Genomic DNA, 144,179 nt, shown 5'->3' on the forward strand with positions numbered 1-144,179 from the left:
TCTCCTGCTCAGATTCATCCTCTGCTTTTTTGTCAGCTTCGTCAGCTTCTTCTGTTTCTTCGTCAGCGATCGATCATGGAATGCATGGCCACGAAACAACTTTACATGCCCAGCAAACCAATAGTGTCAAGCTTATTTCCCACCCAGCCAAGTTGCTGACGATGCAGTCACTAGTATTTGATAGAGTCCACCACTTTTAGGAAGTTGATAGTTTGTGCTCCGCCTCATTGCAAACTACATAGCCAGCATTATTTCTCCCAAAAAACGATCCCCACCTTGTTCTCTCTCATTATCGCTTGGCACAAGGTATATGCCTCGGTAGACACCTGGAGCAGCAGTTATGGCCATGGACAGCACCAGAGATGAGCAAACATATTGAGATTCAGTTTGTTCTGATTTGCAAAATAAATTAAAAAAAATTGGTCTGAAACAAATGGCTCCAAATGCCCTTGAAATTAGTTACTATTTTCCTAGGATTTAGAATTTTAGCTCTTTTAGTCAATGTTTTATGATTTTTTGCTCCTTTCTCCCAGCTCTGAATGCAATGACATAAATACCCAGATCACCAAAGAAAAAGCGACCATATGTAAACACAATATATATATATACTTTATTAGAACACCATAATAAAACACATATAATGGAGTCTTACATCATTGGATGGGGTAAAACAGGTATAAAAGAGGGACACATGGGGGAGGGGACCGATAAATGTGAATACATGTAGGGGAAGCAGCAAATGTAATTAAATAAAAAAAACGCTCCCCCAAGTTAGTAACAGAAAATGAAGGAAATAGATACTACAGCAGGTTTCCACACACAGGCAAAGACCCTAGTAGAGTACATAGCAATAGTGCCTCAGGTAGACCAGGAACCACATATAGTAGCTCATTCAATTGTAAACAACGAACGTATTAACGGTCACATCACCCATCCAGTGTCCCTCTGGGTAAGAACAAGAAAAGAGATTTTGGACATGAGGGAAATGAATTAAGTAGTTAACTTGTCAGATGTTATACTAAGAGCCAAATAGATGTCCTGAGCTTAGGCTTGAATTTCTGTCCTAGTAATAACCTAGATAATTTTATTGCAGTAAAAGATCTACATCTCTTTGGATGTAAGCTGGTTTTGAAAAAGAGAATGAGGAGAAAGTAATACCCTGGACTCCACACAGGAGCGAGAATCAGTGGATACCTTACAGGCAATTCTCGTGGAACAACGGATATCACCGAATGGTGAGTATTCATACGTACCATATCCATGTATGCTACTCCGCAGATCTAGGAAGTTTCTACAACTGGCACAACACCCAGAAATTGATCTTTTTATTAGATTGGTATCGGATGAAATTGAGAAAATACCTAGGGAAAAAGAGAGACATAACCTTAACCGGGAACAGAGAATGGCACTCCAACAACTACAGAAGATGAAGGACGTCCTTTTTAAACTATCGGACAAAGGTGGTAATGTGGTTGTTTGGCCGGTTAAGATGTATGAAAGGGAGGCTTTTAGGCAATTGAGGGATCCTGTATGTTATAAGAGACTTACTTTCAATCCGCTTTCTAGGTATAAGACTGAATTAATGGAAGTTATCACACGGGCAAAGGAAGATGGCATTCTGGATGAACAACAATCACTGGGAATAGTGGTGGAAGAGCCATCAATACCGACCTTGTACCTACTTCCCAAGATACACAAGGGCCTAAATAATCCATCAGGTAGGCCTATAGTGTCTGGGGTGGACAATATTCTGGAACCTCTATGCCATCTGATTGACTTCCATTTAAAACCTCTTGTAGAAATTCTCCCATCCTACACACGTGATAGTCTTGACCTTTTGGAAAAGATTGACGGGATCCATATGGAATCAAACCCTCTCCTGGTAACATGCGATGTGGAGTCTCTTTACACTTCCCTCAGACACCATGATGGCATTTTGGCAGTATCCAAGTCTCTAGTGATGAATAATTTGGACGCTAGATTTAGCGAATTTTTGGTAAGAGCTAATAGATTTGCCCTGACCCAAAAAAAAAATTATTTTTAAAGAGACCTTTTATTTGCAATTACAAGGGACCGCTAGGGGGGCGGCCTTCGCGTCATCCTATGTAAATCTATTTTTGGGACAGTGGGAGAGGAAGATCTTCATGACGAACCCTGCCAGGGGGATTGAGAAGGTTCAATTTTGGGCGAGATATATAGATGATATCTTGTTTCTCTGGCAGGGTTCGATCCAGGAACTGGGCCAATTTTTATGTGTGAGACGTATATGTTCAGAGGAACATACCTTCAAGAAACAAGCAACCGATTTAGCTACTTGATTTAGAGAGAGAGGCTATAGTGGGCGGGCTATAAAAAGATCCCAGACCCGAGCATTGCATGCAAATTGTAACAAACTTTAACATGAGAAAAAGATCCCTGCACAATCTGGACCTGTTAGGTTTATTACCACCTTTAATTCTAGATTTCAAGAAACAAGTAGAATTCTACAAAAGTATTGGCTGATACTTCTCTGTGATGAAACTCTGAAGAAATATTTACCTTCCCATCCGTTGGTGGCATACAGAAGACCTTAAAGCCTGAGAGACATGCTGGTCCACAGTTACCATAGAGGTGAGCAATTAGGGAAAGTTTTTGGATCAAAGGGCACCAAAGGAGCTGCTCCCCCTGTTGGAAATGTGTTAAAGTGTGATTCCTTTCAGGAAGCAAGGGGACAAAGGATGTATAAAATCACTCATCAGATCGATTGTTCTTCAATTGGATTGATATACCACGCAACATGTCAACATGACTACAAGAGAACTTAGAAGGAGGGTACGGGAACACGTGTTGGATATTCTGTCTGCTAAAGATGAAGAATTCAGTTCACATCTAAAACCACTTCCTCGACATTTTAAATGGAACCATCAGAGTGATCTAACCCTATTAAAAGCGAGGGCCATCGATCGCATTTATACAACAACCCGTGGTGGTGATTGGAAGAAGAAGTTGGCGCAAAAGGAAACCAGATGGATCTACACTTTAGGTACTATTTCTCCTCATGGCCTAAATTAATATAACAGTTTAGTCCCTTTTCTGTAGGGCCTTTATTTAGTCTAGGGTAAGGAAATTAATATTGATAGGGGTTCCCTATGGCTGCTGGCTACGTATATTTGGTTGTCTTTTAATGGTTTTTAGCAGTTTTTTTTAAACATGTTTTATGGGGTTTTTTCTTTACCCTTAGTGACATGGATGTTTCGACTATGTATGCAGAACCGAGGATGAACTTCGGGACTAATTTGGACTTTACCACACATGTTTATTGGTTGTGTCGTTGTAGTATTATATTACACTAGGGTTACTGATTCTACATAAATAACATGATTGTTAGTATAGTTTTTCGAATCCACGTATTCTGCATTATGCAGCACTTAACTCTTTGCAAATTTGGGTTTCTCTTTTGTATTACACATTATACATCCATCATCACCACATTATATTATATATATATATATAGTTTTCTATAAAAAAAAAACACAAATAAACAATATAAGAGTATAAATGTTTTTATAAAGTGTTATAATATTTATTGCTGTATAGCTGGTCAAGTTTGGTATGTATATCTCCTTCATGTGTGTCATGTTACACCTTTCACTTGTCACAGTGTTTTGAGCACTTCATGTATCTGTCACGGCCACGGTTATGGTCGTGACTCCTTGGGAGCCGCATACAGTTGCCCGCGGTTTTGGTTGTTGTGTCAACCGCAGCTGAGGCATATTGTAGTTGGCCTCAGTGCGGTTGCCGCGGACAACAGCTTTGTGTGCGGTTCCCGGGGAGTTGTGTGTGTATGCACGTTTGTATGTCTGGTGTGCACTGTGTTTTATGTTTGTGTGCGCACGGACATCATTCCCCGCACTGTGGTTGTCCGTGGCAACGTTTGGCGGTTGTGTACATGTGGTGGCACTGTCCCGGCCCTCGGGCTGACTCCCTGGACGGCTGCCACCCATGTCGTTGCCATCGGCAACAGCCACAGTGTGAGCAGTTGGACACTTTCCCTTTTATGTGAGTTTCCCTTCTGTGGTGTGTGTAGGGTTAACTCCCTTCCCAGTGTGTGTGTGTGATGTCACTGGGTGTGTCCTTTCGTTGGGTGTGGCCACTTGGGCCTATATAACCTCTCTCTGTGGCAGGGCTCAGTAGGTTGCTGCAGCCTTGCTAGCTGGAGCAGCCTCCTGTGGTTTTCCATCTGCCTGTGAGAGCCACCACTGTGGTCATAAGATTTTATGTATGCTAGTTCTAGGTGATGGTAATATGTATTGTTGCTATCTGTATGTCATCTGTGTGTTGTTGGTGGATGTTGTCTGTTTGGATTTTCACATGTGTTTGTGCAGCATACGGTTCTGGATCCCTGTCTGTTTAGGGATCCAGTCAGCAGGGCTGTGGCAGGTTGGTGAACTTCCGTTCGCCTGCCATTTCCGTTTTGCTGTTTCTGTTCCCCTTTTCCCAACAGCTTGGCCATTGAGGCTCCTGCTCCTCCGTGTCAAGGAGGAGTAGGTCGTCTTACCCAGCTCCTAGCTCAGGGATCTGCGGAGGGTAAGATAGGGCTCCGAGGTTCCTGCGCATGGGCCCTCCTACCATAAGGGTCAGCCCATGCAGGTTAGGAGTTAGGGTCAGGGTAGGGATGCTGTAGGAGGTGACCTGCTCCCTATCCTGTGGCCTCATGGCCGAGTAGCCACTTCAACACCTGGCATCTCACGGCTGAGGGTTTCCCCCATCCTCAGCCGTGACAGTATCATTTGTATATACCAGTTGGGTATCTCCATACTGTTATATATATGATTGTTTTACATTGCATGCATTTTTGGGTTATTATTTTTTTTATTTTTTTTTTATATGTAAAATTTATATGGTGTTATAAAGGAAATTCTTATATACTGTAGGATTATATGCACTCCTGACCAGCTCGTCTGCCCCATAGGCTGATTTGAATTAGTGTTAGTATATAGCTTGGCCTGCTCCCCCTCACTTACTGAAGCCATCTGGCACCAGGAGAGAGATAGTGTGTGGACTCTCATTGCAGTCCTTGGTGACCCTTTGGCGCCAGGGGTGGTGTCGAGTAGGCCCGGCATGCATGCTGGTAACTGCTTTCCGTGGATATAATGGAGGTCATTTTGGCACCAAAAATGACAGAAATTCAGGCGGATCCAGCATGCATGTGGAACCTGCACTTTCTGAATTATATGATAGCCGTCATGGCACATAACAGGTAAAATTTAGTGTTAGGAACCCGTCTAACTAGAGATCACCTTGACGTGTGGCAGATGGGCTCAAATAATTTTGTACAAAATGATTTGCCAAGCATCTGTAACTTATTAGTATAGCATTTGCAATTATGATGCAATTTTGTACTTTATTTAGTTTGCAGTGAGCTGTTGCATTGCACTTTTTGTCTAACAGTCTTGTTCTCATAGCAACGTCCCCCTGCGCTTTGGGATGTGCTGACTGACCCCCTTTTTCTTTGCAGGATTATATATACCTGTCTATGAATGTACAGTCGTGGCCAAAAGTTTTGAGAATTACATAAATATTGGAAATTGGAAAAGTTGCTGCTTAAGTTTTTATAATAGCATTTTGCATATACTCCAGAATGTTATGAAGAGTGATCAGATGAATTGCATAGTCCTTCTTTGGCATGAAAATTAACCCCAAAAAACCTTTCCACTGCATTTCATTGCTGTCATTATGGACCTGCTGAGATCATTTCAGTAATCAGGGCGTCCAAGAAAGTCCAGCAAGCGCCAGTATCGTCTCCTAAAGAGGATTCAACTGCAGGATCGGAGTGCCACCAGTGCAGAGCTTGCTCAGGAATGGCAGCAGGCAGGTGTGAGTACATCTGCACGCACAGTGAGGCGAAGACTTTTGGAAGATGGCCTGGTGTCAAGAAGAGCAGCAAACAAGCCACTTCTCTCAAAAAAAACATCAGGGACAGATTGATCTTCTGCAGAAAATATGGTGAATGGACTGCTGAGGACTGGGGCAAAGTCATATTCTCCGATGAAGCCTGTTTCCGATTGTTTGGGGCATCAGGAAAAAGGCTTGTCCGGAGAAGAAAAGGTGAGCGCTACCATCAGTCCTGTGTCATGCCAACAGTAAAGCATCCTGAGACCATTCATGTGTGGGGTTGCTTCTCATCCAAGGGAGTGGGCTCACTCACAATTTTGCCCCAAAACACAGCTATGAATAAAGAATGGTACCAAAACACCCTCCAACAGCAACTTCTTCCAACAATCCAACAAAAGTTTGGTGAAGAACAATGCATTTTCCAGCACGGTGGAGCACCGTGCCATAAGGCAAAAGTGATAACTAAGTGGCTCGGGGACCAAAACGTTGACATTTTGGCTCCATGGTCTGGAAACTCCCCAGATCTTAATCCCATTGAGAACTTGTGGTCAATCCTCAAGAGGCAATGGACAAACAAAAACCCACTAATTCTGACAAACTCCAAGAAGTGATTATGAAAGAATGGGTTGCTATCAGTCAGGAATTGGCCCAGAAGTTGCTTGAGAGCATGCCCAGTCGAATTGCAGAGGTCCTGAAAAAGAAGGGCCAACACTGCAAATACTGACTCTTTGCATAAATGTCATGTAATTGTCGATTAAAAGCCTTTGAAACGTATATAGTGCGTGTAATTATATTTCACTACATCACAGAAACAACTGAAACAAAGAACTAAAAGCAGTTTAGCAGCAAACTTTGTGAAAACTAATATTTGTGTCATTCTCAAAACTTTTGGCCACGACTGTAGACATGTTGGAGCAGATTACAAAGGGTCTAGAGAGTAACACAAAGAAAACCCATGCTGCTGTGATGTACTGTCAGGAGAAGATGGTGGAGAACGCCCCCTACCTCATGTCCATTATGGGGGTGGCAAGCCCGGACATATCAAATGGCACTGCCATAGCAAACATCTGTGGCCAACCAATCAACCGCGACATGGGGGCCCTCAGCCCCCTTCATCGCAATAGGACGCTGACAAACCAGTGCAGGGAGGGGACATTCTGTGTATGACCGTCTCTACCCCTCCTATCGGTCCCACCGCTCGAGTGACTCTCGAGGTGGCACTGAAGGAACTTTCATTTCTTGTAGACACTGGTGCAACCCGCAGTGTATTATGTGAGACTGCAGTACTTCCTTCCTGGCTCACTGACATTCAGTTACCCAGTTCTGGACTAGAGGGGGTTATGCAACAAACCCCGTGACATAGCCACTCTCAGTCACTTACCCTGGATTCTCCCGGGCTAAAACCCCCCAACTCTACCTCCCTGCAGGAGTCATCTCGCAGTTTGTTGTCAGCCAAACATGCCCCTTCAATCTGTTAGGCTCTGATTTTGTTCAGAAAATCCAGGCTAACATATAGTTCAAAGAGGATGGAACGGTCACCCTCGGTACAGCCCTACACCCGGAAGATACTTGCCTCCTTATGGCGTTAACCACACTTCATGACGCTGACTCATATAAGCAAGGGGATTCGCTGCAAACCATTTTGCACCTCATCTTGATACTCTCTGGGCTAAAGGACCCCAGGATATCGGACGCCTCAATGTCCCAACCGGTCACTGTGACCCTGAAGGACCCCAAGGTCCTGCCATACAAAGCGCAATATCCGCTTTCTATCTCACAACAGGATGCTATTACCCTCCAAGTGCAGGCCATCCTGCAGAATGGGGCAATCAAGATCACTACCTCTCTCTGTAACTCACTCCTTTACCCAGTTCAGAAGAAAAGGGAGAAAGGACAGCCTCCAACGTACCACATGGTGCAGGACCTCCGAGCTGTCAATGAGGGTACTGTTCTTGAGACACCTATTGTCCCCAACCCACAAACACTCCTCCCTGGCATTCCACCCACTGCCACTACCTTCACGGTCATTTATCTGGCCGATGCATTCTTTTCTATTCCCTTACATGAGAAATGTAAATTTATTTTTGCTTTCACACATGCAGGCTAACAGTACATCTGGACTGTTATGCCTCAAGCGGCCCAAAACAGCCCTTCCTGCTTCAGCAAGGCTATGTCCTCTGTTCTGCAACCCTGGCAAGCAGATCTCCCGGAAGTAGAACTCCTCCAATATGTGGATGACCTTCTCCTGTGTGCAGTCTCTCCCCAAATCTGCATGACTAAGTCTGTCTCACTTCTCCAGTTCTTAGCCTCCGCTGGATGTCAAATCTCACAAGCCAAACTACAACTGTGTCTCCCCAAAGTTGTCTTCCTAGGTCATTGTATCTCTAAAGGTCACAAGCACCTCACTGAGGCCAGGAAGAAGGCTATCTCTGACATCCAACACCTGGACACCACTCATCAGCTGCAAACCTTCCTGGGACTCATCTCCTACTACAGTTCCTGGATCTCTGATGCTTCTGTCCTCATGCAACCCTTATATGACTGTATACCTCGCAATGCTACTACTCCTTTCCAGATGACAATGGAGGCCGGAGAAGATTTTCAGTCATTGAAGGCCGACATTGCATCTGCCCCTGCTCTTGGCATCCCCTACTACAACCTTCCCTTCCGACTGTATGTCATGGAACGCCAAGGTCACGCCACTGCAGTCCTCACTCAAACTCATGGTGGCCGCAATCGACCCTTGGGTTACTATTCTAAGTGTCTTGACCCGGTAGCCAGAGCCACCCCTTCCTGCATCAGAGCTGTCCATGCCGCCAGCTCTCTTCTAGACGTCATATCTGACGTTTTGCTGAGTCATCGCCTTACTCTTCTGGCTCCCCATGACATTTCTGCCATCCTCCAGCAGACTCAACCTAAACATCTTACTGCTCAACGCCACCTACGGCTCCAGTGTAGTCTGCTCCTGCCAGATAATGTCACCATTCAGAGATGCCATATCCTCAATCCTGCTGAACTCCTTCCTCTTCTAAGGGGGGAGTATACTGGAGGTTCTGAAGATTTTATTGATCTACATGCTGGAGGATCTTCAGGAAGAAGAATTATGGGCCTCAACCGACTCTTTTTATGATGAACAAGAACATGATTGCATCACAATGATGGAAGCTGAAGTAGGGATACCACCATCAGTCCAAGACACTCCTCTGACAAACCCTCATTGGACCCTCTTTGTGGACGGCTCAAGGTACACCAATGACAAGGGGAAGTTCCATACAGGCATGGCAGTCACTAGTGAGCATGAGGTCCTGTGTGCAAAACAATTGCACCCATACCAGTCAGTACAGGAGGCTGAACTCATTGCCCTCACTGAAGCCTACCTCATGGCAAAAGACTCTACCACCAATATCTACACAGATTCTAGATATGCCTTTGGAGTGGTTAATGACTTTGGACTAATATGGAAGACCCGGGACTACATCACAGCCGCAGGAACCCAAATCAAGAATGCTTCAGCAGTAGCGGCCCTAATGGTGTCATGGTCTTACCTTCTTGCTGTTCTCCTTCGTTTGACATGTGCTGGCGGCCATCTTGGTTTCTGGGTTTCTTGTAGCCTCCCACCCTGCGGCTTCTCCTTCCCACTGGGAGGAGCTGGATGCCTAGCTCATATATATAGGAGGTCCGTGGCTTCAGTTCCCTGCTTGGTCCTCCTGTGTTCACATGCTTCTAAGACTGCTGCTTCTGGTTCCTGATCCTGGCTTCGTCTGACTACCCTGCTGGTTCCTGATCCTGGCTTTGTCTGACTACCCTGCTGGTTCCTGATCCTGACTTCGTCTGACTACCCTGCTGGTTCCTGATCCAGGCTTCGTCTGACTACCCTTCTGGTTCCTGACCTCTGGCTTCGCAAGACCCTGCTTCGGTTTAGCCATCTGCTTGGACTTTTGCCTTACAGCTCGATTTAATAAAGCCATCTTATTTTCACTTATCTCTTATTGTACGTCTGGTTCATGGTTCCATGACAAATGGCAGCAGTACTCCTGCCCACCCAAGTGGCAGTGATCAAAGTAAACTCGAGCTGACACCCCTGAGGCCAGAGGAAATGCCCTAGCTGACCAAGCAACCAAGGAAGTAGCATTGAAAGAGGACAGAGTCCAGTCAGACCAGATTATGGTAACACAAGAAGACCTGGAACAAGAAGAAATCACATGGTACCTACTGAAACAAATGCAGAAACAGACAACTCCCAGGGAAAAGCAAATCTGGCTGAAAGAATCAGCTCTCGAAGAAGAATCTGGACTATCGACACAAGGAAAGAGAGTATGCCTACCTAGAGCTCTCTATCACCTTATAGCCTCAGTGGCCCATGGCCCCACCCACCAATCCAAAACCATCATGAAAGAACTAATTGACAAAATATGGGTGGCCCCAGGAATAACCCCTGTCCTGGTGAGACATTCTCAAGCGTGTCTCATCTGTGCAGAGTGTAACCCCGGCAGAACCGAGCCCACGCCCCGAAAATGTCTCCCAAAAGCCTTATATCCCTTTCAGAGGATACAAATCGACTATATCCAGATGCCAATGTGCCAAGGGTTTCAATATGTGCTAGTAGTGATAGTCTTGTTCTCTGGGTGGCCAGAAGCCTACCCTGTCCGAAACCAGACAGCAACCACTACTGCTAAGAAACTAATGCAGGAAACTGTTTCTTAGGTTTGGAGTACCTGAGGTCATTGAGAGTGATCAGGGCCCAGCATTCACTGCTAGTCTAACCCAAGAGGTCTGGAAGATGGTAGGGTCACACCTAGCGTATCATACCCCATACAGACCCCAAAGCAGTGGCAAAGTCGAAAGATTGAACGGGGTGTTGAAATCTAAAATGCTGAAGATGACCAGGGATACAGGGCTTGATTGGGTTCAGTGTTTGCCTATAACCCTCTTTTCATTGAGGCATACACCAAGGCCCCCACACAAACTAACCCCATATGAGATCTTATTTGGGACAGGGCCAAGAATGGGACAGTATTTCCCACAACAGTTACAAATGCATTATGAATCTGTTGCAAAATATATGATAGCCTTGAGCAAGCAATTGTCTAACATACATGCACAAGTTTTCTCTTCCATTCCAGATCCTGACTCCCTAGAGGGAAACCACACTCTCAAACCTGGAGAGTGGTTGGTGGTGGTCAAGAAACACGTCAGAAGCACCCTCGAACCACGATATGAGGGACCCTACCAGGTGTTGCTGACCACCCCAACCTCTGTGAAACTCGAAGGGAGACCCACCTGGATCCACACTTCACATGGTAAAAGAGTAAAGGCTGTCCCATTGACCCAGGAACTATAAGACATGAGGATTCACATACTTATCATGACTTTGACAGTAGGCATATCCGCAGTATTCACACCACTGGGTGATGAATGGGACAATTCACTGATACAACACCATCAAATTTTAGTCCAGGGGTTGAAGGAGACTGAAATTCTGAGAGATTGTTGGATCTGTACCCACAGTCCCGTGAGTTCAACCAGTATGCCTTATTTTGCAATACCCCTGGAACTTTCTGAACAGATTGACCTGTCTAACTCTACTATCTTTCTCACTAGCATACACCAAGTTAAATCCAGTAAACACAGGGACAGGGAAGTGTCCTTACCTGTCGCAGGGTGGGCAAATGCCCCATGGCTCATGATAAACAGATCTGGACCCTCGATACATTATAGCTCTACTCCCTGGCAAGAGGGATACTGGGCTAATGTCACATGTTTTCCTAGCTGGACCCACTGTTATTGTCTCCAAGTAGAAACCAAAGGTATGACATTTAGACCACACATACACTCAGGTTGCAATGACTCAAAAATAGACAGCCACGTACAGTGTATTGGTGTAGATGCCGTGAACAGAAAAGACCTACCTTGTAACAACCATACTGTACAGGATCTCCTGACAGGCATATTAGCTAATAGAGTTGAGCGGACACCTGGATGTTCGGGTTCGAGAAGTTCGGCCGAACTTCCCGGAAATGTTCGGGTTCGGGATCCGAACCCGATCCGAACTTCGTCCCGAACCCCATTGAAGTCAATGGGGACCCGAACTTTTCGGCACTAAAAAGGCTGTAAAACAGCCCAGGAAAGGGCTAGAGGGCTGCAAAAGGCAGCAACATGTAGGTAAATCCCATGCAAACAAATGTGGATAGGGAAATTAATAAAAATAAAAATAAAATAAATAAAAATGAACCAATATCAATTGGAGAGAGGTCCCATAGCAGAGAATCTGGCTTCACGTCACCCACCACTGGAACAGTCCATTCTCAGATATTTAGGCCCAGGCACCCAGGCAGAGGAGAGAGGTCCCGTAACAGAGAATCTGTCTTCATGTCAGCAGAGAATCAGTCTGCATGTCATAGCAGAGAATCAGGCTTCACGTCAGCCACCACTGCAACAGTCCATTGCCATATATTTAGGCCCAGCACCCAGGCAGAGGAGAGAGGTCCCGTAACAGAGAATCTGGCTTCATGTCAGCAGAGAATCAGTCTGCATGTCATAGCAGAGAATCTGGCTTCACGTCAGCCACCACTGCAACAGTCCATTGTCAGATATTTAGGCCCAGCACCCAGGCAGAGGAGAGAGGTCCCGTAACAGAGGATCTGGCTTCATGTCAGCAGAGAATCAGTCTGCATGTCATAGCAGAGAATCAGGCTTCACGTCAGCCACCACTGCAACAGTCCATTGGCATATATTTTTTCCACAAAATTTTTATTGTATTTATGACACAATACCAAAAACAACGGTTCGTATGTGGACGCGGCCACTGATATGAATACAATATAACGAACAAGCAGGAAAGTTGACGCAGCCACTTAAACAATATCATGCGGAGTATAGCATATAATGGGTTCTACGGCACCCGCTCGGGTGCTGCCAACGTAGAACAGCGATAAATAAGAACATTATCCAAATGATACAAAATCATTAGGACAAACAGGAACATATTAGATAAGAACAAGAAAAAAAAAAAAAATATGTGAAACAAAAGTATTAATGGACATAGATTTAAACACTCTAGTACGTCAGACAAGATAAGGATTCAAACCAAGATCAGACATAAGGATTAAATCAAAGAGGAATGGGGAATTTTATAAGCCAAGGAGACCACGCATTTTGAAAGTAACGCAGCCTATTTGATCTTTGTGCCCATAGGTGTTCATATATAGCGTGTGTGGATATTTTATCTTTAAGTTCCCTTATAGAAGGGATTACAGATGTTTTCCAATGTTTAGCAACTAAAATTTTGGCAGAGAGAAGAATATGACAAGTTATTAATCTAAGTTGTTTTGGAATCAGTTCGAGATCTAATGAGAGCAGTGCCGTGGCTGGAGACATATATATATTTGAGCCTGTCACTTCTCTCACCAGTTCCTCGACTTTGCTCCAGAATGGTTTTATTACGTTACAATCCCAAAAAATGTGAAACAGGTTGCCTGGCGACTTCTGACAGCGCCAGCATATGTTTTCTATGTTGGGATAGAATCTACTGAGCTTAGCTGGTGTAAAGTACCAACGTGTAAGTAATTTATGGTACCCTTCCAACAGGCTAGAGCATTTTGTTGCTTGGTGTGTGATTTTTATCGCCGCTAGCCATTTAGATATAGAGTACGAGGTTTTCAGATCTCTCTCCCAATTCAGGAAATGTGCCTTTTTTGTCAGATGTATATCTCTTATTACCCTTTTGATTACATAAAATAATATTAAGAATGTCAACTGGAAGCAATATCTCTCTCTGGGACCATTTAGTTAGAAAGTGAACAATTCTATTGAAATGGTAATGGTAAGATTTTGGTATATTGAAAGTTTCCTGTAAACATACAAACTACCTTAATACATTTTTATCGTAAAAATCATTTAGCACTTGTATCCCAGCTTTCTGCCAACCCCCCACCGAAAGGTCTTTTATGTAGTATTGTAGAATTTCTATGGGGATCTGTATTTTTCTCTTTGGAGACGCCGGGTCACTATTTTTTAGCAGTAGTCTCCATGTTAAAATGGACGCTTTCAAAGTCAGTTCTGAGGGAATAGGAAAGCTAGGGTCAATAGCATGTAGTAACAATAGAGAATAAAGCGATCTCCCTTTATTAAGATCCACTTCTATCTGTTGCCAGCTAGGTGATTGACCTTGTCTACACCAAAATCTCAACTGTTTAAACACAAAGGAGTCATAGTAAGCTTGCAGATTTGGAACTCCCATACCTCCATGTGACCTGTGACTATAAAGTATAGAGGCAGCAATTCTATGTGGGCCTTTATTCCATATAAATGTAAGCATTTGAGACTTAAGTCTAGCCATGACTGAGGTGGGAATAGGAATGGGTAAAGTGCGAAACAGGTATAAGATCTTTGGGAGCACCATCATTTTATAAATTACTATTCGCCCTAACCAGGATAAATTTATTTTAGAGTAACGTTTCAGGTCAGCTTGGAGGGAATTATAGAGTACATCATAATTACATTTAATTAACCGTGATAGAGGGTAGCAAATTTGAACTCCCAGATAGGTAATTGAATCTGTTGCCCATTGAAAAGGGAATTCCTTTTCTATTACTCTCCGTAATGGAGGCGTAACCCTAACAGCTAGGATTTGGGATTTAGATTCATTTATCTTATAGTATGATACATCCCCAAATTCTCTGATTATCTGTAAAGTGGCCCTCAATGAAGGTAAGGGGTCTGATAAGGTCAAAATAACATCGTCCGCAAATAGCCCTATTTTATGTTGCCGATTACCAGCTGGAATACCCCTTATCGAATCTGTTGTTCTTATCATTTCCGCAAAGGGCTCCATAACCATTAGAAAGAGAAAAGGTGACAGGGGACAACCTTGTCGGATGCCATTTGTAATTGGAAAGGGGGAGGAGAGCGAACCATTAGCTAGAACTCTAGCTGAAGGCGTGGAATATAAAGCCTGAATCCCTGTTTTAATAGGGCCTTAAAAACCAAATTTATCCAGAATTGCTGATGCAAATCCCCAATGGATACGATCGAATGCCTTCTCTGCATCCAAAGTTAGAGGCAGAGAAGGCGTTCCCAACCCCCCAGCCTTTTGTAACAAACCCAATATCCGACGGGTACCATCCGGCGCTGCTCTGCCCTTTGTGAAGCCAACTTGATCACTATGTATTAGTGTAGGTAAGATTTTCAAAAGCCTGTGAGCTATTAGTTTTGCGTAGATTTTTACATCGCAGTTGAGGAGGGAAATTGGGCGGAAGTTTGCCGGGGAATCCATTGTTTTACCCGGCTTCGGAATGGTAACTATCGTAGCCTGTAACATTTCGGATGGAAATTGTTCCCCAGCCAAAACCCTGTTAAACAACTGGACCATATGTGGATTTAATAGGGGAGAAAACAGTTGGTAGTATTCATTGGAGTACCCGTCAGGGCCGGGAGATTTATTCGGTCTTAGAGATTTGATCGTGGCATCAATTTCGGTAGCAGAGATTGGGGAGTTTAATTTTGCAAGTTGTTCCTCATTTAGAGAGGGAAGATTAACCTTTCGAAGAAAAGAGTCAATCCTCTCCGAGGATGGCTGATGTATGGAAGAATCGCTGTTAAGGTTGTATAGTTTAGAATAGTAGCGGTTAAACGTTTCTGCTATTTCATCAGGGTGAGTAATTCTAGATATATGATCGGGAGCTAACATGTATGGTATGTTTACTTTTTGTACTATTGGTTTGATTTTTTTTTGCCATTAATCTACTTGGTTTATTATAGGCTTGATAGTATGCCAGTCGCATAGAAGTTATTTGTCGGTCATAATCTATTTGTAAGAGGGAATGAATTTCGTGTCTTACGGACATTAAGCTCCTATGGAGAGTTGCTGATGGATCTAGTCTGATTTGTTCTTCTAATCTAGCCGCCTTGTCTAGGAGAGATGATAATTTGGCCTCTCTGGCCTTTTTGAATTGTGAGCTCTGTTTTAGCAATTCACCTCTGATAGTAGCTTTGTGAGCTTGCCAGAGGGTAAAAGTATTTATATTGTCTATATTATTGAGGGAAAAGTATTCTGCTATAGCAGATTCTATTAGAGGCTTATATTTCGAATGACGTAATAAAAAAATATTATTTCTCCATGATCTCTGAGAGTTAAAGGGTAGGACTTGGGCTAATGAACATGAGATTGGTGCATGGTCAGACCACGACGTGACCCCAACAGTAGACTTAGAAACCTTAGATAGCAATGATCTATCCGAGAGAAACAGATCGATTCTAGAGAATGATCTATGTCTTGCCGAATAAAAGCTGAATTCTTTAGAATTTGCGTTTAGACACCTAAAGGTATCATAGAGTTGATTATCTCTTAACCAACGCCCCAAAGCCGGAGTCGTTAATCTGTTAGGACCCGTTGAGTCTAGGAGTCTATCTGGTACTAGATTAAAGTCCCCACATATTAATAGATATCCCTTTTGAATATTACGTGTTTTCCTCAGGACTTTATTTAAAAATCTTATGGGGGATTTGTTGGGTGCATATAAATTGACCAGGGTCAGTGTCACCGCACCAACCAATCCTACCAAAATGATATAACGTCCCCCCTCATCAATTGATACTCTCTCAACCTGGAAACCTAAAGAGTCCTTCACTACAATCGCCACACCTGCTTTTTTCTTATTCGAGTTGGCTAAAAACGTGGTGGAGAAACCTTTATGTGAAAATTCTGGGTGTTTGTTGTGCACAAAATGAGTTTCCTGTATGCATAATATATCGGTCTGTGAGGATCGAACATCCTTCCAGAGCGAGGATCTCTTATAGGGAGAGTTTAATCCTTTAGCATTAATAGACATTACCTTAATTGCCATTAAAATGTACTTTATCGGATAGCTGGAAACATATTAGGAACATTACTAGTCGTGTCTGGAGTACCAAGAGTATCGTAAGTAAAAGACCATCTAAGAAACATAAAGCAAAAGCATAAAGGACAAAAAAATCAAACATTGAAAGAAAAAATATAAGAAATAAAAGAAACTTCAACCTGTAAGATAAGCAAAGGTTATTAAAGCAAGACCGAATGGGTCTGGTCTAGAAGGGGTTAAAATCAACCAGGACCAGATACTATGGGGAACAACAGTTCGGCCTTATTCCGCTATCCCTATTGATAACGGTTATTTGGCTGAAGGAGAATACGGACAACTTGGGAAGTAACTTCAGCTTCAATCCCCCACTGAGGTCCACTCTGGGGTCACATGGGCGATGTTTTTCTTTCTTGCTGGAACAGGCGAGATAGGTTTATTAATGTTCCAAGCTTTTAGTAGTGAATCTCCCTCTTCCGGATTTTTAATAACAAAAGTTTTCCCATCTCTATGAACCAAGAGCTTCATCGGGAATCCCCACTTGTAAGGGATTTGTAGATCTCTCAATACTTTGGTTATTGGGGAGAGTTGCTTTCTAGCTTGAAGTGTGACTTGTGAAAGATCCGCAAATATCTGAATGTCCTGAAATGGAGCTGGCAGATTGCGTTTTTCCCTGATGTAGGAGACTAAATCTTCTTTCACACAGTAGAAGTGGAAACGTGCAATAACATCTGTGGGCACCGAAGCTGGTAGATGTTTAGGTTTAGGTAGATGATGACTGCTCCCCCAATGAAAAACACGCTATAGTGTTAGGGGTTGAGCAGCTCCCCCAGATATGCCACTATATTTCTGTGTTTTTGTCTTGTTCTATATGTAGTGTATGTGCCTTTACCTGGCATTTAAACACTCTCCTTTGCACCTGGTAGCCTCCATCACATGGTCTGGTATGGGTGTGGCTTACAGTCTGGCTTTGTTCACACTGCACTAGTTGTCCTGCTAGGCGGTTGTGTGGAAGCTTGGCTGTGAGCTGGATTACATCACCTTCAGACCTTGTTCACACCATAGGTAGCGTAGTGATAGGACCCCTTGCCATGCTGAGAGCCGTGACGTGGTGCATGTGGGCTCCGATATCTTCCTGACAGGAATATATTGGCGAAAGTCTCAGCTTTTAATATCTGCATTTATGACTAGCCAGTATAGTCAGTGGCATATCCGTTTGGTGCATTTCTTCTGTGATTTATGATTATAGTTTCATCCGCACAATGCTCCATTTTTTGTGTAGGATGCCTTTGTGGTGCATGTGGACCGCACCGACATCCTCCACCGTATGCAAAATATTTTTTGCTGGGGATAGTCGTTTGCTGCGGTCCACATGCGGTGGGACTGCTCCCCCAATGAAAAACACGCTATAGTGTTAGGGGTTGAGCAGCTCCCCCAGATTTGCCACTATATTTCTGTGTTTTTGTTAGGTAGATGATGAGCCCTATCAATCAGGAGCATCTTAGGATCCCTGTCTGGGAATATCATTTTCAGCATATCTCCCAGGAACTGCTGTAAATTAGCTGGGGGGATCTTCTCTGATATCCCCCTGAATTTTAAGTTATTGCGTCTATTTCTGTCCTCTAGGTCAGCCATTTTGGCTCTCAGCCCTGCCACCTCATCCTCCAGAGAATAATGAGCATCAATAAGATCATTGTGGGAGCTTGTTAATTCCCCCATTTTGTTCTCGTTGTGGTTCACTCTAGAACCCAAATCATCTATAGAAGATGTAATAGATGCGGCCACCTGTTGTAACTGCGATGTGAGCGAGTGGTGTACTGCCGTCATCATAGCTTTCAGAGAGTTTTCTGATACTGTTTGGTCAGAACAATTAAAGTCCTGTAGCGGATCTAAAACCGCAGCTGCTGCAAGAGACTGGAGCCTAGATGTGGGGTTGCCATTACTGGCTATCTCGCCAGCTAAGTTGTCACTCACCGGCGGGACATTCATCATGGCGTCTCCTCTTTCAGGCCCGGAAGCAACATGGTCTTCAGTGTCTCTTATTCTGGGTAACTGCAGCGTTTGTGGTCTTTCATTCCAACCCACCGTGCCGTTAGAGATCGGCGATGTAGAAGATCTCCTGGATGTGGGAGACACACATTTATCTTTCCCCTGTGCCGATGGCGATGCTGCTGCTCGTAATGGCGGGAAGCCGCCATCAGACTCTTGTGCAGAGAAGAAGTCCGTGAGGCGACGGAGACCCGGTCGGTCGGCTTTCTTCCTAGTCATCATGACATTAATGAGGTAGGAGATGTTATGTCAGCGCAAATTCTCCTGTTCCAATGTGCTTAAGTCGCTTTAGTAGGGATAGTGTGACGGAGCTCTCTCACCAAGCAGCCATCACGGACGGCAGCAGGCCACGCCCCCCATTGGCATATATTTAGGCCCAGCACCCAGGCAGAGGAGAGAGGTCCCGTAACAGAGAATATGGCTTCATGTCAGCAGAGAATCAGTCTGCATGTCATAGCAGAGAATCAGGCTTCACGTCAGCCACCACTGCAACAGTCCATTGTCATAAATTTAGGCCCAGCACCCAGGCAGAGGAGAGAGGTCCCGTAACAGAGGATCTGGCTTCATGTCAGCAGAGAATCAGTCTGCATGTCATAGCAGAGAATCAGGCTTCACGTCAGCCACCACTGCAACAGTCCATTGTCATATATTTAGGCCCAGCACCCAGGCAGAGGAGAGAGGTCCCGTAACAGAGAATCTGTCTTCATATCAGCAGAGAATCAGTCTGCATGTCATAGCAGAGAATCAGGCTTCACATCACCCAACATTGGAACAGTCCATTGGCATATATTTAGGCCCCGGTACCCAGACAGAGGAGAGGTTCATTCAACTTTGGGTAGCCTCGCAATATAATGGTAAAATGAAAATAAAAATAGGATTAAATGAGGAAGTGCCCTGGAGTACAATAATATATGGTTAAGGGGAGGTAGTTAATGTCTAATCTGCACAAGGGATGGACAGGTCCTGTGGGATCCATGCCTGGTTCATTTTTATGAACGTCAGCTTGTCCACATTGGCTGTAGACAGGCGGCTGCGTTTGTCTGTAATGGCGCCCCCTGCCGTGCTGAATACACGTTCAGACAAAACGCTGGCCGCCGGGCAGGCCAGCACCTCCAAGGCATAAAAGGCTAGCTCTGGCCACGTGGACAATTTAGAGACCCAGAAGTTGAATGGGGCCGAACCATCAGTCAGTACGTGGAGGGGTGTGCACACGTACTGTTCCACCATGTTAGTGAAATGTTGCCTCCTGCTAACACGTTGCGTATCAGGTGGTGGTGCAGTTAGCTGTGGCGTGTTGACAAAACTTTTCCACATCTCTGCCATGCTAACCCTGCCCTCAGAGGAGCTAGCCGTGACACAGCTGCCTTGGCGACCTCTTGCTCCTCCTCTGCTTTGGCCTTGGGCTTCCACTTGTTCCCCTTTGACATTTGGGAATGCTCTCAGTAGCGCGTCTACCAACGTGCGCTTGTACTCGCGCATCTTCCTATCACGCTCCAGTGCAGGAAGTAAGGTGGGCACATTGTCTTTGTAGCGTGGATCCAGCAGGGTGGCAACCCAGTAGTCCGCATACGTTAAAATGTGGGCAACTCTGCTGTCGTTGCGCAGGCACTGCAGCATGTAGTCGCATATGTGTGCCAGGCTGCCCAGGGGTAAGGACAAGCTGTCCTCTGTGGGAGGCGTATCGTCATCGTCCTGCCTTTCCCCCCAGCCACGCACCACGCACCGCTGTGACCATGCTTCATCCTCATCCTCCTCCACCTCCTCCTCATCCTCCAGTAGTGGGCCCTGGCTGGCCACATTTGTACCTGGCCTCTGCTGTTGCAAAAAACCTCCCTCTGAGTCACTTCGAAGAGACTGGCCTGAAAGTGCTAAAAATGACCCCTCTTCCTCCTCCTCCTCCTCCTCCTCCTGGGCCACCTCCTCTTCCATCATCGCCACAAGTGTTTTCTCAAGGAGACATAGAAGTGGTATTGTAACGCTGATAACGGCGTCATCGCCACAGGCCATGTTGGTGGAGTACTCGAAACAGCGCAACAGGGCACACAGGTCTCGCATGGAGGCCCAGTCATTGGTGGTGAAGTGGTGCTGTTCCGTAGTGCGACTGACCCGTGCGTGCTGCAGCTGAAACTCCACTATGGCCTGCTGCTGCTCGCACAGTCTGTCCAGCATGTGCAAGGTGGAGTTCCACCTGGTGGGCACGTCGCATATGAGGCGGTGAGCGGGAAGGCAGACAGGCGAGCAGCAGCAGGATGTGAACGCCGGAAGTGCGAACAGACGGCCCGCACTTTATGCAGCAGCTCTGACATGTCGGGGTAGTTGTGAATGAACTTCTGCACCACCAAATTCAGCACATGCGCCAAGCAAGGGATGTGCGTCAAACCGGCTAGTCCCAGAGCTGCAACGAGATTTCGCCCATTATCGCAGACCACCAGGCCGGGCTTGAGGCTCACCGGCAGCAACCACTCGTCGGTCTGTTGTTCTATACCCCACCACAACTCCTGTGCGGTGTGGGGCTTGTCCCCCAAACATATGAGTTTCAGAATGGCCTGCTGACGTTTACCCCGGGCTGTGCTGAAGTTGGTGGTGAAGGTGTGTGGCTGACTGGATGAGCAGGTGGAAGAAGAGGAGGAGGAAGCTGAGTAGGAGGAGGTGGCAACAGGAGGCAAAGAATGTTGCCCTGCGATCCTTGGCGGCGGAAGGACGTGCGCCAAACAGCTCTCCGCCTGGGGCCCAGCTGCCACTACATTTACCCAGTGTGCAGTTAGGGAGATATAGCGTCCCTGGCCGTGCTTACTGGTCCACGTATCTGTCATTAGGTGGACCTTGCCACAGATGGCGTTGCGCAGTGCACACTTGATTTTATCGGATACTTGGTTGTGCAGGGAAGGCACGGCTCTCTTGGAGAAGTAGTGCCGGCTAGGAACAACATACTGTGGGACAGCAAGCGACATGAGCTGGTTGAAGCTGTCTGTGTCCACCAGCCTAAATGACAGCATTTCATAGGCCAGTAGTTTAGAAATGCTGGCATTCAGGGCCAGGGATCGAGGGTGGCTAGGTGGGAATTTACGCTTTCTCTCAAATGTTTGTGAGATGGAGAGCTGAACGCTGCCGTGTGACATGGTTGAGATGCTTGGTGACGGAGGTGGTGGTGGTGTTGGTGGTACATCCCCTGTTTGCTGGGCGGCAGGTGCCAACGTTCCTCCAGAGGCGGAGGAAGAGGCCGAGGCGGCAGCAGCAGAAGAGGTAGCAGGGGGAGCCTGAGTGACTTCCTTGGTTTTAAGGTGTTTACTCCACTGCAGTTCATGCTTTGCATGCAGGTGCCTGGTCATGCAGGTTGTGCTAAGGTTCAGAACGTTAATGCCTCGCTTCAGGCTCTGATGGCACAGCGTGCAAACCACTCGGGTCTTGTCGTCAGCACATTGTTTGAAGAAGTGCCATGCCAGGGAACTCCTTGAAGCTGCCTTTGGAGTGCTCGGTCCCAGATGGCGGCGGTCAGTAGCAGGCGGAGTCTCTTGGCGGCGGGTGTTCTGCTTTTGCCCACTGCTCCCTCTTTTGCTACGCTGTTGGCTCGGTCTCACCACTGCCTCTTCCTCCGAACTGTGAAAGTCAGTGGCACGACCTTCATTCCATGTGGGGTCTAGGACCTCATCGTCCCCTGCATCGTCTTCCACCCAGTCTTGATCCCTGACCTCCTGTTCAGTCTGCACACTGCAGAAAGACGCAGCAGTTGGCACCTGTGTTTCGTCATCATCAGAGACATGCTGAGGTGGTATTCCCATGTCCTCATCATCAGGAAACATAAGTGGTTGTGCGTCAGTGCATTCTATGTCTTCCACCGCTGGGGAAGGGCTGGGTGGATGCCCTTGGGAAACCCTGCCAGCGGAGTCTTCAAACAGCATAAGAGACTGCTGCATAACTTGAGGCTCAGACAGTTTCCCTGATATGCATGGGGGTGATGTGACAGACTGATGGGGTTGGTTTTCAGGCGCCATCTGTGCGCTTTCTGCAGAAGACTGGGTGGGAGATAATGTGAACGTGCTGGATCCACTGTCGGCCACCCAATTGACTAATGCCTGTACCTGCTCAGGCCTTACCATCCTTAGAACGGCTTTGGGCCCCACCATATATCGCTGTAAATTCTGGCGGCTACTGGGACCTGAGGTAGTTGGTACACTAGGACGTGTGGATGTGACAGAACGGCCCCGTCCTCTCCCAGCACCAGAGGGTCCACTAACACCACCACGACCATGTCCACGTCCGCGTCCCTTACTAGATGTTTTCCTCATTGTTATCGTTCACCACAACAACAAAAATATTATTTGGCCCAATGTATTGAATTCAAATTCAGGCCTTTTTTTACAGACACCTAACACTATCTGGCTATCTATTTAGGTACCGTATTACACTAATACAGGCACAGCAGTAACCACAGATTTAGCTGAATATAAATTTGAGGCCTAGTATTTAGGCGCTGGGTGACAGGTATACGTTTTACGGACAGAATTAGACTTGGAAATGCACAGTAGCGTGTGTGTGAAGTTATTCTGAATGACCCTATCAGCACCTTGATTCTGATATACCCTTTTAGGGATAGATTTCAAATAGCTCTGATACAGCAGAAACCACTAAATTAGGAAATTGCTAAATTGGGAATTGTATTTCAACCCAGAACAAAAAATGTGCTTTGACGGACACTAAATAACTTGCCCAGCCACAACAGTACAGCAGTAACCACAGATTTAGCTGAATATAAATTTGAGGCCTAGTATTTAGGCGCTGGGTGACAGGTATAGGTTTACTGACAGAATTAGACTTGGAAATGCACAGTAGCGTGTGTGTGAAGTTATTCAGAATGACCCTATGTGCACCTTGAATATTATATACCCTTTTAGGGATAGATTTCAAATAGCTCTGATACAGCAGAAACCACTAAATTAGGAAATTGCTAAATTGGGAATTGTATTTCAACCCAGAACAAGAAATGTGCTTTGACGGACACTAAATAACTTGACCAGCCAGAACAGTACACCAGTAACGACAGATTTAGCTGGATATAAACTTGAGGCCTAGTATTTAGGCGCTGGGTGACAGGTATACGTTTACTGACAGAATTAGACTGGGATATGGCCAAAAAATAACCACACTATTGATGGTTAAATGCACTTGGTGTGACAGCTTGACCAACCACACTACTGAGGGTTAAATGCACTTGGTGACGGGCGCAGCTTGCCCCTGATGTAGTATATGGCCAAAAAATAAACAGACTATTGATGGTTAAATGCACTTGGTGTGACAGCTTCACCCTGATGTAGGATTTAGCCAAAAAACAACCACACCATTGAGGGTTAAATGCACTTGGTGGCAGCTTGTGCTGGCGCAACACAAGACACAAAATGGCCGCCGATCACCCCAGAAAAAAGTGACTAAAAAACGCTCTGGGCAGCCTAAAAACAGTGAGCAATTCAATAGCAGCAGTTCAATCATCCACAGCTGCAGATCGATCACTGGATGGAGTCTTTTGGAGGAGTTAATCACTGCCTAATCTCGCCCTACTGTCGCGGCTGCAACCTTCTCCCTATGCTAATCAGAGCAGAGTGACGGGCGGCGCTATGTGACTCCAGCTTAAATAGAGGCTGGGTCACATGGTGCTCTGGCCAATCACAGCCATGCCAATAGTAGGCATGGCTGTGACGGCCTCTTGGGGCAAGTAGTATGACGCTTGTTGATTGGCTGCTTTGCAGCCTTTCAAAAAGCGCCAAGAAAGCGACGAACACCGAACCCGAACCCGGACTTTTACAAAAATGTCCGGGTTCGGGTCCGTGTCACGGACACCCCAAAATTCGGTACGAACCCGAACTATACAGTTCGGGTTCGCTCATCCCTATTAGCTAACAACACCGAAGGTCAGTCAAAAGGATATGAGCTGGTGAAAGGGATACAATTAGCCAAACTAATTACCCAATTATTCAATAGCACAGCAGTGGCAGTTCCAGAAGACATATACTTAGTTTGTGGACACAAAGCGCATAAGGGGTTATCCAAGAATGTCACAGGACTGTGCACCATCGCCAGGCTTACTCCTGCCACCTTTATAGTACCACACTCTGAGATTGACATAAATGCAGTACCTAAACACACCTTATATCTTAAGGCCAAAGATAACATACCCAGACCAAATGGCAAGCCACATGTAGTAGAGACGAGCATTCCCAACAAAATTGTTAGTTCCATCTTCGTATATCCCATGATAGTGCAGATGTGGGATCATCTGGTAGTAGCAGCAGATTACCTAGATGATCAAATATGAGAAGTGATGAAACTTATGAACACCTCAAACATTGTGCAAAACCAGTTAATCATTGTCACCAACCAACACACATTAGTTCTAGACTGTGTTACTGCTAAAGATGGAGGTATGTGCCATGTTGTGGGACCCGCTTGTTGCCATTACAAAGACCCGCAGGTTAATTTGCAAGTTAAGGTGGGTCTATAAAAAATGGCGGATCTAAGGGACAAATGGCTGGACGCATATAAAGCTGATAAAGATACATGGTGGTCTGATACCTTCTCCTTCCTTAACTCCGCCAACTGGATTAAAGGTATTGGGGATTGGCTCATGAGAATTGTCCAAGTAATATTACAGGTAGCCCTAGTACTATTGGTGGTATATATAGTAATTAAGCTTGTTCTTACTTGTGTGACCCGCCTTTTAAAAAGAGTGAAGAAAACTGATGAACAACCCATCATGCTCATGTATGGTGATGAGGAAGAACAGAAGGAAACATCGCTCAACACAGCTCCCCCTCCTCACTATGATGCCTGGCTGAGATAGGGTGAGATGAATCCCAGGGTATTACCACAAGTCCGAGCAACCGGGAGCCTACCTAGAAGGGGTAGGTTGTCGCCACTGCGGGTTAAGAGGATACGAATTGTATGCCCAGGGGATTCGCTAGGCAAGGGAAAGTCTACAATCAAGTCTGCAAGGGGAGACTGTTATGGAATATCCACAAAATGGATACTTGCTTGTTGAGAACTATACTATAGGTAAAATGGCGGTCAGGTACCCAGCCAACGCCTATAACAAGAATCGTGATCTTTGCTTTATCATGTGTCACAAGACGGTTTCAGTTCAGCTCAAGCAAGAAGCCTCAAAGAGACAGAAAGCAGCAGCTTCCCCCATCTGGAAGGGGGAGGGGGGAACTTCCTCTTGCACATAGATGTGACAGAAAATACAGAGTTTATGGCCAATAGAAAAGATATACGCCACCTTACACCCCCCGCTCCTTCCTGTCCTGTAGACTGTCTGCTGTTCCGCAATGAACCAGAGATCCTGTTATGGCCCCAGCTCTGTGTTGTCTCAGTATTGATCTCTCAGTCTACGTATACTTTAACATTAATTAATTTGGAGCAGTACATCTACCGAAACTGGCAGCTTGGCCAGAACCAGAACACCACCACAGGTGAGACCAGCTGGAGGTACTCAGGTGGGCATAAAGCACCTCCCAGGGTGTCAGTAAGGGGGGAGTGTGCAAATAGAGGCCTGGTGAGGCTCTGTGAGTGTGGTCTCAGCTGGGCAAGGCTGAGAGACCACGAGGCTGGGAGATATTCTGACCGTGCTGCTGCCTGAGGATTGGTGGACTATTGAGCTGAGAAAGCCGCACCTGAAACAATGTGTGAACTGTGATGTATACTGCAGGTGAGTCAGAGAGACACGTCTTATGTTTTAGTTGGTGCCCAGACGGGCAGGCTTTTATTTTGTACTGTTTATGTTTGTGCTTTTGCCACAATAAAGCACAGTTTGGCCCCTAAATTCTGATGTCCGTGAAGAAGTGTGTGGTTTCAACCCCCGAAAAAGGGCTAACCCCCCCCCCCCCCACAGGGGGCAGTATTCTAGCTGGGGGCACTAATAGGTGGCATTATTCTTACTGGGGGCACTAATGGGGGGCATTATTCTAACCGTGGGCACTATAGGAGGGCATTATTCTTACTGGTGGCACTATAGGGGGCATTATTTTAACTGGGAGCACTAATACAGGCATTATTCCAGCTGGGGGCACTAATAGGGGGGATTATTCTAACTGGGGGCACTAATGGGGGCATTATTTCATATGGGGGCCATTATTCTTACTGTGGGCACTAATGGGGGCATTATTTTTACTGGGGCACTAAAAGGGGGCGTTATTCTTCCTGGGGTGAACAAATGGGGGGCACTAATTCTGGGGTGCACTAATAGGGAAATTATTCTTACTGCGGGGGCATTAATTCTGGATAGCACTAATCGGCCCATTACTCTTTCTGGGGGGCCCTAATATTTTTGAGAGCCACAGTATGGCTACATTCACACGACTGCATGTGTTGTGGTCCGCAAATTGCAGATCAACAAAACACGGATACCGGCCGTGTGAATGTAGCCGACCCTATGATAGAAATGCCTATTCTTGACAAGAATAGGACATGTTCTATCTTTTTTGCGGGGCCACGGAACGGATCTATGGATGCGGACAGCACAGTGTGTTCTGTCCGCATCTTTTGCGGGTCCATTGAAATTAATGGGTCCGCAGCCGTTCCGCAATTATGCAGAGCCAAAATACGGTCGTGTGAATGCACCTAAGTCACGCCCCCACGCCCACACTCCATTTGGGGTGTGGCTTAACTTGGCCGTTATTTTTTGCTGGGAGAGGCGGTAACACTGGGTGCAGGTAATCTGTATCTCTCAGTAACAGACCCGCTGTCCGGTCCCCTAACGTCTTGTCTCAGTGCACATTAGTGCAGCTCTATGTCCGGGGACTGACCCTTCTCTACTTATCCCCTGTTGAAGCATAGAGTCCGGACAGCCAACCTAACCTCCTCTCATTAGCCCATACATTCTAGTGAACCTCCTCCTGTTTGCCCATACATTCTAGTAAAAAAAACTCCCGTTTGCCCATACATTCTAGTAAACCACCTCCTGTTTGCCCATACATTCTAGTAAACCACCTCCCGTGAACCCATACATTTTGTTAGTGGTCAGTGTGACTTCTGGACATGCGCAGTAGTACAATAGGCACGTGCGGTCCGGTGTTCCGTTAAATTATGGTTCCTGTTAAAATCTGGTACCCTCGTCACTTCCGCTATGTATCTCGTCACTTCCGCTATGACGTACTGCTTGAAAAGAAGGTGTGATCGTTGAAGTCGGCGCCAGATTGGCTGAAAAGAAGGTGTGTTGGCGCGTTCACAGGCGCTGAAAGTAAAATTATGGTACCCATGTTGGTTTTGCGCAGGCGCCAACACACCTTTTCAGCCAATCTGGTGCCGACTTCAACGATCACACCTCCTTTTCAAGCAGTGCGTCATAGCGGAAGTGACGAGATACATAGCGGAAGTGACGAGGGCAGGGCCGGACTGGGACAAACAATAGGCCCGGGCATTTTTGACTGAGCAGTCCAATCACATGACCCCAACAGGCCCCACCCCCCATGCAGTCTAGGGGCGGAGCCAAAACCGGAAGCACAATTGAGAGGCAGGGCCAGCCACCAGTAAGATAGGAAGGCTTCAGCCAACACACAAGCTTCTTTGGGGGTCCCCAGGTGACATTAGGGGTCTTAGTACGATCCGGCCACCTAATCCGGCAGAAAATGCAAGAAATCGACTGGACACAAAGCACAGCATGCAGCGGTTTATGTCCCGCTGATTCTCTGCATTTTTCCCAGATTGTGGCCTGATTTCTGCCGTACCCCATTATAGTTAATGGGACTGGCGGGCATTCCGTCAGCATCCAGCAGTGCCGGATCCAGTGAATTCTCTGCTGGAACAGCCGCCAGGATCACTATCGCAGATGTGACAGTAGCCTCATACAGCGCCCCATACCTTATATATCCAGTGCCGTCTCCTCTGATGTAGATGTTCTCTTTCTTCATCTTCTCCATTCAGACCAGACCACCGTGATCATTTCTTTCAGCCATCTCACGTCTCTGCAGAGTTTGACAGACATCTTAGTTTCCTACTTTTCCATCATCCTCCAATTAACATCCCATCATGCACCTCCAATACTGAGAAGCTGTGCTCCCCAAAACTATACTGCAAAAAGAACTGTGCTAGGCTGATGCTGTGCCAGGTGCCCCCAAAGTAATGGTGCTCCCAAAGTCCCAACAATAGTAATTATTTCTGTGCCAGAGCGCATTTAGTAGTAATAGTGCTCCTACAGTGCCCCCAACAGTAATTGTGTCCCAGAAGTAATAATGCTCCCATAGTCCCCCAGTTGTAATAAAGCCCACCATAATGCCCCGATAGTAAAAATTCTCTTTATAATGTGTGACAGTAGAACCCCCCCCCCTTATAATGTGCACCAGTACAAAAAATGCCCCGTCGTGTGGCAGTAAAAAAGAAACACCTCCTCTTAGTGCCCCCAGTAGAGCCAATGTCCCCAGAGTGCCCTCATGTGTTCCAATGACCTGTACTGTGTGCCACTACAAAAAACACTTAGTGCCCAGTTGAGCTTAGGTGCCCATAGTGACCTAATAATTTGTGCCAGTATAAAATACTCCTATATAGTCCCCCCAGAAGATGCCCCATAGTGCTCCTTCCCCGTCCCCATAGTGCCCTCCATAATGTGGCACTATAAAATGCCCCACATAGATACCCCCATAATGCTCCTTTCCTCCCTTCCCCATAGTGGCATCAAAATGGGTGCCAGTATAAAATGCCCCTATATAATGCCCTCATAGTGCTCTTGTCCCCCACTTCTCCATAGTGCCCACCTATAATGCGTGCCAGTATATAGGGACCCCAGTAGATGCCCCCATAGTGCAGTCATACACGCACTCTCCACGTACATGGACGCACTCTCCACATATATGGACGCACTCTCCACATACATGGACGCAGTCATACACGCACTCTCCACATACACGGACGCAGTCATACACGCACTCTCCACTCACATGGACGCAGTCATACACGCACTCTCCACATACATGGGCGCACTCTCCACATACATGGACGCACTCTCCACATACATGGACGCAGTCATACACGCACTCTCCACATACACGGACGCAGTCATACACGCACTCTCCACTCACATGGACGCAGTCATGCACACACTCTCCACATACATGGATGCAGTCATACACGCACTCTCCACATACATAGACGCAGTCATACACGCACTCTCCACATACATGGACGCAGTCATACACACACTCTCCACATACATGGACGCAGTCATACACGCACTCTCCACATACATGGACGCAGTCATACACGCACTCTCCACATACATGGATGCAGTCATACACGCACTCTCCACATACATTGACGCAGTCATACACGCACTCTCCACCTACATGGACGCAGTCATACACGCACTCTCCACATACATGGACGCAGTCATACACGCACTCTCCACATCCATGGATGCAGTCATACACGCACTCTCCACATACATGGACGCAGTCATACATGCACTCTCCACATCCATGGATGCAGTCATACACGCACTCTCCACATACATGGACGCACTCATACACGCACTCTCCACATACATGGACGCAGTCATACACACACTCTCCACATACATGGACGCAGTCATACACATGATCTCCACATACACGGACGCAGTCATACACGCACTCTCCACTCACATGGACGCAGTCATACACGCACTCTCCACATACATGGGCGCACTCTCCACATACATGGACGCACTCTCCACATACATGGACGCAGTCATACACGCACTCTCCACATACACGGACGCAGTCATACACGCACTCTCCACTCACATGGACGCAGTCATACACACACTCTCCACATACATGGACGCACACATACACGCACTCTCCACATACATGGGCGCACTCTCCACATACATGGACGCAGTCATACACACACTCTCCACATACATGGATGCAGTCATACACGCACTCTCCACATACATAGACGCAGTCATACACGCACTCTCCACCTACATGGACGCAGTCATACACGCACTCTCCACATACATGGACGCAGTCATACACGCACTCTCCACATCCATGGATGCAGTCATACACGCACTCTCCACATACATGGACGCAGTCATACATGCACTCTCCACATCCATGGATGCAGTCATACACGCACTCTCCACATACATGGACGCACTCATACACGCACTCTCCACATACATGGACGCAGTCATACACACACTCTCCACATACATGGACGCAGTCATACACATGATCTCCACATACATGGACGCAGTCATACACACACTCTCCACATACATGGATGCAGTCATACACATGATCTCCACATACATGGACGCAGTCATACATGCACTCTCCACCTACATGGACGCACTCATACACGCACTCTCCACATACATGGACGCAGTCATACACGCACTCTTCACATACATGGACGCAGTCATACACACACTCTCCACATACATGGACGCAGTCATACACACACTCTCCACATACATGGACGCAGTCATACACGCACTGTTCACATACATGGACGCAGTCATACACGCACTCTCCACATACATGGACGCAGTCATACACACACTCTCCACATACATGGACGCAGTCAGACACACACTCTCCACATACATGGACGCAGTCATACACACACTCTCCACATACATGGACACAGTCATACACACACTCTCCACCTACATGGACGCACTCATACACACGATCTCCACATACATGGACGCAGTCATACACGCACTCTCCACATACATGGACGCAGTCATACACGCACTCTCCACATACATGGACGCACTCATGCACACACTCTCCACATACATGGACGCAGTCATACACGCACTCTCCACATACATGGACGCAGTCATACACGCACTCTCCACATACATGGACGCAGTCACACACGCACTCTCCACATACATGGACGCAGTCATACACACACTCTCCACATCCATGGACGCAGTCATGCACACAGTCACCACATACATGGACCCACACATATACAATACACCTATATAGACACCCAGCTTTCCTGCTGTGCCTCTCCCCCATACTCTAATGCCTCTGCACTTGTGCCATGCAGGATAGCAGGGAAGCTGGATGACATCTCATGATATAATTCACCCAGCTTTCCTGCTGTACTGCAGGTCACATGTGCACAGTCTGGGAAAGCTGAATATAACCCCAGTTCCCCTGCCACTCACATCACTGGTGAAGTTGTGGCAATCCAACTGATGTTCAGCATGGTGGGCAGGAAAGGTTCAGGCTGCAGGAAGCGCTTCGCGGGTAGAAAAGGGGCGGGGCTATGATAGCTCCGCCCACATCGGGCCGTCCTGTTGCTGGTCACCACTGTACATCATAAGAACTGAGGAGTTGGAGAGGCGGAGCAATGTCACCGATGTCAGGTCAGTGACAGAGTGCAAGTACAGGACTCTGGACCCGTGCAGGAGAAGTCAGCTGCTCTGACGGGCCCGGGGTGACGAAGTACAGCGACTGCTCTCGGGCCCCAAAGCAGCTGCTTCCCTGATAGTTACACCACTGGGAAGCGCTCATCTCCACTCCTGCCCGGCTGCTGCCTGCCACATTAATTAAAAAAAAAAAAAAAAAAACTCAGCCGGCGGCCTGGCCCACCAGGCAAATGCCCGGTCTGCCCTATGGCCAGTCCGGCCCTGGACGAGGGTACCAGATTTTAACAGGTACCATAATTTAACGGAACACCGGCAGATACCACCTGGTGACGCATGGACCCGATCTCCCCTCAGATTCCTTCCTGTTAGGACTTTCCTGTAAGTACTGAGGTGATATATAAATGTCACTGATCTGACAGACGGTCGGATTCGCTCATGTTTTTTCTTGTACATTTATTTATGTACCTTAAAGGAGTTGTCCAAGTTATGAAAAAACATAATATAGCACTGAAAATCTGATGGGCAGCAATATATAACTAAGGCTAGTTTCACACTTGCGGCAGGACGGATCCGACAGGCTGTTTACCATGTCGGATCCGTCCCGCGGCTATTTTGCCGTGCCCGCGGACCGCCGCTCCATCCCCATTGACTATAATGGGGACAGGGGCGGAGCTCCGGCGCAGCACGGCGGTGCACAGAGAAAGCCGCCGGACTAAAAAGCCTGACATGCAGTAATTTTAGTCCGGCGGCTTTCTCCGTGCTGCGCCGGAGCTCCGCCCCGTCCCCACTATAGTCAATGGGGACGGAAAGGCGGTCCGTCGGCACGGCGAAATAGCCGCAGGACGGATCCGACATGGTGAACAGCCTGTCGGATCCGTCCTGCCGCAAGTGTGAAAGTACCCTAAGCTAAGCAAGTTTTATGCAAAAAATATATATATTTCCTCATTTCCCTGGTTCTTTTCTGGGCCTTTGTTTACATGCAATAAAAACAATCTCTGCCCCTCCCCCCCCCTCCCGCTCTGCTAAGGGAGTGGATACAAGAGCTGCCCTGAGTGACATGTCTGCCTGCTGGGAGACTCTGCAGCATGTTGTATGTGTAGGACTACAAGTCCCAGCTGTATAATGACACTGCTGAGGGAGTGCATACAAGAGCTGCCCTGAGTGACATGTCTGTCTGCTGGGAGACTCTGCAGCATGTTGTATGTGTAGGACTATAAGTCCCAGCTGTATAATGACACTGCTAAAGGAGTGGATACAAGAGCTGCCCTGAGTGACATGTCTGCCTGCTGGGAGACTCTGCAGCATGTTGTATGTGGAGGACTACAAGTCCAAGCTGTATAATGACACTGGTAAGGGAGTGGATACAAGAGCTGCCCTGAGTGACATGTCTGCCTGCTGGGAGACTCTGCAGCATGTTGTATGTGTAGGACTACAAGTCCCAGCTGTATAATGACACTGCGAAGGCAGTAGATACAAGAGCTGCCCTGAGTGACATGTCTGCCTGCTGGGAGACTCTGCAGCATGTTGTATGTGGAGGACTACAAGTCCAAGCTGTATAATGACACTGGTAAGGGAGTGGATACAAGAGCTGCCCTGAGTGACATGTCTGCCTGCTGGGAGACTCTGCAGCATGTTGTATGTGGAGGACTACAAGTCCAAGCTGTATAATGACACTGGTAAGGGAGTGGATACAAGAGCTGCCCTGAGTGACATGTCTGCCTGCTGGGAGACTCTGCAGCATGTTGTATGTGTAGGACTACAAGTCCCAGCTGTATAATGACACTGCTAAGGGAGTGGATACAAGAGCTGCCCTGAGTGCTGGGAGACTCTGCAGAATGTTGTATGTGTAGGACTACAAGTCCCAGCTGTATAATGACACTGCTAAGGGGGTGGATACAAGAGCTGCCCTGAGTGACATGTCTGCCTGCTGGGAGACTCTGCAGCATGTTGTATGTGTAGGACTACAAGTCCCAGCTGTATAATGACACTGCGAAGGGAGTGGATACAAGAGCTGCCCGGAGTGACATGTCTGCCTGCTGGGAGACTCAGCAGCATGTTGTATGTGTAGGACTACAAGTCCCAGCTGTATAATGACACTGCTAAGGCAGTGGATACAAGAGCTGCCCTGAATGACATGTCTGCCTGCTGGGAGACTCTGCAGCATGTTGTATGTGTAGGACTACAAGTCCCAGCTGTATAATGACACTGCGAAGGGAGTGGATACAAGAGCTGCCCTGAGTGACATGTCTGCCTGCTGGGAGACTCTGCAGCATGTTGTATGTGTAGGACTACAAGTCCCAGCTGTATAATGACACTGGTAAGGGAGTGGATACAAGAGCTGCCCTGAGTGACATGTCTGCCTGCTGGGAGACTCTGCAGCATGTTGTATGTGTAGGACTACAAGTCCCAGCTGTATAATGACACTGCTAATGGAGTGGATACAAGAGCTGCCCTGAGTGCTGGGAGACTCTGCAGCATGTTGTATGTGGAGGACTACAAGTCCAAGCTGTATAACGACACTGCTAATGGAGTGGATACAAGAGCTGCCCTGAGTGCTGGGAGACTCAGCAGCATGTTGTATGTGTAGGACTACAAGTCCCAGCTGTATAATGACACTGGTAAGGGAGTGGATACAAGAGCTGCCCTGAGTGACATGTCTGCCTGCTGGGAGACTCAGCAGCATGTTGTATGTGTAGGACTACAAGTCCCAGCTGTATAATGACACTGCTAAGGGGGTGGATACAAGAGCTGCCCTGAGTGACATGTCTGCCTGCTGGGAGACTCTGCAGCATGTTGTATGTGTAGAACTACAAGTCCCAGATGTATAATGACACTGCTAAGGGAGTGGATACAAGAGCTGCCCTGAGTGACATGTCTGCCTGCTAGGAGACTCTGCAGCATGTTGTATGTGTAGGACTACAAGTCCCAGCTGTATAATGACACTGCTAAGGGAGTGGATACAAGAGCTGCCCTGAGTGACATGTCTGCCTGCTGGGAGACTCTGCAGCATGTTGTATGTGTAGGACTACAAGTCCCAGCTGTATAATGACACTGCTAAGGGAGTGGATACAAGAGCTGCCCTGAGTGACATGTCTGCCTGCTGGGAGACTCTGCAGCATGTTGTATGTGTAGGACTACAAGTCCCAGCTGTATAATGACACTGCTAAGGGAGTGGATACAAGAGCTGCCCTGAGTGACATGTCTGCCTGCTGGGAGACTCTGCAGCATGTTGTATGTGTAGAACTACAAGTCCCAGCTGTATAATGACACTGCTAAGGGAGTGGATACAAGAGCTGCCCTGAGTGACATGTCTGCCTGCTGGGAGACTCTGCAGCATGTTGTATGTGTAGGACTACAAGTCCCAGCTGTATAATGACACTGTTAAGGGAGTGGATACAAGAGCTGCCCTGAGTGCTGGGAGAATCAACAGCAACTTGTAAGTGTAGAACTACAAGTCCCACTTGTATAATGACACTGCTAATACACACAGGATCTTCCCTCTACCTTCTTGTGCAATGCTCTCTCTAGTCTGTCAGATCCTGTGCCCAGAATTGTCACTGCTGCAGCAGATACCCAGTGTGTGCAGCTGAAGGGGTTAAGAATCTTAGGAGAGAGAGCAGACGGCAGTGAAGGGGGGCGTGGCCAGCACAGTGACGTCTCATTTACAGGCTTGTAAACGACCTTTATCAGAGCAGGGAGAGAAGCTGACATCACAGGTCATGTGACCCTCAGTGAAATCTGAGAAACCAGCCACTGCAGATAAAGGGAGTGAATTGGAAAGCTGTTACATTTGCTTAGTTAGGAACATAAAAAGAACAAAAAAATAACTCGGATAACCCCTTTAAGACTTATCACATGACTCACTGGCGTACCCCCATAGCGGACCCCCATAGCCCCCCATCCTTCTGTCTGCTGCTTCCCCTGCCTGGTGTAGTTCCAGCAGCAGAGCGCTGTGTGAGAGAGAGGGCCGGTGTTCTATAAAATTTCCATACCCTCGTCACTTCCGGCCGCACCGGACATGACGTTCCAAGCTTTGTAAGGAGGTGTGCTGCGCCGTGCGGGCGCACAACGACGGGGTAGGGAAATTCCACAGCAGAGTTGTTGAGAAGCAATGCGCTTGTGCCGTACCTCTCAGCAGGACACCGGCCGACAGTGCGCATGCGCGGCGGACAGGGAAATCTCTCATACCGAACATCCATCCGATCAGGGGCCGCGCATTGCTTCCCAACAACTCTGCTGTGAAATTTCCCTACCCCATCGTTGTGCGCCTGCGCGGCGCGGCACACCTCCTTCCAAAGCTGGGTACATCATGTCCGGTGCGGCCGGAAGTGACGAGGGTAGGGAAATTTTTTAGAACACCGGCAAGGTTTAGCAGACGGCTCTGACCTCCGACCCCTGACCCGGAGAGCCCGGCCTGTAAGGCGGTGTGTGAGCTCCAGGAGCTGTAAGGACTCCGCATCCCGCAGCCGACAGCGCAGTCTGTGTGACCGTTATGTGGCCCCTCATATGCTGCGGGGGAGGGGGACACACTAGTGCGCTGACGGCTGGTAACGTGTGATGTAGCCGGGAGACAGGGAGTCAGTGGTATATATATATATATATATACAGACCTGTTCACAGCGGCCTCCCACAGACTTCAGACCCCCATAGACATATGAAGGGGGATCAGTCATTGCCTTATTACTATTACTAATAGGACACTGAGCGGCAGGGACCGGATCCCCTCAGGATCTGAAGTCTAGGTCTCGTCTATGTATTATTACTAGGGACGAGTGACTGGTCGTGGAATCCATAACGGAATTCTCAGATAACCCGAACCTTGTGCGCCAAACGTGATAACACAAGTCGGCTCCTCCCTAATTATTATGTGTGTGTATAATTATATGTATATTATAGAGCAGCAGAAGGACCCGGCTTCACACCGGTGTATTCATCTGTGTCATATAATGTTTGTGTGTCGTTAAAAGATATCGACAGTATCCCCCATAACAGTGACCTCCACAGCGCCTCGCCGCCATAACAGTGACCTCCACAGCACCCCGCCCCCATAACAGTGACCTCTACAGCGCCCCGCCCCCATAACAGTGACCTCTACAGTCCCCCGCCCCTTAACACTGACCCCCCCACAAAGCCCCGCCCATTAACACTGACCCCCCCGTCCCCCGCCCCTTTAACACTGACCCCCCCACAGTGCCCGCCACTTTAAAATGGGACCTCCACAGCAGCCCATCCCCTTAACAGTGACCTCCTCAGCAGTTGCTCCTTTAATAATGGTGAGGACTTTAAACGCTGTCACTTCTCCGGGCCGTTCTGAGACTGTTTTCTCATCACATATTGTACTTCATGACACTGGTAAAATTGAGTCAAAAAATGTCATTTTTATTTCTAAAAAAAAATACTAAATTTACCCAAAATTTTGAAGAATTTGCAAGTTTCCAAATTTCAGTTTCTCTACTTTTATAATAGATAGTGTTTTGGATCTGCTCGATGGTCAGTGAAGTGGATACGCCGGTCCAAATGATAGAAGTAGGTTTCCAGGCCTGGAGAGGGATGACACCGACACGCGCAGGTGGAGTCCGCGCAGATCTCCGGTTTATGGCGGAACAGCAGACGGTCTATATGTGAACAGGAGATTGCGGGGGGGCAGTGCGGCGTCTGTCTTTACTATGTGCTATAAGCTGTGTATTTTCGGTCACATCTGCGTGCGAGAGGAGGTTCACCCCTTTCAAGGTGGGTGAAGCTGTTTACTTTGTTTCTTTGAAGCTGCTTGCTTGAGCTGAACGGAAGCTGTCTCGAGGCAAATAATGAAGCAGAATACAAGATTCTTTGTTATAGGTGTTGGCTGGGTACCTGGCCGCCATTTTAACTACAGTATAGTCTTCAACAAGCAAGTGTCCATTTTGTCTAAATTTTCCATAACAATAGTAATAACTCCAAAAATAGTGTTTACTTTACATATTTTTTCGGTATGAGGTAACAGTTTGATTGGCACTATTTTAGGGTGCATATTACTTTTTGATCGCTTTTTATTACACTTTTTGTGATATAGGGTGACAAAAAATTGCTTTTTTAACACTGTTTTTATTTTTATTTTTTTACGGTTTTCACCTGAGGGGTTAGGTTATGGCGATACCTAATATGTATACTTTTTTATTTATTTATGTTTTACACAATAATATCATTTTTGAAACAAAAAAAAACATATTTTAGTGTCTGCATAGTCTGAGAGCCATAGTTTATTTTTATTTTTTGGGCGATTGTTTTAGGGGCTTATATTTTGTGGGATTAGGTGACGGTTAGATTGGTGTTGCACTTTCAGTGATTAAGAATACAAAAAAAGTGTTTTTTTATAGCACAGTTTTTGTTATTTTTTTGACGGTGTTCATCTGAGTGGTTAGGTCATGTGATATTTTAATAGAGCCAGTTGATACGGACGGGGTGATTCCTAATATGTCTACTGTTTTTTTTTTTGCCTATTTTTAACTATTTTTGTTTATTTACTTTACTTTGGGTAAAGGACATTTTTTTTTTTTTACTTGAAACTTTGAATTTTTTTTTGTAAAGCTTTTATTTTCTAACTTTTATTTTTCTTTTTTCACTTTTTTTGTCCCACTCTGGGACTTCAACTTTTGGGGGTCTGATCATCTTTACAATGCATCACAATACTTCTGTATTGTAATGCATTGGCTGTCAGTGTATTACTCACAGGGGGCTGAATCTCACAGGCTCTCCCAGAAGGCATCGGGCTGCCTTCCCTGCCATCGGGTCCCCGTTACAGCAGCGCGGGGACCCGATGGCTGTTTCCTCCCTGCACGGACATTGCTCGTGCTGCGGTCAGCACTGACCACTGCACATCAAGGGTTAATGCACCGGCAGCGGTGATTTCACTGATGCCGGCGCATGGAGCAGGGGTCTGGCTATCAGTGACTGCCGGACCCCTGCCGTGGATCAGACAGACTCATCTCCTGCACCCGCTCGATCACCGCGCCCTACATGTACGGCGCGGGTCCTTAAGGGGTTACCAGTGACCTCCACAGCGCCCTGCCCCTTTAATGCTAGGGCTACACGATGACATGTGTCGTGCAACATTTTGTCTCAACAATTTTTATAATGATAGGCTATGGATTTTTCTGCGACTGTCGTGTCGCCTCGCAGCATGTCGCAGTGCAACACCATAGACTATCATTATAAAAATTGTTGCGCGACACGTGTAGTTGTGCCCTATGTTTCGTGTTTTCGTGCAGCCCTAGCCTAAAGCTGACTCTACAGCAGTTAAGAAAAATGGCTGGGTATTTATGAAAACCTGGAGTAAAACTGTGTGTATGTGGAGACTAAGAGCCTGCGAGCTTCTATTGGCTAATAAGGGACATGTGACCATGTGTATGGCAGTTGGGATATGAAGAGAATAACTTGCAGGCTTGTATTGGCTAATGCAGGTCATTTTTTGGGAATCTCTCGGGAACGGTACGTCCTAAAGAGTTGTGAAGAGAGAACAGGAGTCGAGGCTCACCTGGTAATGGTCCGAGATGGCTGTGAGAAGGACCCGGCTTCACACGGGTATATTTCATCTATTTCATTTAATGTTAACAGTGACCTCTACAGCCCCTCACCCCTTAACACTGACCTCCCCACAGTGCCCTGACTCCTTAAAATGGGACCTCCATGACAGCCTATCCCTTTATCTTTGACCTTCACTGCACCCCGCTCCCTTAACATTGACCTCCTCAGGGGCCCGCCCCTTTAACAGTGACCTATACAGTACCCCGCCCCATAACACTGACCTCCATAGGGGACCGTCCCCTATCTATGTCCTCCACTGTTCCCTTCCGCCTCCACTGACCTCCACAGTACCCTGCTGTCTTATCAGTGCCCTCCCCCTTAACAGTGACCTCCACAGCAGCCTGCCCACTTAATAGTGACCGCCCCTTTAAGGCCCCTTTCACACGGGCAAGTATTCCGCGCGGGTGCAATGTGTGAGGTGAGCGCATTGCACCCGCACTGACCCATTCATTTCAATGGGGCTGTGCACATCAGCAATGTTTTTCACGCATCACTTGTGCGTTGAGTGAAAATCGCAGCATGTAATATATTCAGCGTTTTTCTCGCAACGCAGGCCCCATAGAAGTGAATAGGGCTGCGTGAAATTCGCATAGCATCCGCAAGCAATTGTGGATGCAATGCAATTTTCACAGATGGTTGCTAAGGAGACGAGTGATGAACCACCCGGGACCCCATTTACTTTATTTTCTATTATAACATGTTCAAGAAGAACAAAGAAGAGGATCCACGGAAAAAACTGAACAACGGAACGTAATCGCAGTCAAAACTGACTGTAATTGCCTGCCTACTCGTGCAGGTTTACCGCAATGCACCCTGAATGCATCCGGCCCCTTACCCGAGACGCCCGTGTGAAAGAGGCCTAAGGCTTCATTCACACGTCCACAATTCTGTTCCGCATTTGTGGATCCGCAAAACACACAACAGACGTGTGAATGGACCCTTACAGTGAGCTCCACAGCAGCTGCCATTTTAATAGTAGCCCCTGCCCTTTAACAGTGATCTCCACAGCAGCTGCCCCTTTAAAAGTGGCCCTTCCCCCTTAACAGTGACCTCAGCACCCTGCCCCTTTAAGTCTAGGGCTACATGACAACATGTGTCGGGCGACATTTTGTCGCACAACAATTTTTATAATGATAGGCTATGGTGTCACACTGTGCCATTGCACATGCTGCGACCGCAACACGACATTTGCAAAAAATCCATCCAAGATGTATTTTTCTGTGACTGTCCTGTCAGTCGCAGCATGTCGTGGAGAGACACCATAGACTATCTGTATAGAAATTGTCGTACGACATCAATGTCGCAGTGTAGTTGTGCCCTATGTGTCGTGAGACATATTGTCAAGCAGCACATGTCGTTGTGTAGCCCTAGCCTAAAGCTGACCTACAGCAGTGAAGAAAAATGGCTGGGTTGTTATGGAAACCTGGAGTAAAACTGTGTGTTTGTGGAGACTAAGGGCCTGCGAGCGTCTATTGACTGATAAGAAACATGTGACCGTGTGTATGGCAGTTGGGATTTGAAGGCTTGTTTTGGCTAATGCAGGTCATTTTTTAGGGATATCTCGAGAACGGTACGTCCTAACACCTTCCCGGACACCTCATGTACCTGTGTGCCAAATTTGGTGAAGATTGGTTCAGTCGTTTGGTCACGCATAAATAACAGACAGACGCTGGGACAGACAGAAACTCCGTTTTATACAGTTGCAAGAAAAAGTATGTGAACCCTTTGGAATGATATGGATTTCTGCCGAAATTGGTCATAAAATGTGATCTGATCTTCATCTAAGTCGCAACAATAGACAATCGCAGTCTGCTTAACTAATAACACACAAAGAGTTAAATGTTACCATGTTTTTATTGAACACACCATGTAAACATTCACAGTGCAGGTGGGAAAAGTATGTGAACCATCGGATTTAATAACTGGTTGAACCTCATTTGGCAGCAATAACTTCAACCAAACGTTTGCTGTAGTTGCAGATCAGACGTGCACAACGGTCAGGAGTAATTCTTGACCATTCCTCTTTACAGAACTGTTTCAGTTCAGCAATATTCTTGGGAATCGCTTTCTTGAGGTCCTGCCACAGCATCTCAATCGGGTTGAGGTCAGGACTCTGACTGGGCCACTCCAGAAGGCGTATTTTCTTCTGTTTAAGCCATTCTATTGTTGATTTACTTCTATGCTTTGGTTCGTTGTCCTGTTGCAACATCCATCTTCTGTTGAGCTTCAGCTGGTGGACAGATGGCCTTAAGTTCTCCTGTCTTGATAAACTTGGGAATTCATTTTTCCTTCGATGATAGCAATCCGTCCAGGCCCTGACGCAGCAAAGCAGCCCCAAACCATGATGCCCCCACCACCATACTTCACAGTTGGGATGAGGCTTTGATGTCGGTGTGCTGTGCCTCTTTTTCTCCACACATAGTGTTGTGTGTTTCTTCCAAACAACTCAACTTTGGTTTCATCTGTCCACAGAATATTTTGCCAGTACTGCTGTGGAACATCTAGGTGCTCTTGTGCAAACTGTAAACGTGCAGCAATGTTTTTTTTGGACAGCAGTGGCTTCCTCTGTGGTATCCTCCCATGAAATCCATTCTTGTTTAGTGTTTTACGTATCGTAGATTCGCTAACAGGAATGTTAGCATATGCCAGAGACTTTTGTAAGTCTTTAGCTGACACTGTAGGATTCTTCTTCACCTCATTGAGCAGTCTGCGCTGTGCTCTTGCAGTCATCTTTACAGGACGGCCACTCCTAGGGAGAGTAGCATCAGTGCTGAACTTTCTCCATTTATAGACAATTTGTCTTACCGTGGACTGATGAACAGCAAGGCTTTTGGAGATACTTTTATAACCCTTTCTAGCTTTATGCAAGTCAACAATTCTCAATCGTAGATCTTCTGAGAGCTCTTTTGTGCGAGGCATCATTCACATCAGGCAATGCTTCTTGTGAAAAGCAAACCCAGAACTGGTGTGCAATACAAACATGGTAACATTTAATTATTTGTGTGTTATTAGTTTAAGTAGACTGTGATTGTCTATTGTTATGACTTAGATGAAGATCAGATCACTTTTTTGACCAATTTGTGCAGAAATCCATATCATTCCAAAGGGTTCACATACTTTTTCTTGCAACTGTATATACATTGAACAAAAATATAAATGCAACACGTTTTGTTTTTCTCCTATTTTGCATGAGCTGAACTCAAAGATCTGAAACATTTTCTACAGACACAAAAGACCCATTACTCTCAAATATTGTTCACAAATCTGTCTAAATCTGTGTTAGTGAGCACTTCTCCTTTGCCGAGATAATCATTCCAGGTGTGGCATATCAAGGTGCTGATTAGACAGCATGAATATTGCACAGGTGTGCCTTAGACTGCCCACAATAAAAGCCCACTCTGAAATGTGCAGTTTGGTCACACCGCACAATGCCACAGATGTCGCAACATTTGAGGGAGCGTGCAATTGGCATGCTGACTGCAAGAATGTCTATCAGAGCTGTTGCCCATGCAATGAAATTTTCATTTCTCTACCACAGGACTTCCACATCCAGCATGTTCACCTCCATGATCGTCTGAGACCAGCCACCCAGACAGCTGCAGCAACAATCGGTTTGCATAACCAAAGAATTTCTGCACAAACTGTCAGAAACCTTCTCAGGGAAGCTCATCTGGATGCTCGTCATCCTAATCGGGGTCTGGACCTTACTGCAGTGCGTCGTCATAACCGACTTGGGTGTGAAAATGCTCACATTCGGTGGCGTCTGGCACGTTGGAGAGGTGTTCTGTTCACGGATGAGTCCTGGTTTTCACTGTTCAGGGCAGATAGCAGCCGGCGTGTGTGGGTGAGTGGTTTGCTGACATCACAGTGGATCGAGTGGCCCATGGTGGCAGTGGGGTTATGGTATGGGCAGGTGTATGGTATGGACAATGAACATAGGTGCATTTTATTGACGGCATTTTTTATGCACAGAGATACCGTGACGAGATCCTGAGGCCCATTGTTGTGCCATTCATCCACGACTATCACCTCCTGTTGGAGCATTATAATGCACGGCTTCATATTGCAAGGATCTGTACACAATTCCTGGAAGCTGAAAACATCCCACTTCTTGTATTGCCAGCATACTCACCGGACATGTCACCCATTGAGCATGTTTGGGATGCTCTGGATCAGCACGTTCCAGTTCCTGCCAATATTCTGCAACTTCACACAGCTATTGAAGAGGAGTCGACCAACATTCCACAGGCCACAATCAACAACCTGATCAACTCTATGCGACGGAGATGTGTCACACTGCGTGAGGCAAATGGTGGCCACACCAGATACTGACTGGTTTTCTGCAACCCCCCCAATAAGGCAAAACTGTGCACATTTTCAGAGTGGTCTTTTATTGTGGGCAGTCTAAGGCACACCTGTGCAATATTCATGCTGTCTAATCAGCACTAGGGTTGAGCGAACCCAAACTGTAAAGTTCGGGTTCGTACCGAACTTTAGGATTTTTGGACCCCGGACCCGAACCCGAACATTTAAGTAAAAATTTGGGTTTGGTGTTTGGCGAGTTAATGGCGCTTTTTGAAAGGCTGCAGAGCTCCCCTTAGAAGCCATCACAGCCATGCCTACTAATGGCATGGCTGTGATTGGCCGGTGCAGCATGTGACCCAGCCTCTATATAAGCTGGAGTCACGTAGTGCTGAACGTCACTCTGCTGTGCTTAGTGTAGGGAGAGGATGCTGCTGCTGTGAGGGAGAGAATAGGACAGAATCTTTAATCAGAACTGCAATTGAACTCAGCGATCTGCATAGATTTAGTTGTGTGGGTGCAGTGCACAATCTTTTTACCCTGCCCTGAGCCCAGAGAAAAATAACTATTATCCGTCTGTTAGTTAGGTGGGTGTCGGCGGCGGCCATTTTATGCAAGATCAGTGCACCAGAACTGCAGATGTGCTTTTGTGACATTCAAATCCAAGCTTGAAATACTGAAATAATAATCTGGGTTTAAGAAAACACAACAATTTTTGGCAATATCCTACATCTGGTGCATTTGCAGCATTAGTCAGTGAGCAATTTAAGCTAGAAATACAGCTATAATTTTCAGGGTTTTAAAAAACATACTCAATTTTACAGCCCTTGCTGCATCTGTACGTGTGAAATTCAAGCGTTATATACTGCTGTCATATTCTGTTATTCAAAAAACACCCATTTAGGGCAAAATACTTAATTTGCAGCCTTGTCTGCGTCTGTCAGTGTGAAATTCGAGCATTATATACTGCTGTAATATTCTGTTTTTAAAAAAACACCCCTTTGGGCAAAGTACTTAGTATTGCAGCTTTTGCTACATCTGCTATTGTTAAAACAAGCTTTAAATACTTCAATAATTTTCTGAGTTTTAAAAAACACAAATTTTTGGCAATACCCTCCATCTGGGGCCTCTGCCACATTCGTCAGTGTGCAATTTAAGCTAGAAATATAGCTATAATTTTCTGGGTAAAAAAAAAAATTACATTTAGGGCAAAATACTTAATTTGCGGCCTTGTCTGCATCTATCAGTGTAAGATACACGCTTTAGATACTGCTGTGCTATTCTGGTCATGGTGCTGCTGGTGCTCCTGGTGCTCCTGTTGCAGGGAGAGGACGTGGTTTATCTGTGCCAGCTACACGCACAAGTGAAACCCCTTCCTCAGGTGCGAGTAGGCGACAGAACCTTCAGCGGTATTTGGTCGGGCCTAATGCTGCTCTATGAATGGTGAAGTCAGAACAAGTACAGGCGATAGTAGATTGGGTTGCTGACAGTGCCTCCAGTTCCTTCACATTGTCTCCCACCCAGTCTCTTGCTGAAAGATCAGAGTTGGCACCTGCAGCCGTTGTCCATCAGTCTTTCACCTCACCCCCTTGCAAATTAGCCAAGCAGTCTGAGCCCCAAGTCATGCAGCAGTCTCTTCTGCTTTTTGATGACTCTGCTAGCAGGTTTTCCCAGGGCCATCCACCTAGCCCTGCCCCAGAAGTGGAAGATATTGAGTGCACCGATGCAAAACCACTTATGTTTCAAGATAAGTACATGGTAGGGCCATCGCATCACGTCATGCATGATGACGAAACACAGATGCCAACTGCTGTGGCTTTCGAAAGTGTGCAGACCGACAAGAAGGGCAGGGGTGAAGACTGGGTGGAAGATGATGTGGAGGACGATGAGGTCCTCAACCCCACATGGAATCAAGGTAATGCGAGTGACCTGTGTAGTTCAGAAGAAGAGGCGGTGGTCGCACAGAGCCACCAGCACAGCAGAAGAGGGAGCGACCGTCCCCTAGACAGTACGCCTGCTACTGCCCACTGCAGCAAGGGACCGAGCACACCAATGTGCTGACAACAAGACACGAGTGGTTTGCACGCTGTGCAATTAGAGACTGAAGTGAGGCATAAACGTTTTCAACCTAAGCACAACCTGCATGACCAGGCATCTAAGTGCAAAGCACGAGCTGCAGTGGAGTAGACACCTCGAAAACCAAGAAAGGTCTCTGGCTCCTCCTGCTTCCTCTTCTGCTGCAGTCTCGGCCTCTTCATCCAACTCTGGAGTGACAGTGCCACCTGTCACCCCGCAAACAGAGGATCTGCCATCAACACCACCATCTGGGTCACCAAGCATCTCCACAATGTCCCAGTTTTTAAAAGCCTTATGGCGGTGGCTGTCCCACAGTACATCGTGCCCAGCCACTACTACTTTTCCAGGCGTGCCATCCCTTCCCTGTACAACCAAGTGGGACAAAATCAGGTGTGCACTGCGCAACGCCATCTGTGGAAAGGTGCCCCTCACTTCGGATACGTGGACCAGTAAGCACGGTCAGGGACGTTATATCTCCATAACAGCACACTGGGTAAATACAGTGGCGGCTGGGCCTGAGGCGGATAGCAGTTTGGCGCATGTCCTTTCACCACCGAGGATTGCAGGGCGCTTCAGTTTGCCTCCTGTTGATTCCTACTCCTCTTCATCATCCTCTACTGACTCCTAATCCGGTCAGTGTAACACCTTCACCACCAACTTCAGCACATCCAGGGGTAAACGACAGCAGGCAGTTTTAAAATGTATCTGTTTGGGGGACAAACCCCACACCGTGCAGGAGCTGTGGACGGGCCTTGGTTGGTGCCAGTGAGCCTCAAGCCCGGCCTGATGGTGTGCGATACTGGGCGAAATCTCGTAGCAGCTCTGGGACTAGCCGGTTTGCTGCACATCCCTTGCCTGGCGCATGTGCTGAATTTAGTGGTGCAGAGATTCTTCAGAACTTACCCCGATATGTCAGAGCTGCTACATAAAGTGCGGGCCGTCTGTGCGTGCTTTTGGCGTTCTCACCCTGCTTCTGCTCGACTGTCAGCGCTGTAGCGTAACTTTGGCCTTCCCGCTCACCGCCCCTTATGCGACGTGGCCACAAGGTGGAACTCCACCTTGCACATGCTGGCCAGACTGTGCGAGCAGCAGCAGGCGATAGTGGAGTTTCAGCTGCAGCACGCACGGGTGAGTCGCTCTGCAGAACAGCACCACTTCACCAACAATGACTGGGCCTCCATGCGAGACTTGTGTTCCTTGTTGCGCTGTTTCGAGTACTCCATAAACATGGCCAGTGCTGAAAACGCCGTTCTCAGCGTTACTATCCCACTTCTATGCCTCCTTGAAAAAACGCTGCTGGCGATGATGGAAGAGGATGTGGCACAGGAAGAAGAGGGATCATTTCATATAGTTTCCGGACAGTCATTCACAGGTGGCTCCGAGGGTGGGTTCCTGCACCCACAAATGCCAGGTACACAATTGTCCAGCCAGGCCACAGTTCTGGAGGATGACGAGGTGGAGGATGAGGATGAGGAGATGGAGGAGGAACCATGTTCACAGCAGGGTGGCACCCAGACCAGCTCATGGCCATCACTGGTGCATGGCTGGGGGTATACAGAGGACACAGACGATACACTTCCCACAGAGGACAGCTTTTCGTTGCCTCGGGGGCAGCCTGGCACACATGAGCGATTACATGCTGCAGTGTCTCCACAACGACCGCCGAGTTGCCCACATTTTAACTTGTGCTGATTACTGGGTGGCCACTCTGCTGGATCCCTGTTACATAGACAACATACCATCCTTAATTCCCTCACTGGAGCGTGATCGTAAGATGCGCGAGTACAAGCGCACGCTGGTAGACGCGCTGCTGGTGGCATTCCCACCTGACATCGGGGGCACAGTGGAAGCACAAGGCGAAGGCAGAGGAGGAGGAAGAGGTCGCCAATGCAGCTGGAGCACTGCCAACACCTCAGAAGGCAGGGTTAGCATGGCCAAAATGTGGAAAAGTTTTGTCAGCACGCTACAACAACCAGCACCACCAGCTGATATGAAACGTCTTAGCATGAGGCAGCATTTCACTAACATTGTGGAGCAGTATGTGTGCACACGCCTACACGCACTGAATGACGGGTCTGCCCCCTTCAACTTCTGGGTCTCCAAATTGGGCACATGGCCTGAGCTTGTCCTTTACCCCTTGGAGGTGCTGGCCTGCCCTGCAGCCAGTGTATTATCTGAATGTGTGTTTAGCACAGCAGGGGGCGTTATCACAGACAAGCGCAGCCACCTGTCCACAGCCAATGTGGACAAGCTCACGTTCATTAAAATGAACCAGGCATGGATCCCGCAGGACTTGTCCGTACCTTGTGCAGAATAGACATGTATACCTGCCTTAACCAGCCATTGTTATACTGCAGCGCAATTGCTCATTCTTGTATTTTAGATATTTCGCACTCTTTTGGAGTGTACCCTAATAAAAAAAATGATAATTTAAACCAAAAACCAGTGTTGGCTACCTTGTCCTCCTCCACCGCTGCTTCCACCTACACTGCTACGTCCACCGCCTCCTCAAACTCCTACTCCATATGGAACTCCACCTCATAAATGTAATTTTTTTTATTTTTATTTGTACGTATTTTTTTTATGTCATTTCACTACTTTGTCAGTTACATTTTATGGTGGAATTCACCAATTTTTGGGTGTGAAGTTCCACTGCTATACCTAGTAGACAGGAAAAAATAAAAAAATTCAATTGTCAGTTACATTTTCGGGTGAAATTCACTAATTTTTGGGTGTAATATACCCCTCCTCTACCTAGTTGACAGCTTAATAAATTTCAATAATTTTTCTTTTACATTTTCGGGTGACAATAAACAATTTTTTTCTGTCATAGACCACTGCTCTACCAAGTAGACAGGTTAATCAATTTCTGTAATTTTTCTGTTACATTCTTGGGTTGACATTTTACAATTTTAGACGTGAATAAACCCCCTGCTCTGCATAGGTGACAGGGAATAAAATTTCAGAAATTCTTCTTTAATTGATGCACGCCACCTCCTTTCATTCAATGCTTATACTTTAACAAATTTTACCACACTTGCGTTTCAATAATTTGTCCTACATTTGCGCTTCAATAACTTTTTCCCACATTTGCGCTTCTGTAATTTGTCCCAGATTTGTGCCTCAATAACTTTTCCCATATTTCCGCTCGATCCCCCAAAAAATTTTGAAATTTATCTCCCTTAAATGTGGTCTCTGTTTCTCACGTTCCCTCTCCAGCGTGGAACCCTGATTCGCCGATAACCGTGATCACCATGGTAGGCGCATAAAAGAACATCGAAAGTTAATAAAGCAGATATCAAATTGGATCGTGAACATCACGTGGACGTGCAACACGGTGGGGCAGTAAGTATGCACACGCCTACACGAACTGACTTACAGGGGTCAGCCCCTGCAACTTCTGGGTCTCCAAATTGGGCACATGGCCTGAGCTTGCCCTTTACCCCTTGGAGGTGCTGGCCTACCCTGCAGCCAGTGTATTGTCTGAACGTTTGTTTAGCACGGCTGGAGGGGGTTATCACAGGTTATATTTCCCAATGTTTTGGGGTGTACCCTAATTTAAAAAAATAAAAATAAAAAAAAAGCAGTGTAGGCTACCTCCTCCTCCACCGCTGCTTCCACCTACATCGCCACAACCACTGCCTCCTCAGCCTCCTACTCCACATGGACCTTGTCCTCCTAGATCAAGATTATTATTTATTTTTACGTATTTTATGTTATTTAAAGTCATTTCCCTATCCACATTTGTTTGCAGAGCACATGCCATGCTCTTAACCACATTTTGATGCCATTTGCAGCCCTCTAGCTCTTTCCATGACATTTTTACAGACATTTTCTTGCTCAAAAGTTCGGGTCCGCATTGACTTCAATGGAGTTCGGCGTCAAGTTCAGGACCCAAACTCGAACTTTTTTGTGAAGTTCGGCTGAACCCGTCGAACCCGAACATCCAGGTGTCCGCTCAACTCTAGTTACAATGAATCGCAAGGAAATTTGGATTCGGTGCAAATCAAATTATTCCTGGAATTCGGATCGAATTCCACTTCGTCAGCATTCATTTGCTCATCTCTACTTCTGACAATGCTGAATTTTTCCAAACTGAACAGTTTCCTATAAAAAAAAAACTCCTGGAAAACAGCATCCATCAACATGCTCCATACACAACTTCAAGTGAATTCAGTAGCACCTGAAGTTTTCCGAGCCTTGATTTGAAAGGCAACTGGCTAACCTCAATCAGAAAGGCATCGATGGATGAATTTACCATATTATTCGACCCATAAGTGGGGGAATATGTCCCTGCGTCTTATGGGGTGAATACTAATGAGCGATTCCATTATTGAAGCGCTCATTTAGTACCGGAGGACCAGGAAGCAGTGAAGGCTCTGTACTCACCCCTTCTTGGTCCTCGGCTGTCGGATGTGCAGTGGCTGCGCACAGCGTTTGGGCACTCTGTGACCTCACGCTGTGCACACCAGTTCACAGCAAAGCCGGCAGCAGGAGGAAGAAGATCACGGGCGGTGAGGAGCGACGGTGTCCAGGAGCAGGAAAGGTAGGTTTTTTATTTTATTTTGTGATCTGAGGCTAGAAACTGCTGAATTATGGCTGGGGGCTGCTAAATTATGGCTGGGGCTGATCACATATGGCTGTGGGCTGCTGAATTATGACTGGGGGCTGATTACATGTGGCTGGGGGCTGATTACATGTGGCTGGGGGCTGATTACATGTGGCTGGGGGCTGATTACATGTGGCTGGGGGCTGATTACATATGGCTGGGGGCTGATTACATATGGCTGGGGGCTGATCACATATGGCTGGGGGCTGAGAGCAGGGAGTTCTCATCTGAGGAATGATTGGGCTCTTTTCTGAGGTCTGGTTGGGGGTCATTCACATTGAGGTCTGAGCTGAGGTTTGACCTGAGGTCTTTTTAACATTGAGGATCTGATTGGGGCTGTGAGCTGAGGTCTGATTAATATTGGGGGTCTGATTGCTGATCTGATGTGTAATGAAAGATATTTTTTTCTTATTGTCCTTCTCTAAAACCTAGGCGTGTCTTATGGGCCACTGCGTCTTATAGGGTGAAAAATACAGTATGAACCGAATTATGTGCTGATCAAATTTTTCATGTGAAACAGCCTTTTTGGGGAAAATGTAACTATGGTCAAGGACAATATATGTCCTTTACGGCCCACTGGGTAAATGTGGTTCCTGCCCAGCCACACCAGTAACATGGCCAGGTGACGCCATGTTCTCACGCCGTTGGTCCTGCGACAATGTCCGCCTCTGCCTCTTCATGGTTCCCTTTTATCCTGGCGAAAGCTTGGGCTGTATTCAAGGCAACAATAAATTGAGTTCAGACGAGATTGTGAGAGTGATGAAAGGGGTCGCACATGGCTTGCATACACTGCCTCCAACATAATTCTTGGATCTGTACATGAAAATAATGTATTTGCAGTAAATCGAGAGAGGGGCATAGCTGGAGACATTGACTTCACAAGAGATGCAGAGCAGAAGAGTTCAGCCACCTCTATTTGCCACTAATACTGCAAATAGGGCTTTACCACATATAACTGCACCGCTGAACTGCAAAAATTGTTTTCTTTTGCAACTAGTACATGGCAAAAAGGGCTTTACCACATATGACTGCACCGCTGAACGGCAAATAGTGGAGTTTGGAGGTGGCGGCAGCATCAGGAGGCCACAGAGTGGGCCTATGACATAGTGCTGAGGTGGAAGCAGCATGAGAAGATCACAGAGTGGCAAGGTGACTCTGTGAGTGGGGAGGTGGGTGGCACTACCAGTACCAGCTGACGAAGGTGGGTGAAAGAAGCAGCACTTGGCATCAGATATGTGACATAAGGCAGATGGTAGCATCTGAAAAGTAGCTGAGGCAGGTAGCCACTAGCCAGAGGAAACCAATCTTTTTTTTTAAAGTGTTGGTGTGGCACAATGGATGATCTAGTCTGATGCATCAAGCATTGGTGGGTGAAAATCCTGGCTGATCCATGCCTAATTCATCTTGACAAAGATCAGTCTCTCCACATTTTGGGTGGACAGGCGAGTTCTTCTTGGGGTATCTATAGCCCCTGCAGCACTAAACACCCGCTCTGATACCATTCTACTGGCCGGGCAGGACAGCTTTTCCAGGGCAAACTCAGCCAGTTGCGGCCACAAATCAAGAACCGCTGGGTTGCTGGTCAAGACACGACCTCTAGCTGTCACTGAGAGCTCAGGCCTCTCGAAGTGACACCTGCTGCCATGCCCCCTTAATCTGCTGCGACCTCTGCCTGCGCCAGAAACATTTACACCTCTGCTACTTCCCTGTGCAGGGCCTGGCACTTCTCTGTCTGACATACTGTTAGCTGAAATAAGTAAATAAAAAGAAAGTTTAAACACCCCTAACGCCGAATATATTTTTCTTTTTCTACCGAAATACGCCATAAAGGCTTTACCACATATAACTGAGGCGCTGAACTCCGAATATATTTTTCTTTTTCTACCGAAAGACGCCACTAAACGCTTTTTGAGATATAACTGCAGTGCTGAATGCAGAATATATTTTTCTTTTTCTACTTATATATGCGACTAAACGCTTTAACACACATAAGTGCGGCACTGAATGCCGAATATATTTTTATTTTTCCACGTATATATGCCACTAAATGCTTTGGAACAGATAACTGCAGCGCTGAACACAGAATATATTTATATTTTTCTACTGATATACACCATTAAAGATTTTTCAACATATAAGTGCAGCAGCGAATGGCGAATGTATTGTCACCGCCAGTTCTGTGAGAAGATCTGGCAGACGTTCTTCTCTACCTCTTGTATGATGTTCTTTGTTTTGATTTCACTTTCTCATCTCCTTTCCTTCTGCCAGGTGTGACTTATTTCGACTAATTGTCTTCCTTTATAATCCCTCCCATACTGCCTCACTTTGCGGTTTATACTACTTCCTGGATGAGATGTTCACTGCTGGAGGCTGCTTCTGCTGTTTGTTCAGATAAGTCATTTACTTTATTGTGTTCCCTTGCTGGCTTGATTCTAGGTGACCTTGACTCCGTCCGTATTAAGTGCAGGGAGCCGGTGGTCATGTCCCCTCACTATTATAGGGTTTTCAGGTGTCACACAGTATTAGGTACGCGGGCATGCAATTGTCTACCATACAGACCCTTGCATGTGCATAGTAGACAGGGAGAGCTCTTAGGGTTTTATAGGGCTCATCTATAAGCTCCTTAGTTTGGGATCAAGCCAGTCGCTCGTTTATTTATATGTTCCAGCTATCTGCTAACTTCATCCGTGACATGTATATTTCTCTTTCTACTGATATACATGAATAAAGGTTTTTCAACATATACCGTATTTCCCGGCGTATAAGACGACTGGGCGTATAAGATGACCCCCAACTTTTCCAGTTGAAATATAGGGTTTGGGCTATACTCGCCGTATAAGACTACCCCTCCAACAACATTTACTTTGGCATCAAGATCTGCAGGTAATTGTTGTGCAATTTTCGTCTTTTGCCTCAGTACCATACTATGCCTTTCCAAGAATCTAGTGCACCAGGATGCAGTGGCCTTAAATCTGTTGCTGTGATCTGGGTTAGATTTGTCACACTGAAGTGCAAACAAACTTATTTTATTTTGTGTCACTACATAACCGTTTTGGCGATGCTCATTCACCATGTCTGCTACATGTTTTTCGAGTTCTGGCCAATGTGGGGTGCCTCTCCTTAATGCACACTTACCCCTTGGCATACTCTTCAATGCTTTTAATTTGCTTTCCAGTCGCAAACCATCTTTTCTGTTACTCCATATTGTCTTGCAGCAGCGCAGTTATTATGTTCCATGGCAAAGTTTACAACTTTAAGTTTGAAACTGGCTTCATATTTCTTTCTTCTTGCTGGTAGAGCCATGATGGGGTCTTGACTGTTAGCCATTTGTATACTGTACTGTATGTACTGGTGCTATACTGTATGAACCGATGCAGATACTGGTGCTGTACTGTATGTACAGGTACAGATACTGGTGTTGTACTGTATTCACCACCACATGTATCTGCTCCCCAGATAGACTCTGTTTTTTCACCACAGATAAGATGCACACCAAACTTCATTAGAGATCCGCCAACATTAGAATTGGCTGAAGTGCAGATGCTCCTGCTTCCCCCTGCCTTCCCTCAGAATCGCCAATCCAACCCAGTATACAACAACCAGCCAATCACAGCAAGCGATGTACCGGTATTTTCTGTGCACACTGCATACAAAGCCTGCTTGGATTGGGTGGGTCAGCTCTCCCTGCCTGCCCAGCCCTCCCTGTCTTCAAGACGATCTGAGCGGTAGTACGCAATGTGATACTGACGGCATAAGAAAACCTCTGAGAGCAGGAAGAGGGGGCTGCTTCAGGAGCGGCTGGCCGGGATGCAGCACACGGTGGCTCAGCTAGAGGGCGCCTGTCCCTGAAGCTGGAGAAGGACAGCTTCTCCAGTCTTGCTAGGAAGTAAGTTTCAGCACGGCATATACCGGCATATGAGACGACACCCAGGGTATAAGACGACCCCCGACTTTTGAGAAGATTTTCATGTGTTAAAAAGTAGTCTTATACGCAGGAATATACAGTAAGTGCACCAGCGAATGACGAATGTATTTTTATTTTTAACTGATATACGTCAATAAAGGTTTTTCTACAAATAAGTGCACCAGCGAATGGTGAATGTATATTTCTTTTTGTACTGCAATAGGCTTTACCAAATGTAATTGCAACAGTGAACGCTAAATATATTTTTCTTTTTACACGTATATACGGCACTAAAGGGTTTTGAACAGATAACTGCAGTGCTGAACGCAGAATATATTTTTCTTTTTCCACATATATAGGCCACTAAAGGCTTTTAAACAGATAATTGCAGCACTGAACAGAGATTATATTTTTCTTTTTCCACGTATATACGCCACTAAAGGCTTTTGAACAGATAGCTGCAGCGCTGAACGCAGAATAATGCTTCCCTGCACTTGTAAATCGCTTTTTTTTCAATTAGGTTTTTTTCTATCACTGCCCCTAGCACCTTCTGTCGTCTCTGCCTGCACTCAGATCGCTGGAAAATGTCTGAATCCAAGATGGCTGAGGCTTTTTATAGGGCTGTGACATGATTATAAGGGAAAATAATAGCATTCTGAATACAGAATGCATAGTAAAATAGCGCTGGAGGGGTTAAAAAAATAAATAAAAATTTAACTCACTTTAGTCCACTTGATCGCGCTGCTGGCTTCTCGTCTGTCTCCTTCTTTGCTGAACAGGACCTGTGGTGACGTCACTCTGGTCATCACATGATCCATCACCATGGTAAAAGATCATGTGATGACCGGAGTGACGTCACCACAGGTCCTGTTCCTGCAATGAATGCTCACCACAGGTCCTGTTCAGCAAAGAAGGAGACAGACGAGAAGCCAGCAGCGCGATCAAGTGGACTAAGGTGAGTTAAATTATTTTTTATTTTTTTAACCCCTCCAGTGCTATTTTACTATGCGTTCTGTATTCAGAATGCTATTATTTTCCCTTATAACCATGTTATAAGGGAAAATAATACAATCTACAGAACACCGATCCCAAGCCCGAACTTCTGTGAAAAAAGTTCGGGTTTGGGTATCAAACATGCGCGATTTTTCTCATGCGAGTGCAAAACGCCTTACAATGTTTTGCACTCGCGTGGAAAAATCGCGTATTTTCCCGCAACGCCCGTCTGAGGGAGGCCTAACAGCTTTATCCTTTGATCTTTAAGAACATTATTAACTGTCATCTACAGTATATCAGTAATTTGAGTCACTCCTCACGGGTGCTACAGAGCCAAGAACACCCACATAGGGTCACCATACCCTCATCTTATTTTTATATAATATTATCTTTATTCTTATCTAAATTTTTTATTATATACATTTTTATTACTATATAATACATTTTCTATTTTCTATTTTATTATCCCTTCACCTCTATCATTCAGGTGAGATTTTTAGTTCTCATTGGACACTTTGGACTGACCCTCACCAGGTCTTTTTATCAAATATTTTTAGTATTAATAAATCCTGGTTTTTCCTATATTTGAGTGCCGAGCTATACTTTTATTTGCATTATACTCCTTCTGACTGTGTGAGTCAGACCAAGATCTAGAGCACCTCTCATATTGCAACACTAGGTGAGCCACCCCTTCCACACAGTCCTAATATGTCAACTGTTCTTTTTTTTGCCTATTCTCTTTTTAAAAAAATTATTTACTTTATTTTGGGAAAAGGACATGTTTTTTTTAATTTTATTTTTATAAAAAATCTTTTTTGGTAAAGCTTTATTTTTCTAATATTTTTTTTTTTCACTTTATTTTTGTCCCACTCTGGGACTTTTGGGGGTCTGATCCCCTTTACAATGCATCACAATACTTCTGTATTGTAATGCATTGGCTGTAAGTGTATTACTCACAGGGGGCTCACAGGCTCTCCCAGATGGCATCGGGCTGCCTTCCCTGCCATCGAATCCCCGTCACAGCAGCGTGGGGACCCGATGGCTGTTTCCTCCCTGCACGGACATTGCACGTGCCGCGGTCAGCGCTGACCACTGCACATCAAGGGTTAATGCGCCGGCAGCGGTGATTTCACTGATGCCGGCGCATGCAGCAAGGGTCTGGCTATCAGTGACTGCCGGACCCCTGCCGTGGATCGGACGGACGCATCTGCACCCGCTCGATCACCGCGCCCTACATGTACGGCGCGGGTCCTTAAGGGGTTACCAGTGACCTCCACAGCGCCCTGCCCCTTTAATGCTAGGGCTACACGATGACATGTGTCGTGCAACATTTTGTTTCAACAATTTTTATAATGATAGGCTATGGTGTTGCACATGGATTTTTCTACGACTGTCGTGTCGCCTCGCAGCGTGTCACATGTCGCAGTGAAACTGTCACGGAAGGTGTACAGGAAACAAGACAGCACAAAATGAATATACGACTCACTGGATCCAAAACTAAGGAACAAAAAGGGAGACCCCTGCATAAGACCTGGCACTCTCCCTGACTGCTCAGCCTATGCGAAAATCCCAATGGTAGATGATCGCATATCCTTGTACCTCGACTGTATAACACCTGAACACCCTATAATAGTGAGGGGACACGACCACCGGCTCCCTACACTAGACACGGAGGGAGTCAGGGTCACCTGGGATCCAGCAAACAGAAAAACACAAATGAATGCACAACACTTATCTTGTAGAAGACTGGGAAGTAGGATCAGCATGCACACACACTCCAGGAAGTAATATAAACCGCAAACTGATGCACTATGGGGAGGAATTTAAAGGGATACAATCAGTACAACTACATGACAGCTGAGAGAGGCTAACGAGATGAGGAACTGAAAGCAAAACAAAGGAAGCTCAAGGAGGAGGTTCTGAAAGGCATCTGTCAGAGCTTCTCAGATGTCTGGTGGTGACAGAAACACCATAGACTATCATTATAAAAATTGCCACGCGACATTGGTACGACACGTGTAGTTGTGCCCTATGTTTCGCGTGACTTGTTGTCGTGCAGCCCTAGCCTAAAGCTGACTCTACAGCAGTGAAGAAAAATGGCTGGGTTGTTATGGAAACCTGGAGTAAAACTGTGTGTATGTGGAGACTAAGGGCTTGCAAGCTTCTATTGGCTGATAAGGGACATGTGACCGTGTGTATGGCAGTCAGGATATGAAGAGAAAGACTTGCAGCCTATCCCTTTATCTTTGACCTTCACAGCAGCCCGCCCCTTTAACAGTGAGTTTCACAGCACCCCGCCCCTTAACAGTGACCTCCTCAGGGGCCCGCCCCTTAATACTGACCTCCATAGGGGACCGTCCCCTTATCTATGTCCTCCACTGTTCCCTGCCGCCTTAACAGAGACCTCCACAGTACCCTGCTGCCCCTTTAATAGTGGACCCTGCCCCTTAACAGTGACCTTCACAGTGCCCGCCCCTTAACAGTGACCTCCACAACGGCCTGCCCACTTAACAGTGACCTCCACAACGGCCTGCCCACTTAACAGTGACCTACACAGCGGCCTGCCCACTTAAGTGACCTCCATAGTGCCTGCCCCTTAACAGTGCCCTACAAAGCAGCCTGCCCACTTGACAGTGACCTCCACAGTGCCCGCCCCCTTAACAGAGACCTCCACAGTGCCCGCCCCCTTAACAGTGACCTACACAGCAGCCTGCCCACTTAACAGTGACCTCCATAGTGCCCGTCCCTTTAACCCCTTAGGGACCGGGCTCATTTTCACCTTAAGGACTTGGCTATTTTTTGCAAATCTGACCAGTGTCACTTTAAGTGCTGATAACTTTAAAACGGTTTTACTTACCTAGGCCGTTCTGAGTTTTTTTTCGTCACATATTGTACTTCATGACACTGCTAAAATTGGGTCGAAAAGGTAAATTCTTTTTTCATAAAAAAAATACAAAATTTGGAAAAATTAGCAAATTTCCAAGTTTCAATTTCTCTCCTATAATACATAGTAATACCTACAAAAAATAGTTATTACTTTACATTCCCCATATGTCTACTTCATGTTTGGATCATTTTGGGAATTATATTTTATTTTTTGGGGATGTTACAAGGCTTCAAAGTTTAGAAGCAAATCTTGAAATTTTCAGAAATTTTCAAATACCCAATTTTTAGGGACCAGTTCATGTCTGAAGTCACTACACCCCTCAAGGTATTCAAAACTGATTTTACAAACGTCATTAACCCTTTAGGTGTTCCACAGGAATTAATGGAAAATCGAGATACAATTTCAAAATTTCACTTTTTTGGCAGATTTTCCATTTTAATAATTTGTTTCCAGTTACAAAGCAAGGGTTAACAGCCAAACCAAACTCAATATTTATGGCCCTGATTCTGTAGTTTACAGAACCACCCCATATGTGGTTGTAAACCGCTGTACGGGCACACGGCATGGCGCAAAAGGAAAGGAATGCTATACGGTTTTTGGAAGGCAGGTTTTGCTGGACTGTTTTTTTTGACACCCATGTCCCATTTGAAGCCCCCCTGATGCACCCCTAGAGTAGAAACTCAATAAAAGTGACCCCATCTAAGAAACTACACCCCTCAAGGTATTCAAAACTGATTTTTACAAACGTTGTTAATAGGGGTGCACCGAAATGAAAATTCTGGTCCGAAACCAAAAATTCAGAATGCCCTTGACCGAAAACCGAAACTGCCTTTTTGCCCAAATACTTTTAAAATACTTTTTTTTTAATGATATTTATAACAGTGCCATCCACAGACCCCCCCCACCTCATAACAGTGCCATCCACAGACCCCCCACACCTCATAACAGTGCCATCCATAGAACCCCCACACCTCATAACAGTGCCATCCACAGACCCCCCCACCTCATAACAGTGCCATCCACAGACCCCCACCCGCCCCATAACAGTGCCATCCACAGACCCCCACCCACCCCATAACAGTGCCATCCACAGACCCCCCCCCCCATTGCCGCTCCAGTACAGACTAGTTATAAAATGTGTACAATTAATAAGGATTCTATTCATGAGGCCCCCTCTGCAGTAGAACATTCAATATAGCCACATCCTACTCACAGGGCTGTTATCTTAATGCTGGCCGGCCGGGCAGACGAGCGGCAGCGTCACGACTGACGTCACATGCCTGCGCCGCCTCCTTCATTCAGAAAGTAGGCCGGGCACATGACGTCAGTCGTGACGCTGCCGCTCGTCTGCCCGGCCGGCCAGCATTAAGATAACAGCCCTGTGAGTAGGATGTGGCTATATTGAATGTTCTACTGCAGAGGGGGCCTCATGAATAGAATGCTTATTAATTGTACACATTTTATAACTACTGGAGCTGGGGGCCGGAGCACAGTGAAGGCTCGGCCCCCAGCTCCTCCTCCCAGTCCCTCCCCGCTGATACATCGCAGCCTGCGATGCTGGAGCATGGCAGGCTGCGATGTCAAAAGGTGGCGGAACGCCGTTCTGGTGCGTTCCGCCAGAAAAAAAGCCCTGTATATAACCAACCATATTTTCTGCCGATATGTACCAATATCGGCCGAAATGGATTAGGCCCATTTTCGGCCGATATTTTCGGCCGCCGGAATTTCGGTGCACCCCTAGTTGTTAACCCTTTAGGTGTTCCACAGGAGTTATTGACAAATGGAGATGAAATTTCTGAATTTCAATTTTTTGGCAAATTTTCCTTTTTAATCAATTTTTCCCAGTAACAAAGCAAGGGTTAACAGCCAAACCAAACTCATTATTTATAGCCCTGATTCTGTAGTTTACAGAAACACCTCATATGTGGTCGTAAACAGCTGTACGGGCACACGGCAGGGCGCAGAAGGAAAGGAATGCCATACGGTTTTTGGAAGGCAGATTTTGCTGGACTGTTTTTTTTTTACACCATGTCCCATTTGAAGCCCCCCTGATGCACCCCTAGAGAAGAAACTACCTAATATGTATACTTTTTTATTTTTTATTTATGTAAGTTTGACACAATAACAGCTTTAAAAATTTTTGGGGGAAAATGATGTTTTAGTGTCTCCATATTCTGAGCCATAGTTTTTTTATTTTTTGGGCGATTGTCTCAGGTAGGGGCTCATTTTTTGCGGGATGAGTTGACTGTTAGATTGGTACTATTTTGGTGGGCTTTTTAATCGCTTGCTGTTGTACTTTTTGTGATGTAAGGTGACAAAAAAATGGTTTATTTAGCACAGTTTTTATTTTTTACGGTGTTCATCTGAGGGGTTAGGTCATGTGATATGTTTATAGAGCCGGTCGATACGGAGGCGGCGATACCTAATATGTATACTTTTTTATTTTCCCCTATTTTTTACCAATTGTTTTTTACTTTATTTGGGGAAAATTACGTTTTTGTTTTACTTTTTACTTGAAACTTTTATTTTTTTTAGGGGAAAACGTTATTTTTTTCAACCTTTATTTTTTTTTTCACTTTTTTTTTGTCCCACTTTGGGACTTGACAATTCACTGATTGAGATATGATTGGATCACGTTCACCTCTAAACACTAATCACTGAACAACTGAACTTTTGTATAGTTGTATAATTAAAATATTAAACTTTATTAGTATACCTTAAAATATATAGAACGAGAGTGATATCCTAAACAAGGATCCCTTGTATAGCAAATAATGCCAGGATAAGCACTAGCTCCGGCCAGTAATAGATCCCACCCCTTGCACTTGTATGGGGTACATGGGATGAATATACGTCTGCCGGACAAGAGCTTACAAGGTAGATAGACCCCTATCAATTGTGGAGCATCCACCAGGGTTCTGATGTGATGCTGCCACAATTGAATCAACAGAAACCGAGCACTAAGAGAAGGGGGGGGGAGGTAGATGGTTAATTATTAACAGGAGAGACGTGGGCCAAGGTGCTGTCTGCAGTGTGATTCAGAGCCTTATTGTATGCTCATCCTGCACAGCTTCTCCAACACCCACAGCTACTCCTGTTTCTACCCCAAATAATGTCACCCTCTCACAAATAATTCAGTGCCCGAGACGGCACATCGCCTTGTACCTAGCAGCTGAAGTTTGTCTCTGTCTATATTTTGCCCATTATCTGCTCGACGCGTTTCCTATAACGTATATCATCAGGAGCTGGGGCTTAGACACACAACACTTAGCAGACAAACACACAGAGCTGCCCCTCTCAGTTGTGGAGGCGGCAGCGTCGGCGCTAGGATGGCCGTGACGCGGGCACCGGTAACAGCTGTTTAAGTCACCTAGGCCACTCCCATCAAGGGCGGAGCTCATCCCTGATGCAGCCAATCAAGGGGCTAGACGTGCGGTTGCATAGCAAACCACCGCCCCTATGCTGACCGCCCCACTTCAGGGACGAATCATCCTAAGTGTCAAAACACCAAAAATAATAAGAGGAATTCATCGGCGATTCTTTAAAAGGGCAGGAGGGCATCAGACTGCAGCAAAATATGCTGGAAGCGGCGTTACATGGAGCAAGTAATATTATTCTCTTTGCATTTAATCACGTTACATAGCACGGAGTCCTCTGCAGCCACAACCAAGATTGGGAGGGCTGTCAGAGGCTATATGGCTGAATGAATGAAAAGTGGGAGGGATAGGTATGCGTACAGAAGTAAATAAGCCCTCCACATATTGCTGTTAGTGGCTTAAAGGGACCTCATGGTGGGACACTCATCAGACAATCGATTACAGAAGGTACTGTTAGGACTAGGGCTGCACGATATGGGAATTTTGTGCGATTGCGATTAGGGCCCTAAAAATTGTGATAACGATATGCGATGGGATATTTTAAGGGAATTGTGCTAGAGGTCTATTTGCTTGGATATTCCCATATGAGCCGCTGACGCGGCTGGGTATGACGCTGTTATGGGGTGGATCTGTGGAGGACGCTGTTATGGGGTGGATCTGTGGAGGACGCTGTTATGGGGTGGATCTGTGGAGGACGCTGTTATGGGGTGGATCTGTGGAGGATTCTGTTATGTGGGGGATGTGTGCTATGACACATAGGGCCATGAGGGGGGCCAGCATAAGACACACACATATAGCATCTTATGCTGGTCCCCCTCATGGCCCTATGTGTCCCCTCATGTGTCCTAAACTGCGCACATAACTGGCTTTGTGTGTAAAGTATTTTACTACTGTGTAAAACAAGCTCTCTCCTATTGATAAAATGGCCAGCCTCTGTACTCACTGTCACTATGAATGCACTGCAGAGAGCTGGCCGGCCATGTTATCAATAGGAGAGAGATTGTTTCACGCACTAGTAAAATACTTTACACACAAAGGCAGTTATGTGCGCGGGGCCCCTTCATATATAATCGCAGCATTTTTGGGTCGGCCAAATCGCCATATCGCATTTGCAGATTATCGCAATTCGATTAATTTTGCGATATATCGTGCAGCCCTAGTTAGGACCATATCAGATGAAGCAGGCAAAATAAATAAATTCATTGAGCCCCTTCGGACGCACTGTCTGTAATCAGAAGGTCCATTGTGCTTCCTTCTGTAATAGTCTTTTGTCATGATCACCACCTCTCACAGTTCTTCTTACTATTTCAATTCCCTGGAAATGAATAGAATCCAGGTCATTATCATGAGTTGAGGCAACGTGACATGCAATGGGAGTATCTGCACCATTTCGAATGTCATTTCGATGCTCCCCGATCCGTCTCCGAAATTCTCTGATCGTTTTTCCAACATACTGCATCCCGCATTTACAGGTTGCCAGATAAACGATGCCTCGGGTCTTACAATTGATAAATGACCTAATTGCATATTGTTTTTGCATGACAGTACTGGTAAAGCTGTTCCCAGTCTGAATGGCTGGGAACCTAGCCAAGTCACAGGGGATTAGTATAAGCCGTGCACCAACCTGTCGCGCAGGTTTCTCCCCCTGCGATATGTGATGCTTGGCTCATCACCCACCAAATGACCCACATCTGGGTCTGATTGTAAAATTCCCGAGAATTGGGCAAGAGTAGCTCGAACTGATTCATGGGCATCATCAAAGGTTGCGATGATACGAATTTTCTCATCCTCCATTGTTTTCACCCGTGGAACCAGTAAGGTGTTGCGGTCAGCCGCTAGTGAGTGCTGATGTGCCTTACCAAGCACATGTTGTGGGTACCCTCTCCTACGGAATCTCTGTTGTAGATCTTTAGCTGCCACCAGATAGTCCGCCACCCTGGAAGAGTTTCGACGCAGATATTGTCTCCTAGGGATGCCCTTTTTAAGGGGCCCCGGGTGGCAACTGTCCCATTGGAGCAAACTGTTTGTGGCAGTCTTCGTCCGGAAGAGACAGGTCCCCAAAGAGCCCTCCTGGTCCTTGAACACTGTCAGATCCAGGAAATCAATCTTATCCTCATGGCTCTCAGAGGTGAAAAAAAAGTCCCATTTCATTATTGTTTAGTACCCGTACAAAGTCACCAAACTCTGACTTGGTCCCTGCCCACAAGATGAACACGTCGTCAATAAAGCGAAGCCATAAATTGACGTGTCGTGTCCAACTGCCATTATCATCCGTGAAAACAACCTCCCTCTCCCACCAGCCCAGGTAAAGGTTGACGAAGGTGGGGGCACGAGGGCTCCCCATCGCCACCCCCCTGAGCTGGTGGTAGATCCGACGGTTAAAGAGAAAAACGTTGTTTTCAAGGATGAACTGGAGTAGCTGTAGAATGAACTCATTGTGTGGCCACAGATGTGTTCCTCGCTGTTTGAGGAAATCACCCACAGCCCTATACCCATTGTCATGGGGTATAGAGCTGTAGAGTGCCTCCACATCCAAGCTGGCCAACAGAATATGCCCATCAGTTTGAATACCCTCCAGTTTATGGATCACCTCCATTGAGTCTCGTATGTAAGATGGAAGAGAGAGTACAAACGGACACAAGATCATATTCACATAAGTGCTGATACCATGTGTCTGACTATCAATACCAGACACTATGGGTCTTCCTTTGAGGGGGAACACCCTTTGTGGACTTTAGGGAGGCTATAGAAACAGGGCATCTGCAGATGTTTAGAGAGTAGATACGTATATTCATTTTTACTGATTAATCTCTTTTCATATGCTTTCAGCAAAATGTGTTTCAGCTTAATATGTAGACCCGCCATGGGATTCTATTCCAATACACGATAGCTGTGCTTGTCCTTCAGGATCTTTTAACACATCTTGCTGTATTGCTCTGCCCCCATCACCACCACATTTCCCCCTTTATCCGAGGGTTTAATCACTATAGAGGGATCCCCCTCTAAGGATAGTAATGCCTCAGTCTCTGCCTTAGATAGATTATGGTACATTTTTCTCCATCCCTCAATTGATCTAAGTTGGTCCGTCACTATCTTCAAAAATATATCCATCTCTGTATGATCTCCTAATGGAGGATTCTTTGCAAATGTAGATTTTAGTTCAGTGAAAGGGCCCTCCCCCATTAGTCTGTCACCCTCCTCCAACATTGTCGCTAGAAGACGTACGTCGGGTAGTTCATCAATATCAATCCCTAACTCAACGCATTGTTGCCTGTCATGGGTGGAGAAGAATTTTTTCCACTTTAATTTCTTGACAAATAAGGTCAGGTCCTTCACCCATCTAAATTCATCAAAGGAGCACGTGGGGACAAATGAAAGGCCTCTTTTAAGCACCTGCATCTCAGATGCACTAAGGGGTCGCTGTGAATGATTCATTATCTGTAAGTCATCCATCTGACTAACAGATTCTATCTTAGGAGAGTACCTAGTTTGTTGTCCCTTTTATTGTTTTTTTCTGTCCCTTAAACCATAGGCTGGTGGTCCCCGAGGGGTCCCTAAAAAATTCCCTCGATTACGGGGTATCCTGCTCCTACCACCTCTGCCCCTACTCCTTCCCCTACCTGATGACAAAATGGAAAACTGTTGAGAGGTAAATGGGATACTTTCACCCTCTGTTTCACCCTCTGAGGAAGAGGGTTCAGTCTCCACTTCTAAGGCTTTAGTTGTCCTCGCCCCAAATTCCAGGATACGACCCTCTTTGAAGTCGGCAGTGTCTCTAAGGAACTGAGTATGTTTCCTCTCCTTCAACTGCGCCGTAAAGTGCTCAATGTTTTGTTGGAGGATCAGTTCCTTACGAGCAAAGTCCGTATTTCCTGAAAATTTATTGGTTGCCACTATCTGTTCCTGGAGGGCCTGTGTGTTTTTATTATATACAGTCTTTTCACCCTCCAGTAATAATGTCATCAGGCGTAGTGAGCTTTCGATGGATTCTGTTTCCCACTTCTTATAAAATTCTGGGGATTTAATCCTGGCTGCTGGCAGGAAAGGGATCCTAAGGCCTCTAGGAACTATTTTGTTTCTGATATATGTCTCCAACGTCTGAATCTCCCACCACCCTCTAACATGGTCCTTATATATCCTTGTAAGCTGCTTGAATGATCCCACTTTGGGACTTGAACTTTTGGGGGTATCTTCCTTTACAATGCATTCCAATACTTCTGTATTGGAATGCATTGGCTGTATGAGTAATACTGTGTATTACTCATACAGCTTCCGGGGCCTGTGAGATCCAGGGGGCTGGATCTCACAGGCTCTTCACCAGAAGGCAGCGCAGATGCCTCAGGAAGGCATCGTGCTGCCTTCCATGCCATCGGGTCCCCCCCCACAGCCCCATGGGGACCCGATGGCACCGCCGGCGCACAATAAAAAGCCACAAACTGCAGGTCTGAATTGACACGGGACCCCCCCGGGCATTTAGCCGAGGTGCCTGCTCAATGATTTGAGCAGGCACCTCGTTCCGATCACCGCCCGCCGGGCAGCGGTGATCGGAACAACCCATGACGTACCGGTACATCATGGGTCGTTAACCACTTAAGGACCACAGGTTTATACCCCCCTAGTGACCAGGCCCTTTTTTACAAATCGGCACTTCACAACTTTAACGGTTTATTGCTCGGTCATGCAACTTGGCACCCAAATGAATTTTACCTCCTTTTCTTCTCACAAATACAGATTTCTTTTAGTGGTATTCTATTGCTGCTGACATTTTTCGTTTTCTGATATTAATCAAAATAGACTGCAATTTTCTCAAAGTGTATTTTTAACTTTTTCTGGTTAAATTGTTCAAATATAATTACATTTCTATACAAGTTTGTGTCAGAATTTATTGTGTATATTTATCGGTTTGCGCAAAAGTTATAGCGTTTACAAACTGTGAATTTCCGCATTTTAAAGCAGCTCTGACTTTCTGAGCACCTGTCATGTTTCCTGAGGTTCTACAATGCCCAGACAGTAGAAAACCCCCACAAATGACCCCATTTTAGAAAGAAGACACCCCAAAGTATTCGCGGAGGGGCATGGTGAGTTCATGTATGATTTAATTTTTTTTCATAAGTTAGCGGAAAATGAACCTTTCTGAGAAAAAAAATATATATAATGTTTTCCCCGGCGCCTCCACAACGGCATTCACAGGAGGGTGTCCCCGCCTCCAGGACAGGAAACAACGAGGAAGCACAGGATTTAAGGAGCCTCCTCCCCTTACCTTACCAGACGTTGTTTCCTGTCCTCGGACGTGCGTGGAAGCCGCTCCTGGGGTCATCCAGGAAATTGAATACCGCACCGGCCTGGTCCCTTCCCTGTTGTTCAGGAGGGTCGGTGCAGGGATTGAGGGACTCCGGGGACGCATTGCCTCCCCTCCTCGATCCTGCGGAGTAAGCCCTGTCTTCAGGCTTCCCCGGGCTTGCGAGTCCGTCGGAACTCGCGCGGGATCTGGCGTGGTGACGTCAGCGGAGCGAGATCTCCTTGGGCAAGAGGTTCTCGCGGGACGCTCCTGCGCGCGGCGGGAGATTTAAAAAGAGCATCATATCCTCCTGCGCCGGTGATCTGCAGCGATGCCTTCCAGCGACAGAGAGTCGTCCAAACGCTCCGGTGATCCCGCTGTCTCGGCCCTCAGCCCGGTAAGCCTCCTCCCGGAGGGGAGTAATCCCTATTTTCTTATGTCCTTCCTAGCAGTAGGTTTATACAGGTTATGGGATCCCCCCCCCCCTACACGCTGGGTGTCCGTAGTTCACTATACTGACCCCTCACCACCCTTACTCCGGGTCCCTCTTTGGCCTATACAAAGTTTGTTTTATTCCCTTGGGACAGTGAGTCCAGGAAGCTTAAAGCCAAAGGGGATTCGGGGCGCCGGAAGTGTGGTGGTTGCCGTAAGGGCCTGGTGTCGGACCCAAAAAAGTCCCTCTGCCCTAGATGTATTGAAAGGGTTATCGCTGAAGAATCCCCTTCCTTCGTGGAGTCCATGCGAACCCTCATTAGAGAAGAGATTAAGGCTGCAGCTGACTCTAGACAACTGGCACCTTCCCCTGGGCCTTCCCGTTCCCTAAATCTGGAAATATCAGAGCAGGTGGATCTGGATGAAGGGGAGTTGCAGGATGATCAGGTCTCCTTATCCTCTGAGGAGGCCGCAGGGAGGCCTATGTGCTTTCCCGAGGAAACACAGTCCCTACTGAAGGATATTAAATCTACGCTGGGATTAGAAGATGTCAAAGAGACTCAGTCCCTTCACGATCAAATCTTTCAGGGCTTTGGGGAGAAAAAGAAGAGATCCTTCCCCATCCACAATAACATCAAAGCCCTTATTTCCAGGGAATGGAGGGATCCTGATAAAAGGTGGACTGTCTCGGCCGCCTTTAAACGCAAGTACCCCTTTTCGGAATCTGACTCTGATTTGTGGGACAAAACTCCCAGAATAGATGCGCCAGTGGCCCGTATTTCTAAAAAATCCTCGCTGCCCTTTGAGGATATGGGTCTCCTGAAAGACCCAATGGACAAAAAATGTGAAAACCTACTAAAGAAATCCTGGGAGACAAATACAGCAATGTTGCGCCCCAGCATAGCGTCCACTTGTACGGCCAGAACCCTCTCGGTTTGGCTAGACCAGCTTGAGAGCAATCTGTCGGGGGGTACGTCCAGAGAGGAGATCTTAAACTCTCTTCCCTCCCTGAAAAGAGCATCCAATTTTTTAGCAGACGCCTCGGCCGACTTGGTTAGACTCTCTGCAAGGAGCAGTGCTCTAGCCAATGCGACCCGTAGGGCGGTATGGCTCCGTTCATGGACTGGGGACGCAGGTTCTAAAAACCGCCTGTGCTCCATCCCATGTGAGGGGGATAGATTGTTTGGCTCCGCCCTGGACGACATTCTGGAGAAGGCCTCCGATAGGAAAAAAGGTTTCCCCTCTGATAACCGTTATTACCAACAGAAACGCTCCTTTCAAAGTCAAAAAAGGGCAAGATCTGATCAGAGTAAAAGGGATGGCTCAAAAAGATGGCAACCTTCTAGGGGTAGAGGAAGAGGATACCTTCCTAAGCCAGAAGCCTCTACCCGCCCTACCCAGTGACACGCCAACCCAGGTAGGGGGCAGGCTAAAGCAATTCTCCTCCGCCTGGCAAGAAATTCACGCCTCCCCTTGGGTCACTCGTACCGTAAAGGAGGGCCTAAAGCTAGAGTTTGTTTCCCCACCCCCAAGTCTTTTTTGTATCAACCAAAGGCAACAGCCCGACAAACAGGCATCCCTAGAGTCAGAAATAACTTTCTTAATCCTCAAAGGAGTGCTCATCCCTGTTCCGGAAGAACAACACGGCAAAGGCTTCTATTCCCCTATATTTTTGATAAAAAAAACAAATGGCTCCTTTCGCCTGATAATAAATTTGAAGTCCTTAAACAGGTCCATCGTCTACAAAAGATTCAAAATGGAGACCATAAAATCTACCACTCAGATCCTTCCGCAGGACTGCTTTATGGCTACCGTCGACCTTCAGGACGCTTACTACCACGTCCCAATATACCACAGGCACCAGCGTTTTCTGAGGATCGCAATTTATTATCAGGGAAGATTGTCCCATTTCCAGTTCACAGCCCTTCCTTTCGGCCTATCCTCTGCCCCCAGGGTTTTTTCAAAAATAATGTCAGATGTCATGAAGTTCCTTCACCTTCAGGGGGTACAGATCGTCCCGTACCTGGACGACTTTATGGTGTTTGCAGAGTCGCGCCAACTTCTACATTCACGCCTCAAACAAATCCAGGACTGTCTTACAACTCTAGGGTGGATAATAAATCCCAAAAAATCTGACCTTATCCCCAGTCAGGAAAAAGTGTTTTTAGGGGTGCTGTTGGACTCAAGGCGTCTAATGTCTTTTCTTCCTCAAGACAAACAGTCTCACTTAATCCAGACAGTGTCTCTTTTTTCCAGCAAAGATCGGTCCTCGATAAGAGACATCATGGCGGTACTGGGACTGCTAACAGCCGCAATCTCGTCAGTAAGGTGGGCCCAGAGTCACACAAGAGTCCTTCAGACCTTTCTCCTATCTTCATGGGACGGAAAGAACTCGTCTCTAGACAGAAAGGTTCACGTTCCCAGACAGGTAAAACAGTCACTAACCTGGTGGAGAGTAAAAGGGAACCTGAGCGTAGGGGTTCACTGGCGCCCAAGAGATGTCATGGTCATTACAACAGACGCCAGCAACTCAGGGTGGGGAGGTCACTCTTCAGGAGCGGTAGTTCAAGGATTCTGGGGAAGAGACATGCAGGACGCCTCCTCAAATTTAAGAGAGCTGTCAGCTGTCCACAGAGTTCTCCTTTCCCTTTACAAAATTCCCTCTCCAAGACACGTAAGAATATTAACAGACAACACTACAGTCGTGGAGTACATAAACAAACAAGGGGGAACCAGAAGTCGCTCACTGGCGGAAGTGTCAAAGGGCATTTTTTGTTGGGCAGAAAGAAACCTTCTGTCCCTTTCGGCGGTGCATATCAAGGGGGGAAAAAGGTGCATATCAAGGGGGAAAAAAATGTGGTGGCCGATTATCTCAGTCGACACCTCTTAAGGGAGGCCGAATGGTCCTTAAATCACCGCGTCTTCAGCCAGATCTGCCGAATGTGGGGGACCCCAGTGTTAGATCTGTTCGCCACCAAAAGCAACAAGCAGGTCAGAAAGTTCTGTTCCCTCTCGCAAATGGATCACCCGGTATGGCTAGACGCCCTCTCCAGGCCGTGGCCAAGACAGCTCCTTTATGCCTTCCCTCCATTCAGCCTCATTTCAAGGGTCCTGGTAAAGGCTCAGGAAGAAGGGGTCCACGTAATTATGGTGGCCCCCTTCTGGCCAAGAAGGGCTTGGTTTCCACTCCTGCTCAGACTGTCAGCCGGTGTTTATTGGACACTGCCATCAATCCCGGACCTACTCCACCAGGGACCAATAAATCACCCCAGTGTAAATCAACTCAGTTTGACGGCCTGGAATCTGAACGCCTCCTGCTAAAACGGAAGGGTCTGTCGGACGCAGTCATCGCCACGATGCTCAAAAGCCGGAAACCGGTAACTTCCCGGATCTACCTGAGAACCTGGAATGCCTTTTTGTCCTTCTTGGGAAGTGTAGATTCTCCTGATATTCCTCAGGTCCTCCAGTTCCTGCAAGCGGGGCTAGAAAAAAGGCCTCCGTCCATCAACTCTGAAGGTTCAGATTTCCGCGCTCAGCGCCTTCCTGGACGTAAAACTAGCAGATTCCCCTCTGATCAAACGGTTTTTAAGGGGGGCAGGAAGAACTTCGATCCTCCCTCGTTCGGTGGTTCCTCCCTGGGATTTGGGCCTGGTTCTTTCTGCTCTCACTACTCCTCCGTTTGAGCCAATTGATGAGATCCCTCTAAGGCTCCTCACCATGAAGACGTTTTTTTTAGTTGCCATAACCTCTGCCAGAAGAGTGGGGGAAATTCAAGCTTTCTCTTGCAAGCCTCCCTATCTTACAATTCTGGATGATCGTATAATCCTCAGGCACTGTCCAGCCTTTCTCCCAAAGGTGGTATCGAGATTTCATCGTGAGCAGGAAGTCTCCCTACCTTCCTTTTTCCAGTCTCCTTCTAATGATTCGGAGGATACTCACCATAATCTGGACGTCAGGAGGTCAGTCCTTTCTTACCTTCAGGCCACTAAACCGCTTAGAAAATCGGACCACCTCTTTTTACAATTCAAGGGCCCTAATAAGGGGCAAGCGGCTAGCAAGTCAACCATAGCTAGGTGGATTAGGAACATAATATCCTCTGCCTATGTTACCAAGAACTGTCAGCCGCCGGAGGTACTAAAGGCTCATTCTACAAGGGCAGTAGCCTCATCCTGGGCAGAAACGAAGGCAGTCCCTCTGGAACAGATCTGCAGGGCCGCCACATGGGCCAACCCTATGACTTTTTTTCGGCACTATAAGCTAGATGTAGTAAGGGATCAGGACTTGTCCTTCGGTCGTGAGGTCCTATCTATTGTGGCCCCCCCCTAATATTGATTACTCTGTTAATCCTCCTGTGAATGCCGTTGTGGAGGCGCCGGGGAAAAGGGTAAATTACTCTTACCGGTAATTGGATTTTCCAATAGCCTCCACAACGGCATTGGGTTCCCTCCCAAGCTTTAAATGTAAATGAATGATGTAATTTGTTTACTATAATATATAATTTGTTATGCATCACTTCTGTGTCCTCTCTTATTGACTGGTAAGGTAAGGGGAGGAGGCTCCTTAAATCCTGTGCTTCCTCGTTGTTTCCTGTCCTGGAGGCGGGGACACCCTCCTGTGAATGCCGTTGTGGAGGCTATTGGAAAATCCAATTACCGGTAAGAGTAATTTACCCTTTCCATTTCTGCTAACTTCTGGCAAAAAAAATAAAAAATCTCCCACGAACTCACTATGCCCCTCAGTGAATACCTTGGGGTGTCTACTTTCCGAAATGGGGTCATTTGTGGGGCGTGTTTACTGTTCTGGCATTTTGGGTGGGGCTAAATTGTGAGCAACCCTGTAAAGCCTAAAGGTACTCGTTGGACTTTCGGCCCCTTTACGCACCTAGGCTGCAAAAAAGTGTCACACATGTGGTATCGCTGTACTCAGGAGAAGTAGGGCAATGTGTTTTGTGGTGTATTTTTACATATACCCATACTGTGTGTGAGAAATATCTCTGTAAATGACAACTTTTTCAATTTTTTTATACAAAGTTGTCAATTTACAGAGATATTTCTCTCACCCAACATGGGTATATGTAAAAATACACCCCAAAACACATTGCCCTACTTCTTCTGAGTACGGCGATACCACATGTGTGACACTTTTTTGCAGCCAAGATGTGCAAAAAGGCCCAAATTCCAACGAGTACCTTTTAGGAGGGCATTTTTAGGCATTTGGATTCCAGACTTCTTCTCACACTTTAGGGCCCCTAAAATGCCAGCGCAGTATAAATACCCCACAAGTGACCCCATTTTGGAAAGAAGACACCCCAAGGTATTCTGTGAGGGGCATGGCAAGTTCATAGAAGATTTTTTTTTTTGGCACAAGTTTTTTTCTCACAAAGTCTCCCTTTCCGCTAACTTGTGACAAAAAGTTCAATCTTTCATGGACTCAATATGCCCCTCAGCGAATACCTTGGGGTGTCTTCTTTCCAAAATTGGGTCATTTGTGGGGTGTTTGTATTGCCCTGGCATTTGAGGGTCTCCGCAATCATTACATGTATGGCCAGCATTAGGAGTTTCTGCTATTCTCCTTAGGCCTCATGCACACGACCGTTGTTTGGGTCCGCATCCAAGCCGCCGTTTTGGCGGCTCGGATGCAGACCCATTCATTTCAATGGGGCCGCAAAAAATGTTGACAGCACTCCGTGTGCTGTCCGCATCTGTGGCTCCTTTCCGCGGCCCTGCTAAAAAAAATATAACATGTCCTATTCTTGTCCGCGCTTTGCGGACAAGAATAGGCATTTATATTGCCGGCACCCGTTCTGTAAATTGCGGAAGTCAACACCGGCGCCTTCCGTTTTTTGCGCATCCGCGGTTTGCGGACCGCAAAAAACGGCACGGTCGTGTGCACGAGGCCTTATATTGAGCATACGGGTAATAAGATTTATTTTTTCCGTTCAGCCTCTGGGCTGAAAGAAAAAATGAACGGCACAGATTTCTTCATTCGCATCGATCAATGTGGATGAAAAAATCTCTGCCCAAAAATGTGCAAAAAAAAAAAGCTGCGATCGCTAATAAAGATCCAAAAAGCTCAAAAGTGTTTTTGCAGTGATCAGAAAAAAAAACATTTCTGTCACTGCGGTGGGGCGGACTGAACTAGGGATCGACCGATATTGATTTTTTAGGGCCAATAATTTGTGAACTTTCAGGCCGATAGCCGATAATTTATACCGATATTCTGGGAATTTTCATTTTTGAAAAAAAAATATTCCTACACAAATCTGCTGAAAATTAATGTTTATTGTTAATGTGTAGTTTTTTTTGTACATTTTTCTTTTTCATTTATACTTAATATTTTGGTGTTTTATTTAATTTTTTTAACTTTTTATTTTATTTATTTTTACTAACTTTTAGCCCCCTTAGGTACTAGAACCCTTGTCCTATTCACCCTGAAAGAGATCTATCAGGGTGAATAGGAACTCACACTGTCCCTGCTGCTCTGTGCTTTGTGCACAGAGCAGCATGGAGCTTACTATGACAGCCAGGGCTTCAATAGCGTCCTGGCTGCCATGGTGGGGCTCCGATCGGAGGAGCAGGGGAGAGGGGATCCTGTGGGGGGGGGGGGGGGGGAGGGGGGCTTTGCACTGCGCCACCAATGTCTAATACTGGGGTTGGGGGGTTGGGGGGGGGGGAACTGCACCACCAATGTCTAATACTGGGCTTGGGGGGGCGCACTGCGCCACCAGTGAAGATAAATCTCTCAATAATTCATATACAGGGAGCTGGCTGCAGAATCACATAGCCGGCTCCTGACCTCTATGAGCAGTAGCTGCGATCCGCGGCACCTGAGGGGTTAACTACCGCAGATCGCAGCCGCTATGTGATTCTGCAGCCAGCTCCCGCCTCCTGTTCAATTTGAAATTAGAATGAATGAGAGATTTCTCTTCATTGGTGGCGCAGTGGCCACAGCCCCTCCCCTTCTCTTGTCCCCTGTCCTTCCATTGGCGGCAGCAGCAGCACAGGGGGAGGAGACACTGCTTCCTTCTCCACTGTGCTGCTGAGGGAACACGGAGAGCGCTGACAGCAGCGCGATCTGTGTTCCCCATACGCTATCAGAATATCGGCAAAATACATGCCGATACCGATAACAGTCAAAAACCTGAATATCGTCCGATAATATCGGTAAAACCGATAATCGGTCGATCCCTAGACTGAACGCAAGTGTGCGCACAAGATCAGGCCTGATCGGGGGCGAACACTGCGTTTTTTGTAGAGCCTAAGGGGACTCTAATGTACTGATATAGATCTGGTTGCGATCAGTCTTGATCACTTACAGATACTGTATAGTACTAGTGCTGATTAGCGACAGCGATGACGCTAATCAGTGACTGCGGTGCGGTGGGCTGGGCGCTAACTACCTAACAAGTAGCTAACTAACTGGCGGTGATAAGGGACCCTTAGGCCCCATTCACACGTCCGCAATTTGCGGAACGGAATTGCGGACCCATTCATTTCTATGGGGACAGACTTTGTCCTGCTCGGTTCCGGAATTGCGGATCTGCACTTCCGGGTCTGCACTTCCGTTCCGCAAAAATATAGAACATGTCCAATTTTTGTCAAGAAAAGGCATTTTCTATATAGTTCTGGCAATGTGCGGATCCGCAAAATGCGGAAAGCACATTGCCGGTGTCCGTGTTTTGCGGATCCGTGGATCCGCAAAACACTTACGGACGTCTGAATGGAGCCTTACAGGGGGGTGATCAGGGGTTAATAAGTGACGGGGGGGGGGGGGTGTAGTGTAGTGTGGTGCTTGGTGCTACTTACAGAGCTGCCTGAGTCCTCTGGTGGTCGATCCAAGCAAAAGGGACCACCAGAGGACCAGGTAGCAGGTACATTAGACGCTGTTAACAAAACAGCGTCTAATATACCTGATCGCTGTTGGCAGGCTGTAGATCAACTTGTTTACTTCGCGATCCTGTGAGCGCGCGTTCACAGGAAATCTCGGGTCTCACGAGATGACGCCTATTGGTGTCATCGAGACCTGGGAGAGCCGCCGCACTCACACCTTTCGGCGTTAGTGTGGCGGCAAGCGGTTAAGGACTCGGGATCCATGCCGTACCGGTACGTCATGGGTCCCTAAGGGGTTAAAGGGGCGGTCACTGTGAAAGTCACTGTTAAAGGGGCGATCACTGTGAAAGTCACTGTTAAAGGGGTGGCCACTGTGAAGGTCACTGTTAAAGGGGTGGTCAATGCTAAAGGGGCGAACACTGCTAAAGGGGTGGGCACTGTGGAGGCCACTGTTAAAGGGGCAGGCACTGTTAAAGGAGTAGGTACTGTGGAGGTCATTGTTAAAGGGGCGGGCACTGTGGAGGTCATTGTTAAAGGGGCGGGCACTGTGGAGGTCATTGTTAAGGGGCGGGTTCTGTAGAGGTCACTGTTATGGGGGAAACTTTCTATCTTTTCATGCCACATGGAAACATAAGATGAAATAGATTAAATATACCCGTGCGAAGCCGGGTCCTTCTGCTAGTGTAATAATAAACCGCCCAAACTTTCACTACTCTTTGGCCATTGGTTCTTGGGCGATTCCATAGGTTGAATGCCTGTCCTACACACACACTAATTATCATATATATATAATGTTACTTTATTAATTTAGTCCCCCCTTCCCGCAGCTCCTGATGTGCCCCATTCCCATTTCAGGCCGAGCAAGCACGAGATCCCCCCCCCCATCCCCATTTTCAGGATGGCCGCAGTGGTTAGCAGAGTGTCAGCACACCGATGTCAGCCGTTTAACCCCTTCCATTCCTCCCTCTCCCATTGGGCCGCTGCTGTGCCGTTGCAGCGACCTGATGCTTGATGGGTTCACAGAGGGAGAGAGCTCCCTCCCATCCACATCTGGCCGCTGCGCTGCTGTGGCTGCGTCCCAATGGTTACCATGGGTACTTTCACTTTAGTGTTAAAGTTTTCCAGCATTGAGATCCGTCTTAGGGGTTCAATACCGGAAAAAAAAAAGACGCTACAGTTTTGTCCCCATTCATTGTCCATGGGGACAAAACTGAACAGAACAGAATGCTCCAAAATGCATTCCGTTATGTTTAGTTGCGTTCCCAGACCGGAGAGCAAACCACAACATGTTGTATTTTGCTTTTCGTCCTGGGAAATACGGATCCATCATGACCCCCAATGCAAGTCAGTGGGGACGGATCCGTTTACTCTGGCGCAATCTGCCACAATAGTAAACGGATCCGTCCTCCATTGACATTCAATGGAGTTCATGACAGATCCGTTTTTTGGCAATGTAAAAAAAAAAGTTTAAGATAATACGGATGGTTGAATTATCAGTAACGGAATCGTTTTTGCTGGACCCTGCCGGATCCAGTAAAAAACGCTAGTGTGACAGTACCCTAAGCCTGATCAGGCTCCTGCTAAAAGCAGAGCCTGATTAGGTTAGGTGTAAAGTTACTATACACTGCAGTACACTATATAGTGTATTATAGAGGCATCAGACCACCCGGATCTTCAAGAATCAAGTGGGTCTGGGTCACAAAAAAGTAAAAAAAAAAAAAAATCTAATTTCTTATAGCATTACATTTATAATTGATTAAGAAAAAAATAATAATACACTACACATGTTTGATATCACCGCGTCCGTAATGGCCTGATCTATGAAAGGGTCTTGTTACTTTCTCTGCATGGTGAACACCATAAAAAAGAAAAACTATGATGAAATTGAAATTTTGCTCTCCTCACTTCCCAAAAAAAGGTATTAAAAGTGATGCAAAAAGTCGTATGTACCCCAAAATGGTACCAATCAAACCGTCACCTCATGCTACAAAAAAAGGGCCCCTACATGAAACAATCGCCCCAAAAATGAAAAAAATATGGGTTTCAGAAAATGGAGACACAAAAACATGTTTTTCTTTTCTAAAATACTTTTATTGTGTTAAAGTGAAACAAATTTTAAAAAAAGTATACATATTAGGTATTGCCGCGTCCGTAACAACCAGCTCTATAAAAAAAAAATCACATGACCTAACCGGTCAGATGAACATTGTAAAAACTGTGCCAAAACAGCAATTTTTTGTTACCTTGCCTAACAAAAAGTGTAATATAAAGCAACCAAAAATCATATGTACCCTAAAATAGTTCCAACAAAACTGCTACCTAATCCCGTAGTTTCTAAAATGGGGTCTTTTTTGTGGTTTCTACTCTAGGGGTGCATCAGGGGGTCTTCAAATGTGACATGGCAACTTAAAATGATCCCAGTGAAATCTGCCCTCTAAAAACCACATGGCATTCTAAACTTCTAAATATTGAGTTTTGTTTGGCTGTTTAAGGGTTTCTGTCATGGGAAAAATCGTTATATGCTAATGTTAGGGATGTCCCGATACCATTTCTTTAAGACTGAGTACTAGTACCGATACTTTTATTTAAGTACTCACCGATACCAATTTTAGCAATAAAATGCACACACATGTATTTTGTGACCACTGACCAACCAAAAGGCCCCAAAACAGAACTATTACATTGTTTAAGTACAAGAGGCAGTGTATCAACTATTTATGTAATATAAGTGGAAGGTTTTTTTTTAAGGAACAGAAGCATTTCTGCATGGTCAGCTAGAAGTCTGTTTCTGCCTTCGGTCAGAACGTGAGACACTGAGCTGAACAGTCTTTCACGTTCCACACTACTGCATGGGGCTGAAAGATACTTTTGCACCATTACAGCCAAAGTTGGAAAACGTATTTTATTTAATGCCCAGTATTTAAGTGGACTATCTGAGCGTGACACAGTGTTCTCCTCTAGGTACCTTAACAGCTGCACAGTAGCAGCTTTTGGAGTGATGCTCACAGATGTAGAGGGATGTTCATCTGCTATTTCCTGAAAAACACAGTCCAGGCTGGTACTCGGCTTGTCATGGTGCGGTTTTTTGACAGCTGGTTCTACCTCAAGCGTGGCTGTGTCTTCCGAAAGCTTTTGAAGTTCAACAACAAACATTTCTTTGACCTGCCTGGCACTGTCAGCATTGGGAAAGAATCGATCTTTATACCTAGAAAAAAAATATACAGGTCCTTCTCCAAAAATTAGCACATTGTGATAAAGTTCATTATTTTCTGTAATCTACTGATAAACATTAGACTTTCATATATTTAAGATTCATTACACACAACTGAAGTAGTTGAAGCCTTTTATTGTTTTAATATTGATGATTTTGGCATACAGCTCATGAAAACCCCAAATTCCTATCTAAAAAGATTAGCATATCATGAAAAAGTTCTCTAAATGAGCTATTAACCTAATCATCTGAATCAACTAATTAACTCTAAACACCTGCAAAAGATTCCTGAGGTTTTTAAAAACTCCCAGCCTGCTTCATTACTCAAAACCGCAATCATGGGTAAGACTGCCGACCTGACTGCTGTCCAGAAGGCCATCATTGACACCCTCAAGCAAGAGGGTAAGACACAAAGAAATTTCTGAACGAATAGGCTGTTCCCAGAGTGCTGTATCAAGGCACCTCAGTGGGAAGTCTGTAGGAAGGAAAAAGTGTGGCAGAAAACGCTGCACAACGAGAAGAGGTGACCGGACCCTGAGGAAGATTGTGGAGAAGGACCGATTCCGGGCCTTGGGGGACCTGCGGAAGCAGTGGACTGAGTCTGGAGTAGAAACATCCAGAGCCACCGTGTACAGGCGTGTGCAAGAAATGGGCTACAGGTGCCGCATTCCCCCGGTCAAGCCACTTTTGAACCAGAAACAGCGGCAGAAGCGCCTGACCTGGGCTACAGAGAAGCAGCACTGGACTGTTGCTCAGTGGTCCAAAGTACTTTTTTCGCATGAAAGCAAATTTTGCATGTCATTCGGAAATCAAGGTGCCAGAGTCTGGAGGAAGACTGGGGAGAAGGAAATGCCAAAATGCCTGAAGTCCAGTGTCAAGTACCCACAGTCAGTGATGGTCTGGGGTGCCATGTCAGCTGCTGGTGTTGGTCCACTGTGTTTTATCAAGGGCAGGGTCAATGCAGCTAGCTATCAGGAGATTTTGGAGCACTTCATGCTTCCATCTGCTGAAAAGCTTTATGGAAATGAAGATTTCATTTTTCAGCACGACCTGGCACCTGCTCACAGTGCCAAAACCACTGGTAACTGGTTTACTGACCATGGTATTACTGTGCTCAATTGGCCTGCCAACTCTCCTGACCTGAACCCCATAGAGAATCTGTGGGATATTGGGAAGAGAAAGTTGAGAGACACAAGACCCAACACTCTGGATGAGCTTAATGCCACTATCGAAGCATCCTGGGCCTCCATAACACCTCAGCAGTGCCACAGGCTGATTGCCTCCATGCCACGCCGCATTGAAGCATCCTGGGCCTCCATAACACCTCAGCAGTGCCACAGGCTGATTGCCTCCATGCCACGCCGCATTGAAGCAGTCATTTCTGCAAAAGGATTCCCGACCAAGTATTGAGTGCAGAACTGAACATAATTATTTGAAGGTTGACTTTGTTTGTATTAAAAACACTTTTCTTTTATTGGTTGGATGAAATATGCTAATTTTTTTAGATAGGAATTTGGGGTTTTCATGAGCTGTATGCCAAAATCATCAATATTAAAACAATAAAAGGCTTGAACTACTTCAGTTGTGTGTAATGAATCTAAAATATATGAAAGTCTAATGTTTATCAGTACATTACAGAAAATAATGAACTTTATCATAATATGCTAATTTTTTGAGAAGGACCTGTATATACATGAAACACATCATTCCCTCCCAACATTTATGAGCAAATTAAAGCTTTATTTAAAAGTTACTGCATTACTTTGGATCAATTATTGTTGCTATGTAGTATAGTGGATTGCGCTGTGTATCAGAAAAGCGTTTCTGCAAAGCAGCAAGCAAAGTGCCCTTCATTGTTTTAATGCCATGGTCGTCATCCTCTTGATAGCAGTCTCTGCAGCACAGTCACAGCAGGAATAACATCATCCGCAGAACTCACTGGACGTGTCAGCTCTTCAAAGGGAGCCAAGACGTGTAACACTTTCTCCATTAGATTCCAGTGAAAGTGGCCGGAAGCTCATGCTCAGACATACAGACGTGGACAAAATTGTTGGTACCCTTTGGTCAATGAAAGAAAAAGTCACAATGGTCACAGAAATAACTTTAATCTGACAAAAGTAATAATAAATTAAAATTCTATAAATGTTAACCAATGAAAGTCAGACATTGTTTTTCAACCATGCTTCAACAGAATTATGTAAAAAAATAAACTCATGAAACAGGCATGGACAAAAATGATGGTACCCCTAGAAAACACAGAACATAATGTGACCAAAGGGACATGTTAATTCAAGGTGTGTCCACTAATTAGCATCACAGGTGTCTACAACCTTGTAATCAGCCATTGGGCCTATATATATGGCTCCAGGTAATCACTGTGTTGTTTGGTGATATGGTGTGTACCACACTCGACATGGACCAGAGGAAGCAAAGGAAAGAGCTGTCTCAAGAGATCAGAAAGAAAATTATAGACAAGCATGTTAAAGGTAAAGGCTATACGACCATCTCCAAGCAACTAGATGTTCCTGTGAGTACAGTTGCACATATTATTCATAAGTTTAAGATCCATGGGACTGTAGCCAACCTCCCTGGACGTGGCCGCAGGAGGAAAATTGATGACAAATCTAAGAGACGGATAATCCGAATGGTAACAAAAGAGCCTAGAAAGACTTCTAAAGAGATTCAAGGTGAACTTCATGCTCAAGGAACATCAGTGTCAGATCGCACCATCCGTCGTTGTTTGAGCCAAAGTGGACTACATGGGAGACGACCAAGGAGGACACCATTGTTGAAAACGAATCATAAAAAAGCAAGACTGGAATATGCCAAACTACATGTTGACAAGCCACAAAGCTTCTGGGAGAATGTCCTGTGGACAGATGAGACAAAAATCGAAGTTTTTGCCAAGGCACATCAGCTGTATGTTCACAGACGAAAAAATGAAGCATATCAAGAAAAGAACACTGTCCCTACTGTGAAACATGGAGGAGGCTCTGTTATGTTCTGGGGCTGCTTTGCTGCGTCTGGCACAGGGTGTCTTGAATCTGTGCAGGGTACAATGAAATCTCAAGACTATCAAGGAATTCTAGAGAGAAATGTACTAGCCAGTGTCAGAAAGCTTGGTCTCAGTCGCAGGTCATGGGTCTTGCAACAGGACAATGACCCAAAACACACCGCTAAAAACACCCAAGAATGGCTAAGAGGAAAAAATTGGACTATTCTAAAGTGGCCTTCTATGAGCCCTGACCTCAATCCTATTGAGCATCTTTGGAAGGAGCTGAAACATGCAGTCTGGAAAAGGCACCCTTCAAACCGGACACAACTGGAGCAGTTTGCTCATGAGGAGTGGGCCAAAATACCTGCTGAGAGGTGCAGATGTCTCATTGACAGTTACAGGAAGCGTTTGATTGCAGTGATTGCCTCAAAAGGTTGCGCAACAAAATATTAAGTTAGGGGTACCATCATTTTTGTCCATGCCTGTTTCATGAGTTTATTTTTTTACATAATTCTGTTGAAGCATGGTTGAAAAACAATGTCTGACTTTCATTGGTTAACATTTATAGAATTTTAATTTATTATTACTTTTGTCAGATTAAAGTTATTTCTGTGACCATTGTGACTTTTTCTTTCATTGACCAAAGGGTACCAACAATTTTGTCCACGTCTGTATATACTCCTAGTGCCCGTTTCTGCAGCATGTAAAACGTGCTGTTCCAACGAGTCTTGTTGAAGCCTTTTAATTGGTTGACCAAGCTGCTTTTGAATATCTTGTAAGCGAGAGTATGCCAGGTTTGAATGTTTGAAGAGGCCGACTATTTTGCGCCCAGCAACGCTGCGCTGTGCTAACAGGCCCTCTGAGACAGCCAGCTGCCGTGTATGTGCCACACAGGAAATACTGCAAAGTCCAGCTTCATCCATGCCTTTTATCATATTTTTGGCACTGTCACGGACCACAACTTGAACAGAACTTTTAGGAATTGCCCAAGTCTCAAGCATTTCCTGAAGGATGTTTGCTATTGCTTGACCAGTGTGAGAGCCTTGAAATGCCTTTGCATGGAGCATAACTTGTTTTAGAGAAAAATCCTCATCTATCCACTGCGCAGTTAAGCTAATTAGGGACATTGGACTCGCACTGCGGCTCCATATGTCAGTAGTGAAGCTGATGGCATTCTTCTTCACCTGCAACATGCTGGTGACATGCTTTTTAATGGTGTCATGTATTTGTGGTAAGATTACATCAGTGACATAGTGGCGACTGGGAATCTCGTACTTTGGCTCTAAAACATTAACAAATCTTCGAAAACCCATGTTATCCACTATTGACAGTGGTTGATCATCGAGAATAATAAACTGAGTAAGTGCCTCTGTTATTTGTACAGCTCTTGGGTTTTTCTCGTCTTGCTAGGGTTTCCTCCAGTGTTGGCTGCCGAACACCGCTGGTAGAAACAGCAGCCAATTCTCCATGCTCATTTTTATGTTTTATTTTTAGGTGTTTTATAAGATTGCTAGTATTATATGAGCTAACTTTTGCACCTCCTCTCGATATCTTTGTAGAACAAAGATTGCATTCTGCCATGCGTGGGTTGTCTTCACAAATTTTGAAATGCTTCCACACTGCTGACATTTTGCTGGCGGCTCTGTGCATTGAAAGGATGCAATAAATACGTTTCTTCACCTTTTTGGTAGTAGTAATGTTACAGCAAATTTCAATTTAATTTAGTCATAGGGGAGATTTATCAAACTTTGTACAAAGAAACAGCTGCGCAGTTGCTGATAGCAATGTTTACTTTTCCTTTGTACAAGGGTTAATAAATTAATAAATGGGCATATAACCATGTTTCACAACCAATGTGCCTCCAGCAGTTGCAAAACTACATCTCCCAGAATGCCTGGACAGCCTTTGCATGCTGGGAGGTGTAGTTTTGCAACTGCTGGAGGCACACTGGTTGGGAAACATGGTTATATGCCCATTTCCTCCCCCCTCCACCTTATTTTATATTCTCTTTTTACTATTTCTCCTAAGCTTTATTACTATTTACTAGGGTCGGTTCCTCTACCTTTGGAAACTCCTGGCAGGCAAACTCTGTGTGAGGAGGGTGTCTGGACTCTGGAGAGGCTTTTCCCGTGGCAGGCTGGCTTGCTCCTGTGCTCCGATTCAGAGATCAGATGTCTGTGGGCAAAGTCATGGGCAACATGAATGAAAAAAAACACTTGAGGTTCCAAGGAGAGTTAGGAGACATTACACTGAATGGGGGCCATAAAGAGACATTATACTGTATGGGGGCTAGGGATCGACCGATTATCGGATTTACCGATATTATCGGCCGATATTCAGGATTTTGAACGCTATCAGCATTTATTTTGCCGATATTCCGATAGCGTATGGGGAACACAGATCGCGCTGCTGACAGCGCTCTCCGTGTTCCCTCAGCAGCACAGGGGAGAAGGAAGCAGTGTCTCCTCCCCCTGTGCTGCTGCTGCCGCCAATGAAAGGACAGGGGACAAGAGGAGGGGAGGAGCTATGGCCACTGCGCCACCAATGAAGATTAATCTCTCATTTATTCATATACAGGAGGCGGGAGCTGCAGTATCACATAGCCGGCTCCCGACCTCTATGAGCTGTAGCTGCAATCTCCGGTAGTTAACTCCTCAGGTGCCGCGGATCGCAGCTACCGCTCATAGAGGTTGGGAGCCGGCTATGTGATTCTGCAGCTCCCGCCTCCTGTATATAAAAAAAATGAGGGAGGGGTTGTCCAAGTTATATTTATTGATGACCTATCCTCAGGATAGGTCATCAATATCAGATCGGCGGGGGTCCGACACCCGGCACCCCCTCCGATCAGCTGTTTGAAGAGGAGACTCGCACGGTGTCAGCGCTGCCTCCTCTTCACTGTTTACCTTCTAGCTGTTGCATCTGCAGTGGTGAGCAGGTGTAATTACACCCAAGCCTTCCTATTCATTTCAATAGGAAGGCTTGGGTGTAATTACACCTGCTCACCACTGCAGATGCAACGGCTAGAAGGTAAACAGTGAAGAGGAGGCAGCGCTGACACTGTGCGAGTCTCCTCTTCAAACAGCTGATCGGAGGGGGTGCCGGGTCATCAAGAAATATAACTTGGACAACCCCTTTAATCTTCATTGGTGGCGCAGTGCGCCCCCCCAACCCCAGTATTAGACATTGGCGGCGCAGTGCGCCCCCCCCCCCCCAAAGCCCCCTCCAGTATTAAGCATGAAAAGTCTCTTTCCAGACAACCTCACATGCAGAACTGGTCACGTCTGATGGCTGTGGGCAGAGTCTTAAACATACGAGAAGCCGGGGACAGCGGAGGCAGCTGGTAATCAGGGTGAGGGGCGAAGACTGGGAGCAAGAGGAAGCTGTATTTTCTGTGCGAGATGCAGGGGCAGGCCGCGGACAGACACAGACACATTTAGAAGCGGCGCACAGGTATCGGCAGTGGTATCGGGGACATTTGCACGAGTACAAGTACTCGTGCAAATGTCCTGTATTGGTCCTGATACCGATACTGGTATCGGTATTGGGACATCCCTAGCTAATGTCAGCAGTACATAACAGTATGTTTAAGTCCCTGCCTGCTGCTGTTCTCTCTAGGTGCTATGAGGGCATTGCTGCAGCACCTAGAGGCTCGGTCTACTCGCCTTTTGCACGCCCACGTCCACTTGATTGACATCCTTCTTCTCCGCATCGTCCTCATAATCCCGCGCCTGCACCGTTCTGTTTAGCATTCGGCGCAGTGAGTGAAGGACGCTCTGCTGTTGCCAGGCAGGTCGGCCGGAGAGGCCTGTCACGTAATCGGCAAAGGCACAGTGAGGAAGCTGGTAGCAGCCGAGCGTCCTTCACTCACTGCGCCTGCGCCGAATACTAAACGGAACGGCGCGGGATTAGGAGGACGATGCGGAGAAGAAGGACGTCAATCAAGTGGACGTGGGCGTGCAAAATGAGAGTACACCGAGCCTCTAGGCAGGGCTCCAGACTAAAAAAATATATCAAGGAGCCAATGGCTCCTAACCTGAAAAACTTAGGAGCCATATTTAAATTTTTAGTTGCCAAATTTAAAATACATATAATTACAGTATAATAATAAAAAATAAAAAAACATATCTTACCTAGGGTTGTCACGATACCAAAATATTGACTCGATTTCGATACCATAAAAAGTATTGCGATACTCGATACCACGTGGAAAAAAGCTGTGTGCATTCCACATTTTATGGAACGTCTGGACCATAATAGAACAGTCCGATCCTAATTTTTGGCAGGACAAGGTGATTAAAAAATGGCAAATTGCAAGTTTTTTTTTTCTGTTACTGCATGTGCCATGTCAGTTTAACTCGTGTGTGAAAGCGGCAGAGCAGCAGAGGGTCTAGGCGCAAATGGCGACAAGACTACAAAGTCTTGTAGCCATTTTACAATTCTAAGTAAGTCACCATCTGGAGCCCTGCTAGGTGCTGCAGCAACGCCCTCATAGCACCTAGAGGCTTAATTAGCATATTAAAAAAGTATTTTTTTTAAGAGAACGGTGACAGGCAGGGACTTAACAAACATACTGTTATGTACTGCTGACATTAGCACATCGCTAATGTCAGTCAGCTACATAATGATTTTTCCCATGACAGAAACTCTTTAACCTTTGCTTTGTTATTGGATTTTTTTTTATTAAAATGGAAAATCTGACAAAAAATTTAATTTCATCTCCATTTTCCTTTCATTCTTGTGGAACACCTAAAGAGTTAACAAAGTTTGTAAAATCAGTTTTGAATACCTCGAGGGCTGTAGTTTCTAAAATGAGGCCATTTATGGGTGGTTTCTATAATGTAAGCCCCACAAAGTGACTTCAGACCTGAACTGGTCCTTAAAAATTGGGTTTTGGAGATTTTCTTAAAACTTTTGAGATTTGCTTCTAAACTTCTAAGCCTTCTAACATCCCAAAAAAAAGAAAATGTAATTTACAAAATGACCCAAACATGAAGTAGACGTATGGGAACTGTAAAGCAATAACTATTTTAGGAGGTATCACTATCCGTTTTAAAAAGCTGAGAAATAGAAATTTTGAAAATTTTGAATTTTTCTACATTTTCGGTAAATTTGGTATTTTTTTTATAAATATAAATGAAATATTTTGACTCTAATTTACCACTATCATGAAGTACAATATGTGACGAGAAAACAGAATGGCTTGGATAAGTAAAAGCGTTTTAAAGTTCTCACCACATAAAGTGACACAGGTCAGATTTGCAAAAAAATGGCATGGTCCTTAAGGTGAAAAATGGCAGGGTCCTGAAGGGGTTAAGTATGCAGTTAGTATAACATTGGTCAATCTTTTATCTGCATGTTAATTACATTTTATACTTATACTTATACACACTGTTTGTGTGTAATTAGGAAAAAAAAAATGAGCCTTTTATCTTATAAAATGTTTCCTTTTTTCAGGTAAAGACTGGATAAAAGTCTCCCAAGGTCCTCTAATTCCATCTCCTTCTTATGAAAAAGAAAGTAATCAGTCCCAACTTAGCAATAATAGAACCGGGCATATTCTGGTTGAGATGTCTGCAAATTCTGAATATGGGAATGATTTTGAAAATAATGCTAATCTTTCTGTGTACAATGAAATTCAGAAAGATGAACGGTCATGTTCTGAAAGAGAGTACGCTTTTAATGGGCTATCAAGTGTTGCTGAAAATCAGACAAATGACACAGGAGAGAAGCCATATTCATGTTCAGAATGTGGAAAGTGTTTTTGTCAGAAATCACATCTTGTGATACATCAGAAAACTCACACAGGGGAGAAGCCATTTTCATGTTTAGAATGTGGGAAATGTTTTATTCGGAAATCACATCTTGTTGAACATCAGAAAACTCACACAGGGGAGAAGCCATTTTCATGTTTAGAATGTGGGAAATGTTTTAGTTGGAAATCAAATTTAGTTCAACATCAGAAAACTCACATAGGAGAGAAGCCATTTTCATGTTCGGAATGTGGGAAATGTTATAGTGATAAATCAAGTCTTCTGAAACATCAGAGAATTCACACAGGAGTGAAGTCATATTCATGTTCAGAATGTGGGAAGTGTTTTCGTCTGAAAGGACATCTTGTGAGACATCAGAGAATTCACACAGGAGAGAAGCAATTTTCATGTTTAGAATGTGGGAAGTGTTTTAGTCGGAAATCAAATCTTGTTGAACATCAGAAAACTCACACAGGAGAGAAGCCATTTTCATGTTCGGAATGTGGGAAATGTTTTAGTTACAAATCAAATCTTGTGCAACATCAGAGAATTCACACCGGGGTTAATCCATTTTCATGCCCTGAATGTGAAAAGTGTTTTAGTTTGAAAGCACAGCTTGATATACATCTGAGAACTCACACAGGAGAGAAGCCATATTCGTGTTCTGAATGTGAGAAATGTTTTAGTATTAAATCACATTTTGTGCAACATCAAAGAATTCACACAGGAGAGAAGCCATATTCGTGTCCTGAATGTGAGAAATGTTTTAGTCAGAAATCAAATCTTGTGAAACATCAGAGAATTCACACCGGGGTTAAGCCATTTTCATGCCCTGAATGTGGGAAATATTTTAATCAGAAATCGGATCTTGTGAAACATCAGAAAATTCACACCGGGGAGAAGCCATTTCCATGTCCTGAATGTGGGAAATATTTTAATCAGAAATCGGATCTTGTGAAACATCTGAAAATTCACACCGGGGAGAAGCCATTTCCATGTCCTGAATGTGAAAAGTGTTTTAGTTCAAAAGCACAGCTTGATATACATCTGAGAACTCACACAGGAGAGAAGCCATATTCGTGTCCTGAATGTGAGAAATGTTTTAGTCAGAAATCAAATCTTGTGCAACATCAGAGAATTCACACCGGGGTTAAGCCATTTTCATGCCCTGAATGTGGGAAATATTTTAATCAGAAATCGGATCTTGTGAAACATCTGAAAATTCACACCGGGGAGAAGCCATTTCCATGTCCTGAATGTGAAAAGTGTTTTAGTTCGAAAGCACAGCTTGATATACATCTGAGAACTCACACATGAGAGAAGCCATATTCGTGTCCTGAATGTGAGAAATGTTTTAGTATTAAATCACATTTTGTGCAACATCAAAGAATTCACACAGGAGAGAAGCCATTTTCTTGACCCGAATGTGGAAAGTGTTTTAGTGAGAAATCAAATCTTGTTCGACATCAGAAAACTCACACAGGAGAGAAGCCTATTTAATATACAGAATGTGGGAAATGCTTTGGCTGTAAATTAAAGGGGTTGTCCGGGCTTTTAACCCCTTCATGTATTATGATGTTACTGTACAGGTGAAACTCAAAAAATTAGAATATTGTGTAAAAGTCCATTCATTTCAGTAATGCAAATTTAAAGGAATTGCATTAATGCAGCTTAAAAAAATTGAGACTTTAGGGTTTTTATAAGATGTAAGCCATAATCATCCAAATTTTACCAAATAAAGGCTTGAAACATCTCGCTTTGCATGTAATGAGTCTATCTCATATGTTAGTTTCACCTTTTAAGTTGCATTACTGAAATTAATTCCCACTATGCAGAACATCAGGGGTTAATGAGGCAGCCAAACTGGCTAAATTGAAAACTGCATCCTGAATGAATGTCAGAACTGCACTGTGTGCCAGTACCCTCTGCCTTCTGATCAGTTGCCATGGCGTTCTCCATACTGAGCTATGCACGAGGCACAGTACAGACTAGAGAGAGTAAAAAAGTAAAAATCCTATTCGCCCTAAGGGCTTATGCACACGAATGTATTTTCTTTCCGTGTCTTTTCCATTTTTTTTTTTTTGCAGACTGTATGCAGAACCATTCAGTTCAATGGGTCCGTAAAAAATAAATAGAAGTTACTCTGTGTGTATTCCATTTCTGTATGTCTGTTCCGCAAAAGAATAGAACATGTCTTATTATTGTCTGCATTACCAACAAGGATAGGACTGTTTTATTAGGGGCCAGACGTTCCGTCCTGCAAAATATGGAATGCACGCGGACGTCATCCGTGATTTTTATGCATCCAATTTTTCGCACCTAAAAATACATATGGTCGTGTGCATGAGCCCTAATAGAGATCTATTAGGGTGAATAGGAGACGGGATCAAGAGATCACATGTATTATGCCCCTAAGGGCCATATTTTTATAAATAAATAAAAAAGTGAAATAAAATAAAAAAAAAATTAAAAAAAATCAATATAAGTTTAAATTACCACTTTTTCCCAATTTTATATATAAAAATATATTAACAATAAAAAATTAACATATTTTATTATCGCTGTGTGTTAAATGCTTGAACTTAAAAAATATATATATTGTACGATGAACGCAGTATATACCACAAACATGGTACCAATAAAATATAGTTAGTTAAGCAAAAAACAAGCCCTCCTACAGCTTTGTAGACTGAAATATAAAAAAGTTATATGGCAATGCAAGGAAAATTGAATTTTATTTTCAAATGTTTTTATCTTTTTTAAAGTAGTAAAACAAATAAAATCTATACAATTTGGTATCGCCGCATTTGAATGGAGCCACAGAATAAGGATGTTAGGTCATTTTTAGAGCACAATGAATGATGTGATATCAAAACCTCAAAAACCTTGACAGAATTCTTAGTATTTTTATTTTTTTTCTATTTTTCCACACAAATAATTTTTTCCTGTTTTCCAATACAAGGTATTTTAAATAAATGATGACATAAAAAAATGCACCATGTCCTTCAAACAATAAGCCCTCATATAGCTATGTAAATGGAAAAATAAAAATGTTATGGTTATTGGAATGTGGGGAGAAAAATCCAAAATGCAAAAATGAAAAGAGGCCTCAAAGGGTTAATATTGATGACCTAGCCTCAGAATAGGTCATCAATATTAACTCGGTGGGGGTCTGACACCCACACTGATCATCTGTACGAGGAGACGGATCACGCAGTGCACACGTGCCTTCTCCCTTCTCTGCTGTATGTCTATGAGACAGTAGCGGTGAACAGGAAGAAAGAAGGGAGATGACACTTGCACACTGCACGAGCCGTCTCCTCAAACAGCTCATCAGCGAGGGTGCCGGGTGTCGGACCCCCGCCAATCTGATATTGATGACCTATCCTGTAATCTATAGTGTATAAGTAATCCCAGGAGGCGTTTCTCTGTTCAGCACAGTGTATTCTTTATTGTAGCATATAAATCAAAGTTTTTCAGGATGCGTTTCGACCCGTCCAGCCGTCCTCAGCTGATGGAACAGAAAGGCTGGACGGGCCGAAACTCTTCCTGAAAAACTTTGATATTCTGCAATAAAGAATAAACCGTGCTGAACAGAGAAACGCCTGCTGGGATTACTTATACACTGTTCGTGGGGATTGCCCCTTCCCGTGCAGCGCGGACCACGGATCGAGTGCTGTCGGATTTCCTATAAGACTATTCTGAGGATAGGTCATCAATATAGGAGATCCCGGACAACATCTTTAAGTCTAGTGAGACATCTGAATATTCATATGAGGGAGAATCCATACGTGCTTAGAGTCTAGGAGGGATCCATTGTAATGTTCAGAGTGTAGAAAATGTGGAAGGTGTGGAGCTTAGTTTTAGGACCTGCTGCTTCACCATGATTTCTGATCTATAATGTAAAGGTGTTTCCAGGATTAGAAGAAGAACTTCTTTACTCCAAAACATCTCCTCTCCTGTCCAAGGGTTGAGCGCAGCATTGTAATTCTGCAACATTAACTTTAAAGGGGTTGGCCACCCTAAGTATCAAAAATCCAAAGTGCCCCAGACAATAGCCCAAACCATGAAGTATTAACCACCTCAGCTTCCCTAGCTTAAACCCCCTTAATGACCAGACCTCTTTTTACAATTCTGCTCTACAATACTTTCACCGTTTATTGCTCGGTCATACAACTTACCACCCAAATAAATTTTACCTCCTTTTCTTCTCACTAATAGAGCTTTCATTTGATGGTATTTCTTTGCTGCTGACATTTTTTGATATTAATCAAAATTGACCGAAATTTTTGCAAAAAAATGTCATTTTTCACTTTCTGTTGTAAAATTTTTCAAATAAAACTACATTTCTATAGAAATTTTTCTCTAAATGTATTGTTCTACATGTCTTTGATAAAAATAAAAAAAAATGCAATAAGTGTATATTTATTGGTTTGGGTAAAAATTATAGCGTTTACAAACTATGGTGCAAAAATGTGAATTTACGCACTTTGACTTTCTGAGCACCTGTCATGTTTCCTGAGGTTCTACAATGCCCAGACAGTAGAAACACCCCACAAATGACCCCATTTCGGAAAGTAGACACCCTAAGGTATTCGCTAATGGGCATAGTGAGTTCATGGAAGTTTTTATTTTTTGTCACAAGTTAGCGGGAAATTATAATTTTTTTTTTTTTTTCGTACAAAGTCTCATATTCCACTAACTTGTGACAAAAAATAAAATAAAATTTTACATGAACTCGCCATGCCCCTCACGGAATACCTTGAGGTGTCTTCTTTCTAAAATGGGGTCACTTGTGGGGTATTTATACTGCCCTTGCATTTTAGGGGCCATAAAGTGTGAGAAGTAGTTTGGAATCCAAATATGTAAAAATGCCCTGTGAAATCCTAAAATTACTCATTGGAATTTGGGCCCCTTTGCGCACCTAGGCTGCAAAACAGTGTCACACGTGTGGTATCGCCGTACTCGGAAGAAGTAGGGCAATGTGTTTGGGGTGTATTTTTACATATACCCATGCTGGGTCAGACAACTTTTCCCCAAAAATTTTTTATACAAAGTTGTCATTTTACAGAGATATTTCTCACACACAGAATGGGTATATGTAAAAATACACCCCAAACACATTGCCCTACTTCTCCTGAGTACGGCCATACCACATGTGTGACACTTTTTTGCAGCCTAGGTGCACAAATGGGCCCAAATTCCAATGAGTATCTTTAGAATTTCACAGGGCATTTTATTCGCATTTGGATTCCAAACTACTTCTCACGCTTTAGGGCCCCTAAAGTGCCAGGGCAGTAAAAATACCCCACAAGTGACCCCATTTTGAAAAGAAGACACCCCAAGGTATTCCGTGAGGGGCATGGCGAGTTCCTAGAATATTTTTTTTTTGGGCACAAGTTAGCGGAAAATGATTTTTTTTTTCTCTTATAAAGTCTCATATTCCACTAACTTGTGACAAAAAATAAAATTTTACATGAACTCGCCATGCCCCTCACAAAATACCTTGGGGTGTCTTCTTTCTAAAAAGGGGGTCACATGTGGGGTATTTATACTGCCCTGGCTTTTTAGGGGCCCTAAAGCGTGAGAAGAAGTCTGGAATATAAATGTCTAAAAAATTTTACGCATTTGGATTCCGTGAGGGGTATGGTGAGTTCATGTGAGATTTAATTTTTTGTCACAAGTTAGTGGAATATGAGACTTGTAAGAAAAAAAAAAAAAAAAAAAATCAATTTCCGCTAACTTGTGGCAAAAAAAAAAAATCTTCTATAAACACGCCATGCCCCTCAAAAGTGCTCTTTATAGCGCCGCAGCAATTTTACTGTGTTTTTGCAGTGATCAGAAATAAAAAAAATTCTCTCACTGCGGTGGGGCGGACTGAACGCAAGTGTACGCACAAGATCAGGCGAACACTGCGTTTTTTGTAGAGCCTAAAGAACATGTCCTATTCTTGTCCGCAATTGCAGACAAGAAAAGGCATTTTCTATATAGTTCTGGCAATGTGCGGATCCGCAAAATGCGGAAAGCACATTGCCGGTGTCCGTGTTTTGCGGATCTGCGATGTCCCTGTTTTGCAGATCCGTAAAACACATACGGACGTCTGAATGGAGCCTTACAGGGGGGTGATCAGGGGTTAATAAGTGACGGGGGGGGTGTAGTGTGGTGCTTGCTGCTACTTACAGAGCTGCCTGTGTCCTCTGGTGGTCGATCCAAGCAAAAGGGACCACCAGAGGACCAGGTATGTCAGACGCTGTTAACAATACAGCATCTGATATACCTTTCAGAGGTTAAAAAAATCGCATCTACAGCCTGCCAGCGAATGATCGCCACTGACAGGCTGTAGATCCACTCGTTTTCCTTCCGATCCTGTGAACACGCGCTCCTGTGTGCGCGTGTTCACAGGAAATCTTGCGTCTCACGAGATGACGCGTTGATGCGTCCAGGAGGAATAACCTGGCCGCCCGCAGGACACATCCCTGCGTTAGGCAGTCGGGAGGTGGTTAATATCTAAAGCTAAATGTACTGGCTATATAACATTTTTCTAACCTGTTCACCATGACGCACTTCCCTGGAGGAGCTCCTCAGACCGGCTGTGTGGGAGGAGCAGCTGCAACGTGAAAGTAAAAATCCCAGCATGCATTGCAGCAAGCATGTTCAGAGGAGCAGTCACATGACATCCCCGCCCCCTGTGTTTCCATAGAGACAAGAGCCCCTCAGATAATATCAATAACTCGGTCATCAGTGAATAACTGCTGTACAGACATAGCAATCCGCCCCGTCCCAGCAGCACACAGGAATATGATGCTAATGTATCATACATATGTTACCGGGGGGAGGGAGGGGGCCCGGCTCATAAACTATGGACTGCCGGGGAGGGGGCCCTGCTCATAAACTATGGACTGCCAGGGGAGGGAGGGGGCCCTGCTCATAAACTGTGGACTGCCGGGGAGGGGGCCCTGTTCATAAACTATGGACTGCCGGAGGAGGAGGGGGCCCTGCTCATAAACTATGGACTGCCGGAGGAGGGGGGGGGCCCTGCTCATAAACTGGCTGTGGGGCTCAGTCCTTTCTAGTTGCACCATTGGATTGAGGGGGAGATTTATCATTTCCCTTGTTTCTAAAAAGTGGCGTTAAAAAGTTGCAAACTATGTGTTTGCGACTTTTTGAATGTGCCTTTAAAATGTTATTTTCAAAAAGGGCGTGACAGTGGCCGGGAGGGGGTATGACCAGTCGCCCCAACAAATTTATGTTCATTTTCGCCAGTTTTCTGACTCAAATGAAGCCAGAAATCTCCAGCAGCTCTTTGCGTCATAGATTTCTGTTTAGGTGCACGGACTGCCGGGGGAGGGGGCTGTTGAGCGGGGGGAGGGGGGACAGATCTTTGTTGCACAAGATCTCTGATCAATACATTTCTACAAATCGATCTGCTCACATAGAGAGGAGCCTCCTGTCTATTATCACACCACTAAGGCTACTTTCCCACCAGGGTTAGCAGATCTGACAGGCTGTTCCCCTGCCGGGTCCGTGTTGATGCTAGCCCACGAGTGCTGCCGGAAGTCCGCACCGGCCACATTCACTGATGCCCAGCACGCTGCGTTTTTTGTCCGGCTGCCTCTCAGCCATGCTGCGGCCGCATCTCCAACCTGACCCCATTAAAGTAATTGGGGCCGGAGCGGACTTCCGGCGGCACTGTTGGGCTACCGTTAGCACGGGTCACTGTATACAGGGGGTCACGGATCTTTATATGCAGTGGTGGGGGTCACCTATCACCATATACAGAGTGCAGGAAGGAGAGGGCACACATTATATAGATGGTGAGACCAGTGACTGCTGCTGATATCACTGACCTCAGCCATACTGACAGCTCACAAGGGGTTAAAGCTCCTGAACTGTTGGTCTGGCTGTAATATCATGTCAGGGATAAGAACACAGAACAGAGGGACCAGAAACAGGACAGACACTGGGACTGCTCACAGTTTGTGGTCCACAGCACTTCCCTGGCTCTGCTACATCCTCACATGTTGGCAGGGTCCTCTCAGTACAGAGGGGGCAGAGCCTGCAGTCAGATCGGCAATCACAGATTCTCCTCAGTCTTCCTTCTGAAAATGTCTCTTTACCTCAGCTTTTAACAAGTGTCCCTGCTGAGCCCCTGCACAGCCAGGAGTGCCAGTCACCTCTGATACAAGCCGGGTGCTTTAGGACCCAGACAGCAGAACAGGCTTTAGGCATGGACGAGGTTGCTCCTCCATTGCACGTGCAGGGATGGACGAGAGAGGGGGCGTGGTGAGAGCAGGACAGGAAGGGGGAGTGGTGAGAGCAGGACAGGAAGGGGGAGTGGTGAGAGAAGGACAGGAGAGGGGCGTGGCGAGAGCAGGACAGGAAGGGCGAGTGGTGAGAGCAGGACAGGAGAGGGGCGTGGCGAGAGCAGGACAGGAAGGGGGAGTGGTGAGAGCAGGACAGGAGAGGGGCGTGGCGAGAGCAGGACAGGAGAGGGGCGTGGCGAGAGCAGGACAGGAGAGGGGCGAGGCGAGAGCAGGACAGGAGGGGGGCGTGGCGAGAGCAGGACAGGAGGGGGGTGTGGCGAGAGCAGGACAGGAGGGGGCGTGGCGAGAGCAAGACAGGAGGGGGCGTGGCGAGAGCAAGACAGGAGGGGGGCGTGGCGAGAGCAAGACAGGAAGGGGGCGTGGCGAGAGAAAGACAGGAGGGGGGCGTGGCGAGAGCAAGACAGGAGGGGGGCGTGGCGAGAGCAGGACAGGAGGGGGCGTGGCGAGAGCAGGACAGGAGGGGGGCGTGGCGAGAGAAGGAAAGGAGCGGGGCGTGGCGAGAGCAGGACAGGAGGGGGGCGTGGTGAGAGCAAGACAGGAGGGGGCGTGGTGAGAGCAGGACAGGAGGGGGCGTGGTTAGAGCAGGACAGGAGGGGGCGTGGTTAGAGCAGGACAGGAGGGGGCATGGTTAGAGCAGGACAGGAGGGGGCGTAGCTGCCAATAGCAGGAAAACCAGGCAGATCTGCTTAAGAAGATATATCAATAAGTGTAATATCTCCCCACTCTCTTTATAGTTTTAATAAGGGCTAACAGAGTGGCCAACCCCATTTAATACTGCAATACCAGACATAACCTATGGACAGATGTGGAGCTGTTTCTCTAAGAAAGCAGCCACAAGTTCTAATCCTGTACAACCTCTACAAATATCTGGATATAATACAGAAAACTGTTATTACTACAACTATAGATCAGCAAATCTCTTAAAGTTAGTTGGAGTCCTATTTCTCCAAAGTGACCTTGTGATTCAATTAGGGTGGAATCAGCTCTGTTGTATTTGCATGTAATTATAATGTAATATGGCCGCTGAGTTATTTAATAAAATGTACCTGTATAGCGCCACCTGCTGTTTGATGTTTTCCTTATTTCTCTATCCACCTAAGTAACATTACTGAGGAGGACGCACATGCTCACTTATATCCTTCATCGGTCACCAGCCCTTTCCATGGTTAGAAGCCATCACAGGTGCCGGCAGGAATAACATGGACAGGACGAGAGCTGCGGCAGAAAGGACATGCTCTGTGAGAAAGGACATGCACCTGAGCTGCAGCTTGAAATCAATCTACAAGAGCAGTTGAAGAAATGAATGGGAACATCATTGGAGCCACATGATCTACAGGCTGGTTTTATCCTTGTTAGGCCTCATGCACACGACAGTATTGCTTTTTCAGTGTTTTGCGGTCCGTTTTTACGGATCTGTTGTTCCGTTTTTTGTTTCCGTTGTGTTTCCGTTTCCTTTCCGTTTTTCCGTATGCCATATACAGTAATTACATAGAAAAAATTGGGCTGGGCATAGCATTTTGAATAGATGGTTCAGCATAAACGGAACGGATACGGAAGACATACGGATGCATTTCCGTATGTGTTCCTTTTTTTTCCGGACCCATTGACTTGAATGGAGCCAAGAACCGTGATTTGCGGACAAGAATAGGACATGTTCTATGTTTTCACGGCACGGAAATACTGAAATACTGAAACGGAATGCACACTGAGACACTTCAGTATTTTTTGTATGTTCCGCATACTGAACTCCAAAAACGTCCAGTATACTGAACGCAAAATACTGTCGTGTGCATGAGCCCTTAGAAAGAGACTATCGTGTATGGTATGAAGTCCAATCTTTTTTTTTTAATAATTATTAGATAATTAATTTAATTGTAGAGTAAGAATAGGTAAATGTGAGTTGATGGGAGCAGTGTCAGAAGCAGAGCAAAAGTATATAAAGAATCCGCAGAAAGGAAAATATTAAAATAAGAGACTATTACAGAATAAATGAGGTTACTCTGGAATGGAGGGGATCTCTGGATGGCACTGTTATAGGGGATCTCTGGATGGCACTCTTATGGGGACATCTGTGGATGACACTGCTATGGGGTGGATCTGTGGATGACACATATATAGCATCTTATGCTATGTGCCATCCACAGATCCCCCCCATAACAGTGTCTCTGCAGTGTGAATGACCCCCAATACAGGGGCTGGGGGCCAGCATCTGGATTATGAATGACAGCGGGGACCGCTGCAGTCCCTGTTTTATAATGCACCGGCCCCGCTCACTGTTGTGTAATCTTATCTAACCTGTAGGCATTGTTAAAATATAATTATCATGTGTAATCCAGCTGTATTACTTACAACTAAGTTCCGTAGCAGAGAGGAGAGAGGATGGGCGGGTGACGCGTCACTCACTAAGTCACACGCCCGTGCTGTCTGCTTCATTCATAAAGTCGGCGGCGCAGGCGCATGACGTGGTGAGTGACGCGCCTCCCGGCCTCCTCCCTTGCTACAGAACTTATAGTTGTAAGTAATACAGCTGGATTACATATGATTATTATATCTGAACAATGCCTACAGGTTAGATAAGATTATACAACAGTGAGCGGGGCCGGTGCAATAGAATACAGGGACTGCACCGGTCCCCTCCTCCGTCTCAGTTGATACACCTGCGACCGCGCGGCGGCCGTGTATCATTGTAAATTGCAGCATTCGCCCCATAAGATGCACTGCTATTTTCCCCCTACAGTGAACTTAGTGCAGGGGGACATGTGACAGGCACTAGGGACAGTGATCAGGAAAGGTTTTATTGACAAAAATTACTATTGAGCAGTTCAGGGACAGCTTATTGTTAATGTAGGGATAGAATAGTGAGGCTTTATGCACACTACAGGGAGAGATCAGGGATCAAGAGAAGAGTGTAAAGCCTGGGTAGTAGAGAAGCTATTCTATTACACCTTGCTGCACTAATTGGGGAAACAAAAAGTGATCTGATACTACAGATTTTAGGTTGTTTGCATTTTTGATACATCAGTAATTAAACTAATCCTTGATTCTGTTATTCGGGGAGATTTTAGGGTGCTCAAGTACTGTTACACATAAATATACCCGTTAATCCCTAATTGTGGACTTGGTGTGGAATTGCAGCCTGATACTACAAGTTTTGGGGGTTTTGATTGTTTTTACTTATAACAGACAGGTGCCAGGGCCTTCTAAGGGAACGGGCAGTGGTCAAAATGTTGCTGGAGCTGGCAGAAGTAGCAGCAGAAGAAGGGAAAATGGTAGCAGCAGTTGCAGGGACAGGCCAGAGCTGCCAGTGTCATCCAGCGGTCGTGTTTTGACCAGCAACCCAGCTGTTCTTGAATGGTTGACTTGGTGGGAAAAAAATGCCATACTCAGCGGTGTGGGAATTTTTCATCAAGCTGCCAGAGAACGTCAGCATTGCCATTTGTATTATCTGTGGGCAAAAGGTGAAGCGTGGCTAGGGTGCCAATGTTGGCATCATGGCCCTGCGTCAACACATGCAGCATCAGCATGAAGTGGCCTGGGAAAACCGTGGCGATAATGTAGTGGTACAGCCTGAAGCAGCAACTGCTGCATCACCCAATGGCCTGCACCCATTCTCCAGCAGTCAAGGCTCCACCACCTCAGCAGAAGGAAGCTGTGTTTCCTTCCCATCATCTACTGGTCCTGATGCTCCCGCTCCTCCTTCTACTCCTTATCACTCGTTTTGTCAGCAATCGATCATTGAGGCAATTGCAAAAAGACAACAGTATGCATGCACACATCCAATGGCGCAGAAGCTGAACATGCTCCTGTCCAAGTTGCTGGTACTACAGTCCCTCCCTTTCCATGTGATGGACTCTGCGCCTTTCAGAGAACTGATGGCTTGTGCTGAGCTAAGGTGGAAAGTCCCAAGTCATCATTACTTTTCCAAAAAGGCAGTCCCAGCCCTGCACTTGTATGTTAAATAAAAGGTGGACCAGTCCGTGAGCCTGTTGGTGTCTGCTAGAGTTCACAGCAGCGCCGACGTGTGGAGCTATGACTAAGTCCTTTATGGCCCACTAGGCAAATGTGCTAACAGCCACACCAGCAACTTAGCCAGGTGAAGGCACTGCCGCCTTCACGTTCTCAAGCTGTGAGTCCTGCTCTGTTTCCTTGCCAACTAAAAATGAGAACCATGTTCACCGACAACGGGAAGAACATTGTGTCAGCGCTGATTAACGAGGGCTGAGCCATGGGCCCTGCATGGCGTACGTCTATAAACTGGTTGTAAAGTGGTTCCTGAAGTCTTCCACCCATCTGTAAGACATCCTGAAAATGGCCAGGAAACTGTGCATGCACTTTAGCCACTCTTACACTGCAAAGGCAGAATAACGTTCCCCAACATTCCCTGACGTGTGACGTTTTCACCTGTTGGAACTCCATCCTCCACATGTTGGGCCGACTATATCAGCAGAGTCAGGCCATAAATGATTTCCTGATGATGCAGGCAGACAGGAGAACTCCCCTGTGTAATGTCGACATTAGCCAGTGGCACATCATGCGTGACACCTGCCATTTCCTCAGGTCCTTTGAGGAAGCCACTTTATTTGCCAGGATTATGGGATGAACTACTTCATTTCACTCCATGTCCTGGAGCAGATTCGGCTAAATCTGGCTGGCCAGGGGACAGGAGACGTGGCACCTACATCTCACGGTCACCTAAGCCCTGTAGGGGTTTATCTGGAGGAGGAGGAGGAGGAGGAGGAGGAGAAGCAGGATTAGGACATTCACATACAAGCAATGTATACAGAAATGGGTGTTTTTTCTGCACAAGTGACAGGAGAGGAGCAGGAGGAGCTAGAGGGCGACGAGTGAAAAAGTCACGCAGCAGCAGCAAGACATGGAGCAGAATCTGAACCAGCAGGTGGTGGCATACTTGGACTGTACCCTGCCAACCCACATCTAAGATCTCCTGAACTACTGGGCAGTCAAGCTTGATTTGTGGCCACAACTGGCCGAATTTGCCCTGGACAAGCTTTCCTGCCCAGCCAGTAGTATGGCATCAGAGCGGGGGTTTAGTGCAGCGGGGGGGGAGGGGGGGAGTAACTTTCCTTTCCACCCAAAATCTTGAGAGACTGCCCTTAGATCAATCAGCCAGGATTTCCACACCCAGTGCCTGATGCATCAGACTAGATCATTCTGAGTGCCACACCAAAACTTTGTGAAGAGACCTGTTTTTTGTGGCCACCTGCTTCAGCCACTATTCTGGTACTGCCACCCACCTAATGCCACACCTGCTACCTCTGCTGCCAGGTTTTACTACTGCCACCCACTATCTTGTGCTTTTACTGCCACTGCTGTTGCCCCCCACTTCTCCACTCTGTGACAAGGTTACTGTGTTAACTCCTCATGCGGTTGCCACCTCCCCATAATGTAACTGGGCCACTGTTTTGATTCGTCCTGTGGCTCCCACCACTCTGTGACTGACCACTATGTTGACTCATCATGTGGTTGCCACCTCACCACTCTGTAACTGGGCCACTGTGTTGACTCCTCATGAGGTTGCCACCCTCCCCACTGTATGATGTGGCCACTATTGTCCCTGTTTGGCCTTGACAAAGGCATAGTAATCTTAGTGTATGTAAACTTTTGACTTTGCAGAAAGTAATAAAAGTGCCTTAAAACATTCTCTCCCTCTCATTATTCTGTCATTTGGCAAATAATAATTATGGTAATCCTAATTGACCAAAAACAGGAAAGGTTTGTTCGGATTTCATGTCAGATATTGAGAAAAACATGCAGATGTGTCTTTTTATATAGTGTATGTAAACTTCTGGTTTCAACTGTATATAATTATACTAGCTGATGACCCGGCGTTGCTCGGGTATTTATTTATTGCAATTTTATATTAAATAACAGTGACTTTCACGGTGGTCGTCCCTTTTACAGTGACTTTCAGAATGGCCAAGCCTTTAAGAGTGACTTTCACAGTGGCCGCCCCTTTAACCACCTCCCGACCGCCTAACGCACAGATGCGTCCGGAAGGTGGTTGATTTACTCCTCCTGGACGCATCCGTGCGTCATCTCGCGATAGCCGAGATTTCCTGTGAACGCGCGCACACAGGCGCGTGCGCTCACAGGAACGGAAGGTAAGCGAGTGGATCTCCAGCCTGCCAGCGGCGATTGCTCGCTGGCAGGCTGGAGATGTGATTTTTTTAACCCCTAACAGGTATATTAGACGCTGTTTTGATAACAGCGTCTAATATACCTGCTACCTAGTCCTCTGGTGGTCCCTTTTGTTTGGATCGACCACCAGAGGACACAAGCAGCTCTGTAATAAGTAGCACCACTACACTACACCCCCCCTGTCACTTATTAACCCCTTATGAACCCCTGATCACCCCATATATACTCCCTGATCACCCCTCTGTCATTGATCACCCCCCTGTCATTGATCACCCCCCTGTAAGGCTCCATTCAGAGGTCCGTATGATTTTTACGGATCCACTGATACATGGATCGGATCCGCAAAACACATACGGACGTCTGAATGGAGCCTTACAGGGGGGTGATCAATGACAGAGGGGTGATCACCCATATAGACTCCCTGATCACCTCCGTCATTGATCACCCCCCTGTAAGTCTCCATTCAGACGTCCGTATGATTTTTACGGATCCACTGATACATGGATCGGATCCGCAAAACACATACGGATGTCTGAATGGAGCCTTACAGGGGGGTGATCAATGACAAGGGGGTGATCACGCATATAGACTTCCTGATCACTTCGCTGTCATTGATCACCCCCCTGTCATTGATCACCCCCCTGTCATTGATCACCCCCCTGTAAGGCTCCATTCAGACGTCCGTATGATTTTTACGGATCCACTGATACATGGATCGGATCCGCAAAACACATACGGACGTCTGAATGGAGCTTTACAGGGGGGTGATCAATGACAAGGGGGTGATCACGCATATAGACTTCCTGATTAGAGTTGAGCGAACACCTGGATGTTCGGGTTCGAGAAGTTCGGCCGAACATCCCGGAAATGTTCGGGTTCGGGATCCGAACCCGATCCGAACTTCGTCCCGAACCCGAACCCCATTGAAGTCAATGGTGACCCGAACTTTTCGGCACTAAAAAGGCTGTAAAACAGCCCAGGAAAGAGCTAGAGGGCTGCAAAAGGCAGCAACATGTAGGTAAATCCCCTGCAAACAAATGTGGATAGGGAAATGAATTAAAATAAAAATTAAATAAATAAAAATTAACCAAAATCAATTGGAGAGAGGTCCCATAGCAGAGAATGAGGCTTCACGTCAGCCACCACTGCAACAGTCCATTGGCATATATTTAGGCCCAGCACCCAGGCAGAGGAGGAGAGGTCCCGTAACAGAGAATCTGTCTTCATGTCAGCAGAGAATTAGTCTGCATGTCATAGCAGAGAATGAGGCTTCACGTCAGCCACCACTGCAACAGTCCATTGGCATATATTTAGGCCCAGCACACACACAGGCAGAGGAGAGAGGTCCCGTAACAGAGAATCTGTCTTCATGTCAGCAGAGAATTAGTCTGCATGTCATAGCAGAGAATGAGGCTTCACGTCAGCCACCACTGCAACAGTCCATTGGCATATATTTAGGCCCAGCACACACAGGCAGAGGAGAGGAGGTCCCGTAACAGAGAATCTGTCTTCATGTCAGCAGAGAATCAGTCTGCATGTCATAGCAGAGAATGAGGCTTCACGTCACCCACCACTGCAACAGTCCATTGGCATATATTTAGGCCTAGCACACAGGCAGAGCAGAGAGGTCCCGTAACAGACGATCTGGCTTCATGTCAGCAGAGAATCAGTCTGCATGTCATAGCAGAGAATGAGGCTTCACGTCACCCACCACTGCAACAGTCCATTGGCATATATTTAGGCCCAGCACACACACAGGCAGAGGAGAGAGGTCCCGTAACAGAGAATCTGTCTTCATGTCAGCAGAGAATCAGTCTGCATGTCATAGCAGAGAATGAGGCTTCACGTCACCCACCACTGCAACAGTCCATTGGCATATATTTAGGCCTAGCACACAGGCAGAGCAGAGAGGTCCCGTAACAGACGATCTGGCTTCATGTCAGCAGAGAATCAGTCTGCATGTCATAGCAGAGAATGAGGCTTCACGTCACCCACCACTGCAACAGTCCATTGGCATATATTTAGGCCCAGCACACACAGGCAGAGGAGAGAGGTCCCGTAACAGAGAATCTGTCTTCATGTCAGCAGAGAATTAGTCTGCATGTCATAGCAGAGAATGAGGCTTCACGTCAGCCACCACTGCAACAGTCCATTGGCATATATTTAGGCCCAGCACCCAGGCAGAGGAGGGAGGTCCCGTAACAGAGAATCTGTCTTCATGTCAGCAGAGAATCAGTCTGCATGTCATAGCAGAGAATGAGGCTTCACGTCACCCACCACTGCAACAGTCCATTGGCATATATTTAGGCCCAGCACACACAGGCAGAGGAGAGAGGTCCCGTAACAGAGAATCTGGCTTCATGTCAGCAGAGAATCAGTCTGCATGTCATAGCAGAGAATGAGGCTTCACGTCACCCACCACTGCAACAGTCCATTGGCATATATTTAGGCCTAGCACACAGGCAGAGCAGAGAGGTCCCGTAACAGACGAATCTGGCTTCATGTCAGCAGAGAATCAGTCTGCATGTCATAGCAGAGAATGAGGCTTCACGTCACCCACCACTGCAACAGTCCATTGGCATATATTTAGGCCCAGCACACACAGGCAGAGGAGAGAGGTCCCGTAACAGAGAATCTGTCTTCATGTCAGCAGAGAATCAGTCTGCATGTCATAGCAGAGAATGAGGCTTCACGTCACCCACCACTGCAACAGTCCATTGGCATATATTTAGGCCTAGCACACAGGCAGAGCAGAGAGGTCCCGTAACAGACGAATCTGGCTTCATGTCAGCAGAGAATCAGTCTGCATGTCATAGCAGAGAATGAGGCTTCACGTCACCCACCACTGCAACAGTCCATTGGCATATATTTAGGCCCAGCACACACAGGCAGAGGAGAGAGGTCCCGTAACAGAGAATCTGTCTTCATGTCAGCAGAGAATTAGTCTGCATGTCATAGCAGAGAATGAGGCTTCACGTCAGCCACCACTGCAACAGTCCATTGGCATATATTTAGGCCCAGCACCCAGGCAGAGGAGGGAGGTCCCGTAACAGAGAATCTGTCTTCATGTCAGCAGAGAATCAGTCTGCATGTCATAGCAGAGAATGAGGCTTCACGTCAGCCACCACTGCAACAGTCCATTGGCATATATTTAGGCCCAGCACACACACAGGCAGAGGAGAGAGGTCCCGTAACAGAGAATCTGTCTTCATGTCAGCAGAGAATTAGTCTGCATGTCATAGCAGAGAATGAGGCTTCACGTCAGCCACCACTGCAACAGTCCATTGGCATATATTTAGGCCCAGCACACCAGGCAGAGGAGGGAGGTCCCGTAACAGAGAATCTGTCTTCATGTCAGCAGAGAATCAGTCTGCATGTCATAGCAGAGAATGAGGCTTCACGTCACCCACCACTGCAACAGTCCATTGGCATATATTTAGGCCCAGCACACACACAGGCAGAGGAGAGAGGTCCCGTAACAGAGAATCTGGCTTCATGTCAGCAGAGAATCAGTCTGCATGTCATAGCAGAGAATCAGGCTTCACGTCAGCCACCACTGCAACAGTCCATTGGCATATATTTAGGCCTAGCACACAGGCAGAGCAGAGAGGTCCCGTAACAGAAGATCTGGCTTCATGTCAGCAGAGAATCAGTCTGCATGTCATAGCAGAGAATGAGGCTTCACGTCACCCACCACTGCAACAGTCCATTGGCATATATTTAGGCCCAGCACCCAGGCAGAGGAGAGAGGTCCCGTAACAGAGGATCTGGCTTCATGTCAGCAGAGAATCAGTCTGCATGTCATAGCAGAGAATCAGGCTTCACGTCAGCCACCACTGCAACAGTCCATTGTCATAAATTTAGGCCCAGCACCCAGGCAGAGGAGAGAGGTCCCGTAACAGACAATCTGGCTTCATGTCAGCAGAGAATTAGTCTGCATGTCATAGCAGAGAATCAGGCTTCATGTCAGCCACCACTGCAACAGTCCATTGGCATATATTTAGGCCTAGCACACAGGCAGAGGAGAGGTTCATTCAACTTTGGGTAGCCTCGCAATATAATGGTAAAATGAAAATAAAAATAGGATTGAATGAGGAAGTGCCCTGGAGTCCAATAATATATGGTTATGGGGAGGTAGTTAATGTCTAATCTGGACAAGGGACGGACAGGTCCTGTGGGATCCATGCCTGGTTCATTTTTATGAACGTCAGCTTGTCCACATTGGCTGTAGACAGGCGGCTGCGTTTGTCTGTAATGACGCCCCCTGCCGTGCTGAATACACGTTCAGACAAAACGCTGGCTGCCGGGCAGGCCAGCACCTCCAAGGCATAAAAGGCTAGCTCTGGCCACGTGGACAATTTAGAGACCCAGAAGTTGAATGGGGCCGAACCATCAGTCAGTACGTGGAGGGGTGTGCACACGTACTGTTCCACCATGTTAGTGAAATGTTGCCTCCTGCTAACACGTTGCGTATCAGGTGGTGGTGCAGTTAGCTGTGGCGTGTTGACAAAAGTTTTCCACATCTCTGCCATGCTAACCCTGCCCTCAGAGGAGCTGGCCGTGACACAGCTGCCTTGGCGACCTCTTGCTCCTCCTCTGCCTTGGCCTTGGGCTTCCACTTGTTCCCCTGTGACATTTGGGAATGCTCTCAGTAGCGCGTCTACCAACGTGCGCTTGTACTCGCGCATCTTCCTATCACGCTCCAGTGCAGGAAGTAAGGTGGGCACATTGTCTTTGTAGCGTGGATCCAGCAGGGTGGCAACCCAGTAGTCCGCACAGGTTAAAATGTGGGCAACTCTGCTGTCGTTGCGCAGGCACTGCAGCATGTAGTCGCTCATGTGTGCCAGGCTGCCCAGGGGTAAGGACAAGCTGTCCTCTGTGGGAGGCGTATCGTCATCGTCCTGCCTTTCCCCCCAGCCACGCACCAGTGATGGACCCGAGCTGCGTTGGGTGCCACCCCGCTGTGACCATGCTTCATCCTCATCCTCCTCCACCTCCTCCTCATCCTCGTCCTCCTCGTCCTCCAGTAGTGGGCCCTGGCTGGCCACATTTGTACCTGGCCTCTGCTGTTGCCAAAAACCTCCCTCTGAGTCACTTCGAAGAGACTGGCCTGAAAGTGCTAAAAATGACCCCTCTTCCTCATCCTCCTCCTCCTCCTCCTGGGCCACCTCCTCTTCCATCATCGCCCTAAGTGTTTTCTCAAGGAGACATAGAAGTGGTATTGTAACGCTGATAACGGTGTCATCGCCACTGGCCATGTTGGTGGAGTACTCGAAACAGCGCAACAGGGCACACAGGTCTCGCATGGAGGCCCAGTCATTGGTGGTGAAGTGGTGCTGTTCTGTAGTGCGACTGACCCGTGCGTGCTGCAGCTGAAACTCCACTATGGCCTGCTGCTGCTCGCACAGTCTGTCCAGCATGTGCAAGGTGGAGTTCCACCTGGTGGGCACGTCGCATATGAGGCGGTGAGCGGGAAGGCCGAAGTTACGCTGTAGCGCAGACAGGCGAGCAGCAGCAGGATGTGAACGCCGGAAGCGCGAACAGACGGCCCGCACTTTATGCAGCAGCTCTGACATGTCGGGGTAGTTGTGAATGAACTTCTGCACCACCAAATTCAGCACATGCGCCAAGCAAGGGATGTGCGTCAAATTGGCTAGTCCCAGAGCTGCAACGAGATTTCGCCCATTATCACACACCACCAGGCCGGGCTTGAGGCTCACCGGCAGCAACCACTCGTCGGTCTGTTGTTCAATACCCCGCCACAACTCCTGTGCGGTGTGGGGCCTGTCCCCCAAACATATGAGTTTCAGAATGGCCTGCTGACGTTTACCCCGGGCTGTGCTGAAGTTGGTGGTGAAGGTGTGTGGCTGACTGGATGAGCAGGTGGAAGAAGAGGAGGAGGAAGCCGAGAAGGAGGAGGTGGCAACAGGAGGCAAAGAATGTTGCCCTGCGATCCTTGGCGGCGGAAGGACGTGCGCCAAACAGCTCTCCGCCTGGGGCCCAGCTGCCACTACATTTACCCAGTGTGCAGTTAGGGAGATATAGCGTCCCTGGCCGTGCTTACTGGTCCACGTATCTGTGGTTAGGTGGACCTTGCTACAGATGGCGTTGCGCAGTGCACACTTGATTTTATCGGATACTTGGTTGTGCAGGGAAGGCACGGCTCTCTTGGAGAAGTAGTGCCGGCTGGGAACAACATACTGTGGGACAGCAAGCGACATGAGCTGTTTGAAGCTGTCTGTGTCCACCAGCCTAAATGACAGCATTTCATAGGCCAGTAGTTTAGAAATGCTGGCATTGAGGGCCAGGGATCGAGGGTGGCTAGGTGGGAATTTACGCTTTCTATCAAATGTTTGTGAGATGGAGAGCTGAACGCTGGCGTGTGACATGGTTGAGACGCTTGGTGACGGAGGTGGTGGTGGTGGTGTTGGTGGTACATCCCCTGTTTGCTGGGCGGCAGGTGCCAACGTTCCTCCAGAGGCGGAGGAAGAGGCCGAGGCGGCAGCAGCAGAATAGGCCGAGGCGGCAGCAGCAGAAGAGGTAGCAGGGGGAGCCTGAGTGACTTCCTTGGTTTTAAGGTGTTTACTCCACTGCAGTTCATGCTTTGCATGCAGGTGCCTGGTCATGCAGGTTGTGCTCAGGTTCAGAACGTTAATGCCTCGCTTCAGGCTCTGATGGCACAGCGTGCAAACCACTCGGGTCTTGTCGTCAGCACATTGTTTGAAGAAGTGCCATGCCAGGGAACTCCTTGAAGCTGCCTTTGGGGTGCTCGGTCCCAGATGGCGGCGGTCAGTAGCAGGCGGAGTCTCTTGGCGGCGGGTGTTCTGCTTTTGCCCACTGCTCCCTCTTTTGCTACGCTGTTGGCTCGGTCTCACCACTGCCTCTTCCTCCGAACTGTGAAAGTCAGTGGCACGACCTTCATTCCATGTGGGGTCTAGGACCTCATCGTCCCCTGCATCGTCTTCCACCCAGTCTTGATCCCTGACCTCCTGTTCAGTCTGCACACTGCAGAAAGACGCAGCAGTTGGCACCTGTGTTTCGTCATCATCAGAGACATGCTGAGGTGGTATTCCCATGTCCTCATCATCAGGAAACATAAGTGGTTGTGCGTCAGTGCATTCTATGTCTTTCACCGCTGGGGAAGGGCTAGGTGGATGCCCTTGGGAAACCCTGCCAGCGGAGTCTTCAAACAGCATAAGAGACTGCTGCATAACTTGAGGCTGAGACAGTTTCCCTGGTATGCATGGGGGTGATGTGACAGACTGATGGGGTTGGTTTTCAGGCGCCATCTGTGCGCTTTCTGCAGAAGACTGGGTGGGAGATAATGTGAACGTGCTGGATCCACTGTCGGCCACCCAATTGACTAATGCCTGTACCTGCTCAGGCCTTACCATCCTTAGAACGGCATTGGGCCCCACCATATATCGCTGTAAATTCTGGCGGCTACTGGGACCTGAGGTAGTTGGTACACTAGGACGTGTGGATGTGGCAGAACGGCCACGTCCTCTCCCAGCACCAGAGGGTCCACTAACACCACCACGACCATGTCCACGTCCGCGTCCCTTACTAGATGTTTTTCTCATTGTTATGGTTCACCACAACAACAAATATATTATTTGGCCCAATGTATTGTATTCAAATTCAGCGGGATATAAATTTGAGGCCTAGTATTTAGGCGCTGGGTGACCGGTATGGATTTAGTGACAGAATTAGACTTGGAAATGCACAGAAGCGTGTGTGTGAAGTTATTCTGAATGACCCTATGTGCACCTTCAATATGATCTACCCTTTTAGGGATAGATTTCAAATAGCTCTGATATAGCAGAAACGACTAAATTATGAAATTGCTAAATTGGGAATTGTATTTCAACCCAGAACAAAAAATGTGCTTTGACGGACACTAAATAACTTTCCCAGCCACAACAGGACAGCGGTAACGAGAGATTTAGCGGGATATAAATTTGAGGCCTAGTATTTAGGCGCTGGGTGACAGGTATGGGTTTAGTGACAGAATTAGATTTGGAAATGCACAGTAGCGGGTGTGTGAAGTTATTCTGAATGACCCTATGTGCACCTTGAATATTATATACCCTTTTAGGGATAGATTTCAAATAGCTCTGATATAGCAGAAACCACTAAATTATGAAATTGCTAAATTGGGAATTGTATTTCAACCCAGAACAAGAAATGTGCTTGAACGGACACTAAATAACTCGCCCAGCTACAGCACTAAGGACAGATTTAGCGGGATATAAATTTGAGGCCTAGTATTTAGGCGCTGGGTGACAGGTATGGGTTTAGTGACAGAATTAGACTTGGAAATACACAGTAGCGGGTGTGTGTGAAGTTATTCTGAATGACCCAATGTGCACCTTGAATATTATATACCCTTTTAGGGATAGATTTCAAATAGCTCTGATATAGCAGAAACCACTAAATTATGAAATTGCTAAATTGGGAATTGTATTTCAACCCAGAACAAGAAATGTGCTTGAACGGACACTAAATAACTCGCCCAGCTACAGCACTAGGGACAGATTTAGCGGGATATAAATTTGAGGCCTAGTATTTAGGCGCTGGGTGACAGGTATGGGTTTAGTGACAGAATTAGACTTGGAAATACACAGTAGCGGGTGTGTGTGAAGTTATTCTGAATGACCCAATGTGCACCTTGAATATTATATACCCTTTTAGGGATAGATTTCAAATAGCTCTGATATAGCAGAAACCACTAAATTATGAAATTGCTAAATTGGGAATTGTATTTCAACCCAGAACAAGAAATGTGCTTGAACGGACACTAAATAACTCGCCCAGCTACAGCACTAGGGACAGATTTAGCGGGATATAAATTTGAGGCCTAGTATTTAGGCGCTGGGTGACAGGTATGGGTTTAGTGACAGAATTAGACTTGGAAATACACAGTAGCGGGTGTGTGTGAAGTTATTCTGAATGACCCAATGTGCACCTTGAATATTATATACCCTTTTAGGGATAGATTTCAAATAGCTCTGATATAGCAGAAACCACTAAATTATGAAATTGCTAAATTGGGAATTGTATTTCAACCCAGAACAAGAAATGTGCTTGAACGGACACTAAATAACTCGCCCAGCTACAGCACTAAGGACAGATTTAGCGGGATATAAATTTGAGGCCTAGTATTTAGGCGCTGGGTGACAGGTATGGGTTTAGTGCCAGAATTAGACTTGGAAATACACAGTAGCGGGTGTGTGTGAAGTTATTCTGAATGACCCAATGTGCACCTTGAATATTATATACCCTTTTAGGGATAGATTTCAAATAGCTCTGATATAGCAGAAACCACTAAATTATGAAATTGCTAAATTGGGAATTGTATTTCAACCCAGAACAAGAAATGTGCTTGAACGGACACTAAATAACTCGCCCAGCTACAGCACTAGGGACAGATTTAGCTGGATATAAATTTGAGGCCTAGTATTTAGGCGCTGGGTGACAGGTATGGGTTTAGTGCCAGAATTAGACTTGGAAATACACAGTAGCGGGTGTGTGTGAAGTTATTCTGAATGACCCAATGTGCACCTTGAATATTATATACCCTTTTAGGGATAGATTTCAAATAGCTCTGATATAGCAGAAACCACTAAATTATGAAATTGCTAAATTGGGAATTGTATTTCAACCCAGAACAAGAAATGTGCTTGAACGGACACTAAATAACTCGCCCAGCTACAGCACTAAGGACAGATTTAGCGGGATATAAATTTGAGGCCTAGTATTTAGGCGCTGGGTGACCGGTATGGATTTAGTGACAGAATTAGACTGGGATATGGCCAAAAAATAAACAGACTATTGCTGGTTAAATGCACTTGGTGTGACAGCTTCACCCTGATGTAGGCTTTAGCCAAAAAACAACCACACCATTGAGGGTTAAATGCACTTGGTGACAGGCGCAGCTTGCCCCTGATTTAGTATATGGCCAAAAAATGAACAGACTATTGCTGGTTAAATGCACTTGGTGTGACAGCTTCACCCTGATGTAGGCTTTAGCCAAAAAACAACCACACCATTGAGGGTTAAATGCACTTGGTGACAGGCGCAGCTTGCCCCTGATTTTGTATATGGCCAAAAAATGAACAGACTATTGCTGGTTAAATGCACTTGGTGTGACAGCTTCACCCTGATGTAGGCTTTAGCCAAAAAACAACCACACCATTGAGGGTTAAATGCACTTGGTCGCAGCTTGTGCTGGCGCACCACAAGACACAAAATGGCCGCCGATCACCCCAGAAAAATGTGACTGACAAACGGTCTGGGCAGCCTAAAAACAGTGAGCAATTGAGGATCAGCAGCTCAATGATCCACAGCTGCAGATCGATCAGTTAATCAAGTCCTTTGGAGGAGTTAATCTGCCTAATCTCGCCCTACTGTCGCAGCCGCAACCTCTCCCTACGCTAATCAGAGCAGAGTGACGGGCGGCGCTATGTGACTCCAGCTTAAATAGAGGCTGGGTCACATGGTGCTCTGGCCAATCACAGCCATGCCAATAGTAGGCATGGCTGTGATGGCCTCTTGGGGCAAGTAGTATGACGCTTGTTAATTGGCTGCTTTGCAGCCTTTCAAAAAGCGCCAAGAAAGCGTCACAAAAGCGCGAAGAAAGCGACGAACACCGAACCCGAACCCGGACTTTTACGAAAATGTCCGGGTTCGGGTCCGTGTCACGGACACCCCAAAATTCGGTACGAACCCGAACTATACAGTTCGAGTTCGCTCATCCCTATTCCTGATCACTTCCCTGTCATTGATCACCCCCCTGTCATTGATCACCCCCCTGTAAGGCTCCATTCAGACGTCCGTATGATTTTTACGGATCCACGGATACATGGATCGGATCCGCAAAACACATACGGATGTCTGAATGGAGCCTTACAGGGGGGTGATCAATGACAGGGGGGTGATCGATGACAGGGGGGTGATCAGGGAGTCTATATGGGGTGATCACCCCCCTGTCATTGATCACCCCCTGTAAGGCTCCATTCAGACTTTTTTTGGGCCCAAGTTAGCGGAATTTTTTTTTTATTTTTGTTTTTTCTTACTAAGTCTCATATTCCACTAACTTGTGTCAAAAAATAAAATCTTACATGAACTCACCATACCCCTCACGGAATCCAAATGTGTAAAAAATTTTTGACATTTATATTCCAGACTTCTTCTCACGCTTTAGGGCCCCTAAAATGCCAGGGCAGTATAAATACCCCACATGTGACCCCATTTCGGAAAGAAGACACCCCAAGGTATTCCGTGAGGGGCATATTGAGTCCATGAAAGATTGAAATTTTTGTCCCAAGTTAGCGGAAAGGGAGACTTTGTGAGAAAATACAAAAATAAAAAATTTCCGCTAACTTGTACCAAAAAAAATTCTAGGAACTCGCCATGCCCCTCACGGAATACCTCAGAGAATACCTTGGGGTGTCTTCTTTCCAAAATGGGGTCACATGTGGGGTATTTATACTGCCCTGGCATGTTAGGGGCCCGAAAGCGTGAGAAGAAGTCTGGGATCCAAATGTCTAAAAATGCCCTCCTAAAAGGAATTTGGGCCGCTTTGTGCATCTAGGCTGCAAAAAAGTGTCACACATGTGGTATTGCCGTACTCAGGAGAAGTTGGGGAATGTGTTTTGGGGTGTCATTTTACATATACCCATGCTGGGTGAGATAAATATCTTGGTCAAATGCCAACTTTGTATAAAAAAAATGGGAAAAGTTGTCTTTTGCCAAGATATTTCTCTCACCCAGCATGGGTATATGTAAAATGACACCCCAAAACACATTCCCCAACTTCTCCTGAGTACGGCGATACCACATGTGTGACACTTTTTTGCAGCCTAGGTGGGCAAAGGGGCACACATTCCAAAGAGCACCTTTCGGATTTCGCAGGCCATTTTTTACACATTTTGATTGCAAACTACTTCTCACACATATGGGCCCCTAAATTGCCAGGGCAGTATAACTACGCCACAAGTGACCCCATTTTGGAAAGAAGACACCCAAGGTATTCCGTGAGGGGCATGGCGTGTTCCTAGAATTTTTAATTTTTTGTCGCAAGTTAGTGGAATATGAGACTTTTGTAAGGAAAAAAAAAAATCATCATTTTCCGCTAACTTGTGACAAAAAATAAAGAAATCTAGGAACTCGCCATGCCCCTCACAGAATTCCTTGGGGTGTCTTCTTGGGGTGTCTTCTTTCCAAAATGGGGTCATAGTAGTTATACTGCCCTGGCAATTTAGGGGCCCATATGTGTGAGAAGTACTTTGCAATCAAAATGTGTAAAAAATGGCCTGCGAAATCCGAAAGGTGCTCTTTGGAATGTGTGCCCCTTTGCCCACCTAGGCTGCAAAAAAGTGTCACACATCTGGTATCGCCGTACTCAGGAGAAGTTAAGGAATGTGTTTTGGGGTGTAATTTTACATATACCCATGCTGGGTGAGATAAATATCTTGGTCAAATGCCAACTTTGTATAAAAAAATGGGAAAAGTTGTCTTTTGCCAGGATATTTCTCTCACCCAGCATAGGTGTATGTAAAATGACACCCCAAAACACATTCCCCAACTTCTCCTGAGTACGGCGATACCACATGTGTGACACTTTTTTGCAGCCTAGGTGGGCAAAGGGGCACACATTCCAAAGTGCACCTTTCGGATTTCACCGGCCATTTTTTACAGATTTTGATTGCAAACTACTTCTCACGCATTAGGGCCCCTAGAATGCCAGGGCAGTATAACTACCCCACAAGTGACCCCATTTTGGAAAGAAGACACCCCTATGTATTCCGTGAGGGGCATGGCGAGTTCCTAGAATTTTTTGTCACAAGTTAGTGGAATATGATACTTTGCAAGAAAAAAAAATAAAATAAACAAATCATCATTTTCCGCTAACTTCTGACAAAAATAAAAAGTTCTATGAACTCACTATGCCCATCAGCGAATACCTTAGGGTGTCTACTTTCCGAAATGGGGTAATTTGTGGGGCTTTTCTACTGTCTGGGCATTGTAGAACCTCAGGAAACATGACAGGTGCTCAGAAAGTCAGAGCTGATTCAAAAAGCGGAAATTCACATTTTTGTACCATAGTTTGTAAACGCTATAACTTTTACCCAAACCATTTTTTTTTTGTCTAAACATTTTTTTTTATCAAAGACATGTAGAACAATAAATTTAGCAAAAAATTTATATATGGATGTTGTTGTTTTTTGCAAAATTTTACAGCTGAAAGTGAAAAATGTCATTTTTTTGCAAAAAAATCGTTAAACTTTGATTAATAACAAAAAAAGTAAAAATGTCAGCAGCAATGAAATACCACCAAATGGAAGCTCTATTAGTGAGAAGAGAAGGAGGTAAAATTCATTTGGGTGGTAAGTTGGATGACCGAGCGATAAACGGTGAAAGTAGTGTAGTGCCGAAGTGTAAAAAGTGGCCTGGTCATTAAGGGGGTTTCAGCTAGCGGGGTTGAAGTGGTTAAAGGGCTTCTACCACCAGAAATACTGTTATGTAGCTGACTGACATTAGCGATGCACTAATGTCAGCACTACATAACAGTATGTTTTTTACCTTTCTTCCTGCAGCCATTTTGGTAAAATTCGCACTTTTGTAATATGCCAATGAGCCTCTAGGTGCTATGTGGGCGTAAAATCAGCACCCAGAGGCTCCGTCTACTCACCCTTTATCCCGCCCAGGTCCCCTGTTCTGCCCGCCCTGCTCCTCTTGATTGATGCGACGGTTCGCAACATCGTTGACGAAATCCCGCGCCTGCGCCGTTCACTTCTGTCTTCGGCGCAGTGAGTGAAGGCCGCTCTCCTGGTGCCGGATTCCTCACTGCGCCTGCGCCGACTACATCACAGTGAGGAAGCCGGCACCAGGAGCGCATCATTCACTCACTGTGCCGAGTACAGAAGTGAACGCCGCAGATGCGTGATTTCGTCAACGATGCTGCAAACTTTCACATCATGAGGAGCGTGGCGGGCAGAACAGGGGACCTGGGCGGGATAAAGGGTGAGTAGACAGAGCCTCTAGGTGCTGATTTTACACTCACATAGCACCTAGAGGCTCATTAGCATATTACAAAAGTGCTTATTTTACCAAAATGGCTGCAGGGAGAAAGGTAAAAAACATACTGTTATGTAGTGCTGACATTAGTGCATCGGTAATGTCAGTCAGCTACATAACAGTATTTCTGGTGGTAGAAGCCCTTTAAAGGGGCGGCCATTGTGAAAGTCACTGTTATTTAATATAAAATTGCAATAAATAAATACCCGAGCAACGCCGGGTCATCAGCTAGTATAATTATATACAGTTGAAACCAGAAGTTTACATACACTATATAAAAATACACTTCTGCATGTTTTTCTCAATATCTGACATGAAATCAGAATAAACCTTTCCTGTTTTTGGTCAATTAGGATTACCATAATTATCATTTGCCAAATGACAGAATAATGAGAGGGAGAGAATGTTTTAAGGCACTTTTATTACTTTCTGCAAAGTCAAAAGTTTACATTCACTAAGATTACTATGCCTTTGTCAAGGCCAAACAGGGACAATAGTGACCCTTCTCAAACAGACTAACATCTTTCCACGACCATGAGATGTGTCTTTCGACATGGTTGTTTAAGAAACGAGACGCAACTCATTGCACCAGTTGGGGTTAAATAACTTGTTGCCAGTTGAAAGATAATCGCCCATGCAGTAATTATCCAACAGGAGGCTCAGAACTATATGCTTAGTTAAATCCAGGTGGCAGTGTAGATAGATAAAGGAGATGCCCAGGTTATACCAGCATGCTCCATATCACTATATACAGGAATATGTATAACGAATTCCAGCTGTACATATATAACTATATACAGAAGATACCCAGGTTATACCAGCTGTATATATATAATTATATACAGAAGATACCCAGGTTATACCAGCTGTACATATATAATTATATACAGAAGATACCCAGGTTATACCAGCTGTATATATATAATTATATACAGAAGATACCCAGGTTATACCAGCTGTACATATATAATTATATACAGAAGATACCCAGGTTATACAAACCGGATTCCCAAAAAGTTGGGACACTAAACAAATTGTGAATAAAAACTGAATGCAATGATGTGGAGATGGCAAATGTCAATATGTTATTTGTAATAGAACGTAGATGACAGATCAAACGTTTAATCCGAGTAAATGTATCATTTTAAAGAAAAAATACGTTGATTTTTACGGTGTCAACAAATCCCCAAAAAGTTGGGACAAGTAGCAATAAGAGGCTGGAAAAAGTAAATTTGAGCATAACGAAGAGCTGGAAGACCAATTAACACTCATTAGGTCAATTGGCAACATGATTGGGTATAAAAAGAGCTTCTCAGAGTGGCAGTGTCTCTCAGAAGCCAAGATGGGTAGAGGATCACCAATTCCCACAATGTTACGCAGAAAGATAGTGGAGCAATATCAGAAAGGTGTTACCCAGCGAAAAATTGCAAAGACTTTGCATCTATCATCATCAACTGTGCATAACATCATCCGAAGATTCAGAGAATCTGGAACAATCTCTGTGCGTAAGGGTCAAGGCTGTAAAACCATACTGGATGCCCGCGATCTCCGGGCCCTTAAACGACACTGCACCACAAACAGGAATGCTACTGTAAAGGAAATCACAGAATGGGCTCAGGAATACTTCCAGAACCCATTGTCAGTGAACACAATCCACCGTGCCATCCGCCGTTGCCAGCTGAAACTCTACAGTGCAAAGAAGAAGCCATTTCTAAGCAAGATCCACAAGCTCAGGCGTTTTCACTGGGCCAGGGATCATTAAAAATGGAGTGTGGCAAAATGGAAGACTGTTCTGTGGTCAGACGATTCAAAGTTTGTCATGGAACCATGAACCAGACGTACAACAGAGATGAGTGGAAATAAGAAGGCTTTATTGGAAATCAAGCCGTAGCAAAAGTCCAAACGGATGGCTAAACCGAAGCAGGGTCTTGCGTAGACAGAGGTCAGGAACCAGGAGGGTGGTCAGACGAAGCCAGGATCAGGAACCAACGGGGTAGTCAGACGAAGCCAGGATCAGGAACCAACGGGGTAGTCAGACGAAGCCAGGATCAGGAACCAACGGGGTAGTCAGACGAGGCCAGGATCAGGAACCAGAAGCAGCAGCAGTCTTAGAAGCATGTGAACACAGGAGGACCAAGCAAGGAACTGAAGCCACAGACCTTCTATATATATGAGCTAGGCATCCAGCTCCTCCCAGTGGGAAGGAGGAGCCGCAGGGTGGGAGGCTACAAGAAACCCAGAAACCAAGATGGCCGCCAGCACATGTCAAACGAAGGAGAACAGTGAGAAGGTAAGACCATGACAGTACCTCCCCCTCAAGGGCCCCTCCTCCGCGGAGTAAGGAACGGTTTCAGAGGGAAGCGTGCGTGGAAGGCTCGGAGCAACGCAGGAGCATGGACATCTGCGGAGGGAACCCAGGAACGCTCCTCTGGACCATAACCACGCCAATGGACCAAAAACTGCAACCGACCGCGGACCAGGCGTGAGTCCAGGATATTGCTCACCTCATATTCCTCACGATTGCCCACTTGGACCGGACGGGGCCGAGGAACCGAGGAAGTGAAACGATTACACACCAATGGCTTCAACAGGGAGACATGAAACACGTTGGAGATCCGCATGCCAGGAGGAAGCGCAAGGGCATAGGCTACCGGGTTTACCCTGTGAAGCACTCGGAAGGGACCAACAAAGCGAGGCGCCAGCTTGGGAGTGGGCACTCGAAGGTTGAGGTTGCGGGTGGACAACCATACACGGTCTCCGACCTGGTAGGAAGGAGCGGGCGCTCGTCTGCGATTAGCCTGGAGTCTCTGGCGTTGCGCAGAGACCTCAAGGGACCTCTGGATCTGTACCCAAGAAGTACGTAGGACGGAAAGGTGATCCTCCACAGCCGGAGTATCCTGGGAAGAGAATACCTCCGGTAACACGGCAGGTTGGAACCCATAATTGGCCATGAAGGGAGACGTCCCAGAGGAAGAGTTCACCGCCGTGTTCCTGGCAAACTCAGCCCAAGGCAGGAGGTCAACCCAATTGTCTTGGTGATCGGAGACATAGCAACGAAGGAATTGCTCCAAGGCCTGATTGGATCGTTCTGCGGCCCCATTGGACTGAGGGTGGTAGGCCGAGGAGAAAGAGAGATGAATCCCCAACTGGGAGCAAAAGGCGCGCCAGAACCTGGACACAAACTGACTCCCCCGATCCGACACAATCTCCTTGGGCAAACCGTGCAACCGGAAGACCTCCCTGGCAAAAATCGAGGCCAACTCTTGTGCAGAGGGTAACTTCTTGAGAGGAACACAGTGGCACATTTTGGAAAACCGATCCACAATCATGAGAATGACCGTATGGCCTCGGGATGCAGGGAGGTCCACAATGAAATCCATCCCCAGGTGTGACCATGGACGCTCCCCGGTGGCTATGGGTTGCAAAAGGCCCAACGGAAGGTGCCGAGGGGACTTACTCTGGGCACAAACGGAGCATGCCGCTACATATGCGGCGATGTCGGAACGTAGAGAAGGCCACCAGAACAGACGTGAAACCGCCCAGGACAGCTGATTCTTTCCAGGGTGCCCCGCGGCCTTGGAGTTATGGTAGGTTCGCAACAACCGAGTGCGCAACTCCTCAGGCACAAAACATCTGCCGTTGGGTCTCCCAGAGGGAGCACCAGATTGAGCCGCCAAAATCTGCTCACCCAGAGGAGAGGTCAGGCTGGTGCGAATAGCGGCCAGGATCTGATTCGGGGGTATGACCGTAGTCGGAATCGACTCCTCCCCGGACAGCTCGGAGTACTGCCGTGATAAGGCATCCGCTCTGATGTTCTTGGAGCCGGGTAGGTAGGAGACCACGTAATTAAAACGTGACAAGAACAGAGCCCATCTGGCCTGACGTGGTGTCAATCTCTTGGCCTCAGAGAGGTAGGTCAGATTCTTGTGGTCCGTCAGGATGAGAACCGGAACCACCGAGCCCTCGAGCAAGTGCCTCCATTCTTTAAGGGCCTGCACGATGGCCAATAACTCCCTGTCACCAATCTGATAGTTGCACTCCGCGGAAGACAGTTTCCGGGAGTAAAACCCACAAGGAAGCAGAGGACCCTCTGGTGTTCTACGCTGAGACAGGAGGGCGCCTACTCCCGTCTCAGACGCGTCCACCTCGAGGACAAAAGGCAACCCAGGGTTGGGATGCGACAGAATCGGAGCCGACACAAAGGCGGACTTTAGAGCCTCAAAAGCTCGGATGGCCTCGAGCGGCCAGACCTGAGGATTACTGCCCTTCCTGGTCAGATCCGTGAGAGGCTTGGCTAGCATGGAAAAGTCCCTGATGAACTTCCGATAATAATTGGCGAAGCCCAAAAAGCGCTGCAGGGCACGAAGCCCACTGGGCTGGGGCCACTGTAAGACAGCCGAAACCTTCTCAGGATCCATGGAGAACCCCTCAGCGGAAATGATGTAACCTAAGAAGGTTACCTGGGATCGGTGAAATTCGCATTTCTCAAGCTTACCGAACAGCTTGTTCTCTCGTAAGCGTTGCAACACTCGTCTGACATCCAGAATGTGGGCCTCCATGGATGCAGAATATACCAAGATGTCATCCAAATAGACCACCACACACTGCTGCAACAGGTCACGGAAAACATCGTTGATGAATTCCTGGAAGACTGCGGGCGCATTGCACAACCCAAAGGGCATAACCAAGGATTCATAATGACCGGTCCTGGTGTTAAACGCGGTCTTCCACTCATCGCCCGCCTTGATCCTTACCAGGTTATATGCCGCCCTCAGGTCGAGTTTGGTAAAGACCGTGGCCCCCTTGAGGCGATCGAACAGCTCGGAAATCAAGGGTATCGGGTAAGCGTTCTTGATCGTGATGCGATTGAGACCCCTGTAATCGATGCAAGGCCTCAACTCGCCGCCCTTCTTTTTCACAAAGAAAAATCCAGCCCCTGCCGGGGACGAGGATTTGCGAATGTGTCCGCGTGAAAGCGCCTCCCTCACGTACTCCTCCATGGCCTCATTCTCCGCTACCGACAGTGGATAGACTTTGCCACGAGGAGGAACGGCACCGGATTGTAACTCTATGGCACAATCGTATGGGCGGTGCGGAGGTAGGGCAACCGCGCGCACCTTATCGAATACATCCCGGTACTCTTCGTATTCAGGAGGCAACAGAGAGTCCGAGGAAGTACACAGCAACTTGACAGGCCCATGGATGCAACTAGCCCCACACTGCGGTGACCACGAGAGGATCTCGACCGATCTCCAATCGAAAGTCGGATTATGCTTCTGGAGCCAGGGGTACCCCAAGACCACCGAGTAGTGTGGAGACGAAATAACCTGGAGACAGACCGACTCTCTGTGAACGGCACCAATGGCTATCCCCACTGGAAGGGTCTCATGAGTCACGTGTGGCGGCAGAAGGGGTCTGCCGTCTATCGCCTCAAGAGCCAGTGGGGAACCTCGAGGCTGCAGAGGAATGGAATTGGCGGCAACGAACACTCTATCAATGAACAAACCACCAGCACCAGAGTCCACCAACGCCTGGGTCGTCACCGAGCCCCCGACCCAGGAGAGGACAACCGTGATCAGTGGTTTGTCAACACGGGAAACCGGGGACGAGGAGACTCCACCCAAGATCTGCCCCCGACAGGACCTCAGGTGCGAGCGTTCTCCCGGACGGTTCGGACATGCCAACCGAAAATGCCCACCGAGACCACAGTACATGCATCGGCCCTCGCGTCTCCGGAGTACCCTCTCCCCCTCAGACAGGCGAGCAAACCCCCGCTGCATGGGTTCACCCCCAGACAAGTCATCCCCAGGAGGCGTGGGAGGAGAGGGAGGCACGGGTGGGACAGCAAACGTAGGCGCCAATCTGTTAGGAGACCTCCGCAGGCTCTCCTTAAAGGAAGGTCTCTCCCTGAGTCTGGTGTCAATCAAAATCAGGAAAGAAATAAGAGACTCGAGCTCCACTGGTAGGTCCTTAGCTGCAACCTCATCCTTCAAGGCATCCGAGAGACCATGAGAGAAAGCAGCGACCAGAGCCTCATTATTCCAGCCCACCTCTGCTGCCAGGGTACGAAACTCAATGGCGTATTCAGCTACGGATCGTGAACCCTGTCTGATGGACATAAGGAGCTTCGCAGCAGAGGCAGCACGAGCCGGCACATCGAATACCTTCCGGAGAGAAGCAACAAAACCGGAAAACTCGGCAACCAACGGATTGTTGTTCTCCCATAAAGGGCTGGCCCAGGCCAAGGCCTTGTCCGAGAGCAGCGAGATCAAGAAGCCCACCCTTGATCTCTCAGTAGGAAAGGCATGTGGCAGCAACTCGAAGTAAATGCCCACCTGGTTAAGGAAACCTCGGCACTGAGTTGGCTCTCCCCCAAAGCGCTGTGGAAGGGGGGCAGAACCGGTCATACCCTGAAACACCACAGGCGCAGCAACAGGTGTCAGGGTAGACTCTGGCGCAACAACCGGAGCGGCAGTAGGAGCGGGCCCAGGAGCGACAACCGACCCATCGGCAACGGAAGCTAAATGAGCCGTGCGTTCAAGCAGGGTTTGCAACGCCACAGCGAACCGACCCAACAGGTGATCCTGCTGATCAAGTCTGGCAACCAGCGTAGGTAGCGAGGATGGCCCTGTACCGTCAGAATTCATGGCTTGGTCCTAATGTCATGGAACCATGAACCAGACGTACAACAGAGATGAGTGGAAATAAGAAGGCTTTATTGGAAATCAAGCCGTAGCAAAAGTCCAAACGGATGGCTAAACCGAAGCAGGGTCTTGCGTAGACAGAGGTCAGGAACCAGGAGGGTGGTCAGACGAAGCCAGGATCAGGAACCAACGGGGTAGTCAGACGAAGCCAGGATCAGGAACCAACGGGGTAGTCAGACGAAGCCAGGATCAGGAACCAACGGGGTAGTCAGACGAGGCCAGGATCAGGAACCAGAAGCAGCAGCAGTCTTAGAAGCATGTGAACACAGGAGGACCAAGCAAGGAACTGAAGCCACAGACCTTCTATATATATGAGCTAGGCATCCAGCTCCTCCCAGTGGGAAGGAGGAGCCGCAGGGTGGGAGGCTACAAGAAACCCAGAAACCAAGATGGCCGCCAGCACATGTCAAACGAAGGAGAACAGTGAGAAGGTAAGACCATGACAAAGTTATTTTTGGAAATCTGGGACGCCATGTCATCCGGACCAAAGAGGACAAGGACAACCCAAGTTGTTATCAACGCTCAGTTCAGAAGCCTGCATCTCTGATGGTATGGGGTTGCATGAGTGCGTGTGGCATGGGCAGCTTGCATGTCTGGAAAGGCACCATCAATGCAGAAAAATATATTCAGGTTCTAGAACAACATCTGCTCCCATCCAGACGTCATCTCTTTCAGGGAAGACCCTGCATTTTCAACAAGATAATGCCAGACTACATTCTGCATCAATCACAACATCATGGCTGCGTAGGAGAAGGATCCGGGTATACGGTATACATATTAGGACATCGTCAGACATCATCCACAACTCCATCCTCTGTCAGGCAAAACTCCATCAGCCCTCAAACATCAGACAAAACTCCGTCACCCAAAACTCCATCAGACCTCAGACATCAGACAAAACTCCGTCCTCCGTCACCCAAAACTCCATCAGACCTCAGACATCAGACAAAACTCCGTCCTCCGTCACCCAAAACTCCATCAGACCTCAGACATCAGCTAAAACTCTGTCCTCCCTCAGACATCAGCCAAAACTCTGTCCTCCCTAACTCAAAATACGCCCTACTACACACACTCTTCACCTGACGGAGCTGCTAGCTGCTGGAGAGGCAAAGGACCTGTGATGACGTCATGACCATGTGACGAGTCACGTGTGTGGGAGGGGTCAGATGTGCACAGCAGCTGGTAGAGTGTACAGAACAGTAGCCATCAAATAGAGCTCTGTACTAGAGATGTGTGTGTAACCTGCATGTAGCAGAGCTGTGTACTGTGTTACAGAGATGTATGTGTAACCTGCATGTAGCAGAGCTGTGTGCTGTGTTACAGAGATGTACGTGTAACCTGCAGGTAGCAGAGCTGTGTACTGTGTTACAGAGATGTATGTGTAACCTGCAGGTAGCAGAGCTGTGTACTGTGTAGCAGATCTGTATGTGTAACCTGCATGTAGCAGAGCTGTGTACTGTGTAGCAGAGCTGTATGTGTAACCTGCATGCAGCAGAGCTGTGAACTGTGTAGCAGAGCTGTATGTGTAACCTGCATGTAGCAGAGCTGTGTACTGTGTTACAGGGATGTATGTGCAACCTGCAGGTAGCAGTGCTGTGTACTGTGTAGCAGAGATGTGTACTGTGTTACAGAGATGTGTGTGTAACCTGCATGTAGCAGAGCTGTGTACTGTGTATATAGAGCAGTGTATGTAACAGCATGTAGCAGAGCTGTGTACTGTGTTACAGAGATGTGTGTGTAACCTGCATGTAGAAGTGCTGTGTACTGTGTAGCAGAGCTGTATGTGTAACCTGCATGTAGCAGAGCTGTGTACTGTGTTACAGGGATGTATGTGCAACCTGCAGGTAGCAGAGCTGTGTACTGTGTAGCAGATCTGTATGTGTAACCTGCATGTAGCAGAGCTGTGTACTGTGTAGCAGAGCTGTATGTGTAACCTGCATGCAGCAGAGCTGTGAACTGTGTAGCAGAGCTGTATGTGTAACCTGCATGTAGCAGAGCTGTGTACTGTGTTACAGGGATGTATGTGCAACCTGCAGGTAGCAGTGCTGTGTACTGTGTAGCAGAGATGTGTACTGTGTTACAGAGATGTGTGTGTAACCTGCATGTAGCAGAGCTGTGTACTGTGTATATAGAGCAGTGTGTGTAACAGCATGTAGCAGAGCTGTGTACTGTGTTACAGAGATGTGTGTGTAACCTGCATGTAGAAGTGCTGTGTACTGTGTAGCAGAGCTGTATGTGTAACCTGCATGTAGCAGAGCTGTGTACTGTGTTACAGGGATGTATGTGCAACCTGCAGGTAGCAGAGCTGTGTACTGTGTATATAGAGCAGTTTGTCTAACCGCATGTAGCAGAGCTGTGTACTGTGTTACAGAGATGTGTGTGTAACCTGGGAACTATAAAAAAGTGTAAAAAAACCCCATAAATATTCAGATCACCCCCCTTTTCCCAAAATTAAATTAAAAGACACATCATGGGTTTCGCAATGTGTAAAAACGCCCATTGTATAAAAATATATTCCCCATACGGCAAACAGCAAAACAGAAAAAAAAAGAGTCCAAATGTCCGATTCGCCGTTTTTGGTCACTTCATTTGCTACAAAAATGTAAATAAAAAGTGATCAAAAAGTCTTAAACACCCCAGAATGGAATCAGTAAAAAGTTTAGATTGCCCCGCAAAAAATGAGCCCCATCCAGCTCTGTACACATAATTACAAAAAAGTTATGGGGCTCAAAATATGGCGACAAAAAAAATCGGATATTTTTATTTTTTTTATCACTATTAAAACGCAAGAAAAACTATACATATAAGGTATTGCCGGATTCGATCTGACCTGTAGAATAAAAGTAACCAGTCAGTTTTATCGCACATCGAATGTCGTAAATAAAAATCACGTAAAACTGTGGTGGAATTGCTTTTTTTTTTCAACAGGAAGAATTGGCAGTTTTACCATCTGAGAAAATAAAGACCCTCATCCACAACTACCACAAAAGACTTCAAGCTGTCATTGATGTTAAAGGGGGCAATACATGGTATTAATAACTGGGGCGTGTAAACTTCTGACCTGGGTCATTTGGGGAGTTTGTGTTGTGATTATGATTTATAAAGAGTAAACACCGTTGTTTGACATAAATGGCTTCAGCCGACCACTAACCATGAGCGAGAGAAAAGTGTCAGTGTTATCATTCATATTCTCTGAACAATGGTTAAAGGGGTATTCTCATCTTAATGATCACTGTTACATCTGTTAATGATTTGACAGTGATAATTTTTCTAAATACATTTTATTACCCAATTCCCATCCTTTTTTAGAAAATAAGTCCCCTCTTACCTGATGTTGTCTTTGGTCTCCCCTGGTCACGGCCACCTCTCCTGTCGAATCCAGCCGGGCCACGCTTGCGCAGAAGACGGAAAATTCTCTCCCGGCTGGGCCGCGCAATGTCCTGAACGCGCATGCCGCCGCGCATGCGCCATGATGACTTCTTCCTGGCCAGTATAGTACAGGGCCGCGAATGCGCACGCCGACTCTGTACTATACAGGCCAGGAATAAGTCACCATGGCACATGCGCAGCGCTGTGCGCGTTCAGGACATTGCGCGGCCCGGCCGGGAGAGAATCTTCAGTCTTCTGCGCAAGCGTGGCCCGGCTGAAGCCATTTATGTCAAACAACGGTGTTTACTCTTTATAAATCATAATCACAACACAAACTCCCCAAATGACCCTGATCAGAAGCTTACACACCCCAGTTATTAATACCATGTATTGCCCCCTGTAACATCAATGACAGCTTGAAGTCTTTTGTGGTAGTTATGGATGAGGGTCTTTATTTTCTCAGATGGTAAAACTGCCCATTCTTCCTGTTGAAAAAAAAAAGCAATTCCACCACAGTTTTACGTGATTTTTATTTACGACATTCGATGTGCGATAAAACTGACTGGTTACTTTTATTCTACAGGTCAGATTGAATCCGGCAATACCTTATATGTATAGTTTTTCTTGCGTTTTAATAGTGATAAAAAAATTTAAATATCCGATTTTTTTTGTCGCCATATTTTGAGCCCCATAACTTTTTTGTAATTATGTGTACAAAGCTGGATGGGGCTCATTTTTTGCGGGGCAATCTAAACTTTTTACTGATACCATTCTGGGGTGTTTAAGACTTTTTGATGACTTTTTATTTACATTTTTGTAGCAAATGAAGTGACCAAAAACGGCGAATCGGACATTTGGACTCTTTTTTTTTTCTGTTTTGCTGTTTGCCGTATGGGGAATATATTTTTATACAATGGGCGTTTTTACACATTGCGAAACCCATGATGTGTCTTTTAATTTAATTTTGGGAAAAGGGGGGTGATCTGAATATTTATGTTTTTTTTTTACACTTTTTTATAGTTCCCAGGTTACACACACATCTCTGTAACACAGTACACAGCTCTGCTACATGCGGTTAGACAAACTGCTCTATATACACAGTACACAGCTCTGCTACCTGCAGGTTGCACATACATCCCTGTAACACAGTACACAGCTCTGCTACATGCAGGTTACACATACAGCTCTGCTACACAGTACACAGCACTTCTACATGCAGGTTACACACACATCTCTGTAACACAGTACACAGCTCTGCTACATGCTGTTACACACACTGCTCTATATACACAGTACACAGCTCTGCTACATGCAGGTTACACACACATCTCTGTAACACAGTACACATCTCTGCTACACAGTACACAGCACTGCTACCTGCAGGTTGCACATACATCCCTGTAACACAGTACACAGCTCTGCTACATGCAGGTTACACATACAGCTCTGCTACACAGTTCACAGCTCTGCTGCATGCAGGTTACACATACAGCTCTGCTACACAGTACACAGCTCTGCTACATGCAGGTTACACATACAGATCTGCTACACAGTACACAGCTCTGCTACCTGCAGGTTACACATACATCTCTGTAACACAGTACACAGCTCTGCTACCTGCAGGTTACACGTACATCTCTGTAACACAGTACACAGCTCTGCTACATGCAGGTTACACATACATCTCTGTAACACAGTACACAGCTCTGCTACATGCAGGTTACACACACATCTCTAGTACAGAGCTCTATTTGATGGCTATTGTTCTGTACACTCTACCAGCTGCTGTGCACATCTGACCCCTCCCACACACGTGACTCGTCACATGGTCATGACGTCATCACAGGTCCTTTGCCTCTCCAGCAGCTAGCAGCTCCGTCAGGTGAAGAGTGTGTGTAGTAGGGCGTATTTTGAGTTAGGGAGGACGGAGTTTTGGCTGATGTCTGACGGATGACGGAGTTTTGTCTGATGTCTGATGGAGTTTTGCCTGACGGAGGACGGAGTTTTGTCTGATGTCTGAGGTCTGATGGAGTTTTGGGTGACGGAGGACGGAGTTTTGTCTGAGGTCTGAGGTCTGATGGAGTTTTGGGTGACGGAGGACGGAGTTTTGTCTGATGTCTGAGGTCTGATGGAGTTTTGGGTGACGGAGGACGGAGTTTTGTCTGATGTCTGAGGTCTGATGGAGTTTTGGGTGACGGAGGACGGAGTTTTGGCTGATGTCTGAGGTCTGATGGAGTTTTGGGTGAGGGAGGACGGAGTTTTGTCTGATGTCTGAGGGCTGATGGAGTTTTGTCTGACGGAGGACGGAGTTTTGTCTGATGTTTGAGGTCTGATGGAGTTTTGGGTGACGGAGGACGGAGTTTTGTCTGATGTCTGATGGAGTTTTGCCTGACGGAGGACGGAGTTTTGTCTGATGTCTGAGGGCTGATGGAGTTTTGCCTGACGGAGGATGGAGTTGTGGATGATGTCTGACAATGTCCTAATATGTATGCCGTACGGGTACTGAAATGGCCGGTCTGCAGTCCAGATCTTTCACCTATAGAGAACATCTGGCGCATCATAAAGAGGAAGGTGCAACAAAGAAGGTCCAAGACGACTGAACAGTTAGAGGCCTGTATTAGACAAGAATGGGAGAGCATTCCTATTTCTAAACTTGAGAAACTGGTCTCCTCGGTCCCCAGACGTCTGTTGAGTGTTGTAAGAAGAAGGGGAGATGCCACACAGTGGTGAAAATGGCCTTGTCCCAACTTTTTGGGGATTTGTTGACACCATGAAATTCTGATTCAACATATTTTTCCCTTAAAATGGTACATTTACTCAGTTTAAACTTTTGTTCTGTGATTTATGTTATATTCTGAATAAAATATTAGAAGTTGGCACCTCCACATCATTGCATTCAGTTTTTATTCACGATTTGTATAGTGTCCCAACTTTTTTGGAATCCGGTTTGTATCTTTAACCCGCATTGATTCTAACCCGCCACTTACACATCTCTGCTAAATCCGTCTATTTCCTTCACCATTAGTTCTGTGGCTGAACAGCGCTTATTGTTGACGCAGTTTTTGTTCACATATTTTTTTTATACTTTTCTTTTAGTCATTTTATGGGAAAAGGTTCGAAAAAAATGGCATGGACGCACCAAAAGTTACAACAATGCCTCCCCCAACCCAAAAATAAACAAAAAAAAACCTGTTTCTGAGCAGTTGCCTCATAGAACATTATTATCAGAGTGGCCCCTTTACACGCAGGAATAATCCCAACACAGAACTGGGTGGCATCGTTGTGCCCTTCACCGTCTAGCGAGTGCTGTTTAGGGCAGCCTGTATTCTGTAAATGGCCAGCAGGACGGCTCTGCCAGCTGCTCTGCTATTACTCCTCCACCCTTATTATACAAGGAAATTGCTTAGAATGCAATCCCCTAATCTGTAGTTGGATCCCATAGCGAGGATCCTGCGGCCTCCCCTATACACAGCGTTCAGCCTATAGCCGCACTGTTTGGCCCGATTAAGTATTTCTGGTTCTAGTCTTCACTGGCGTGTCGGCGGTTAAGGCTCCTTTCACACCTGCGTTCAGGTGTCCGCTCGTGAGCTCCGTTTGAAGGGGCTCACAAGCGGCCCTGAACGCAGCCGTCTGGCCCTAATGCATTCTCAGTGGAGGCGGATCCACTGAGAATGCATCCGTCTGCCAGCGCTCAGCCTCCGCTCCGCTCAGTGAGCGGACACCTGAATGCTGCAAGCAGCGTTCGGGTGTCCGCCTGGCCGTGCGGAGGCAAGCGGATCCGTTCCGACTTATAATGGAAGTCAATGGGGACGGATCCGCTTGAAGATGACACCATATGGCTCAATCTTCAAGCGGATCCGTCCCCCATTGACTTTCAATGTAAAGTCTGAAGGGATCCGCTCAGGCTACTTTCACACTTAGAAAATTTTTCTAAGTTATAATGCAAACGGATCCGTTCTGAACGGAGCCACCGTCTGCATTAATATGAGCGGATCCGTTCAGAACGGATCCGATCGAACGCTAGTGTGAAAGTAGCCTAAGGGGTTAACCTGCACTTTCATAATCCTTATGGGGGGGGGGGGGGTGTTTCTTGCTGCATTGGCCGAGCTCGCTATCTGTAAGGAGACCTCATAAATATAAACATTCCATTACTCACAGCCTCTCCTGCCCATTACCATGATTGTGTCAGTGACACCTGTGTTTCAGGGTCAAAATCCTGGACTGCGGCAGCAGCACAACTTCTCTCCCCGGGATCTCCTCTCCGCCCTACCTCCCCCGCCTCTCCGGCTTAGCTGCCGTCACTCGATACAAAGTTCATAGATATAAACAGCAGCGCACCCCCGATCTCCTCACCACTCACTGAGGACATCAGGGCTGCACTGCTGAACGCTGCCAACAGATCACAAAGCCCCTGCTCCTCCACTAATTTTCCTCAATTCTCTCCCCTGAAGAAAGATGAAAAGCGCATGCGCGGCTCTGCAGCAAACGTGTGCGCTCTCGTGGGAATGACCGGCTGCCTGGGTAAAAAGTAAGTGCGATGCGTAAGTGTAAACATTGGGGTAGGTGGGAAGCAATTTAGCTAAATGGGTGCATTATAAATAATGGAAGCAATTTAGAAAAATGAAGTATGGCACCAGTGTAAACATTTGAAACCTGATCATGAAGACGACATGTGTCGTGCAACATTTTGTCTCAACAATTTTTATAATGATAGGCTATGGTGTTGCACATGGATTTTTCTGCGACTGTCGTGTCGCCTCGCAGCATGTCGCAGTGCAACACCATAGACTATCATTATAAAAATTGGCGTGTGACATTGGTGCGACACGTGTAGTTGTGCCCTATGTTTCACGTGACTTGTTGTCGTGTAGCCCTAGCCTAAAGCTGACTCTACAGCAGTGAAGAAAAATGGCTGGGTTGTTATGGAAACCTGGAGTAAAACTGTGTGTATGTGGAGACTAAGGGCCTGCAAGCTTCTATTGCAAGCAATGCGTTTTGGGGTGTCATTTTACATATACCCATGTGACAACTTGTGACAAAAAACTTATGACAAAAAATTAAAAATTCTAGGAACTCACTATGCCCATCCCGAAATACCTTGGCGTGTATTCTTTCCAAAATTGGGTCACTTGTGGAGTAGTTATACTGCCCTGGCATTTTAGGGGCTCTAATGCGTGAGAAGTAGTTTGAAATCAAAATCTGTAAAAAATGGCCTGTGCAGTCCGAAAGGTGCTCTTTGGAATGTGGGCCCCTTTGCCCACCTATGCTGCAAAAAAATGTCACACATCTGGTATCACCGTACTCAGAAGAAGTAGGGCATTGTGTTTTGGGGTGTCTTTTTACATATACCCATGCTGTGTGAGAGAAATATATTTTCCCATTTTTTTATACAAAGTTGGCATTTGACCAGATATTTATCTCACCCAGCATGGGTATATGTAAAATGACACCTCAAAACACATTGCCCAACTTCTCCTGAGTACGGTGATACCACATGTGTGACACTTTTTTGCAGCCTAGATGCGCAAAGGGGCCCAAATTCCTTTTAGGAGGGCATTTTTAGACATTTGGATCCCAGACTTCTTCTCACGCTTTAGGGCCCCTAAAATGCCAGGGCAGTATAAATACCCCACATGTGACCCCATTTTGGAAAGAAGACACCCCAAGGTATTCAATGAGGGGCATGGCGAGTTCATAGAAATTATTATTTTTTTGCACAAGTTAGCGGAAATTGATATATATTTTTTTCTCACAAAGTCTCCCTTTCCGCTAACCTGGGACAAAAATTTCAATCTTTCATGGACTCAATATGCCCCTCACGGAATATCTTGGGGTGTCTTCTTTCCGAAATGGGGTCACATGTGGGGTATTTATACTGCCCTGGCATTTTAGGGGCCCTAAAGCGTGAGAAGAAGTCTGGAATATAAATGTCTAAAAGATTTTACACATTTGGATTCCGTGAGGGGTATGGTGAGTTCATGTGAGATTTTATTTTTTGACACAAGTTAGTGGAATATGAGACTTTGTAAGAAATAAAAAAATAAAAAAAAAACAATTTCCGCTAACTTGTGCCCAAAAAATGTCTGAATGGAGCTTTACAGGGGGGTGATCAAAGACAGGGAGGTGATCAGGGAGTCTATCTGGGGTGATCACCACCCTGTCATTGATCACCCCTCTGTAAGGCTCCATTCAGACGTCCGTATGTGTTTTGCGGATCCGTGGTGTCTGTGTTTTGCGGATCCACGGATCCGCAAAACGCATACGGACGTCTGAATGGAGCCTTACAGGGGGGTGATCAGGGAGTGTATATGGGGTGATCACCCCCCTGTCATTGATCACCCCTCTGTAAGGCTCCATTCAGACGTCCGTATACACTCCCTGATCACCCCCTGTCATTGATCACCCCCCTGTAAGGCTCCATTCAGACGTCCGTATGTATTATGCGGATCCGATCCATGGATCCGTGGATCCGTAAAACACATACGGACGTCTGAATGGAGCCTTACAGAGGGGTGATCAATAACAGGGGGTGATCAGGGAGTCTATATGGGGTGATCACCCCCCTGTCATTGATCACCCCCCCTGTAAGGCTTCATTCAGACGTCCGTATGTGTTATGCGGATCCGATCCATGGATCCGTAGATCCATAAAACACATACGGACGTCTGAATGGAGCCTTACAGAGGGGTGATCTATGACAGGGGGGTGATCAATGAAAGGGGGTGATCAGGGAGTCTATATGGGGTGATCAGGGGTTAATAAGGGGTTAATAAGTGACAGGGGGGGTGCAGTGTAGTGGTGTTTGGTGCTACTTATTACAGAATGCACAAACAGAAGTGGAACACAGCGGCACTGCAAACAACAGGTAATGAGTCCGGTCCTGGGTGCTGGCTAGGATAGCGGCAATGCAGCGAAACTCGTGCTTCGTATGTGGTGCTCAGCATAGAGGGGAGAAGCTGAATCAAGTGCAACAATGTAGCGAAAACCAAAGAAATATGCGGCACTCACCGAAGCGTTCAAAAGTGTTGCTCTTTATTCAATCCTTCATATAGGCCGAACAGGTGGGGTTCTGGAGCGGACGGGCTCCTGCAGATGAATGGCGGCTTATTACAGAGCTGACTGTGTCCTCTGGTGGTCGATCCAAGCAAAAGGGACCACCAGAGGACCAGGTAGCAGGTATATTAGACGCTGTTATCAAAACGTCTAATATACCTGTTAGGGGTTTAAAAAAAATCGCATCTACAGCCTGCCAGTGAACGATCGCCGCTGGCAGGCTATAGATCCATTCGCTCACCTTCCGATCCTGTGAACGCGCGCGCCTGTGTGCGCACGTTCACAGGAGATCTCGCGTCTCACGAGATGACGCATAGATGCGTGACTCTGCCTGAGACAGCCGCCTCCGGAACACGATCCTGCGTTAGGCAGTCCGGAGGCGGTTAAGGACCAGGCCAATTTTTGCAAATCTGACCAGTGTCACTTTATGTTGTGATAACTTTAAAACGCTTTATCTTATCCAGGCCATTCTGAGATTGTTTTTTCGTCACATATTGTACTTCATGACACTGGTAAAATGAAGTTAAAAAAATCATTTTTATTTATAAAAAAAAATACCAAATTTACAAAAATTTTGGAAAAACTTGCAAATTTCCAAGTTTCAATTTCTCTACTTCTATAATACATAGTAATACCTCCAAAATAGGTATTTTTTTACATTCTCCATATGTCTACTTCATTTTTGGATCATTTTTGGAATGACATTTTAGTTTTTGGGGATGTTACAAGGCTTAGAAGTTTAGAAGCAAATCTTTAAATTTTTCCGAAATTTTCAAAAACCCAATTTAAAGGACCAGTTCAGGTCTGAAGTCACTTTGTGAGGCTTACATAATAGAAACCACCAAAAAATCACCCCATTCTAGAAATTACACCCCACAAGGTATTCAAAACTGCTATTACAAACGTTGTTAACCCTTTAGGTGTTCTACAAGAGTTAATGGCAAATAGAGATAACATTTTAGAATTTTGATTTTTTGGAAAGTTTTCCATTTTAATCCATTTTTTGCAGTTACAAAGCAAGGGTTAACAGCCAAACAAAACGCTATATTTATTGCCCTGATTCTGTAGTTTGCAGAAACACCCCATTTGTGGCCAAAACTACTGTACAGGCACACGGTAGGGCGTAGAGGGAAAGGTGCACCGTGTGGTTTTTGGAAGGCAGATTTTGCTGGACTGGTTTATTTACACCATATCCCATTTGAAGCCCCCCTGATCAGTGGCGTAGGGCTCGCCATAGCAGTGGCTATGGGGGCCTTATGCCACTGGGGGCCCGTCCGGGCCGCATTCTGTTTATTTTTTTATTTTTTATTTACACACACACTACACACAGGCAGCCAGGCCCGAGCTGCGGACCGCCCGCCCACTACACTAGTGTAGTATAGTGGGCGTGGCACGGGCGGTCCGCGGCTCAGGCCTGGCTGGGGAGAAGGAGTCAGGATTGGAGCAGGGCGCACGAGCAGCAGATGAGGTAGGCGGTAAAGGGGGGCCGGAACGGGGGCGTACCTGAGGGACGGAGGCGGAGCCAGGCACCAGCACAGGAATCCTAAGCTGTACTGGACCGGTCCTCCTCTCTCTGCTCAGTGCTCCTGCCTCCTCCTCAACTGGTCTCCAGTCCTGCCACTCCAGTCTGTGCCTGCTGTGACTAGTGTGCTCTAAATTAAAGTAAGTGAAAGAAAGTGAGAACTTATGATTTCTGAGATACTTGATCTGAATTCTAAAGTTAAAAAGAGCTGCCTGCAGAGTGCGGCCCCCAAGAGAAGCAAGGGGCGCCCTCCTCATCATTGCAGGTCTGCAGGTAGCTCTTTTTAACTTCAGAATTCAGATCATCAGACTCTCACTTACTATTTACAGCACACACCCCTCTAGTGTCCACCGTCAGACAGGGGAGGGAAGAAACCCCAGAACTAGAGTGTGCCCTCCAACTTGGGGGGCACACTGACACTCTAGTTCTGGGGTTTTCTTTGCTTCCCTCCCCTGTCTGATGGTGGACACTCCAGGGGTGTGTGCTGTAATTAGTAAGTGAGAGTCTGATGGTCTGAAGTTAAAAAGAGATGCCAGCAGTGATAAGGAGGGCGCCCCTTCCTTCTTTTGTGGGGCACACTCTAGTTCTGGGGTTTATCCCCCCCCCCCCTATATGACAGACTAAGGGTACTTTTACACTGACACTAGGTTTCTTGACTAGGCCAATGTGCAGCACGAGGCCCCAAAACGTCCACATCTCAGCTCATCTCCAGACACCGGCCCTAGCCAAAAAGGAGCCCGGGTGTTGAGCAACGAACTGTTGGGCGTACAGGTTTGTTTGCTCCACCATCAGATTCACAAAGTGGTCACTGAAAAAAAAGACTAAAGTAGTCGTATTCAGTGAAGCCCGCTGTGGAAATCTGAATTCCTGGTTGGCCTACAAAATCAGGAATCGCAGGCTCAAAATGCTCTGAGGTATACCAGACAAGTTCACCGGTAGGGTGCTCCAGTGGACTTAACTGGTGGGTCGGAAAACTAGTACGAGCCCCAGAGCTGCTCGTACTAGTGTGGGCCACAGGGTCCCTAACATGGTGGTCCCCTTGCTCCGCCTGGCAGCGTCTCCGCCGCCTTGGGGGCTCATCATCATCATCATCGCTAGATGATGAGGAGGATGCGGATGACAAAAGGAATGTGGTGTCATCCTCGTCCTCACTGGGGCTCTCGAACTCGGAGGCAAGCTGGGCGTATGCCTCCTCGGTCGAGAACATCTGGCAGGCCATACGGGAGTGTGTGTGTGTGTGTGCGTAGACAAAAACCTAACAGATAAAAAAAAAGCCCAAAAATTTGATTTTTTTTATTTATTTATTCAAACTCGATGAATCAACCGTTCAAAGTTGATCAGCGGTGGGGTGTGCAATGCGCTAACAGTGGCCGGATGCTAAGAGTGCCGGCCACAGTCAGCATACGCAGAAAAACTGCTCGCGCCCCCCAAAAAGTTGGGGGGGGGGTAAGCTGCAGCACCCCTGGGGGGAGGGGGGGTTTAGGGTCAGACAGATGTGCTGTGGACCACAGACACCTGATTTAGGGTGATGCAATAAAAAACTGTGTTTTTTGTTTTTTTTCACTAACTTTCCCTGAATATCCCTGCCTAACCTTTCCCTAAATACCTTTTGGTGAAGGGGGTGCTGGCTGGGCACAGATGGGGGTGTTGGCTCTGAGATCCTCGGCTTCCGGACACAAAAGGAGGAGGAGAGGAGCGCTACAGTAATTTGAATGGCCCGCCCGCCCCAGCCGACCAATCAGAGCCGATTCTGAGAGGTGATGTCACCATCACCTCTCAGAATCGCAGGATGGTGATTGGTGGTGTATTATCACACCACCGATCACCATCCTGTTCTGGGTTATCAGGTCCCCAGAGACCCGAATAACCCGGAAACGCAGCAAGCCACAGGTCTGAATTGGGGGGGGGGGAGGTGTTACAGGACTGCTGGCGCATTGTCCCATGGTGCCTGCTGATTGTTTTTAGCAGGCACCGGGTTCCGATCACCGCCGTACCTGGACATCATACCTGGTGAATGCATTGCACCCACACTGAATCCTGACCCATTCATTTCAATGGGGCTGTGTACATGAGCAATGTTTTTTACGCATCACTTGTGCGTTGCGTGAAAATTGCAGCATGTTCTATATTCTGCGTTTTTCACGCAACGCAGGCCCCATAGAAGTGAATGGGGCTGCGTAAAAATCGCATAGCATCCGCAAGCAATTGTGGATGCAATGCAATTTTCACGGATGGTTGCTAAAGAGATGAGTGATAAGCGACCTGGGACCCCATTTACTTTATTATTTTCTATGATAACGTGGTTATAATGGAAAATAATAGCATTTTTTAACACAGAATACAAAGTCAAATGCCAATTGAGGGGTTAAAAAATAAAAAGAAACTCACCGCATCCACTTGATCACGTAGCCAGTATCCTTTTCTTTGTTCTTCTTGAAGGACCTTCGCTGAAGTCATCGCGCTCAACAGGTGGTGAGTGCGATGACGTCAGTGAAGGTCCTTTTGCAGGTCCTTCAATAAGAACAGAGAAGATCGGCTGCGCGATCAAGTGGATGGGGTGAGTAATGTTTTTAATTATTTTTTAACCTTCAAATGACATTTGACTTTGCATTCTGTATTAACCCCTTAACGACCCATGACGAGAATGCTCATCCTCAATCGCCGGCACTTAGCGCTCGAGGACGAGCGTTCTCGGCCTGCAGTCGTTCCTCACCCCGTGTGCGGTCCCCCCGATCAGCAGCAGAGATCCGGCGGTTACTGACAGCCGGATCTCTGCTGCATCCACGATAACGGCGATGCTGGTGGATTAACCCCTCATATGGGAGGTTTGCGCTCCCTCACCTCATACATCGGGTCCCCGCGCTGCTGTGGCGGGGACTTGATGGTTGCCATGGCTGGGTCTCCTAGGCAACTGTTAGCGTCTTACAGTGTAAGACAATAACTGTTCAATACAGCACAATACAGATGTATTGTGCTGTATTGAAACAAGGATCAGACCCTGTCCCATGGTGGGACAAAAAAAAAAGTTAAAAAAAAGTTAATAAAATGTAAGTTTAAAAAAAAAAATTAGGTTTCAAGTAAAAAAAAAAAAGCGTAATTTTCTAAAGATAAAGTAGGGAAAAGACATAGACACATTGGGTATTGTCACGTCCGTATCGACCAGCTCTATAAACATATCACATGACCTAACCCCTCAGATGAACACCGTAAAAAATAAAAACAGTGCTAAATAAACATTTTTTTTGTCACCTTACATCACAAAAAGTACAACAGCAAGCGATCAAAAAGGCGTATGCCCACCAAAATAGTACCAATCTAACCGTCACCTCATCCCGGAAAAAATGAGACTCTACCTAAGATAATCGCCCAAAAACTCTCAGAATATGGAGACACTAAAACATGATTTTTTTTGTTTTAAAAAAGCTGTTATTGTGTAAAACTTACAAAAATAAAAAAAAGTATACATATTAGGTATCACAGAGTCCGTAATAACTTGCTCTATAAAAATATCACATGACCTAACCCCTCAGATGAACACCATAACATTTTTAAAATAAAAACGGTGTAAAAAAAAAGCCATTTTTTGTCACCTTACATCACAAAAAGTGTAATAGCAAGCGATCAAAAAGTCACACGCACCCCAAAATAGTGCCAATAAAATCGTCATCTCATCCCGCAAAAATCATACCCTACCCAAGGTAATCGCCCAAAAACAGAAAAAAATTATGGCTCTCAGACTATGGAGACACTAAAACATTATTTTTTTTGTTTAAAAAAAGAAATCATTGTGTAAAACTTACATAAATAAAAAAAGTATACATATTAGTTATCGTTGCATCCGTGACAACCTGGTCTATAAAAAATATCACATGATCTAACCTGTCAGATGAATGTTGTAAATAACAAAAAATAAAAACGGTGCCAAAACAGCTATTTCTTGTTACCTTGATTCACAAAAAGTGTAATATAGAGCAACTAAAAATGATATGTACCCTAAACTAATACCAACAATACTGCCACCCTATCCCGTAGTTTCTAAAATGGGGTCACTTTTTTGGAGTTTCTACTCTAGAGGTGCATCAGGGGAACTTCAAATGGGACATGGTGTAAAAAAAAAACAGTCCAACAAAATCTGCCTTCCAAAAACCATATGGCATTTCTTTCCTTCTGCGCCCTACCGTGTGCCCATACAGCAGTTTACGACCACATATGAGGTGTTTCTGTAAACTACAGAATCAGGGCCATAAGTATTGAGTTTGGTTTGGTTGTTAACCCTTGCTTTGGTTGTTATCATCTCCATTTGCCAATAACTCTTGTGGAACACCTAACGGGTTAATGAAGTTTGTAAAATCAGTTTTGAATACCTTGAAGGGTGTAGTTTCTTAGATGGGGTCACTTTTATGGAGTTTCTACTCTAGGGGTGCATCAGGGGGGCTTCAAATGGGACATGGCGTCTAAAAAACCAGTCCAGCAAAACTTGCTTTCTAAAAACCGTATGGCATTCCTTTCCTTCTGCGCCCTGCCATGTGCCCGTACAGCAGTTTATGACCACATATGGGGAGTTTCTGTAAACTACAGAATCAGTGACCTAAATGTTGAGTTTGGTTTGGCTGTTAACCCTTGCTTTGTAACTGGAAAAAATTATTAATATGGAAAATCTGCCAAAAAAGTGACATTTTGAAATTGTATCTCTATTTCTACAGTTGTAAAAATCAGTTTTAAATACATTGAGGGGTGTAGTTTCTAGAATGGGGTCATTTGGGTGGTTTCTATTATGCAAGCCTCGCAAAGTGACTTCAGACCTGAACTGGTCCCTAAAAATGCGTTTTTTCTGAATTTCAGAAAAATTTCAAGATTTGCTTCTAAACTTCTAAGCCTTGTAACATCCCCCCCCCAAAAAAAAAAAATATAATTCCCGAAATGATCCAAACTTGAAGTAGACATATGGGGAATGTAAAGTAATAACTATTTTTGGAGGTATTACTATGTATTATATAAGTAGAGAAATTGAAACTTGGAAATTTACAATTTTTTACACATTTTTGGTAAATTTTTATTTTTTTATAAATATAAATTTATTTTTTTGACTTCATTTTACCAGTGTCATGAAGTACAGTATGTGACGAAAAAACTATCTCAGAATGGCCTGGATAAGTCAAAGTGTTTTAACCACTTCAGCCCCGCTAGCTGAAACCCCCTTCATGACCAGAGCACTTTTTACACTTCGGCACTACACTCCTTTCACCGTTTATCGCTCGGTCATGCAACTTACCACCCAAATGAATTTTACCTCCTTTTCTTCTCACTAATGGAGCTTTCATTTGGTGGTATTTTATTGCTGCTGACATTTTTACTTTTTTTGTTATTAATCAAAATGTAACGATTTTTTTGCAAAAAAATGACATTTTTCACTTTCAGCTGTAAAATTTTGCAAAAAAAAAGACATCCATATATAAATTTTTCGCCAAATTTATTGTTCTACATGTCTTTGATGAAAAAAAAATGTTTGGGCAAAAAAAAAGGGTTTGGGTAAAAGTTATAGCGTTTACAAACTATGGTACAAAAATGTGAATTTCCGCTTTTTGAAACAGCTCTGATTTTCTGAGCACCTGTCATGATTCCTGAGGTTCTACAATGCCCAAACAGTAGAAAAACCCCACAAATGACCCCATTTCGGAAAGTAGACACCCTAAAGTATTCGCTGAAGTTCATAGAACTTTTTATTTTTTGTCACAAGTTAGCGGAAAATGATGATGATTTTTTTTATTTTATTTTTTTCTTACAAAGTCTCATATTCCACTAACTTGCGACAAAAAATAAAAAATTCTAGGAACTCGCCATGCCGCTCACAGAATACCTTGGGGTGTCTTCTTTCCAAAATGGGGTCACTTGTGGCGTAGTTATACTGCCCTGGCAATTTAGGGGCCCAAATGTGTGAGCAGTACCTTGCAATCAAAATGTGTAAAAAATGGCCGGCGAAATCCGAAAGGTGCACTTTGGAATGTGTGCCCCTTTGCCCACCTAGGCTGCAAAAAAGTGTCACACATCTGGTATCGCCGTACTCAGGAGAAGTTGGGGAATGTGTTTTGGGGTGTCATTTTACATATACCCATGCTGGGTGAAAGAAATATCTTGGCAAAAGACAACTTTTCCCATTTTTTTATACAAAGTTGGCATTTGACCAAGATATTTCTCTCACCCAGTATGGGTATATGTAAAATGACACCCCAAAACACATTGCCCAACTTCTCCTGAGTACGGCGATACCAGATGTGTGACACTTTTTTGCAGCCTAGATGCGCAAAGGTGCCCAAATTCCTTTTAGGAGGGCATTTTTAGACATTTGGATCCCAGACTTCTTCTCACGCTTTAGGGCCCCTAAAAAGCCAGGGCAGTATGAATACCCCACATGTGACCCCACTTTGGAAAGAAGACACCCCAAGGTATTCAATGAGGGGCCTGGCGAGTTCATAGAATTTGTATTTTTTTGCATAAGTTAGAGGAAATTGATTTTTTTTTGTTTTTTTCTCACAAAGTCTCACAAACAAAAATTTCAATCTTTCATGGACTCAATATGCCCCTCACGGAATACCTTGGGGTGTCTTCTTTCTGAAATGGGATCACATGTGGGGTATTTATACTGCCCTGGCATTTTAGGGGCCCTAAAGCGTGAGAAGAAGTCTGGAATATAAATGTCTAAAAATGTTTACGCATTTGGATTCCGTGAGGGGTATGGTGAGTTAATGTGAGATTTTATTTTTTTAAAACAAGTTAGTGGAATATGAGACTTTGTAAGAAAAAACGAACAAAAAATATATATATTTCCGCTAACTTGAGCCAAAAAAATGTCTGAATGGAGCCTTACAGGGGGGGGTGATCAATGACAGGGGGGTGATCAATGACAGGGGGGTGATCACCCATATAGACTCCCTGATCACCTCCATCATTGATCACCCCCCTGGTAAGGCTCCATTCAGACGTCCGTATGATTTTTACGGATCCATGGATACATGGATCGGATCCGCAAAACACATGCGGACGTCTGAATGGAGCCTTACCGGGGGGTGATCAATGACAGGGGGTGATCAGGGAGTGTATATGGGTGATCACCCCCTGTCATTGATCACCCCTTGTAAGGCTCCATTCAGACGTCCGCATGATTTTTACGGATCCATGCATACATGGATCGGATCCGCAAAACACATGCGGACGTCTGAATGGAGCCTTACAGGGGGGTGATCAATGACAGGGGGTGATCAGGGAGTGTATATGGGTGATCACCCCCTGTCATTGATCACCCCCATGGTAAGGCTCCATTCAGACGTCCGCATGATTTTTACGGATCCATGGATACATGGATCGGATCCGCAAAACACATGCGGACGTCTGAATGGAGCCTTACAGGGGGGTGATCAATGACAGGGGGTGATCAGGGAGTGTATATGGGTGATCACCCCCTGTCATTGATCACCCCCTGTAAGGCTCCATTCAGACGTCCGCATGATTTTTACGGATCCATGGATACATGGATCGGATCCGCAAAACACATGCGGACATCTGAATGGAGCCTTACAGGGGGGTGATCAATGACAGGGGGTGATCAGGGAGTGTATATGGGATGATCACCCCCCCTGTAAGGCTCCATTCAGACGTCCGCATGTGTTTTGCGGATCCGATCCATGTATCCATGGATCCGTAAAAATCATACGGACGTCTGAATGGAGCCTTGCAGGGGGGTGATCAATGACAGGGGGGGGATCAATGACAGGGGGTGATCAGGGAATCTATATGGGTGATCACCCGCCTGTCATTGATCACCCCCCTGTAAGGCTCCATTCAGACGTCCGCATGTGTTTTGCGGATCTGATCCATGGATCCATGGATCCGTAAAAATCATACGGACGTCTGAATGGAGCCTTGCAGGGGGGTGATCAATGACAGGGGGTTATCAGGGAATTTATATGGGTGATCACCCGCCTGTCATTGATCACCCCCCTGTAAGGCTCCATTCAGACGTCCATATGTGTTTTGCGGATCCGATCCATGTATCTGTGGATCCGTAAAAATCATACGGACGTCTGAACGGAGCCTGACAGGGGGGTGATCAATGACAGGGGGGTGATCAATGACAGGGGGGGTGATCAGGGAGTTTATATGGGGTGATCAGGGGTTTATAAGGGGTTAATAAGTGATGGGGGGGTGTAGTGTAGTGTTTGGTGCGACTTCACTGACCTACCTGTGTCCTCTGGTGGTCGATCCTAACAAAAGGGACCACCAGAGGACCAGGTAGTAGGTATATTAGACGCTGTTATCAAAACAGCGTCTAATATACCTTTAGGGGTTTAAAAAAATCACATCTCCAGCCTGCCAGCGAGCGATCGCCGCTGGCAGGCTGGAGATCCACTCGCTTACCTTCTGTTCCTGTGAGCGCGCGCGCCTGCGTGCGCGCGTTCACAGGAAATCTCGGGTATCGCCGCGAGATGACGCGCCGATGCGTCCAGGAGGAACAAATCAACCAGGCGGTCGGGAGGTGGTTAAAGTTATCACCACATAAAGTGACACTGGTCAGATTAGTAAAAAATTGCCTGGTCCTTAAGGTCAAATAAGGCTGTGTCCCAAAGGGGTTAAAGGGGCTGTCACTGTGAAAGTCACTGTTAAAGTGGAGTTCACTGTGAAAGTCAGTGTTAACCGCCTTCGGACCGCCTAACGCAGGATCGCGGTCCAGAGACGGCTGTCCCAGGCACAGTCACGCGTCTATGCGTCATATCGCGAGACGCGAGACTTCCTGTGAACGCGCGCACACAGGCGATTAATGACAGGGGGGTGATCACCCCATATAGACTCCCTGATCACCCCTGTCATTGATCACCCCCCTGTAGGCGCCATTCAGACGTCCGTATGTGTTTTACGGATCCATGGATCGGATCCGCAAAACACATACGGACCTCTGAATGGAGTCTTACAGGGGGGTGATCAATCACAGGGGGTGATCAGGGAGTCTATATGGGGTGATCAGGGAGTCTATATGGGGTGATCACCCCCCTGTCATTGATCACCCCCCTGTAAGGCTCCATTTAGACATTTTTTTTGCACAACTTAGCGGAAATTGATTTTTTTTTTTTTTTTTTTTTCTTACAAAGTCTCATATTCCAATAACTTGTGTCAAAAAATAAAATCTCACATGAACTCACCATACCCCTCACGGAATCCAAATGCGTAAAAAATTTTTAGACATTTATATTCCAGACTTCTTCTCACGCTTTAGGGCCCCTAAAATGCCAGGGCAGTATAAATACCCCACATGTGACCCCATTTCGGAAAGAAGACACCCCAAGGTATTCGCTGAGGGGCATATTGAGTCCATGAAAGATTTAAATTTTTGTCCCAAGTTAGCGGAAAGAGAGACTTTGTGAGAAAAAAACTAAAAAAAATTTTTTCTGCTAACTTGTGACAAAAAAATAAAATTTCGATGAACTCGCCATGCCCTCATTAAATACCTTGGGGTGTCTTCTTTCCAAAATGGGGTCACATGTTGGGTATTTATACTGCCCTGGCTTTTTAGGGGCCCTAAAGCGTGAGAAGAAGTCTGGGATCCAAATGTCTAAAAATGCCCTCCTAAAAGGAATTTGGGCCCCTTTGCGCATC

General features: G+C 46.2%; 1 protein-coding gene across 1 annotated transcript; it reads left to right on the forward strand.

Annotated features, from left to right (window-relative positions):
- The first annotated feature begins 26,088 nt into the window (after window positions 1-26,088).
- On the forward strand, window positions 26,089-88,824 carry LOC122932725 (zinc finger protein OZF-like). Its single transcript, XM_044287313.1, has 2 exons — window positions 26,089-26,454; window positions 87,026-88,824. Exons 1-2 carry the CDS (start codon window positions 26,442-26,444, stop codon window positions 88,636-88,638), a joined length of 1,626 nt encoding a protein of 541 aa, XP_044143248.1. The 5' UTR covers window positions 26,089-26,441; the 3' UTR covers window positions 88,639-88,824.
- The last annotated feature ends 55,355 nt before the right edge of the window (window positions 88,825-144,179 follow it).

Source organism: Bufo gargarizans, chromosome 3 (genome assembly GCF_014858855.1).
Source record: "Bufo gargarizans isolate SCDJY-AF-19 chromosome 3, ASM1485885v1, whole genome shotgun sequence".
Taxonomy (NCBI): domain Eukaryota; kingdom Metazoa; phylum Chordata; class Amphibia; order Anura; family Bufonidae; genus Bufo; species Bufo gargarizans.